Source organism: Gambusia affinis, linkage group LG22 (genome assembly GCF_019740435.1).
Source record: "Gambusia affinis linkage group LG22, SWU_Gaff_1.0, whole genome shotgun sequence".
NCBI classification, from domain to species: domain Eukaryota; kingdom Metazoa; phylum Chordata; class Actinopteri; order Cyprinodontiformes; family Poeciliidae; genus Gambusia; species Gambusia affinis.
The window spans coordinates 13990820-14134998 of NC_057889.1; the positions used below are offsets into that span (position 1 = coordinate 13990820).

At 38.8% G+C, this 144179-nt stretch overlaps 7 protein-coding genes across 14 annotated transcripts in view; 4 read left to right on the forward strand and 3 right to left on the reverse strand.

Annotated features, from left to right (window-relative positions):
- Positions 1-12110: 12110 nt before the first annotated feature.
- On the reverse strand, positions 12111-30859 carry med23 (mediator complex subunit 23). Its single transcript, XM_044107442.1, has 29 exons — positions 30654-30859; positions 30229-30260; positions 28756-28843; positions 28541-28665; positions 28451-28454; positions 28089-28158; positions 26412-26524; positions 25988-26083; positions 25367-25384; positions 21559-21765; positions 19213-19356; positions 18968-19113; positions 18639-18884; positions 18409-18551; positions 18035-18209; positions 17387-17550; positions 17150-17274; positions 16860-17065; positions 16573-16753; positions 16323-16493; positions 15597-15813; positions 15410-15519; positions 15209-15335; positions 14723-14888; positions 13754-13826; positions 13451-13665; positions 13242-13362; positions 13023-13154; positions 12111-12655 (listed from the first exon to the last, which is right to left on the reverse strand). The coding sequence occupies exons 1-29, from the start codon at positions 30702-30704 to the stop codon at positions 12437-12439; spliced, it is 3885 nt and encodes a 1294-aa protein (XP_043963377.1). The 5' UTR covers positions 30705-30859; the 3' UTR covers positions 12111-12436.
- A 233-nt stretch (positions 30860-31092) lies between these two features.
- Positions 31093-40589, forward strand: il20ra (interleukin 20 receptor, alpha). Of its 3 annotated transcripts, none has more exons than XM_044106347.1 (8): positions 31093-31318; positions 31952-32082; positions 34573-34696; positions 34841-35049; positions 35191-35366; positions 36369-36513; positions 37579-37715; positions 37811-40589. In XM_044106347.1, exons 2-8 carry the CDS (start codon positions 32034-32036, stop codon positions 38885-38887), a joined length of 1917 nt encoding a protein of 638 aa, XP_043962282.1. In that variant the 5' UTR covers positions 31093-31318; positions 31952-32033; the 3' UTR covers positions 38888-40589. The 3 variants fall into 3 exon arrangements, with proteins under 3 accessions (XP_043962282.1, XP_043962283.1, XP_043962281.1); XM_044106348.1 differs by lacking the exon at positions 31093-31318 and adding an exon at positions 31655-31834; XM_044106346.1 differs by lacking the exon at positions 31093-31318 and having other exon boundaries at positions 31655-32082.
- A 3026-nt stretch (positions 40590-43615) lies between these two features.
- On the forward strand, positions 43616-60644 carry ehd3 (EH-domain containing 3). Its single transcript, XM_044105810.1, has 8 exons — positions 43616-44880; positions 48962-49138; positions 49763-49860; positions 54403-54544; positions 55322-55421; positions 56195-56365; positions 57875-58039; positions 58125-60644. Exons 1-8 carry the CDS (start codon positions 44654-44656, stop codon positions 58650-58652), a joined length of 1608 nt encoding a protein of 535 aa, XP_043961745.1. The 5' UTR covers positions 43616-44653; the 3' UTR covers positions 58653-60644.
- A 13125-nt stretch (positions 60645-73769) lies between these two features.
- On the forward strand, positions 73770-74721 carry LOC122824915 (C-C motif chemokine 4-like). The gene is made up of 3 exons (XM_044105812.1): positions 73770-73979; positions 74188-74299; positions 74462-74721. Exons 1-3 carry the CDS (start codon positions 73901-73903, stop codon positions 74589-74591), a joined length of 321 nt encoding a protein of 106 aa, XP_043961747.1. The 5' UTR covers positions 73770-73900; the 3' UTR covers positions 74592-74721.
- Positions 74722-80252: 5531 nt separating this feature from the next.
- On the forward strand, positions 80253-104082 carry stum (stum, mechanosensory transduction mediator homolog). 2 transcript variants are annotated; one of them, XM_044105813.1, is made up of 4 exons: positions 80253-81174; positions 95354-95536; positions 98076-98084; positions 100661-104082. In XM_044105813.1, exons 1-4 carry the CDS (start codon positions 80964-80966, stop codon positions 100693-100695), a joined length of 438 nt encoding a protein of 145 aa, XP_043961748.1. In that variant the 5' UTR covers positions 80253-80963; the 3' UTR covers positions 100696-104082. The 2 variants fall into 2 exon arrangements, with proteins under 2 accessions (XP_043961748.1, XP_043961749.1); XM_044105814.1 differs by lacking the exon at positions 98076-98084 and having other exon boundaries at positions 80266-81174.
- A 2554-nt stretch (positions 104083-106636) lies between these two features.
- Positions 106637-126230, reverse strand: coq8aa (coenzyme Q8A, genome duplicate a). Of its 3 annotated transcripts, none has more exons than XM_044105815.1 (17): positions 126079-126230; positions 120882-120982; positions 119604-119686; positions 119266-119510; positions 118982-119174; positions 118801-118867; positions 114746-114820; positions 113512-113640; positions 112295-112380; positions 111328-111468; positions 110974-111055; positions 110586-110679; positions 109448-109589; positions 109167-109274; positions 108462-108527; positions 108244-108330; positions 106637-108134 (listed from the first exon to the last, which is right to left on the reverse strand). In XM_044105815.1, exons 2-17 carry the CDS (start codon positions 120973-120975, stop codon positions 107844-107846), a joined length of 1983 nt encoding a protein of 660 aa, XP_043961750.1. In that variant the 5' UTR covers positions 120976-120982; positions 126079-126230; the 3' UTR covers positions 106637-107843. The 3 variants fall into 3 exon arrangements, with proteins under 3 accessions (XP_043961750.1, XP_043961751.1, XP_043961752.1); XM_044105816.1 differs by having other exon boundaries at positions 125736-126198; XM_044105817.1 differs by lacking the exon at positions 126079-126230 and adding an exon at positions 125301-125594.
- A 1593-nt stretch (positions 126231-127823) lies between these two features.
- The window catches only part of itpkb (inositol-trisphosphate 3-kinase B), a 33908-nt gene continuing 17552 nt past the window's right edge, over positions 127824-144179 (reverse strand). For all 3 annotated transcript variants that reach the window (XM_044105820.1, XM_044105818.1, XM_044105819.1), the window contains exons 6-12: positions 136932-137031; positions 136627-136664; positions 136357-136532; positions 135264-135468; positions 133256-133357; positions 132033-132104; positions 127824-131384 (exon numbers count right to left, since the gene is read on the reverse strand). In XM_044105820.1, coding sequence (XP_043961755.1) covers positions 131175-131384; positions 132033-132104; positions 133256-133357; positions 135264-135468; positions 136357-136532; positions 136627-136664; positions 136932-137031 — 903 coding nt within the window. In that variant the 3' untranslated portion in view covers positions 127824-131174. The remainder of the gene's footprint in view (positions 131385-132032; positions 132105-133255; positions 133358-135263; positions 135469-136356; positions 136533-136626; positions 136665-136931; positions 137032-144179) is intronic.

Here is a 144179-nt window from a genome sequence, read left to right on the forward strand (position 1 = left end):
TATCCATATTCATTTAATCCTGATCTGTTTTATTTTTGAGAGCTGCATACATATCCAGCATTTTCAAGCTGTGACGAAAGGTTTTGGATGGGACCTCAAGTCCTCCCTAACCATCACTGGCGATTGGTTTTGGGAACAAAGCAATTTAGAGGTGAAAATTTGCAATTTACATATCCATCGTTTATTAATCAGAGCTTTTACAAACTGAAAAAATTCAACACTCCAGGTACATTTAATGGGTTCATTTGCAGTTTTTAAGCATTACAAAACTCTTTTTTTTTTTTTTTTTTTTGCTAAAAGTATGCTAATTATAAACCAGCATTTTCACTTTGAGTGCACCCACACAAGTGCTGAGTGAGTTGCCTAGAGAGTACTACGATGAAAACAGAAAATACGGCCATTTATGAACAAATTCTGTTGAAAGAGGTTATTTTTTGAAAGACACTTGTACTCCTCAATGACTGATTTTTTTTCTGTTTCATGCTATCAACATGTTCAGGTTTTCTCACTCTATAAGAGAACTTTGGCATCTTAATTGGGAAATTTTGAAAAATTTGTTTCAGTCCTCAAGAATCACAACCAAAAAGCTCTGCCACATTTTGCCTTTTAGAGTATTCTAATTTCAAGCTAGTGTTTACACTTTGAATACACCCACATGAGCACTGCTTGGCCTGCGTGTGCAGACCAAAGGGGAGGGAGGACAGCAATGAAAACAGAAAATATTTTCACACGGATTCAGCCATCTTTATTTCAAAGCTCGGTGAAATAAGTTGCATTACCATAAATTTGAAAAACAAAATGTATAATTAATAATTTGCTTTAGAGATCAGCTTTTTCCAGGAAAAGACTGGCAGCTAAATGCTATTTAAAAAAAATTATTAAAAAAAAACAATGTAGGAGAGTGAGAACATAAAATGTTAGCAATTTAAGATTCAACACATTTTACATCGTACAACAAAGACAACAGCGGTAATAATGTAGCTTCTGAGTCTTGCAACATTAGACCAGATAAAGTAATAATCCTGACATTTTGCAGGCTTCTCTTTCCTGACATTTGAACTAAATTTTCAAAAATGAAGCGATGAAAACAGCGAAGGCTGGTAAACAAACACAAGCGACTCAAGCACTGCTGTGTCTGTTCCGTGGCTTTCCTCGGCATTATCAAGAACACCTTTTAATAAATGAAAAATAAGTGCCAAGTCTGTGAAATGGGTCACGGCGGGTACCGCCAACCGACATTAAATTAAAAAAAATAAATAAATAAAAAAAACACTAAGAAGCTTCTGCATTTCACAGCTTCCCTCGTAATGTGAGTATCTGTTGAATCACACGGAGTAATGCAGCCTTGGTGAGGGTGTGATTTATTAGCTGGCTGACCTATGTGTCCGTGATTTCGGGCGGGCGGCTTCACAGAGAAAACCAGCAGCTCGCCAAATGGGACTGTCAGCGGCGTCATGATCCATCGCAGCGAAGTGGCTGAGGGCGGTTAGCGAGCTGCTTTGGCAACGTGGCCGAGTTTGTCTGAGGACAGATTATGTCGCAAAAACGATCTTAAAAATGACCCCTTCGAGCCCTGATTGGGTGTAAACGTAGCAGCCTCATGTTTCATATAAGGTTTCAGAAACAGGAGCGTGTCATGAAATCGTATCCTCCGCTAAGTGGAGTCCAAGCAGCTGGGTTCATTGAAACGTATTATTGCCACTCAAAAACACATTTAATTGTCCGAAATGTGGTTGTTGTAAAATACGTACTCAAAAATACCCCCAATATCACGCTGCTTACTGTCCTTTGTCCTAAATTATTGAAGGTGAATATTCATGAAGCCTGTTTAAGGACCACCTGGGCTGCTTCCCCAGACACAACTGTGACTTTGAATACTTAAGTGCACATTAAGCTGAAAATATGAGCTGTTCTTGTTCCCCTTTAGCATTTCATCACTCTTTTCTTTCCCTCTTATCACCGTGGATCAGTTATTCATCCATCAAAATACTGTTAATCTGTTTATTTTCCAAAATATATGCTTTCAGATTTATTCTACTTTTACTTACTTGTCACACCTACGTGTTTCATATTGTTAGATGTTTAGTTTTTTTTTTTACATCAAAGATAACTTGAGCAAGTACAAAACTATCGAGCTATTTCTTTTTTTCTTTTAATTGAAGGGGCAAAAGGCTGAAAACCAGCCGTCTTACTGTAAAACTGCACCTCATTCTAAATTATAAATCTACTGTGATTTACAACTTTTTTTTTATTATTAATTACGCTTTACGAGCCACAATCAGGCCTAATCACTGCCAGATCTGTACAAGCTTGTTCCAGTTATTTTTTGTGAAGTTTTAGTTCTTACAGAAGAGTATATCTAAAAAAAAAGTTTCAAAACCTGGCCCCTGTCCATGGAGTGTAAAAGCAGCTCTTTTGCTTGTTCGGTACAGTGTGTATACATGATGTTGTTCATGTTGTGTGTGCCCTCTCTGATGCCCACAGGGTTTGTTCTCTGCTTTTCTTTACTCTGGTTGACAAAATATCTCCTTTTATTCATTTCTATTTTAGTGCACCATCTCTGCCTCAGAGAACAAATATATCTCTGGGAGAGAGTGGGTAAAAAAAAAAAAACCCAAAAAGCTAAGTGCTCGTGCATCTGGCCATCTCACTGGCATCTCTCATATGTATGCAGCTCGGTCGTTAGCTACACGCGGCAAATCTGCCCTACTGTTAAAGATAAAGGAAAACAGAAGCGGTGTCGCCGAGGCTGAGAGCTGAAAACGAGCAATTATCGCGATATTAATTTTAAGAAAATGAGGATTGCGCGCGGAGGGAGGGTGAGGAAACAGAAGAGCAATTATTCGCAGCGGACAGCTCAGCTGTGAGGCGACACAAACATGATCAGAATATGAACAAGCTCCCGTCACCCAGGGAGAGAAAAAGAGAGAGAAAACCTGCTTAAAAATAATGACGCCATCTCCGTAGCACACACCCAGGGAAGCACAAATTACAGAAATCCTTTCAGCAGTCAAGGCAAATCACCGAAAGACTTGTCTATGCCAAGATCAAACCATCAAAGACAATAGCTCCAGTCTGAAGTCCTGGTCCTTAGCTGTTCCTGCTTCCTGTAAAACAAACTAGACTAGACACCTTAGGAGCTCTTCATAAACCCTGATAATGATTCATGGACTAGGACCTTTGGTCTTTAAGCAGAGACACATTTAATAACATGCTTAATTCTTATTGTCTTCAAGACAATTTGCCAATTTTTCAGATAGTGATTTTGAGAATGCTGCTCAACATCAATGTGTTAAGATGTTAGTCATTCTTTTGTTGCCTCTACTTAACGCCTTTAAGCTTATTGGTTTTTTAAATGTTAAGAAGAGTTTATTCCTTCAGAAAACCACCTCATCACAGAGTTTGTTGATTAGTTCACAAGAGACTCAAAACTGAAAATAAAATGTCTAAAGTGGGTCAGAATGCATATCCGTGGGCACTAAAAGCCAGAAATTGTTTCACTTAATTAAATTTACATTCTGCTCTGGGTAGAGACACATTTTATGGCTTTTTACTGCATTCAGTAAGCGGAGTAAGGGTAATGAGAGCATTTTAGTTTTGGTAAATATCACAGCTACCATCAGCTCTTCTCTGTTCTCTATCTTTTTTTTCTTTTTTTTTCACCATCCCATATTAATTACGAATAAACCGCTCAGGGAAAAAAAGAGCTTAGAGTGGAGTATGTAATGTGCTTTTTGCGGTCTATTTTTGGGCCAGTTTTATCGCGGCCGAGCCAAATCTCAGCCTGGTGTGAGCACAGGCAGAGGCTCCTCTGGGCAACTCGGATGATTATTCTGGAGGCCAAATAAACTCTTCATCACATGTTTCTGTGACCTCATCTTGGCTTCTCTCACGGTCATGGAAACACTTTCAGAATCAGACTGTCTATTCACGATTAGCTGTGTTTACTTTCCCTTGGATGGTGATAACGTTAAAACAGCTTGTTTTCGGGAACATTTTTTGGAGAGTTTTGTCTCTAGCTTGTCATTTGTCTTTCTCACCAAAACTAATTTTAAAAATCGATGAATGAATCAAAGCAGCTTTTGCACCACGCATTTTCGCTGCGCTAAGAGGATCATTTGTAAATCAACGAAACATGGGGTTGCAAATGTGAAAATGCACAAAGAGAGCAGAATGGAATGCAGTGACAATCAGTTAATCTATTATGCCGACAACTTTTATTGACATAATTTCATAAAGTTTTGTGTATTAAATGGTTAGAAATGCATCAAAAATGTAAACATGTGTGAACTACTAAGTCAAAGCTTTCACTATGTTAGCTTAACATACGTTTGGTCAGACTTTCTGTTGTTTTACAATATAAACATGCTATACAAATAAACATACTGCTTCAGCCCATCAGCAACAAACATTAAAATTCATTTACCATCCAGACTCCTTCAGACAAAAATGAAAACAAAACAGGAAAAAAAAAAAAAAATGTAAGTAATATTTCTTCTTCAGTAGCCCCATAAATACATGCCATAATGTTGACAAAATAAGAGTAAGTACTAAGTGTTTGCAAAGTCTTCTTGATGATGCTGTCTGAAAGGCAGATCATCCATCTCTAAAAGCTGCCCTGGGCGCTGAAAGACGTAATAAAATGTAATGAATTATTCATTAGTTTGGTTGTGGTTGTCCATGGACAGTTAAAGATGAGTGTTTACACTCTGCAAAAGATTTCTCTGAGACATGTGCAGTATTTGTGGCTAATTCGGCCACAAATACTTTCTTCTTTTCTGTTTAAGGTGATAAACAGAAAAGAAGAAACTGTGGATTTGTGGATGTTTTACTTCCAGCCACATGTTTGGTTCAACTCTTTGGCAAAAGCAGCTCTGATTCATGTCCAGGTGAGACGTCACTAAGCGAATTACCTGTGGTCGCCTCAGAGTGTTTGTTTGATCCGAGTCTCCACATCCATATTGACTATTTTTAAACAGTTTTTAATATTTTCAACCCACTGCCACCCCACATTCTCCTTTTCAAGCTGCATCTGACCTAATCAGTGTCATGTCCACTGTTGTTGACGGCTGCTTGGCAACCGAGAACCCCGGGGCTTTGTTGTTGCCATCATCTAGCCCTCCTACAAGTGCATGAGATAACACAGAGCAAAACAGCGGTGCTAAAAACTACTCAATGCATAAGTATTCACACTCTTTAGCTTTTTTTTTCTTTTTTTTTCAAGCAACCATGAACGTTAAACAGTCCGCTGTAGCTCTGGCTGTGTGTTTAGGCTCGTTGTCTCAACATCTCATGCTCAATCTTTGAGGCCTTCACAGAACATCTGGATTTACGCTGAAATTAAAATATACAGAAGTGGACTCCAGCTACTGGAACAGGAAAACACTGTGAAAAGTCTAAAGGGATGCACAGCCTTTTCCAAGGCACCGTATACAAGCCTCCAAACATAAACGGTCTCTCTCAAACGTCCAGACAAATTGTCCAGGCAAACTACCGACTAACTGCTGAGAGGGTCAAAGAAAAGAAAGAAAAACGGGCATGAAGTGTCTACCAGAATCCAGTCTGTTTGACACACACACACACCAGCTGCACTCATAGTCTCCAGCACAAGCCAACCTCTTCTGAACAAACACCTCTGTCTGCTGAATGTGTTCAAGCGTTGTTTTGGTCTGACAGTCGCTCAGCAGCAAAGACGAGACAAACTTCAACTTTTTAATCGATTCCTCAGGGATCCAACTGCTTTATGTTATCCTCACTTATCCTGCAGACAGATGATGGAGAGCCATTGTTACGTTTTATTTCACTGGATAAGGATAATGTTACTGTGTTGTTGTTGTTTTTATCATTAGACGGATTATCTTGGTCACACATGTACACTGAGAAGCAGTAATGCCTTAGAAAAACTCATTTAAAGTTTTCTACCGTCACTGATTTAATTGCAAACATCTTATTTTTTAAATTTGGAATTCCAATTTAAAACGGGTTATTTTTGCACTGATAGCTGCAGTAATTTCCTGCAATGCATGACTGAGATCAGCTATTCTGCTCATTAATATCTCTCATAGTTTGTAACAGCCGCTCTGATCACCAGTGACTGAGAGTAATCAGCAAAGAAAAAAAAAAAAATCCAAACAGTTTGAGAAGAATGAGAAATTAAGAATTTTTATAAAACTTTTTTTTTCTTTTTGAGCAGTTACTTAAAAAGAAAAACAACCTTTACTTCCTTTTTATTTTGTCTTAAGTTTTTACCCTTTCTACACAGATCCGATGAGAACACAGGTGTGATTTCCAACTAAGTGCCAGGAAAAGGGAAAAAAATCGATCGACAAACATCTCCGAGGACAACACTTCCTGCGGTCACTTTGGCCCATCCATTAATCTCCTCCCTTCTCTACTCTGTTCCTCCCCAATCAGTCTCCCGCTTCTTTATCCTTGACTACCTGCTGCTGGTTGAAGACATACGATCGCTGGAGAAGGAACCGAATGGAAAGGTGAAGAGTTAATTACAAGCACAGCAAAAGTACTTCAAGGTAGTGAGCCAGAAAAAACACAATACACATCCACACATCGACCCCAATAAATCCAGTTACTGAGGCAACCTCAGTTGAGGAGAATTGGAACAGTGCAGGTGTGTTTAGCTCAGAGCTTCTCATTTGAGACTAAATTAATGAACAGGTTGGATTACTCATGACTGCTGTGTGGGGAAAGCAGCAAGTAAACAAAAAGCCAGTGATGCAACTGCTTTGCAGGTGGAAATCTTTAATGTGAGACAAATGGAGAGCTCAGGTGGAGCTTTCAAACACTTAGGTCATGTTGCATCGTCTGATTCCCATTTACAAAAAAAAAAAAGTCAGAAGTTTAAAATAATCAGAAAGTGTGGGCCAGCAAAAACACCTAAAGATTTCTTCTTATACTACTTTGTAATCGACTAAGTGTGTTCCGATTGTCCACAGCATCTAAAGCGTTTTCATGCTTCCTAATTCTCAGGTTCTACAAGTTTACATCCACGTATGCGCATGACTATGATGATAAGGTGTATGCTAACATTTTCACTGAAAAGGCTAAGTGGATTTATTAGAAGTGAGGTTCACTGGAGAGACTGTGAGCGTTCGCCATCCTACCTACAATAGGAATCAATGCAGTTTTAGGAAAAAAACATTTAATTCTCCCCAGAACGCCAAGCATGCAACTAGTCAGAGCATATGGCTGCTCATCTCTCAACACCCAACAGCAAGACCCAACACCATGCTTGGGTTAGTTTGGCGGACTCCAAAGCAAATTCCAGCCATCTTCAAACAACTCAAATCACAATTGTATAAAAACTTTCTATTTCTGGCTCGAGTGAACTGTAAAAGACAGATCAGTTCCAGAAAACACACTCGTGTCCGAGTTTAATTTATTACTGATTCTCACAGTCTCATGCATTTCCTTCAGATTTTTTTACTCCAGTCAGCTTTTGCTTCACATATTCAGCTTTGCAAAGTGTATCACTTTGAAGCATTATTGCTAAAAGACTGTGAGCCTTTCATTCTACATAAACTTCCTCAATATGAACTTTAATGTAAGAAAACATTAATATTTGTGGCATTTCTGTGACAATCCATTGAATATATGTCAAGATAGTTTAGAGATAATGGAAAGGTCAAAGGTTAAAAGGAAGGTAAATGGACTGACAAAGCTATTTGGTTTCATCCTTTAGTGACCCCATTATGGTCCACAAAGCATTAAGTTATTTCCACAGGGACAGCAGTGCTGAAGCAAGTGATGTACGAACATTAAAATCCTTGCTCACTTTTCCTACCTTGTTGTTTCTGGTGGAACTGTCCAGATACAACAAGAGAAAAACATGCTACTCTAATACATTGTGATGCATTTTTTAGCTGTTATTTCTAAGCTCTATGTTGGGAAAATAAACAAAAGCCTTCACCTAAAGCTCAACTTCATAATCCAAAATGGCTGCTGCCTTTTTTTATTTTATCTTACTGATAGTAGATCATACAAAATACACTGTTATCATCTTGTAATGTTTAGTGGTTAGCTTGTTGCTACGTTGAAGAGTTAGCGCAGCTAAATGTTCAGCTCTCCTTGATTGAAATCCAAAATTGAATCCGTCGTGTTGCCACGTCACATTTGGGGGAGTTGAGTTAAATGGATGAGCCACAGGCCATAAGGGTGCTGTACTCTGACCTACATCTCTGCCTTATGGGGAGACCATGTGACGACTCAAGCATGCACGCACAGCGCACAGAATGGGATTAAGAGCAAACGCAGCGGTGGAGATCTGATTAGGAAGAGGCAAGCGACTCCTGTGTGAAACTTTACGATGCTGAATCTGCCGGGACGCAAGCCTACGACACTCAACATGAAGCTGCAAGTGAGGGCGGACAAGAATTGCACTAGCACTGTCCTCGCGATGAAAATCACAAGAGACCCTCGAGTCTCTGATGTAATTTGAAGAGACCTTGCGTAACATTCATGTAATTCACTTACAGCTGACCTGGTGACTATCTAATGTGATCTAGAGTGGATATGGGAGAATAAATTATATTTTACTGACCTTATTGTAGGTCTGCTACATAAACACCAGGGGTTTTATGAGGTTTTTACAAGCCGTGCAGCAGGAATCGACAGGATGGAAGGACTGAAGTGACGCTGCAGTCCAAGCAAAAGGCAGAAGAGAAGCCAGGAAAGTCTGAGTGAGCAACAGAGACACGGGCTCTTCACTGCAGGCTACATCTTCACAATCAATAGTAAAAACTAACTAGGCACCAGAAGGAATCTTCAGATTATTTTTTTAGACTCCAGGATTAATACCTGAGGCCTTGTAGATCTAACATGAACTTTTCAAACTTGCCTCTGAATTTTGTTTCGTCTTCATTGTCCTCTTATATAAAGAAAATAAATAGATATTCATAAAATTACTTCCTTTAGATGGGGAAATCAGAAAAGGTAACATGCTGCTTTGATCACTATTTTGGTGACCAATATTGATGGTGAAAAACTACAATAATCAACTCTAGGATTGGGAAGGATGAACAGCAGGGTGCAATTTTCATTCCCAAAGAGGAAACGCCTGTTTTTATGCCCAAATTAGGGCTTTCTAGTTTAAAAGCATGTGAGATTACAGTGACAGAATTAATAAATGTTACACAGAGCACCAGATACATGAGGACCAGTCGAACATTATCAATGTAATGAAACTTTTACACGATGAGCCCATAAATCCTGCATGGTAAAGCATTAGACAATTAACAGTTCAAATAGACATAATTTTCACTTAGAAAAGCAAGTCTTAACCTATTTAAATACTAATGTCCTCCACTGAAGTGAATGCAAAAACACAGCTTGTTCAGGTGGCCAGTTTCCCGATGACTGGTGGAAATCCTTTTCTTGAATCTGCTCAAACATGTCTGCTTGGTTTTCTCCGTGCTGAATAGTGCGGCGGTAGAAGTTCTGGATGTCTGGCAGATCAGTCATGGTGATATATTGTACTCTGTAGAGATTTGTGGCCCAGAATGTTATGTCCTGCCAAAATAGTCTCTCTGTTGTTTCTTTTTTAATTTTTTTGAATCACTATTATGTGATGTGATATACCAACTTGATGGGACATCTAATACTTACCACTTCCACTCAATACTGACAAACTTTCCTCTCTGCAACCTGCCGTTAAGCTACAGTTTGTTTGTCCAGCAATAACAACAACCTTATGATTACTGTGGCTCCCCTCAGCTACTGGAGACTCAAACTGTATCTGATGTGTAGTCTGTAATGCTGTCTACAAATTTAACAATGGTTTTCAGTCGATGTTTCTTTTTACAATTTAGAGGACAGAAAGTACAGTATAGGGCTTAACTCACACATGTACAGGACATCGGTTTTGAGGTGCAATGTGGACAAGGTGCCATTTGGTTTGTAGTATAAATGTTAGGAAATCCACAATCCAAGTGTCAAATTTAGTAGTCAAAATTTAGAAGATTTGTGATAATTATGGATTAAATTATGTATTAAATATAGTTGGTTAGAAAGTTGTGCAGTGAAAAGTCATTAAACAATGTGTCTCTTCTGGCCTTGCAAATACATTTTTATTATTCCACAAATTTGCTCTTTATTTCAGCTGGTGGTTTGCTACTTTGCATTATTTTTTTAACCGTGTATTCTGGGCATGAAATTGAGGATGTGGGTGGAGAGAGCCACAGATTAATACACCAGGGCTAAAGAAAACTATGCCAAATTTAGGTGCTATCTGAGCAAGATGTTACATTAAAATTGTACAAATATTAACAGACTTCTCTTAATCACTGCACCACTTTTTAATTGAAGAATGGTTTGGATTATTAAAAAGTCAATGTTTAGCTTTTGCTTCTTTTTATTGTAGAAAACAAAAACCTTAACTAAAGGAAAAAGTGGAAAACAGCAGGGAGAAAAAAAAATCTCAGAAGGCCATCTGTTATAAGCTGCGAAAACCAAAATATATCAAGAAACATAATGTATATTTTTGTAGCAACAATGCCCAGAGCAAAAATAATAATCTATTCTTTCACTGACTCTTTATTTTCTCTGAAACTCTGGGACATTTCTGTAAGCAACGAGGATTGGTGACTGAGCAGCTGAATTAGGTATGCAGGTTATGCTCATGAAAATTTTGCCAAACCCTCTTTCCCCGATGCCAAACAGATTTTGTGGAGGCAGTGTGATGGTGTGGGGAGGCGTCTCACTCACTGGAAAAAAACAAAGCTCATCACCGTTGGTTGCAGTCTTAATGCCAAAGACATGGATATAGGTTGTAGAGAACCGAATGGCCTGCCTACAGTCCTGACTCTAGCCACATTGAACACCAGTAGGATCAGGTTTGGTCCCTTTAAAGAAAGGGATTCCATCCCACTGCAGGGTGTGAACAGGCTGGTGACCAGAATGAAGAGGGATGACACGATGACGCATTATGGCACTGCTGTTGTGTATGGTTTACCCACACAACTTTTTGAATCGGGAGAATTTTTTCTCCACAATTGCCCGGACTGCTCTAAAATATGACACAAACCAAATAACCAATATGTCATGTTCAGCAGGAAGTGCACATGCTAGCTTTAGCCTAGCACTGGAGCAAACTACGGTAAACGATAACACCGTCAGCAGGAACAAGAACTGAGTTTATTGAAGACTGGAGCAGTATGTGTGAGGTCAGGCCTTCACATTTCAGGTGAATATTATAGTAGCTTTCTGAACTGAACAGCAACATTTCGAGGCTGTTCGGTAGATTTCCCGCTAGGGAAATATTCGCCATTGCGAAATAAAACTGATGCTGGAACATGCCGAACTGCCTTGGTGAGTCAGTTAGAGATATAGCACTACTGAAGTAGATTATCTACCACTAGAGGACAACAGAGGATCATTTTACTGCAATTTAAAGCTACTGAGTTTTGTATTGAAGGCCCCGATTTTCACAAAGGACAGTACTGAGTCTCAATGGATTAATATCCTGACCTGGTCATCCAAAGCCAAAGTAAGTTGGAGAAATTTTTTAAACCACTGCTGGCAATCTGCAAGGTTTAGTAACCAAAACGTAAGAGTTTGTGTATGAAATCCTACTAATTTCTTTAGCCTACGTGTTCCAGTGAAACTAAGCTTTGTGTAGTGTTCACCTTAATAAATGAGTGTTTGCCTGAATATTTTAGCCCTGTATTCTGGCAAAAATACACAGGCGTGAAAAAAAAAAAAAAAAAAAAAGTGTTTTGTCTTCATGGACCAAAAATATGACTGATGACGTGCAAAAAAAAAAAAAAAAAAAACAGGGTTTTGTTAAAAACGTTGGGACTCCCCCTACTGGCATACAGCCACAACACAGCCGATATATTGTGTATGACGGCACATCAGTTTGCTCTTGCATGCTTGACACTTTGATGACCTGCTTGAGAGCGACAGTCAAAGAAAAAGTGTTTCTCCAGAGGGAAAAATGAGGATAAAATGACCTGACCGGTTCAAATCTGGGCCAACAGGAGGCTAAGCATTAGAGCAACAAAAAAAAAATTATACAAGAGCCAAGGAAAAATATTAAATGAAGCAAAGAAGATGCCATCAGAAGAATATGGTGTAAAAAGGTCACAGCACGTATAGTATAAAAAGCATTTTTATTGCAGTTTTCAATAAAGTAAAAGTAATATTCAATGCAAAAAAAAAAAACTACAAAAATAAAACAGTAGTAAAAAATAGTTACGTGATCCTTCTACAACAGTAAGTCTTTGCATTTTGCCTGTTCTAATCATTCACTACAATCATGCAAATAACACAATCGGCTTTCCAGGTGTTCTTTCTTCTGACGACGTATCTAAAAACAGAACAGCGACTTCGAAATTCATCTTTAAGCTTCAAAAACTCGCAACCAAAACACCTGGCTGTCATTTCATGTTTCAGTTCACCAGCGTCATCTTCCCTTGTGCCTTTACATGGGTGTGTGTGCGTGCTGTGAGGGAGAGGCTGCGGCGTTGGTGGAGGAGAGTGTGGAAGGAGGCGGCTGGGGAGCGCCGGCGGAGGAGGAAGAGGCCGAGGCAGACGACGCGGTGGCGGCAGCTGATGAGGAGGTCTCGATGATGCTGCTGTGAGTGATGAAGCGCAGACGCAGCTTCATCGCAGGGCGCAGAGTCATGATGATTTTCTCTACCTGCACAGACATGAATTTAGGTGCATTTTCAGGTTGGCATTTTCTGTTATGCAAATTATCATGCGATCCATTTTGTGCAGATTGAATAGTTTTGTGAAAGAAGCAGTCACACAAAATTGAAAAAAAAAAAAAAGAAGAAAAAACAACAAACTGTCACTTCAGGTGAATCTGATGGAAATACAGAAAAGCCTTTCGACAGTTCAGTGGTAATTGTATTCTCAGCTGTCTGGTTATATCAACTCTGATAAACAGCAGAGTTACAACGTCTCTGTCAGGCGTTTTGATTCTCTGAAATGACATCGTCTCAGTCTCTTTTTGTTTCCTCCTCCATCGATGAACAACTGTCATCGTTCCGGCTTGTTCTCACCTGCTCCTTCACGCTGTCTCCGGTGTACATGTACTTGATATGATAGAGAAAATCACAGATGGGGTCCATGTAGCTCAGATGTTGGCAGTGCTGGTCAACGGCCTGCAGCATCTCATAGAAGGCCACCCCAATCTATAACACAAACATTGACAAGTGCTTGGAAAAAAAACAAAAAACTTTTATTGCATTTATCATCCAACACTAGAGCTGTGATTGTACCTCCAGCATGCATCGCGTCCTTTCTTGCTGGAAGCGCTGCAGGAACGGCCCCACTAGGTGGTAAACATAAAGCAACTGCAACTCCGTCTGGACGATGGGTTTCAGCGTCTCTGACAGGAATCTACACAAAAAGAAGAAAGTGCTACATCACACCGGGCCCTTTAAGGCACAGAATGGCAGGTGGTAAAAGAGAAGGTGGGGCGGCTGACTTGGGAATCAGAGAGAGCTGTCCGATGGACGAGTGGTGCCACACGGCGTGCGTCAGCGCCAGCACGTAGCTGCAGTTCATTTCGCTGTAGCTTTGGTGGCAGGCGGTGAAGTCCAGCAAGGCGAACGGATCCCCCGCCCACTCTGTCTCCGACGTCAGCGCCGGCGAGCTGAGCACAGAGATGATGCGGTCGTGGAGGACGATCCAGTAGGGTTCCTGCAACAGGAGGGGAAAGATGTTTGAAGTTTTTTTTTTTCTTAAGGAAATGCTCAAAGGATGTCACGTTTTCTGTGTGTTTTCTTACAGGAAGGGCAGTGATCACCAGTCCAATGGCGTTCATCCAAGCTGTGATGTTCTCCCTGGGAACCAGAGGTTGACTAAAAGGTGAAAAAGATTTCAATCTCAACCACACAAGTCAGCAGGCGACCTATAGTCACATCACACTCCTTTTTGACGGTCAGCAATGAATAACTGAAACTTTTGATTAGCAGTGGACATTCCTCTGGGCTTGTTGCCTCAGCTGCTGGTTTATATATTAAAAAGTCATTAAGCAACTTTCCTTCCAACTTATCGGGCCTTTTGATTTGCAAATACAAAAATCGCAATCTTTGCTTGGGTTTAAAAGAGAAAGAACTAAACCAGGAAGAAAGCTGTTGGCTTGACACCCAATGCCTAGAATTTCAACTACAAAACCATTTATCCCTCAATGAGTACAACAATAAAAAAATAAATCAAAATCTTAAGTGTTTTCGATCTAGTTTCTAATTAGTTTTGATTTATTTAAAGTGCACTAACTTACAAGTATCTTTTCAGCATGATATGGGAGATTGTTTCAGGTCAATAATACCTTCATATTGATAAAAAAAGTACTTTCTCCCTTACAACAGGGGGAAAAGGTTTTGTTATAAGTGAAGTAATCTGCCAAACTAGTACTTTTTTCAATCAATATTAAGGTATTATTTTCTTAAAACAAGCTTCCATATCATGCTGAAAAATTACTTGTAAGTTTGTGCATTTTAAAAGAAACAAGACTAAGATATTTGCATTCAATACTAGACCAAAATACTTGGCAAGATTTTGTGTTTTTGCTATGAAGTCTGTCAAAATTCTGAAGTCTAGGTTTGTTTGTTTGCTCTATCAACTCAATGAGACAGATTTGGTTGATTAATAATAATAATAATAATAATAATAATAAAAGAGTAAACAGGAAAATGGTCATGCTATAAAACATAGATTTGCATGCAATTCACAATCATTAATGTGTTTGTTGCACCTCTTTAACACCACATTGAGCAGAGCGTTGCCAACGTCCTTCCCCGGCACGGCCAGAGCCATGAGCTCCACGCAGGTGACATGCAGGGCGTGAGCCGCGGGGTTGGGGAACTCGTTGAACCTCCAGTCACAGTTCGGGAAGGGGCCGGGCGACTTTCCCGCCATGGGTGGGAGCGAGAGTTAAGGCGGGCTGAGATGGGAGTAGGTGGGAAAACAACTTCAACGAAAGCAAATGAGCAGAGGTAACCCAGCAGCCAAGAAAAGCCCTCAGGTGGATTTTTATCTTGCTTACAGATAATTCTAACACGTTGGGGCGCAATAGCAAAAATTGACTTTTAATTGCTTTTCAAAGCCATGGAGGGAGACATGCTATTAGGAGTAACAAGTGTATTAGCCGGGCGCCTCGAAGGGCTGCGCTTTCCTCCATTATCCTGCATCAGTCTGATCTTGTTACGATGATGGATCTGTTCAGACTATTAAAGGATATTGTCCACAAGGCGGCCGATCAGCTTGCAGTAGTAGGTGTCATCAGGGATCCAGACGTTGTCCTCCCTGGGGTTCATGCCAAACTTCAAATAGGTCTCACTCAGGCACCATCCGGGGGTTCGGTTGTCCTGCAGAACAAAAGCTTCAGGGTTAACGTCGCTGCTCGTATCGAACGGCAGCTCTGCTCGTTCTTTCTGCCTGCCTTCAGTGAAGACATGATGGCGTGAACCAGCTTCCTCTTCAGGTTGGTTCGGTCTCTGAGATGCCGTTCGTAGTAATGAAGGGTGTTGTACAGGTACGTCACAGGCCGGTCTGCGCGCAGAAGACATTCGCAGATTAAGAACTTTGGTGCTTGTCGATCGTTTCCCCTGACCGGTGGTCGTCCTCACCATGGAACTTGTACAGTCCTCCCAGGTGATCCAGCAGCGTCTCCAGAGACTTCGAGACGGGGAGGAGCTCCAGGAAGCGATGGATGACGATGTCGAAGACGGGCAGGAAGCGCAGGCAGACGTTGCCGAAGTAGATCGGCAGGTACTGAGACTGCAGCTGCAGGGGAGGGCTCACTTGTTCCGCAAGACCCTCAAAGTACAGCTTCTCGGGGTATTTCTGGAAATGAAACGAAGGTTTTTCCATGTTAAATTACTTTCTCACATTCAATTTTGGCCGACAGTCAGGAAACAACGTGACAGGCTACAAACTGTGGCAAAGTGGAAGGAGAGAGATTTCTACAAGTTTCGGTACATTACATTTAAGACTTTTGGAAATCTTTTTCCAACCCCATAACTAGGACTGCAACTAACAATCATTTTAAAAATTGATCAATAAAAAAAAAAAAAAAAAAAAAGGGGGGGGGGTTTACAGATTGGACGAGCAGACATAAAGACGCTTAGATGGACAGGCAGAGGGACAAACGAATGAACCCACAAACAGAGGGATGCATGTACAGACAGACATAAGGATGGAAAGACATTTAGAGGATTGGTGAAGAAAAATGATAGAATCAATCATTTCCCACAGTCTTTTTTTCCTTTTCCAGACCTATCTAACCTCAAAACAGTCAATATTTTGATATAAAATCTTTTAAGAAGAAGAAAAAAAAAAAAGAAAAAAAAAACCTTGTGGTAGTTCATGTGTTTGTTGTGCCAGTCGCTCTGCAGCCAGTGCTCAGGAGCGTTCTCCTTCACAAAGTCGTTGACTCGGTTCCTGAAGTCGCTCGGCTTCAACAGAAGGAGCTGGATAATGAAGTAACAAACCTGAGCCTCGTTCCCCTCGTGGCTTCGCATCGCCTGAAAGAAAACACCGCCAATAAAGAACACTGAACCAAAAGGAGCATTAGCAATGCAGAGTTCCTCTAGATGTTCTCACCAGACACAGGATGAGTCTGTCCAAAGTGACGATGTTGTATTTCCAGACCATGTCATTCAGGATTTCAATGCACTTGTTGAGCTGCTGTCCGCCAGCTGAAGTCGAGAACTCGTAGACGAGGAAGTCGGCGAATGTTCGGACGTGAGCCACCAGCGCACGAGCTCCGATTCGCTCCAAAACCCTGATGAAGGTTTTAAAGAAAGAAAAAAAAAAGTAATTAAATTAAAAATTACAATGTTTTAATTCACGACGGCATCCTCTCTCAAAGTACGAAACAGCGTCCAGACCTGAATCCTATCTGGTTTATGCGATCCGTCTCCAGAAGCATCTTCCACAGCAGACACAGGAACAAGGGAGGAGAGCCCTGCATTGAGAAGTGGGTGATGATGTCATTCTCATTGGCCATCGACTTCCACTTCCTGTATTCCTCCTCCACGTTCTTCTTCAGGTTGAAGCGAGACTCCTGAGGAACATTGTTCTGCTTGAAGAACGCCTGCGTCACAAACAGGGGAATCGTTCAAAGTTAAAAATCGGTCGTTGAATCCATGTCGCGCCTGCAGAGGTAAATGTGTGGCACCTGCAGAGGAGCTGGGAAGCAGGACAGAGTGTGTGACGCCCAGTTGTGAGGCGTAAAACTCATGATGGTCTGGAGGATGTCTTTACACCAGGTGCCATGAATGGAGTCGGAGCCGGTGAAAAAATCTACAGAAGGTACAGAGCAGGCGACAACTTTTCAGCTGAGAAAGCATGGCGGAATAAATGACACCGAGACCAAAACAAAACGGATCTAAAGGCGAAGTTTACTGGAAAGTACCAGTCACATGCGTGGCCCTGGCCAGCGTGAGTATCAAAGCTCTGTTCAGCTCCTCTGACTCGGCAGAGAGGACAGTCTTCGGGTCGTTGAGGAAGCGGGTGAACTGAGGTTGGACCTCTGAACTCCCCAACGCCGTGATGAGCCGCAGGGCGGTGCTCTCAACGCTGAGGAAAGAGACACAAATCTCCGTTTCTATAAAGTTAAGAGTCAAAGAAATAAATAAATAAAAAAAATAACTTGAGCACAATCAGATACACTCTCTCACTATTACTGCTACACCACACATAGTAAGAAAATAAAAGACGACGTAAATCCTTCCCACATCATATCAGTTAATGGCAGTAATATGGAGACTTTATGAATGTCATTACTACACAAAAAGAAACAAAACAAAACCAGCGATTCTAGCATTAAACCTTGGGGAACATTGTATAAAATTTGCATTTTTTTCAAATCTTGAAATCTATAATTAACAAGAAGATATTCTTTTGTCTCTTGCGGTTTTCATTTTTATTACATGCACTTTCACAACACCGTCTTCCTGCTGAATTACTTCAACTTTTTACTTAATTTGAACCTGCAGGGTGTAGAATAACCATTTCTTTCTTATATCAAATAACTTGCATATGTTAAAAGTAGTGAGGTTACCAGAGATGCAGCTGATTCTGGTTGGTCTGGGGCACAGCAGCCAGGCTGTGTAGATGGCTGAGGAGCTGAACCCTGTAGTGCGGCTGGATGTGATGCATCCTGTAGCTGAACATCTCCAGCAGTGTGTGAAGGATTCCCCACGCGTGAGACTTGAACACGTTGGGCAGCAACTGACCTGAACAGGGAAGCTTTCTAATGTTTCTGCATACTGACCTGCATTTCAGCGCAAAATACCGGTGAAAAACGTTCAGAAATTTAAGCGGTACGGATACGTTTGCAAAGTTTTGCATACTGGTTCGTCAAAAGTGTTTTCAGCGATTCTTTAAACATGCTTTGTAAGTTCATCCTCTGTCAAAATATAAACGAACGCTTACTGATAAATCCCTTGATGCCCAGTGACTCGATCTCCATGTAGACCAAAAGCCTGCTGTACGTTTCCACTAGCGCCGGAGCCAGGGCGATGCTGGACTTGGCGTGAGCCAGTTTGATCACACGTGTGGCGATGCTGTGGATCAGGCTGAAAACAAACCCGGCGGACACATGCGTTAAAGATAACGCAGTTCATTTGAACTGAAGGGGTTCAGCCCTTTTCTTTCTCTACTACCTCATTTTCGCGTGCACAGTGAGAGAATCCAGCAGGTTCATTGGCAGCGGAGTGACGGATCCCGACGCCATGCAGCTGGTGCCGGGCAGGTTGATCCTCATGGACCCGTTTCCGTAGATGGTCTCCACCAGGACGCCCATTGGCAGAGAGAAGCAGTCCGAGTTGGTGCTGTAGGCGTTGCACAGCAAGGCGATCTTGTAGTCGGACATGCCCAGGCTTTTGTTACGCAGCGACTGCTGGAGAAACCTAAGGCGAAGAAAATGAATAAACTACTGATAAACTAAGAGCAGCATTTACACTTTGGGGCCAGGTGGGTTAAATAGACGCACTCATGGTGGAGTTTCAGGGAGTGTGGTATGAGAATCTGCAGTTTGGAGTTGTCGTTCTGAGCTTTGCGGTTCAGGTGGATCCAGATGCAGGTCATGGCAAAGGAGTGAGTTGACTGAGGTTTGCTGATGTCAGGAACTGGTATGCACTGGAAATGTGAATAACAAAATGCCACATTTACTTATTACAATCATATATTTATAGTAAAATGCACAGCAAAAAAGCCAAACTGTTCACTTTAGTTCACCTCTTTTTCTGGGTAAAGCAGGTCAAAGAGCTTCATGACTGGCAAGAAGTCAGCTAAGGCATTTTTCTGAATGCTGCCTGATATGAACTGCAGTAGGACCCACATCAGGTGATCTCTGCCTTTAATAAGGCCTCTGCCTGCAAGCTAAAAAGACAGAAAGGTTGAGAAAATAAAGGGTATGATTTTTCACCTAATTCATGTCATTTAGCCTTTTAATTTAAAAACAGAAAGCTGGTTGTGCATCAAGTAAGCATGTCACTAAAAGCAATAAATCAGTTAATTATATAAATTAAAATGAGAGCGTCATTAAAGAGACATTTTCATTTAATATAGTAGAAAAGCTGGCATTTTGAAAAGTTCAGCAAACATTTGAGACCCAGTATGAAGTAGTTAGTTTGCATTATCTGCCACTTTTGCCCGTTTTTCCCCATCTAAGTTGAATGATTATTATTTTTTGAAATGCTATTTTGGTTACAGAGACTTCATAATCCATTTGAATTATTGCTGCTTTACATTTTTTTGTTAATTTCAGATATCTAAAATGTCTTCCGTTTCCACTGTTAAATATTCCTTAGAAATGCAAGATTTTTATTTTTTTATCTTTGTGTGTACTGGTATTAATATGCCATTATTATTATTATTACTTGAAGACTGTCTCAAAATGCCATGATTACATCATTTCTGGGAAGAACTATTGTCGAACTAAATTTGTGACAAAGCTAGCATCGAATGCAAGGTACTCTTTCTATAATTTCTATTATAGTATTCCCAACTACTACACCATTTAAAATCCTGTAGTTTTTAAAAATTTATTTACTCCTTTCTTTTAGCAACATATTGATTTTGGAGCAAAATTATTTCCCTTAAATTTCACAAATCAAAGTAATATGAATATTATATATATATATATATATATATATATATATACACAAATAAAATGTAGCATTATTTTGTGTGGACTCAGATGACTTTGACAACAGCCAGTCAACATAACAGTTTTATACAGAAGATAAAAAAAAAAAAATCCTAAACACTGGAGAGAGTCTGGCTCAACAACATCCAACCTTGGGTTTGCAGCCCAGACAGGTTCATTTGGTGAGAGTTCATAAGACTTTAGAATAAAGACATAACCAACAGATTATACCGCATCATGTAGAACAGGGGTTTTCAAAGTATGAAAGGGTGAGCCCCCCTCCAAGGAGCACAATGCCTGCTGCTTGACATTAACAAAGATATAGCGGGACGGATCATCCGGAAAATTATGAACAAGGAGAGACTGACTAAAACTACCTTAATGACGGACAAATTCTGGGATTTATTGAGTTTCTGCTTATTTCCAACCCCAAATGAGTAACTTCACGTTCAAAAACGAGCCCAAAAAGGCGCAACCAGCAACTCGTAAAATTTTCAAGCGACTTAAAAAAAAAAAAGCCCAAAGCCGCTTATAATAATCGGACTTGTCGACAGAAACTCAAACTAGTTCCAGTTTTTCCACCAACAAAATGCGCATCTCCCGCCATTGTTTACATTTCTGTTGCATAGAGACGTCGGTCACTCGACAAGACGCATAGAGGAAATACGATTAAATAACAAAAGAAGACAGTAACGCAAAAATGATTTTTATAAGTAACTGTAGTCTAACTACTGGATTTGAAATAGCAACGCGTTAGATTACTCGTTATGGAAAAAAGTGGTCCGACGTCAGTAACGTTACTGACATCACTGGCCAAAACATCCTCTAAGGGGGGAAACATTTCCACTGATCCCCGCTCCACATGCGCACCCCACAGTACCAACTTTTTCCTAAATCCACAGAGTTGATCGTGTGCGTAAAAGACGTTTCTCTCACATCAGTAGACGGCAAGCAGATAGCTTTTCCGGTTTACTTTTTCCCTCGCACCGCACCTCCCCTAAAGTGCTCTGGCGCCCCCCAGGGGAGGCGCACCTCACACTTTGAAAACCGCCGATGTAGAATAAAACGTTGTTTATGTTTCAGCACTTTTGTCATTTCATTGCACTTTTGGCCACTGGACCACCTGAGATCTGCTCCATTTCTACATTTCGCAAATCTCTGACTTGTCAGACTGGACCATCCAGCGTTAAACAGAGATTGTTTAAGGTACAGTTTGCTATCTTGGATAAATGTTTTATTTGCCATCTAAACCAGACAGTTTAGAAACCCTAGGTTCAAGTTAATAACACTGATCCAAAAGGCTCAAAGACATGGAAAAGCACAAAATTACCCTTTTTTTGTTCTTTTTGCGACTCTCCTATTTAACTGTGGCAGTCCAGTGTCTTCAAAATCTGAGAGCAAGATGCACCAACTCTGCTCATGGAAACTCTTACCTTCTGATGTAAGGAGAGCACCATGTGAGGGAAGCTGGCAAACTGAAACAACACAAAGAAGATGAGCTGGGAGGAGAGGTGTTGCCACAGCAACTGGCTCGTTCCTCCGATGTCGGCGTCGAAATGTTCCTCCGTCTCCGACCGCTCCATGGCGTACACCACCAGGTCCACCAGCTGCTCCTCCAGCACCGGGCACCGCTGCTTTTGCTGCAAGGCGTGGAGCGGAGCGTTAACAGGGCGAAGAACAAAGTAAGCACGACGACAAGAGGGTTAACACAGAGAGACAAAAAATATTATTACAACTACACTAAAGTTTCACATGCCACAGCCGTTATTAAACACACAGACTTGGAAAATATATTTCAGTCTCTCTCATGCAGGACGGCATCTTATCGAGGTCCAACTGTAGCTCTATTCTGGCGTACAGCTTCTCCTCGTCCTTTCATTTCACTGAGATTTAAACGTCAGAGTTGGAGCACGGACCAAAAAATAAAATAAAAATAAACTTATTTGGACTGGGTTGTGTGGAAGAAAAAAAACAAAAACATATAGCTACCACAGCATGACTTTTGTACACAATGAATAATTAGTTAGATCCCTAGTGGTAAAACAAGAACCTTGGTGCAACTAAAACTAAAATTCACCTGCATGAAAACACATAGTTTTGGTTTTCAAACAGCATAAAATCAGATTTGGTACTTCTGGTTAGAATTAGAATTGAAATACATCAGTATAACATTTGTTAGGGCAGAAAGACTTCCCCTCACCCCCCTTTAGGGGGGTAGAAAACAGTGGAAAATAAAACAAACAAAAACAGGGAAGGAGGGGGATTACCAAGAGAATAGGATACTGTGGGTAAGGCAGGCAGGAGTAGAGATGAATAAAGGGATATTAAAGCCCCAAACTGTGATTGATTTTATGCAGAGTTTTTACAAATCATATTTTAAGTCTTTATTTAGTCAACACTCAAGACAAACACTGTGCTCTGCTCGTTTTAAAATGTTGGATATTTCCTTTAACTGAAAGAGTTTTCAATTGGCATTTTTAGTTATTAATTTTTTTTTTCTTTTACCAGAGTGTTTTAACCGTTTAAACAATAAAAAAAAATAAAGATCTTGATCCAGATCATTAGTGTCCACTTCAGGTTGCTAATTGAGTCAATTTTTAAAAAACCATATCAGAGTTTCTGTTTAGACTCACAATCCCTGCTGCTGGCTTTTGTGTGTGTCTCTCTCGCAAAAATGCAACACAAACTCGTCGCATTAATTTATCAATCTACTGAATCTGTCGGTTTTCAAACAACAGATTTATGCTCACAGTAAAAGAGAGACCGTAATGGCTGCTGCAGCTCTGTCAGCGTCAGGTGGCCTGCTGTCCTTTGTTGACCTCAATCTGAGTTTTCTGGTTTTATTTCTCTGTGTAAAGCTTATGGCTTTATTACAGTACATTAATGGTGCAGTATAAGAGTTGTTAAAAAAAAAAAAAAAAAATCAATTAAACTGTACCATTGACCTACACCACAAATCATCCTATTTAATTTCACTAGCTTTGTGAAGAAATGGAGCACAAAATATTTTATTTATAGACCTCTTTCGCTAGGGAGTTATATGAAACCTCTGAGGATAGACGTTCTTAAGTAACTCAGACACAGATTGGGTTGAACAACACAGCACGACACAACAACCAGTCACAAAAAAAAAAAAAAAAGGTGCAACACATTCCTGCATGCAGAACTGCAAGGTTTGGAGAGGCAGTCAAGAGGGGGAAGAGGGGAGATTTGGAGGAAGAAGAGGAGGCTGTCCTTCACTTTCTCACTCAATTGTATTTATTTCTTTTGTTTTGCTTTTTTCATTGTTATTTTTTTATTTTCTTAAATCCAGCTACTGGTACAACCTCTTTTCCATGCTCGCACAGGGGAATAGAAAGCAACAAAGAGACAGAGAAAAGGAGAGGTGTAGCTTCTGTGAAATTTCTGAAAATAACCCACATGGTTTATCCACATCACTCCAAAAAAAACCAAACCAAAAATCACCCCAATCACTAGAGAACTACAAACCAGTAAATATCTGAACAAAAAGTCCTTCAATTTAGCAGATTTCTTCTCACTCATAAATCAATCCAATGCTTTGAATTAAACACAGCCTCAGCTATTGCAACAGTTTAATGTCAACAATTAAAGGTCACAGACAATTGTGTATGAAAAACTAATTGAGTTTGCCCACGTTAAGATTCCCTGTTCCACATACAGCCAGACTTCAAGCCTCCTTTACATCCAACTTTTATCTTGGGTCTTGCAGCTCAATAAAAGGCATCCAACAACCTGCGCCCTTCGTTTACAGCATTTTTTTAATTGTTGTACCAGAGGTCTGCGCTCTGTCAACCAACCAATCACAGCTGGTTTTGCATATGAAGTTTTCCTTTGGCTTCTGCATCTACGTCACTATTCCGTGGCTTTTTAGTAAGGCAGCGGTTGAGGTATTTCGCCATTTCTCCACGATTCTTTGACATGCGTTTTTTAAGACTTCTTTCAGAATCTTACTGTCTGCTTTCAGGCTGAAAGCAGACCGCTTTTATTTTGAAAGCCCTTCACCCATACAGTGGAATGGATGATTTCAAGTTCTGGGAATCCATTTCCTTTCTATGCATTTGCAACGGAGATCCAACTTCCTGCTCCTCCTGCCAACCTGATATTATTTTAAAACCAGCTCTGCTTCCTCTCTGACTGCTTATTTAACCAGGTGTCTGAAGGTCACAAACTACAAATAGTACTCCCTGTTCCTACAAGGTTAAAGTAAGCTGCTATGTGTTGACAAACAAATACATAGGAAAGAAGATATGCCTTCAGTAATGCGAGTTAAGAGTTTTTAGACACAGTTTTGCCCAGGTTGGCATGACAAAAAAAAAAGCACCTTGCTGACAACAGGCAAGCACCAGACTACATCCACACATGCAGTGCAACAGCACCTGAAATGACAACAGCAGGGTTTCAACTTGAAAATACTTCATGTCAGGCTTGTTAGCTGAAAAAAAATAAAATAAAAATGCCTGGACGTTTTTAAGAAGCCCTATCAGTGATAGCCACAGAGCTGATTAAAGTTTTAAAGCGCAGGACAGTAGACCAAAAGGAATATGTAAATCTCATAAAGATAATGAATTAAAAGAGTGCAGGCTCAACAGAGCCGACTTACTGCTTCCAAATGGCACAATGCACCTTTAATAAAAACACATTTTAGCCCTAAAAATGTAAGATAAGGCATAAATCTTAATCTCTAGATGTGGAAAACTGGTATGGACTTTTCTTTAAAATGCTTGCAGCTGTAATTATGGTGAGTCGTAGTTCTGAAAAACTAATAAATTAGAGAGTTTAATACCTTTGCCCACTAAACAAAATCATGCACCATTGGCACTTTATTATTTTGCCCTACTTCCCCCAGCACTGAAAACAAATTGAGGTTTTTGGTTGTAGTATAAAAAAAAAAAAAAAAAAAAAAACTGAAAACATTTTAGGGAATGTAAATAATTTGGCAAGATACTGCATCATTCATATCCTAAGTTGTTGCTGAGAAGTCAAATCATCTACCTGCTTCTTTCTGTGAACACAAAATGTGATCCAGCACTCATTTCAAAACACAGATGTTTCCATCTGAACCCCTTCTGCATCCATTTCAAGCACTGTTGCGATTCTGATTTGCTCCATTCGACTTTCTGTCTTTGTCCACTTTGGGTTTTTCGTATAAAACAAAATCTAAGCGAGCGGAGAGCTGGTTAGTTGGCAGGTCGTGTAACCAGAAGAGGAACAACGACATACCTGGGCAATGTTCAGAGTCTAGAGAGCGCATGGCAGAGAGACGGACAAACACCAGAGACAACCAGAGGACAAAAGAGAGAGAAACAGGAAAGAAAAAGTAAACAAAGAGGATGGGAAAGGGGGGGGAGAGACAGAGAGAAAGTGGTAACTAAGGAGCTACAAGTAGGATGTTCACTGTTTGTTCAGCACAGTTCAGCATCAACTCAGCTGTCTTAACGTGTACAAAACAGGCTCTGGTTCGCTGAATGTCAACAGAGACCTGTGTGTTGCTTTAATTATGGTTTGGTGTCATTACGACACTCTGAGCGGTGAACTCGAGTGATCTGGGCTGAGCTGAAACTGGATGAACGCAACAGGGAATACTGACATAAGTGCATTATGGGACAAGCTCACAGCATTGCATTACATGGATCTATACAGCTGTATGGAAAGGATGACAAAAGAAGAATGGGAGGAGGGTCAGTGACAAAGGACTGAGAGGGATTAAGAAAAATGAACAGGAAAATGTTTTAAAAAGTCCAAACCAATGGAATAAATAGAAATAAATGGGCAGGTATTTAAAAAAAAAATAAAAAATGGCATGGTGTTTAGGCAAAGAAAACGGCAGAGAGACCGTTTTACCTGTTTGTTGAGTCCTAACATGTTGCACACCATCTCTCTGGAATACGGCTGCTCGAGCACATAGCGGAGCAAGCCGGTCTGAGGCTCAAATAGGTCCTACACAACGTAAAACACACGCGTCACACTTCGGAACAAGCAAATAAGCGTGAACTGTGGATCTAAATAGACAGCATCAACACCACTCTTTGAAAGTAATTTTTCTGCATTGGTACATCAGAGAAAGAGGAAGTTGAATAAAAATGCCACATTACGCAGATTTTTTTTTCTTTTTACTTGCAAATTATAGTCAGACCATCATCTTATGTTGCACTACAGCTTAAAATACATTGAGGATTGTTGCTGTAAGGTGACAAAATGTGAAAACATTCAAGGGCTTGTGAATACTTTTGCAATTCAAAGTGTTAGCTGTGTACAGGTATGTTACTTTGTCATAAGGCAGCATGCCCCTCAGAGGGAAGCGAAGCGTTGTTGGGTCTAATTTCCAGGAGTTGCAGATTGCTCCGCTGTTGTTCACCACAGGCAGCAGACTACACCGTCCTGCAAACACACAAACACACACGGATTAGATAAGACCAATTCAAAAAAACTGAACGACAATAAATTTTAAGGAAAAATAAGTAGAGCTGTGTCCTTTTAATCACATGGAGATTTTTTCTGATCTTATCTGATTGGAAGATTTAGTAAGAGGTGCAAATACAAAGGCTTGGATTTCGGTGGGAAAAGATGGAATGTATAATGTGATACAACAGCATTCAGAAACAGATCATAGGCTGATGAAAATATCAGGATTTCTGCAGTTTTCACAAACAAATTGAAGACTTTTTAAGACAACTAGCAATCAAAGTTAACACCTGTGTCACCACAAAAGTGTTGGGAACAAAATGAGATAATGGCAAAGACAAATGTCCAGGCAACAGGTGATAAATTTACACTTTAGCTAGCGGTAGCCACAACCGCTTGACGTCACAGAACGTAATGAATATGTTTGAGAGCGACTCAAACAATTGCCTGACAAAAAATAAATAAAAATAAATAAAAAATACCTATACGAGACCAAATAGTGTTCACATGACAAAATTAAAGGCTTGTGATTGACATATGGAAGGCCTATTTAATTTTTTTTTTTATGAATTTCAGACATTGTAAGATGTTAATTTTAAATACACCAATGTAAGGCTGTTCAAGGATGCAAGGACACCTTGTTTATAATCAGATAAAAATAGTTACGTTTTCTCACTGCTCTGGATCTGGTTACACCCAGACTCCATCGCAAAGACAAAACAATTAGATGGCATGGCACCTTCTTTCCTGGTATTGAGCTTTACGCTGAAACCATCTTTACTTATCTGATTTATAGCTTTATCTTAAAGAGTTTACAAGTTGCTGATTGTCCGCCTCATTCTCAAACAAGCAGCTGTTGCTGTTTCTAAGCAAACAACGAGAGCAAATAGTAGATTATTTTGTGGTAAAATTTGAACAGGTGCTAAAAGGATCTTGATTTATATGCTGGCAACGTAGTAGCGGTGAACAATAATGTCAAAGAAATGCGTGTTTATACAACTGGGTGAACAGGAATCCTTGTTTTATTTTTGTTACGATATTTGAAAACATTTCATACTTTATCGGTAGATAGCTTCACAATGTTAGTAAACAGAGGTTTTTTCTTTTGTCATAACCTAATATTTACACTGTCAAGTATGATGACAGACCATGATATAGTATGTGTACACTTTGGATGAGAAAACCATGCCAATAAGATAATAAGGAATAAACAGTTGCAGGTTATTAACCGTCAGAGTTGTAAAGTTTCTAAAGCTCTCATGTTACATCCTAGCCTATAAATCAAAATAACTAAGTGACCTCCTGTTGATGCTTATTATTTATCAGAGTCACATAACCACAGTTCACCATAGTAGACTCTAGAAAATAAAAATATGCAATATCTGAACAAAAACAAAATCAATATGAAGGTGATTAAATAGTAAGATCGGCTGAGCTCATGTTGTACAAACACAAACTAAGATGAAATGTTTTTAAGAGTGACGAAAAAAAATATTAAGAACTGAAATCTTGTATATTTTAGACATAATTAGTGCCTTACCACATATCGAGTTGATTCTGGCTGTGGGTCTGAAACTGTCCACAAAGTCTGATATCAAACTGCCCAAAAGCTACAGATGAGAAAAAGGCATATGAACAGATTATTACGAGGAAAAAAACTAAACAAAGTACCAGTTTTACAACACGGCTGCATAAATTAGTTGTCACAATATGAGTGTTTAAAATGTTAGTTACGAAGGACTGCTTGGAAAGCACCAACTGCTGGTTAATATATTCCAAGTCTCATCAGTTCTTAATATTTAGCCTATCGCATTAATGATGATGCAGGCTCTTAACATAAATGACAGCACCAAAGATGCTGAAGGTCATCAAAAGTGTTTGAGTAACAGCATTTCCACACACCATCCTAAAAATACATTTCAGATTAATTAGAGGTTAAAGAATTATGGAGGATTTCTGTAATCAGGCTTTAAGAATTGAGTATGTCTTGACCTAGGCGGCAACAAACTGGTCTCCACGGCCATCGCCAGACAGTCGTACAGGAACGAGATCCTCTTGGGACTGTGCTGACTGTGGATGAAGCGCACTATCCACTGCACACACTGCTCATGAGAGTCCTGAAGAAACACAGAGGCAGTTGACGGAATGAAGTTAATGTAGGTTATCTTTTAGTGCTGGTATGTGTTTGAATTTGAACATGTAGATACCTGTTGCAGAGTTCCCCAGTACTGCCTGAAGGCCCCAAGACAGCTTATCAGTTTAGTCCTCTCATTCTCAGGAGTGTCCATAAACATCCTTAAAAAAAACAAAACAAAAATGGAGCTAAAAATTTACTTTTTAGTCAATATATCGCTTGTAGCTGGTTTTTCCAGGTGGAAAACTAAATCTTGTACAGTACACTGTTAAATCAGTCACAAGTTTCTTAATTTTGGGAGACTGACTGTTCTGGAAAAAATTACTTTAACAAGGGGGAATGTTAGAGAATTTTCGGAATTATCATTTTGTTTTTACTTTAGGTGAAATTCAGTCTAATTAAAGTGTTCTCTTCCTTGTCTGTTTATCTTCTGACCTGGAGGTCAGGCTTGCCTGTTAATTCTGTGTTCTCAGACCCTAAATTCTTATCAACCAGAATGCCCTCTAAACTGCCTGTGAGCAGTCGTATTTTGTTTTGTTAACAGCTTGACCGAGATTTGAACCGGGCTCAGATCGCAGATTAGTTATCACACCTGGAAATGGGTTGCTGGTTGTTTAGGTTACATGTTTTACGACCTCTGTTGTTTTTACTAACTGCCCCTTGGCTGTTTTTCTTTGACAATAAAACAGGGGTTTGCGTGAAAGGAGATCAGAACTCTCTCTGAACGGCTTGGAGAAGCTGTTTCGGAGAATTCTCCTTTTGCAAAAGCTTTGTCATAAAATTTATATATACGTTGTCTGTGGTTCTTTATTTAGGTTCAAGGAAAAGTACCTATCAGTCTGGAGGAATAGATAAGAAATTCATTAAAACCTTGCAAGGTGAAAACAGAAATACAGAGTCAAAGGAGTCTGTTAAGTCTGCTCTGACCAGCATTGGATCTGGCTTTTATAGGTTCTGGTCAGAGAAGAGAGACTTGACTGGACTAGAGGTGTGAATCCTTGATTGTGATGTACCAGGAATTCTGTGAAACCCAACACAGATGGTCTTGCCATTTGTCTATTGTTAAGGATAGGAGGTCGTTCTTTCATGCTAAAGAGGGCAGATAAGTTCTATGTTGGGGAAGTAACACTTAGATAGTCTCCAGGATCAAGGAGCTCTCCCCTGCTGTTATACGACACTGCAGAGGTCTATGTGAGAGCAGCTTGACCAATCTCATGGTAAGACTATATAGAAATAACTAAACCAGAAGAGGTGTGAAGAGCACATTTTAAAATTTTCCATTACACTGACCAAAACTTTCATATAAAATCACTGATTGCATCTACCTCCACAAAGTTCTGAATCCACAAAGTTCTGAATACACAGTTTGAATAAAAATGCTAACACGACCTCTAAAAACTTTTTTCTATAATCCCAAACTTCCATTTTCAAGATTTTTTTTCCTCCATAAATCCCCCAAAATTTTCTGATCGCAATTTGTAGGATCTAAAAAAAATTCAATAATAAATTTAGCAATGTGCTGCAAGTGTACAAATTAAAGTCTTACCCTGCAAATGCCTCTTCTATCATCTCGGTTTTCTGAGGAATACAAAAAAGATTAGCAATTTTATGAAATGATACAAATAATGGTAGAATCACAACTTATGCGGTTTGATTTTAACTTTAACGTTGCCTTCAAAACCCCTATTTACAGTGCAATTCTGACTTCCATAAAAATAAACATAATGCTTGGAATGTTCCGAAACAAATATATCCTGTAGCTTGTGGGGTGAAAAACACTGAGTCACAAATATCTCTGTAGACAGCATTATGTGTAGTCATGCATCAAATATTAACTATCCGCATATTTATGTTTACATGATCAACTCTAAAGTGAGATCACTGTGTGCATTTTAATAAAAAAAAGCTAACAAGTGAAATGCTAGCTAATCTTAGCTCGCTAATAAATCAAGTTATAAACATGCGTGTTACCACAACATCTTCAAAGATGCTCTGAAGCTGCGTTTCCATCGAAAGCGCCATGTTTGCCGCTTAAATGTTAGTTATTTTCAATCAAACATCACAAAAACCAAGCTGGTCACTCCATCAAGGGAGCGCACAGATATCAACAAGCTAAATGCTAACCGCGGTGCAGCGACTAAAACAATCCAGACGCTTTTAAGGCACAAGACAAAACGTTCCGCTACCTTTTATGAATGTGAAACATCTAAAATATGCGCTTATGAAATACATACCGACTTTAGTACATAATTTACAAAAAATATATAATATGAAAATCAATACTCCATGCCACTCATATATTTAATGTTTTTTGGGTTGTTGTTTTTTTTGCCGAATAAGGCGGTTGCAATTAAAATATTGACCACAGGTGTTAGAGGCCATTTACTCACTTTCTATTATGATCTTAATTGTTTTAATTCATAGCAATTCAAATTTAATTTGTAGCTCAAGTTGTTTGAACTGTGAAGTTTTTGTCTGCACTCATCAGTTCTGCTTCATGCGTGAAGCTGCTCAAATGTAGGCCGAGGAAAATGAGAAAAACGATTTTGTTTTTTGTTTTGTTTGTTTTTTTTATTCAAAGAGTATTGGATAATGTGCCTCCACCCACACGGTCCATTTTCCATTGAAGATTGAAGGTGAACAGTACACATATGCCTTAACTAAAATCTATTAATTTCTGCAGAGACAATATTCCTCAGGACATAGTTAATAATATCTAAGAATTAAAAATAAATATTTTTAATTTAATTAATAATTAAAATCTGAAATTCATATATTAGGATTTATAATGCATAAGAGTTTCGAGTTATAATTTAGAAAGATTTATGATATATTCTAAGTGTTTTTATCTAGTTATTTTTGAGGATTATTTGTGTCTGTCCGTGTCTGTTCACACGTGGATTTGTTGACCTTAGAGGGAAGAATAATCTTTGGGGAATTTTTGCTGTAATGTTTCATAACAAGGGCAGTAAATGTGTCGGCTGTAAAACCCTCTCTAGACGGAAGTTCAGAAAAAGCAGCATTGCTCAGTAGGAGAAGGTCTGATAGCTCAGGGCTGCACCTGCTCAGGTGTTATGTGCACAGACGAGTGAGGCCACATTCCTTCTTCCGAACACGGAAACGTGTTAGCGTAAATCATTGATTTTTTTCAGGTAGACTGGACAAACAGTGGGAACTACTCTCTCCGGGACAAACCTCTCTTTATTTACTCATTTTTTTTTATTTTTGGAAATGTTTATTCGTCTCTGCTGATTTCTTTCAATCCTCAGGGGAGAGGTTGTCCCAGGACAGGTGTCTCACCCGGGAAAAACCCACTGGTTTCTCGGGAAAACATGACCTCTCCGGACCAAGATGTGGACTAAGCTCATTTTTGTTGCCCTTTTTCTTCTGCGCTGCGCAGGTAAGGCTGCACGGATTACAACGGGAGATACTAACTAATTGTTGTTTTAGGTCTGTTGGTTTGGGCTTTTTCGTTTCTATAAACAATCTCCAGATTGAAAGGAAAAACTTACTTTAGAAATACTTCACACTCTAATATTTGTAGAAGCAGACTTAAACTCCGAAATAAATCTTATCGTGGCGTTGAACTGATTTACCAAGTATCAGTTCTGTTTTTATAGTTTAATGCTTGCTTAAATCAAACTGACATTTATAAGAGTATGCTCTATGAACGGTTATTACAGTTAACGATAAATCAGAATAGAAGGTGCACCCGCTTGAAGCGGGTGCAAGTAGTCAACAGATGCATTGACAGGATGCCCCTCAATGCAACTTGAGCAAATAAAACGCCCGGATGATTAATTAATTCCTCGTGCAGGGAACTAATGAATGATTAGTACAAGTTGCTTTGTTTTAGTTACTCACGTCTTCTGTTTAAATAGAAACAAGTTATATATGTATATATATTTTTATTATTTTATTTTTATTTTATTACCACTTTAAATGTTGATTATTTGTCCAATCAGATGGCCTGCATACTTTTTCCCCCCCACCAAGAAAATGTTCAATGCTCAGAATTAGAAATATTTTATGATGGAACTGCAGATTCTCTCATGAAATTAATAGATCTTGAAATGTTGAGAAAAGACTTAATAGTTTGAGTCAGTCAACCAAACATTTTATATAATATGTCAGAAGATCTGGAGGTTTTCAACATCACAGATGAAAGAAACTGCTTTCATTGGACAACAAAAAAGAGAAATATGTTAGGATTTGGTTTTGGGTTTTGTCATTTTTTTGTGCTCCTTAGTTTTTTCTATTAGTTCTGTCTTGTTCCATTTCCACTTCAGTTCTTCCTTAGCGAGTCTAACTTTGTTCTTGTTTCTAGTTATTCTTTGTCTCTATAGTTTATGTACGTTTCTTTAGTTATTCTTCAATGTTGGATTTATCTCCCACCTTCTCTCACCCTCTACTCAGTCTGCCTCCTGATCCCTTCTCCCATACCTGCAACCCCTTTAACAATTAGCCCAGTGCCTTTATCAACCTCCCCGTATTTAAGCACTTCATTGCTAGTCAGTATTAGCCGTTTCGTCTCGTCACTTTTCCCTGGTTTCCCCGTTATCTCCTTCTGTCGCCTGGTTGGCTTTATTTTTGATTATTTGTGTTACTCTGGCATCTCACTTTTTTTTCTAAGTTTACTTCTTTATTTTTACATTAACTCTACACAGAACATTATGCCTGCTGCATTTGGATTCACATTTAAAACACAAGACAAAATGTTAAAACTGCTTTCCATACAGGAGAACACTGTAATACAAACAAACTTTTGAATGTCTTAGACTACTTTTCAGTTTTTTACTACATTAAAGTAGGAATTAAATTTATATACAATGACTTCATGTGGGACATGGAAGAATTTCTTACATTATCACCCTTCCTGTTTTAGATTCACAATATAAAATAAGTGATAATTATTCACCACCTTCAAGTCAGTATCTAAGAGATGCACCTTTTCCTGCAATCGCAGCACTGAGTCTGTGTGGTGAGGTCTCAAGTCAGGCTTTCACATCTGGGCACTGCAATTTTACTCTATTATTCCTGATAAACTGTTCCAGCTTTGGCAGTTTGCGTGGGGATCGGCTGTGAACAGCCCTTTTCAAGTATTGACACAGATTATCTATCAGATTAATGTCTGTGCTTTGACTTGGCTGCAAACCATTTCACTGTACCTTTAATTGGATGCGTTGGGTCATAAAATAATGCTTTGTCTGATAGCAAAAAGGCTCCATTTTGTTCTCACCAGATCAAATAACTTTCTTCCACTTGACCGTGGAGCCTATAACATGTCTGTTGGCAAACTCTACTCAAACTGTTTTCTTCAACAGTTGCTTTCTCTTTGCCACTCTCCCATAAAACTTTGACTGGACAAAAGTTATGTGCAGAGTCTCTCCCATCTCAGCTGCTGAAGCCTTAAACTATTTCAGTATAGTCATAGGTGTCCTGGTGACCTCTCTCCCTGGTCTCTTTCATGCACAATCACTCCGTTTGGGAGAACAACCTAATCTAGGCAGATTTAAACATGCCCCATACTCCTTCCGTTTCTTGATTGTGGATTTAACTGACCTCCGGGAGATATTCAGGGCCTTTGAATTTTTTCTAATATCCATCTCCTGACTTATACTTTCCAATATCCTTTTCTTTGATTTACTTGGGGGTTTTCTTTTGTCTCAACGTTATAATGGTAGGTAGGAGTATTCAATACAGAATATCCCTTAGTGTCTGGGCAGATTATAGCAGTAGGCTTCACTTTGTTTCACAGGAAAAGTGTGGAGGTTATTAGCACTGTAAAATAATGTAAAAGCACCCTCAGGCATTATGTGCTATGTAACTTTATATGGAGCTGTGCTTTGCGTCTTTAGCAATCTGAACGTTTTAATCTGCTCCCTTTTAGTTTCCTCCTCTCCTCCCAAACCGATTAATGTCAGCTTCTCTTCCGTGAACCTGAGGAATGTTCTGCACTGGTTACCAGGAAACGGCACACCAGATGGCACACACTTTACTGTGCAATATGCCATGTAAGTTCATACTCAGTAAATGTACAATCAATAAACTGTGCGTGAATGTGTCCTTGAAAAGTAGCCTGTTTTCTGATCAAGCGTTTCAATGCTATGAGTTTCAGTTTTTGTTTTGCCCCTTGCGTGGACCTGTGTCTTTCACAGCTATGGAAACCCCTGGGAGGTCACAAAAGGGAAATGGAAGCACTGGAGAGCAGTGGACCAGTGCACCAATATTGTACGGACTTGGTGCGATCTGAGTGCTGAGACGTGGGATGAAGAAGAAAGATACTATGCCAGAGTTCGCGCATTGGGAAGAAAATCATCTTCAAAATGGACTAAGACAAACAAACAATTTGATCCAAAGTCAGAGAGTAAGTAAAACATACCGACTTGAGTAATTTTTGTTGTATCATTTGCAACAGGTATTTTAATCAAACTTTGCACATTTAGAAGACTAGAGTTAATGATTTTTGGATGATATTACAAAAAAAACAAAACATCTGTGTGTTTAGCAATTTTCGGCCCTCCACTGGTTTCTGTGGAAATAGAGAACAACAGTGCAGTTGTCACTCTAAGTGGGCCGGTGAGGTATTCGCTAAACAACCACACCCCAGCGCTTAACATGAAAACAATCTACCATCGCATGTCTTACAACCTCTCCATCTTCAGCACCCACCGCAATGAAGTGGTGAGTAAAAATATTAAATATGGTGATAAGAAAGTGAGGATGGCTGCACCACAGGATTATACACAACTGTTCAGTCATGTCTTACAAGTTCATAGGAAGATTATCTCAACATTCGAAACTCTTTCATGCTCAAGCATATACACAAAATAGCACTGGGGAAAAGTATAAATATAGATTTTATTTGTTTTTAACTCCTTTTAAACGTATCTGATGATCAAACTAAATTTAGCAGGAGACAAACCTAGTGAATACAAAACCTGCTTCCAGATGTGTTTCAATTCATTTAGGAAGGGAAAAAATATCCTAGGGAATCTGCCCCAGTGGGAAAAAGGAGTTGCCTTCTGACCTCAAGTTCAGAAACTAGTCCTGATGAGATTTTCTGGTAGAGCTCAGAATTTTTGTTCCTCTATGACAAGTCGTCCATGTCCTGCAGCAGCAGAGCAGCTCCTAATTACAACACTACCACCATGTCATATTTAGCTGTTGGTATAATGTGGGTGTAATCTGGTGTTAGTTTTGATGTAACTAGACGTACACTCTACAGAAAGTTCCACTTTAATCTTGTCAGTCCACTGAATATTTTCCCAAAATCCCTGGTAATTTTTGGAATGATTTAAGATAGATATTTTTGATCATCAGTAGTTTTTGTCTAGGATCTGTCCCACTAATGTGAATATTACCAGTTATTGACTTTGACTGAGCTCTGCTGGATTGGATAGCTTTTTCCTCCTGAATAAATGGAATGATCATCTAAATAAAGCATTCTGTATTTATTCAGTTTGTATTTATTCAATGTTTTCATAATCTGAAACATCAAATTCAGAAAATCAAAGTATAACATGAGAAATCTGTTTGGTAGCAATAACTTTTTTTAGTAGAGTAGGTAAAACAAAGAAGCAGCATCTGAATTACTACTTTGTCTTATTAAAAATTTTCAGGGAAGTTGTGACTATTATTTTGTAGCCCCAGCTTATCTATCTTTAACGATCCTTTGCTTTACAGCTTCATTTTCCAGTGGAGAACAACCTGTTCAAATATCACATGATGGACTACAATACAAAATATTGCTTCTCTGCCAAATCAAGATTCCTCTCCATACCACTGAAGTCCATGTCATCAGTTTGGCACTGCATAACCACGCCTCAAGGTAAAAACTTGTGACAAACATTTTATTGAAATACATTCTTTTGATTTGGAAAAGGTCGATTGGAAAGAATGCTACTGAACTAGATATAAAAACTGGAGAGTCATTCATTTTGTTTTTCATGCCAGAACATCCGGTTTAATTCAGCTGTATGAAAATGCTTTCTAGATCAACTTAGTCTGTATGGTGATATAGAGCACGAACATTGGAATCTCATTTGACTGGATGAATATAGGCCAAGGCCAAGAAAGAAAGATTTCTTGCTCTTTGGCAAAAACTGCAAAGTATTTGCAGTTTTATGTTTATGGAAACTGCAAATACTTTGGAATCCTGCAAGAAAATGGCGATCAGGAACAGGTTACACACTTTATTGTCAACCAAACAGATTCAGAAGAACAAACTGAATGGAAAGAATAAACAACAATTGGTATCATAGCCTCGCCACATAAAAAAACAAAGCACCACAGAAATGAAGACAGTATCCCGAGAGTGTGTTTTAATCAGAAGGATGGAGGCTAACAACCATTGACCTTCAGAGTCACCACTAAGGTATAAGAATGAAAAAGTAGGACTTAATCTGTCTAATTTGCGCTTGTGGTGATCAGATAAGGATTCATGACCAAAAGATTGAAATCCTGGCCACAAGTGCTTGAAATGAGCCTACTCCACTGGGTGGCCAGTCTCTGCCTTAAATACAGAGTAAGGCTCTCCCTCACCTAGATAAGCTAACTCACTGCTCCTCCGCATTGACAGTCCCCTGTTGAGGTGGTTCAGCCATTCGTTCAGGATGCTTACTGCATCTGTCCCTTTGGGAGTATTCCTGGCACATTCTATTGGGAGGAGACCATATGGTAGAACCAGATCATTATGGAGAGATGACATACCCTTCTGACCTTGGAAGGCCTTTCAATCCCTGTAAATGACTTGTTGGTTTTCGGTGGAAAGAGGGATGTCTGGGTTTCCCTCTTTTAACCCTTGAAACACAGTCTTGGATTAGTGGAAGAGAAAGGATGGATAAATGTACAAAATTGTGGAGTTTTATTGACTCTGATCTATTTCTTCCCACAGACCCTGTTATTATGCAGCTGCAGCGAGTGGTTGTGGGGATTGTTGTCCCATCGCTTTGCATCTGTATAATTGTGTTGGTCAGTTACCTTCTCTACAACTACCTGAGTGGGAAGGGACAGACAAGCCCACATATATTGGTAATTTGAATACATATTCATGCGCACAAAGGCATTTACACAATTAACTTGCTTGTACAATTTTGTCATGCCATGTCTTATTCTTCTCTCTCTAGAAACAACCATCTTTTCACCCATGTCCAGTTGTGTTCCTTCCTGATAATGCCACCCTGCAGCTAACCAGTATCATTCCCAATAAACCACCTCCTGGGATACAACCCTTCATTCCATACCCTTCATTGCGTCCCCCGAATCCATATACACCTCCGAGGTCAGATGTACAAGAACCTGAAGAACCCATTAATAATTTGTCAGATGACTATGCTGCTGTCATCTCTAAAAAAGTTAGTGGAGAGGACACAAGACAGAGAGAGTCTGAGGAAGGAGTTGCTTTGAATAACTTGAATGATGAGCACCAGAAAAATGCAGATTGTTACGAGAAGAAAGATGTTAAGATTAAAGATGATAATTCTTCTAGTGGGTACAAGCCTCAGGCTGAAACATTTGGGCAATCACCTACACAGACAGAGGTTAGTGCTTTATTGCAGAGTTTGCCATGCTCCCTAGGACGCTCTCTTTCACCATCACAAACTCGGGCACCAACCCAATCTAATCAGAGATCATTTAGTGATAACCAAACTATAGATAACAATATGGAGTCCTCAGCTTTGTGGTTTACCAAAAACCTACAAACTGGTACATTTAACGTCCATCTAAACCTACCATTGTTGAAGGAAGAAGAAAAGAGGGAAGAGATAACGGGAGGTGAGCAGAAACAAAATCAGTGTGAGAATGTTCCTCTTCTTTCTGAGTATGCCTCTCAGGTCATCCCAACCACGCCCACTGTCCACTCACAACGGTCTGACTGCTTGTCAGATGAATACGGTGCTCTGATTCAAGCTAAACCACAAATGTGTGGTAACTGGAATCCTGAGAAGGGGCAACAAATGCTGCCCATGCCAGGGATGACCTTTAACGTTAACGAAAGGTTGGGTGGCATGCAGCCTTCAAACAGAGGCAAAGAGGACAATATAGGAGGAACATTTGAGGGGATGTATATGACAAGGAATCACCTGAAGTTGGAAAATGTGCTTCTCAGACAAACAAGTAACGAAGAGGCTTGCGCACAGATAGAGGAAGAAACAGATGATATTCTTAGCAAATGGGATTTGGTCATCTCAAATGATGACTAGAAGAAATTAATGACTGCCAGTTTTACATACATTTGGAGTAGCGAGAGGGAAATTTTGCAACTGCAACTACAACCAAGAATTAGAGTAGTTTTCTTTATTTCTAATCTACCATAGTGCACTGTAAGGAAATAACCATTTTAATTGATTCCAACAAATCATATCTGCCAGGAAGGGACAGACAAGCCCACCTATATTGGTAATTTGAATACATATTCATGCGCACAAAGGCATTTACACAATTAACTTGCTTGTACAATTTTGTACAAAAATTTTGGTTTTAATAAGTGTCGGTAGGAAACAACTTGACAAGTTGTCAGTTGGAGACAAGAAACAAAAGCAGTTGCTCCTGCTTTTGTTTCTATTAATTGGAAAAATAACAAGCACTCTGAAACAAATCAAATCTCTCACAAGCTCTGTCATTTTACGGAAAGCTGACATTATGTAGGAGTAGTGTCAAATATGTGGTACTTTATTGTGTCATTTTTGTGTACAGCAACATCTCGAAGGATTTTCCCAGATAATTTTACGGTTGTTTTACTAGCTACACCAGCTGATTTTATATAACTGTGTACATCTTTATGCCGTTTACAAGTTTCAGTAACAGAAATAGTTGGACATCATTTTTGTTTAGTTGGAGAGTTAAATCATTTGATTCCAGTTAAAGCACTTGAAACTTCATATGTTATTACTGAATATCCTTTTTTTTAATCTATTGTTGGTAAATTTAGTGGAATATCTATGAAATTAATTCCTTATTGGTTTTAAATATTTTCTGATGATCAGAGGAAAACATGAGCTACTTTGTGCGTGTTAATTATTTCTACAGGAATATATAGCACTTTATTACTAAATATATCTTATGTTTACTCATGAAGTACTGTGTGGCACTATGTGTTAACTTTTCTTTCCTCACTATATAATGTTTTACTTTCTTTTCTTACAAAGCCGATAGGTTATTTTTATCAGCATTAATTGTGCTGCTATCTTGATTTTCTGGTTTAGGCCAAAACTTGTCTGGTTTATTTAGAAGTAAGATGTTCGTGTGAAGGTTTGTTTTCTCTGTGTCATTGCAAGTTGCCAGACTTCTTTACTTGACACAGATACTTCCTCATTCCATCACCATAAGTAGGCCCAACTAAAGTAGTATGATTACATACAACACTGTAAATACTTTCATCCATCCATCCATCCATTTTCTAACACCCTTGTCCCTAGTGGGGTGCCGGTGCCAATCTCCAGCTATTGTTCCAGGCGTAAATACTTTCAGTTTTCCTTTTTTGAGCTGTAATAGAAAAGATAACTTAAAAGTAGTTTGTTTTTTTTTTACTCAAATAGAAATGAAGGAAATCTTTATTTAATTGTATTATTGTTTCTGATTCTGTGCCTTGTTTAATGAAGCTTTTAAAATCTTTATACACTGCATTTTTTTTTTGGTCCTACCCTGAGAATAGGATATCAGGGAGGATCCAAGTGCTCTGCCATAATTTTTAACTCTTATGTCAGTTCTGATTCCCAGTTGGTTCATTTAGTTTCTGTTTTCTGTATTTGCAGAGTTAAAGATGACAAATTACAGGCTTTGCATGCAAACTCTGGGAATTAAATGAGGTCATGGTTTTACACTGATATGAATTTTTACATTGATGTGTATTTGTATTGAGAGAAATGACAGAATAAAAAATAAATAAACTGAATGTATTATATACTTTTGTTGTCAGTTTCTGTTAAGAGAGGGTGACTTTTTTCCTAACCTGGCTCATATTTTTATAAACATACTAAAATTGTCAAACAACTATTTGCATGTTAAGACAGTCTTCTGCTATAACTGTATGTTTAATAGTATTGTGCAGTATTCACTTTCTCATATGATTGTTTTGTTTATATGACTCAATTTGTTTTTATATTTGTATGTCAAAGAACATACAAATTAGTTTTGAAAAATATAATTAAATTCCTGCTGTTACTTTTTACATCAAAATATTGTCATATCTCTTGAAAGACAATATTTTTATACCTATTATCGCCCCAAGCTTTAAGTGGCAGAATTAAGAGTTGGGACATACATTCCCTAGCAGACATCGTAGTTTCTCTTTCTATTTGTTTCCATATTGAGCATCTAACTAGTAAATTAACAACAGCTGAATTTGAAGATTATTGTGTGAATTTAAAACGTGCCCTATTTCTCATAAACTAGGCCAGGGCCGGCCCAAGGCATAAGCAAACTAAGCAGCCGCTTAGGGCCCCAGAGCCACTAAGAGGCCCCCTCAGTGGAGCTGATTTTTTTCTCTCATTTTTTTTTTTTAAGTTATAATTTTTTAAGTTATAATATCAAAAACACACAATTTCACTATGAACTGATTTGTTTTTACAATAATATATCTTTGATAATGTATGTAGAAATTATTATTTTATTAATTAAAGAAAACAAATTAGTTGCTCTTGGGGCCCCCTGGTGGCCGCGGTAAGTACCGCACGTTTCGCCGGTAACTTGAGCTGCGTGTTATGTACAAAGCGCATCCAAAGGTCCAAAGCTCCGGTCAGAAGATAAGTAACCAAAACAATGTCTCAGTAAAGGACTTATCGTTCAGGGAGGGAAGGAAGAATAGAAAAAAGTCAAGATAAAGGTTTGTTTTAAAGTGCCTTGGTAATGTAAAAGATTTGTAAAGCTGCTAATAAAAAAATTGCTTGATAGCAACCTGGAACGGTCCAGTTCAACAGCCAAACATTTATGATATGGTTTTTGTGTTTGTGTGAAACTGAGTTTAAACTTTAAATGAGTTGATTCTCCTGCTAGGCTCTGTATATTTCTGAGGTATTTTTGGCTTCAAAACGGCATGTTTAATAATGTTTGATAACAATAATTAAAACTTCTCAATGTTTGACATTGTCTAGCAAAATGTTTTTACGTCAGGCTACGTAGCTGCTACATCGATGAGCTGCTCTATGCTATAGTTGGTGATAATATTGTTGTCTGCTGAGTATAATCATTTTGCGGCTAAAACAAACAATATTTTTACATCAATTTCTAAGTTATGTGAAACTTCTGTTAAAATCATTTGAAGGCTCAGAATCAGTCCAGTACCGGTACCGGTCCAGATTCTTAGAGGAGAAAGACTGACCTGGTATAAATTTAATTTTTTGCAGTAACGCTTAAGAAAAATTTATTTAATCAAAGAATGTCATGAATATGTGTGTAGGGCTGCACCGATTGCAGTTTTCTGGCCTATCCCTGGTTACCAATCTTTAAAATGCCTGACCTGCCCATTTTGATTTTGGCTGAAATTATTTATTTATTATTTTTTTTGTCTGAATTGTCACTAAATATAGCAAGAAAGTCACTGAGTTGGCAACAGTGGGGTGAATATTGCTAACTGCAAACGTGCAGACCTGGGTCGGTCTGTCAGTCACACCTCTCTCTGTAGAGCAGAAGAGGACAGAGACTGATTTTTAAACCTTTGCTAACGAAGATAAGATTAGGGGATAAGATGGGCATCTCATGTAAGTATCAGCGGATCATGATCCCTCAAAATTAAGGAAATCGGCGCCCAGAAATCAACTCGTTGATAAATCATTTGGCCAATGAATGCATCCTATTATACATGTATGTAATGTAAACAGCACCGCCAGAGACGCAATAAGTTTATAGCAGGTGTGTGAATGATCTAATCCAGTGTTTCCCAATTCCAGTCCTCGGGGCCCCCCTGCCTGCATGTTTTAGGTGTTTCCCTTCTGCCACACACCTGGATTGAATCTTTGGGTGATTAACAGGCTCCTGTAGTACTTGGTGGCTGCAGAAGATGCCATGCAATCATTTGAATCAGCTGTTCTGGTATAGAGGCACATCTAAAACATGCAGGCAGGGGGGCCCCGAGGACTGGAATTGCGAAACACTGATCTAATCATCGGGCTGCTGAGTGCAGCCAGTCCACATTGTTAGCAGAACTAGAGGGCCCCAAAACCACATTTTGCTTAGGGCCCCATGGAGGCTTGGGCCGGCCCTAAACTAGGCAACAAAAAAACAACAAAATTTCTAAGATTCATACTGTGCATTCAAGGGCTCGTGGGAGCCTTTATTGACATTATTTGAAATAAAAGGAAATACGACTTAATTTGCCCTTGGATTAGTGGTGCTTAAAATCTGAAAACATTTCAGAAAGAATCATTCTCATTGGCAGTAATTTCAAAAGCATATATCTAACAACCATTTATGGTGAGATTGGAGACTTGATGTGAAAGGAAGACAGTTACTTTCAGGTGGGCCAGTCTTGGATCAGCTGCAGTTTGACTAGAAAATGTTGTTCTGCCCACATTATGACTTCAAATAAATTATACATGCCTCCATACATCAGATAGGAATGTCAATAAATTGGTGCCTTTTGCTTAATCGTTTTGGTTAGATTGTTAAGCTTGAAAATGTTCATGTCCCGACCTGTTGTAGGTTCTGGCAGGGATGTTGGAAAAAACAACCAGTTTTTAAAGGATGCTTTTATAACTTTTTTCCCTCCCCCATATTTGCCAATAACACACAGCAACACCAATTCATGCACATGTAAGGCAATTGCATATTAGAAAATGACGTAAAATAGCGACTTCTAGAATCATTTTTAAAAGCTGTAGTATAAAAAAGCAACTTATATATTCACTTTTTGACGTTATGTTTTATAGCAATATTGTTAACAGTTGATTGAATAATCTTTTCAGAAAACTATCTTAATACTCAGATGTGACCTTTGGGTGACGCTGTGTGCTTTTACCAGCAGCTCCCCTCTCCCTCCGTCTTCTCTCCATCCAACATGGCGCCGTCCGGGACGGCTACTCCGCATCATCATCACTGGGCGGGACCGCGGTGGGTCGAGCTACGAGCTGCCAGCAGCTGAGCACTTCCGCCGGGGGTCAGGTTTCGCCTCTCTCCGTCATTCGGCATTTAAATTGGGCTGCAGGACATCAGCTGCTGCCCCATTCAGCTTTGCTGCGTGCCAGAAAAAATAACGCCTAGCGCTAGCAGAAACATTTAGCTTTTAATTTTTGTCTCGGAAGCAGCAGAATTACTTGCGGACCCTGAAGAGGTTCGGGTTGTTTTGGAGCGGAAGAGCCGGAGAAGCTGAATAATAACGGTGGATGCACACTGACTGACAGACAGCCACATCATTTCTGGGACTCCTCTGCTAACTATTGGATCATACTGAATAGCGGTAACGGTGCGCTGTGTCTGAGCAGAATAAATACGTTAGGAGTTTGTTTACTGATGCAGATTAGTAGACAACAAAAAACAAACTCATTCAAAGCAGTGTTGGGTAGCATTAGTGGCCTGGAGCTGGAAGGACCAATGAGCCCGATCAGGGAGCGCGTTTGAATTGTAATAAATAGATATTCTGTTTAACTGATTTTAGTTGTAGGCATAAGCACAAAAAGAAATGACCTCCAGATTATTTCATCAACTTTATTCAGTGCAGGTTAAACGTTGACATTTAATTTACTTGATCACTTTGTGACATAAATTAACTTTGCATAATATTTTTGTTAGTTTTGGTTTTGTCCATTTTTAAGATTTTTCTATACGAAAAAACAGATCTGTCTTTTTTTGTTGCTGTCATATATGCAAAAACATCTCCCTACATTTAATTTCTGAACCTGCATGTCAGAAAAAGCTGAACACGCTGACCTGTGTCCCGCTGATCTTCAAGTTATTTTTTTTATTTTTGGCTTCCCCCCTCCCCATCCTCACCCTAAAAGTTTGTGAATTAGCCTAACAGTAGGTAAACTGCGGCAATGTTCAGCTGGCTTGGAACCGATGACCGGAGGAAGAAGGAGCCAGAAGTTTTTCAGACGGTCAGTGATGGACTGAAAAAACTCTACAAGACCAAACTCCTGCCGCTGGAGGAGAGCTACAAGTTCCACGAGTTTCACTCTCCATCGCTGGAGGATGCTGACTTTGACAACAAGCCCATGGTCCTGCTGGTGGGGCAGTACTCCACTGGAAAGACCAGCTTCATACGGTGAGACTGTACAGCCACACTCTTGTTAGACTTTGTTTGGTTGAAAGATGAAATGCACATGGCAGGAGAAACCAGAAAGATAAAAACAGGGAGAGGCTGACACGCCCAAGCAGACTCTTGTGCGCAAACCACACTGGTAAAAATCACAAATGAAACATAGAACAATTAAAATAGCACAAAGGGCTTGTGGTGAACCTCTGTAGACTATATGTACTCTATAAAAAAGTTTATTTAACACACAAATGTGTTGCATCTGGAAACATCACTGCATGGTACAGCATTCTTTCCTTGCATCTTATCTCTATGCTAATGTACCGTGCAGAAAATAGCTTCTGATAAAAACGTAGTTCCTTATGTAGAACAACTGTGATCAAATGTTTTGGGATAAAATGCCCGGTACGCATGCTATATCAGGGTTTTCAGTTCATTTTGCAGTTTCTGATCTACTGATCACAGATCAGATCCAACAAAGAGAATTTCTGATTGATAGTTTTTCAGTCAGTCATAAACTGAGGCTTGCAGCATTCAGAGATCTCATAGGGTTTAAAACTTACAGCTTGACATCATGGCTATGAGAGGTAGACCTGGTTGTCATGGAGATGCAAAAAGTGTTTGGTGATGTTTACCACCTCATCCAGTCCTTTGTGTTATGGAGGAAAATATATGCAAGCCATATTGTCTTTTTTCCTTTGCAAATGTATATTTTAATGTATATCACCAACACATATTTCATCCAACAAATTTTACAATTTCAGGGCATAACTATGTTTATTTTTGTATTTTAAAAGGAAGTGTTGAGTTAGGACTTTTTTTTTTTGAGAAAAAGAAAATTGTTTTTGAGAGACACTAACATATTAAACCATTCCTGTTTTTGTTGAAGTTTTTTCATCAAGGTTTTTCAGATATGTTATCCTATTAAGGTTATGGCATTCTTAATGAGTGATGATTAATTGGTGTAAGCCAATTACTAGTTTAGCTTACACTCCAAACCAGTGTTTTATATACCGGTACTATGTTGGAGTTTTGAGAATCCTAAAGGGATTTATAAATCTTCTTACTTTCCTATTGACAAGCCTGCATTTGGCTTTACACAATTAGCATTGACCTTTTTTTTAAATTGACCAAGTAATCTACTAGTTACTGTTTCTTTCCCTGTTCTTCCTAAAAATCTGATTTTATTTGCCTGCGCATACTTTTCTTTGTCACATTGTTGACAGATCAGGGTTCTAGAGTAATTTTACCTTCAAAAACTTACTCAAGATCTAACCAACTTTCACATCAATAAAGTATTATAAGTCCTTTGTAACCACTGAAGAGGTAGAGTTGTCGGTTTCAATCCTGTCTCTAGAACAAAAACAGAAATAAAGGCAATATTTCAGCAAACTCTACTTTTTTTTTTATATGGTAAATGACTCGTTTTTAACCTACATGCATTCTCTTGATTTATTTGAGATATGTTTTGATGTATTTTTTCAAATATAACAACAATTTTGACAGAAAATTTTAGAGCCAAAATTCATAGTAGGTCATGTTAGTTGTTAGTTTTTTGCTTCCACTGCGTTTTCTGTGGTCTGTGAAAGCACGTGACGCGGACTACCCCTGGAATTAATGTGTAATGGTGAGAAATATTAACAGCATGGTCTTCAGCCTTTTTTAAGCCGAGGAGCTTCTGCACACACACACACACTCGCACAGAGACACACTTGCAGAGAGCGCTGTGGGTAATTAGCGAGTTAAGGCTTTGAAAGCCAGAGAGATGATGCTGTTAGTGACTTCCTGCTACAACACATGGAGACATCCCTGCTCTCTCATCTTCCTCATAAAGGTCTAATTCTCTCTCTCTCCCCCTCGGTGTCTGATGGCTGCTCCCCCGGTCAGCTGCCTGACCCCACACCACCAGCATTTTAACAACACAATGCAGAATGTACAAACTGCTTAGTAATGTGTGGTCTAAGCTCTTGCTCCGGCAACTCTTGCATACTTTGCAAAGCTGCATTTCTTGCAAAACGAGGCATTGATGTACCTCCTTGTTCTGCAGCTCATAGATAAGCCCAGTGAATGTCATCGTTAGGCGCTGAATTTATTGATTCAGCCTCGCACGGTGTCAAAGAGCAAGTAATCTCCTGCGTGTTTGTGTGATTATACACACCTCTCTTTCTTTTTTTTTTTTTTTCCTTTAAACCTCACGATGTTTGATTTATTTGCAGATTTTATGAAACATGCTGCTGTGAGTCTTCAAATAAATTTGTAGTCCAAGTGCAGAATTCAAGCTGAGGTGATCTGGATTGAGGTGAATGTTATAACTGCACACACATGCTGTACTTGTGTGAAGTTATACATCATGCATCGTCCTTGTAGTTGAGCCATGGATCTGTGTATATGTTGAACAACTTACTCACAGAAAGGAAGATTCATGCTACTTAGGCACGTATACATAGAGATGGCTCTACCAGGCACCTCTGGCAAGCTGTGTGTTTAGTCAGATAATCTTATGGAAATATTCCACAGATCCCAGTTTACACTTGAAACACGTAACCCTTCAACTTCCAATTGACAAAATCTTTCCTCAAGGTCTGCTAATACTAGTAGAATTTTGAAAAGTACCTTAAAATTTCTCCATGAGTTTAAAAGGTGATGTTTTAAAAAAAATAAAATAGAATACAATTCAGAATTCAGTCTTAAACACATAACATGTTTAAGTATTTTATGTCATTTTAAACCTTGGTTGTCACAACTTTTTGTACCTTGCAACACTTTTAGAATTGCGAACATATGATTCTGCAAAAAAAAAAAAGATAACCAGATATTCCAGTCTCCATCGATTTTTAATTTTGTCCTTTTTTATGTTGATGCACCTCTGCTTTCACGTGCCATCTAGACTACACATGAGCATCGCTGTTACAAAATTGATGCAACTATGAGTCACATGTTATAGCAATGGCACAATATTACTTAATTCTTCACTCTGCATTGACAAACATTCATTCACTTCGGTTCGCTTGAGACAGAAACTGAAGGTGATGCTGACCGCCTGCCCTACTTATTGGTTAGTTTTGCTAGTAATTATCTGACAACTTGGGGCGCTAACAGGGTATTAAAATTATATTAGCAGACTGCTAGTTGATCTTTTAAGTAAGGAAAAAGTCAAATGTCAAAACGAGATCATGTCACAGCTAGACTGACCAACCCTGTCCTGATGCAGCAGAACTCTGTGAATTTCACAGCCATGATTCCAACCAGGGGTGGGCAATACGGATGCAATGTTTTATCATAATATTTTGTGGTGCTCTTTCAAGACTGATTAAAGTGATTAATGTATTACTTCTTTTTTGGTATCTTGTATAGCTGTGACTGTGTGTCACAACAATTGGGGAAATCTTAAACATCAATTTATTAAAATTTATCATAACAATGGTAACATAATAATAAATTTAACCCAATAAATAGCAAAGGATAATATAAATGCCCACCCCTAATCCCAATATACAAACACTATCCAGGATGGAATCTCATCAAAACACTCGTGCTTTAAAGATGTGATGGGATTTGATGTTACATTCATCTCCCCTTCGTCACATTTAGACCCACTTAACTCACATTTTTAAATATGTCAATGCACATAGAAAGATAGGAACTTCTGTCAAACTAGTTTCTCTGTAATTTTTGTTAGAGGGGGTCTAACTGTTCAATGTATGTATGTATGTGTATCTCTAAAACTGCTAAAATAACAAAAATGAAGCTTAAAAACAAAAGACGGATAGGAACAGTGTGGCCTCAGCTTTAGTCTTTGTGATATCCATAGACTAATTGAAATTTGAAATGCATTTGGCAAAACACCAAGTACCAGGTGCATTGGTGCATGAAGGAGAAATAAACTTGCCTTGCCTTGTCCAACACAACTGTTCTTTGTTCTTTCTTTGTTCCTTCCAAGAAAATGGCAGCATTTTCTTGGAAGCCTTGTTCCACTTAATGGAAAACCTGTTCATATACGTCTGATTTAGCTCAACAAACTGTTGGGTTGTTTGAAGAAATCCCTCATCTCGTTTAGTTTTAACACCGAGACCTTCAATTTCACCTGCAGCTACCTGCTGGAGCAGGATTTTCCCGGAATGCGGATTGGCCCAGAGCCCACCACGGATTCTTTCATCGCGGTGATGCACGGCGACACCGAAGGAGTCATCCCCGGGAACGCTTTGGTGGTCGACCCCAAGAAGCCCTTCAGGAAGCTGAACGCGTTTGGAAACGCTTTCCTGAACAGGTAGACGCTGCGGCTCAGCGAACACGCGCACACGTTCAGTGAGGTGGCTGATTAACACGGTGCAGGTTTTGCCGGACATCTTAGGAGGAGTGTTCAGGGGAAGCAAAATGTTATTTAGAGGTGAAGGTAGAGGGAAAGACTGCAGCAGCTAAGAGAGAACAAGTGAGAATCCACACCAGTGCTCCACATTCCTGTGTGATTGAATTTCCCTCTTCTTATTGCTCAGACTTTTTTTTTTAGACTCTTTTAAATGGGTGCCTGTGTGAGCCACTGCACTGCCATCCTTATGAAAAACTCTATACTCTTTTTTTTTTTTCTTTTTTTTTCTGCAGATATGCTGTTGCAGATATTTTACTGCTGAAACAGAGAACAATGAGCTAGAATTAGAGGGGGTTGCTGTGGGGATGACCCCTAACATGTTCATATTTATTCAGCTGAGCAAACAGAGAGACGAGACAAGTAAGAGAAGATAGGAGAGGTAGAGGTGTCCCAGTGTGGGACAGTGTTTGTTATAAGAACACTTTACACTTCTGTCCTGATTTGGTCTGACGTCGCTGCCTTCTCCTCTCTCTCTGTGTGTGTGTGTGTGTGTGTGTGTGTGTGTGTGGGCGTGTGCGCGTGTAGGTTTGTGTGCGCCCAGCTACCTAACCCTGTGCTGGAAAGCATTAGTGTGATTGACACGCCAGGAATTCTGTCTGGAGAAAAACAGAGAATAAGTCGGGGTAAGACACACACTTGTCACTCTCGAGTTTTTAAGTATTCCTCTGTTTATGTTGCTGCGTGCGTGTGTGTGTGTGTGTGTGTGTGTGTGCGTGCGTGCGTGTGTGTGTGTGTGTTTGTTAGTTTTTTGGACACACTCAGCTGCAGGCTCACAGTCCCACTGATCTCTGAAACCCAGTGTCAGCATTTCCTTTGGACACTCTTGTCTCTTTGTTTATTTTAGCTGTTGCTTTCAGGAGGATTATGCCTCATTCATTTCAAAGAGCAGGAAGCGGAGACAAAAAAGATGAGCTTCGAATTCACTCTTGGCACACGCACATGCATACTTTTTTACTCTGCAGCCCTGTAACAAATTGTTGTGATTTAATGCCTTTTTCTTCCCCCAAGTACTTCCTAAATAGCAAACAGAGCTGCATATGAAAACACAATCACACATACTGAGTTTGTCTTGGGTTAAATGCTTAAACATAGTAAACCACAGCTGCAGCGTCCATAATTCCCTCACGACTGCTCTGCTCCATTGCTCATCACACATGACTCCGTTGCCACGTGTGTGCCACGACACCGCCTTTTCACTTGACTGTCCAGCACAGGCAGAAATCCTTTAATCACCAATAAAAACAAGCTGTTACATGTGGTTTAGGTTTAGGTTTAGATCTTAAGTCATTGTGAACAGAAAACACAACTTGAGAGCCCTAATGCTGGTTTAGGAGGAGGGAAATTAAAGGTCTCGAATGACAGATTTTCACGTTTCTGGTAAAACTGTGAACAGAAACCCTGGAATAAAAGGGGGAATTTGTGTCACCAAGATGCCACTTTATGTTGTCATTTTTTTCTAGCTCATAAAATCACACATCTACTTTAGTTGAATGCCTTGTTTTCTCGTTTTTCCCACTTCCCACTACAATTGCTTGTATTCCCCAAGCAATTGAAAGAGTTGGGTTACTAATTAAAAGTTCCTCAATGTTGAGGTAAAATACCACTTTTTGTTGTGGTATTTATTGAACAAATGAATATGTGTAGATAGATTGTTTTTTAAAATAAATATGGAGGATGCTATTTATAAAAAATAGAATCTAGAAGATTATTTCAGTATTTTTCAGCATTACCAGAGGAAAGAAATTACACTATGCAGTTTAAATCAGACATGAATAAAATATGTTAGGTTTTCAATCTAACTGTTCACACTTTGAATGATTTTTACATAAAACAATAGTTCCTTGTCTGAAACAATCCTTACACAGACTGCAGTAGATGATTAGTCTGAAGTTTTAGCTCTGTGACCTTCGAAGCAAAAGTTTGTGAAACCTTGAGCCTGACACAAATTATAAAAAAAATTAATTTACCATTGAACTGCAAGCTACTTGTAATTAATATTCAATATTAATTGTAATCCTTTAGGTTATTTCACATGATTTAACACCAACGCTTAGTAGGAGCATGTCGAACTTGTATTGAACTTTGGGGAAAAGTGAAGCTATCCACAGAACGGTGGACAAGCTAGTCAGACAAACGCTGGATCAACGCCACAGCAACTGATCTGGCAAATCAGCTGATTGTGAGTCAGTCGTAATAATTTTCAAACACATGCAAGACCTGGAAGCAGAAGAACATACCATCTGTGATGCCATTGCACAACTAAGAGAAAGGAGTTCACTTATAAAGTGAAACTCCACACAGGAACAGATGATGTTACTGTACGTAACTGTGCAACATAAAACCTTTGTAGGTGATTGATGCCTTTAACATCAATCACCAAAAGAAAATCTGAGAAATTTTTAAATGAACTCAACCTTGCCTCTGCATTCTGATCTGAATGAACTTGGAAGTGAACAGACGGCAAAGTGAGAGGATGTCGTGGAGCAAAGCGCTCCACAATACAGGCAGGCAGAAATGTGTGTTTGTGTGGGGCATGGTTGGCATTCCCTAAGCCCTGGAACGGCCTCGCCATGCCAACCAGCAACATTTACAAACGAGCACGGACTCAAACAGAACTATAAAATACTGTCACGGCCTCGCCTTCTTTAAATAATTTTTTTTTTTAGAGGAACTTTTTTTTTTTTTTTTTGCTTACCGCTGTTGCCCTTTGTGATTTTTTTAAAAATTTATTTATTTATTTATTTTTCTCTTACAAGAAGCTTGATTTTGTTAGTTTCAGGATGAGAGGATGGGTTCATCCTAAGCTGCTCTTGTTCTGCTTTGGTTTCCGTTGAACCATCTTGGCGATGCACGTATTTCATACACTTGCCTTTCGAAACACATCATAAAGATGAGATGGATAAATTTTCTTACACAGTTAATCCCCAAGCAGTGAGTACTGCAGATCATAGCCGATTGCTTCATAGCCGGGGTGGGGTTAGACGCTTCGATTTGGAGTTTCCTCAAAACGCAAATGTGGAAAGTAGTTTTTCATCTTTTATTATCTCCAGCTCTTCTCTTGAGAAACAACTTCGACTGAGTGATTAGTGAATACGAACAGAGCGTTATTTAGGTGTGGTATAGTAGTTGATTTAACACAGCCCTGTGTCAGCTCATTTTTATGGCTTTTTTTTTTTTTTTGGTTCATTTTTTCCAGTTGAATCAGCACAGATGTGTTTTGTTCTCATGTCCATTTTGTAGTCCCTATTATTCATCGTGTATGAGTTTAGTAATTTTACATCTGTATACAACTGCATGCTCTTTTTTTTTTGTCCACATCCTTTCTTTTCCCACTTTTCATTCATTGTCTTTTCAGATTTCACCTTTATCTATTTGTGTGTCTAGATGAGGAGATGTCAGGATATAGCTCTCTGCGTAGATGTCTTTACGGAGGTATAGTAGATTATCTGATAAATCTCAGAGTCAGCCAGCTGCAAAAATCTCTTGATTTTTGAAAAGTGTATGAGTTCATACATGTTCTTCACCAGTTTTGTCGCACGATATTGGGGGGGAAAAATTGTCTTTGAGTCTTATTTGTGTAAGATTTCTTTGCTGTTCAGGAAAGCCATTGTATGTAATTTTATACATTGTAGACATATAATGAAAAGGAGATTGTCTAGATTTTGTTTTTCTCTCCCCACAGCCCCCATCTTGTAAGTTTCACTGTACAAGACACACTATTTCCAAAAATATTGAACCACTTACTTTTAAGAACATATTTGATTGAATGATATCCTATATTTAATGTAAAGGTTTTAATATAGTTTTGGTCTACATTTTCCGGCTACAAGACTTTCCACAAGGTTTACCTGGAATGTGGATCGTTCTTCCAGAAGCTGATTCAATGACCCTGATGGGTGCGCAATTACATTTAGCAATGCAGTGTATTTCAACGATTGATCAAACAGTCCTTTCCAGTTCTATTCTGACCTTTTAATAGCCTGATTTTACAGTTTAAATGCATCATTTTCAGGTAAAATGTTAGCTGTGCAAATAAACTCACCAAACCATCTCTACAGATTTAGTTTTCTGTATTTGTGGTTTAGCAGGCTGAGGATCATTGAACCCTTTCAAAGTTAAAAACTGACCTTAAAATGTCTTAACAATTCCCCCCCCCCCAGTGTGTGAGAAGTTTCCAGGGTGAAGAACAATAACTTCTTATATTTTGCTCTATCTTGTTTTCTCAAGCAGCAGCTCAATTTATGCGAGTTCCTGGTGACACCGCAGCGAACCTTCTGCGAACTCCGAAAGAACGATGAGTCTGTTAAAACCATATCAGATTTAATGTTGTCATGCGTGTTGAAGACCTTAACTCTGTCAACACTAGTTAGTTAATCATTCATAGCTGTTAGACATTTGAAAAATGTCCCTTTCGTAAAGGACAAATATTGATTTTATGCCAAAATCTAGTTGAAAATAGGAGAAAAGATTTGTTTTGTTTAGATGCGCACAAAACTTCTAGATTCGTATGTTATTGTTTTTATTTTGGCGAAAGTGTCTCAAAAGTGAACTTTTGAAAAGTTCATATCTGCTGGCCTCCTGCTGGTTGCTGTGGCTTATTATAACTTATGGTGTAACTCATTAACCTGTAATGTACTAATTGTCCTTATGTGTTGAGTGGAAATGTCGCCTCACTAATATTTCATCCTAATGTTCTTTGTTCTTTGTTTTATTCTGGTATAATTCCTTCAGGTAAGCCTCATGTTTGTCCTTTAGTGGCACACAAGGCCAAACATCAACCACTTTTCTCACTGATTGATTTACAGTAAAGGACAGTGGTGGTGGTTTTCATCAAGTGAGGATTCATATCTTCCCCTTTTATTTTAATTTTAAAACCTAAAAGGGGTCATTTTTTTTTATGCAAAAAAAGCTCCTTTGGCGTGTAATGTTGAGAGATCGACCTTCATGAAGAAACAACATTCTTCTCTGTCAGCGTGTTTTAATAAAGTTCTTATTTCTTTTGGCTCTACATTAATCTGCGGTCACTGTAGTTTCTCTGGAGAATATTGAGCCATCATCACCTGAAGTTTCCATTTTTTTCCTCATTTCACGTTGAGAGTTGAGAACTGGACTTGCTACAAGCAGTAGTTTGAATTTGTTTGTTTTTTTTCCCCATCTCATTTTAGGCTATGACTTTGCTGCTGTCCTTGAGTGGTTTGCAGAGCGTGTGGACAGGATCATATTGCTGTTCGATGCCCACAAACTGGACATCTCTGACGAGTTCTCGGAAGTGATAAAGGCCTTAAAGAACCATGAAGACAAGATCAGGTACTGTAAAGATTCTAACTCCCAGATTGTAATTTCGAATTTCTAAAAGTTTCTTACGCTCTCTGGAAAAGAATGGCATTTGTTTTGTCACGTCCAGATAAGTATGAAAAATTGGGTGTTTTTTTTTTTTTTTTTGTCCAAACTTTTTTTCATCTTTTTTTTTTTCAATAAAACAAATCTGGTGCCGAATAAATGAAGTAATTGACAATAACTTCCCTTGCTTTATCTTTCATTTTCAAACTGGTGGCTTGATTTTAACATTTTGCCTACCCACAATTCCATCTTTTACTGAATAAATGACACCCATAAAATGGAAAAAGTAGAGCGAGTTTTTCTACCTGTTTAGTCTCTAGAAAACTTCTAATTCAGGTTGACTAAGTGGCACAAACTGTTATTTTCTGGAGGTTTAACTGCATCTACATTGACAAAGTGTTCATTAAAGGTGTTGCATTTAGTCTTGATCCTAATTTCCAGGACCAAGAGTAACAAATTTTGAAATGAATCTCATGTAAATTAATCCAGAGGCAAAATGCTCTATTAAAAAAAAACTGTGATAAATTTTAGCCTTGCATTGTTGTGATATTTGTGGAATCTGGATACTATTTAAAGAATTTCAAATATAGAAACAAATATGGAGTTTAGTCTGGAATCTGGAACCCAGTTGATGTGTATTTTGTTGTGGCGCAAAAATAATTAATCGTTTTTTAAATTTTTTTTTTTATTTTATCACATTGTTTCAAGAAACTCGTTAGCTCTGTTTTCTGTTGTTTTCTCCAGAGTTGTTCTGAACAAGGCGGACCAGATCGAGACCCAGCAGTTGATGAGAGTGTACGGTGCCTTAATGTGGTCACTGGGAAAAATAGTCAACACACCCGAGGTACAAAGATGGGGCAAATTTACATTCACATTACGCAGTTGTTTGGCGTTTTGGCATTGTGGTGAAACAAAAGTAAAGTTTGATGCTGTATGGAGTGAAAACCATTTGAAATGAAGATACAGGTCCAGATTATTCACTCAACACGTCAATACAACACGGCTGCACTTCACTGCAAAAACACCAAATCCAAAGTATATTTGGTCTAGTTTCTTAGTATTCTTGAAATAAAACAAAACTAATTTATAAGTAACTTTTCAGCAAGATACATGAGTTTGTTTTCAGTCAACAATTCCTTAGCTACAAGTGAAATGTTCTGCCAGTGGAAGAAGATATTTTGCCTTAAAATACAAGAACCATGTCTTAATCCCCTGGCAGATTATTTAAGTTATAACAAGTACTTTTTCATCAATATTAAGGTGTTGATAACTTCAAACAATCTCCTATATCTTGCTGAAAAGTTACTTGCAAGTTAGTTGCATCTTTCTTTTAGGTATACAAAGATATTTACAATAGAAACTAGATCAAAAATACTAAGATTAGGTGTCTTTGGAGTGTTGTGTTTTATGTATGCTAGATATTGTTAGTTCTCTTCTTTTCTCTTGATGTTTTTACACTAACTTGCGATGGAATGTCACATAAAATCCTAGCAGGAAATATTGGAGTTTGTGGTTGTGATAATATTCGGAAAAAAATTTTAATGCTTTTGCTTCCATTTTTTTTTTTTTTTTTAGTGCAAGCCTCCGTTGATTTCTTTCCACTTTCCTCGTTTGCAGGTGATCCGTGTCTACATCGGCTCGTTTTGGTCTCACCCGCTGCTGATCCCTGATAACAGGAAGCTTTTTGAAGCAGAGGAGCAGGATTTATTTAAGGACATCCAGTCTTTACCCAGAAATGCGGCACTTAGAAAACTCAATGATCTGATCAAGAGAGCAAGACTTGCCAAGGTAAGGCTCTAGCTGGAAAGGCTCCATAGAGACAGAAGAGACCTGGAACATACTCTCCCAAACCTTGTGACCCACAGCTAGATTAACAGGACCTCTAATGACGTGGCTGAATGTCAGCATCATGCGCATGTGTTTCCTATTTGTTTCCCCCCCGTCCCTCCCACGGCTGTTAACCTTGACAGGGAGCACTTATCGCTGTCGCAAAGCCGATCGTGTGGGACAAACATCATTTTTCAGCTCTGAGTGAATTATCTCCCGTTTCCTCTCTGAACAGGAAGTCAGGTAGGAACCTCACGTCGTAGTTTTGAGGAAGGGTGTACGCTCGGACGCACAGATTTATCGGAGCTGATGGAAGTTTTCCTGTTCGACGGCTGATGGGTGTGTTTGAGTGTTTCAAGGACGTGAGGCGGACGCAGGAAAACACACATGCATCAACACGGCAACCCAACAAATATTATGAATTTTTTTTCCCAGAATTTTTCTTTTGCTAGATTAATTTTCTAAATATTTTTTTTCCCCCCCCCGTTTCAACCTGCAAAATCTGATGCAACAGATTGTCTAATGATAAAAACAAACCCGAAAGACTTAGTGGATGACTAAACTAGTTTCAGGAATGTTGAGTCCAACACCAACAAAATAACAAATTGTACATTACAAAGGTTTGAAGTCATAACTAAAAGATGGGAGGTAAGAACATAACAATTAGAAGAACTATAGTCATTCTTTTATGGTAATGTTGTCTACTTTTATGACTTGCTATGATTAAACCTGACTGGATGAAGATGGTAAATGACGTGGCACTTTGTTCTAAAATGATAGATTTTTATTATTCCTGGTCAGATGCTGCCAGAGGCTTTAAATCTACATTTAAGATGTTTTGGACTGGGTGAACTTTCTGATGCTTTTGTCGCAACTGGTTGTTTTTATGTCAGTAAATGAAGGTAAATAATAAAATAATTAATATGGTGTAGCTTTTTTTATCATACAGAAGTTTTGTTATATTCCACACCTTCATGAAGGGTATGCGAAAAAAAGTCTCTAGCTAAAGAAGCTGAATGTTGACTTAGTGGAAAGTTGAGTAGAAGGAAAAAGTGTGGTTAAAAATGATGCCGAAGCAACAGGGAGGAAATAATCTGGATTGTTACTCAATGGTTCATGATCCTTTTTTGCTTATGAAACTATATGTTGTATGCTATTTGGAAATCAATGTGGCAGAGTCTGGAGGGAGAGTGAATCCAGGCTGCTTGAAGTCTAATGTGAAGTTTCCACAGTCAGTGATGATTTGGGGAGCATCTGCTGATTCTGGTTCTGTTCCTGAACCTTTCTGCTCAGGTTTTGGGACTGATATTGGAACCTCATTTTTCAGGATCAAGTCTCCACTTTAAAAGCTACTTGTGAATAATTTTTGTTTGTTTTCCATCTCAACTTGTGTCTAATTGCAAGACGTTAAATGCTGACCTGTCAGAAATATCCCAGTGAAAATGCTGATGCCTCCTCCTCTGTTCACAGGTCCACGCCTACATCATCAGCTCTCTGAAGAAAGACATGCCGTCTGTGTTCGGGAAGGAGAACAAGAAGAAAGAGCTGATTGCCAGTCTGGGAGACATTTACAAGCGCATCGAGAGAGAGCATCAGATCTCACCTGGAGATTTCCCTAACCTGAAGAAGATGCAGGTAAACAGAAAAGCAAGTGAATGGTTCAGATTTATCGATGGGGTTATCGATGACGTCATGATCTCATGTTGAGTTTGTTTTACAGGACCAGCTCCAAGCTCAGGACCTCACCAAGTTTCAGCCTCTCAAACCCAAACTTCTGGAGGCAGTCGATGACATGCTGGCCACCGACATTGCTAGCCTGATGGTGTTGGTTCGCCAGGAGGAAACCCAAAAGCCCAACGCAGTGGTGAAGGGCGGGGCTTTCGACGGCACTCTGCATGGTCCGTTCGGGCACGGATACGGGGAGGGAGCCGGCGAAGGCATCGACGAGGCAGAGTGGGTGGTTGCCCGCGACAAGCCCGCGTACGACGAGATTTTCTACACCCTCTCCCCCGTCAACGGAAAGGTGACTGGAGCCAATGTGAAGAAGGAGATGGTGAAGTCGAAATTGCCCAACACAGTGCTGGGAAAGATCTGGAAGCTGGCAGATATCGATAAGGATGGGATGCTGGATGACGAGGAGTTTGCTTTGGCTAATCACCTGATCAAGGTGAAACTGGAGGGACATGAGCTGCCCTCAGAGTTGCCCGCACACCTGGTGCCTCCTTCCAAGAGGAAAATAACCGAGTAAAAAAAAAAAAGAGAATAGATTCATGCTCAGAGAAAACTGTAACTGGAGGACTTCAACATAAAAATGTACAAAAAAAAAAAAAAAACAAGACATCCGTCGTCCAGTCCTGTTGTTTCTGTCATTCCAACGTCTTCAAAGCATTACAACTTCCATCAAATTGAAACTACGTGATATAAACCGATTCTTGAACATTCGTACAATTTGACAAAATTGATGCTTTTGTTGAATTTACCCTGCAAATATTTGAACAGTCCCAGAAAGCTTTTATTAGAGCTTAACAAAACAGTTAAAACAGTAGAATAAAAGTAGGCGTCAAATATGTAGCCAGTAGATAATAAAATAAAACATAAGCACACAGAAAGTGTAACATAGGGAAAATGCTTCCTTTACTGCTTTTTCCTCAGCAATATTAAATCAAAGTGAACTACTGTATTTCACAGCACTTGTTCAGTCTGGTACTGTGTTAATTTGAGTTTTCCAGGCATGAATTAATTTTATGGTCTATGTTTAAGGGTGACATAAAAATTAAAAAGGTTTCCTGTAAGACAGGAGAATACCCAAAAGCAACGATGGTTATCACTTCAATTTGCTGTAGCACCTGGATTAGCTTTTTTTTGTTGAATAACTTAAATTTGAATTAGAGAATATGAATTTAGTTATTTTTCTTTCTTTTTGTGATTTGTAAGCTGTTTCAAATCTCATTAACATGTTCTGATACTGTGACACTAACAACAATCTACATTATGATTTGTTTGGACAGAGACTGTACATTGAATGTGCAGATGCTCGTTATTTCTCCGTAGATTTGCCTTGGCCATTGTATGTATGTATGTATCTGTTTGAAAACGTGTATCAGTGTTAACATTTGTATTTTCATTTTACATCTTACAGGCTACTGACTTGGGAATTTTCCAGCGAATTATTACTAAAATGGTCCAATAACATCCTGATTGAGCGAATATTGAAGCGTATATCAAACCATTTAAAAATATCTCATGCCAGCAGACTTTACTTTCTGAATTGTGTGTTTCACTGAAAGAAACATACATTACAGTATTTCTAACATTAGCATTAGCGACGTTTATAGCTTCTCATAGTTTCTAATTGGTCAGTAATGAAATTAAATGACCATATTAGATTCAATTCCATTTTAGCCAGAAATCCTTAAAAGTTGTGAGAAGAGTAAAGGGGTTACATAATAACTCAGAGTAAATATTCCCACCTCTCTGCTTCTCAGTGTTCTTCATACCCATTTGCAGTTTTAAATCTAAAGTTATTGTCATTCTAGCTTTCTTCACATCTTTGTCTAAATCAAGTCTGGACTTTGGCTGAGGTATTCCAAAACGTTATTACATTACTTCAGCCCAGAAGAAACAAGTTGATGAAATTAAAAGATGGCTCTAACCCTTAATCTGCAAAGGAAAGGAACTATGAACAGTTTTTGGCTCAACTGTGCAAACAAAGCATAACAGCATTCCATCAGCTTATTGTCGGAAAGGTTTGGACCCGATTGTCTACGCAGATTTTTTTTAATTTTGTTTTGTTTTTGTAATCCTGATTTCTTAATTAATCATGCTGCCAAGATAACAGCATGTTGCTTCCTGAGAAGTTTGTGCTGCAACTACATAAATACTCTACTAATCTACTAGTGACTGGCTTTATGAAGAAACTCTAACCACATCATTTACACCAGTTTCAGATGGCTGGGAAGTAATCAGCAGCATGCTTTCCTCATTACATCCCTGTATATCATCAGATAAATGCATTCATTTGAATATGGAAAAACTGTTGAATGTGTATTGCAAAACCCTTCAGTGGTGAGTGGTTTCCATGTGTCCAGGGGTTGCAACATGAAATAAGTGGCATCACTGGTGTTTTCGGTGTGTTTTCTGTTTGTCGGATGACGATGCATTGCTTCAATGTGTACCTCACTGCTTTTCTGTCTTCAGAAAAAGTGTAAACATGGAATAAAAATCATCTTCAACTGCTTCACCTGTGACTTTTTCTTAAATAAAATACAAAAATAATCATGCTTTTAAAGGAGATTTTATCTCTTAAGTCTTGTGCTGCGCTTAATGTGCTGCATAAGGCAAAACTCATGTGAACGACATAACACTACAGTGGAGTACCTACCAGTCTTGAGGTTTAATTTCACTCAAGGTTAGAGTATACCTCTAACTTTTAGAGTTAAGGTTTGGGTTTAAAGATGGAAGCTCAAACCTTCCAAAGGAATGCCCGTCATTCCTTTGCAACTCCTCTTTTCGCAAGAGCACAGCTGTTAGCAATGGAAAAGCTAACAGCAAATTGCTTTCTGTCCTATGCATCTAAACTTAGAAGTAGAGATTGAGAAGTGTGTCATTGTTGATTGGGATGGAACGTGTCAAGAGTGCAAAGAAAAGTTTATTCCTGCAGCTTTCACAATGTTTTATGGCTGTAGCCATACCGAATTTTAACTTGTATTTTGGGTACTTTGTTTAATTTTTCAAACTTGGATCCCTGAAATTCTGCCTGCCAAATACAATAGTGAGAAATTAAAGGATATTTGTTTGGCAACTGGAGATAGTTGTAGAGTTTATCCAACAGACCTAATCCAATAATGTCGTATTGTGAACAGTAAAGTCACAGCACCAAGAAGATTTGAATGAGAATCCTGATCTTGAAATTAGGTTTCTGGAGATTAGACTTTGTAGGGATTCAAAATCGTTCACGTACATAAAAAAGCTACTGGAAAAGGAATAATACATAGTTATATTTACATTTACAAAGTTATTTTACCATTGGAGTTCTTGTGCATTCAGTCTTTAATCAGCATCCAGTAAAACAAAGAAAAAGAAAATAATTACAAGAGTTAAAATAAAATAAACAATTTTGCACAAAGGGGAGCAGACCTACTGTATCTCAATACTGTTTTTTGGAACAAACCCAGGAAAAGCCAGCGAAAGAAAATGGCTACTATACAGTAATTCAGATGCATTTCCAGCTCATTTAAAGGATAATATATAAAATTAATTGTGCTCTTGTTCAGCCCTGACTTTGATAAATAGGGTGTGAGATCCAGTATGGTATGGAAATTGAAATTCCTTCAGATTGTTTTTTTCCCCTCTATATCTTGGGGTCATTTTGGGGAGGATCTCGTTCTACTGTGTGTAAGTTAGTTATTACTTCTGCTCAAAGCTACAGTGGAAATGAGTTGGTGAAATAGAAGATTCCAACTCTGGCCATCCTTTTAGGACAGGAAACAGAGCGTGTGATTCCAGCCGGGGACCACAAGCATTTCTGAATCATCTGGGGACTTCTTAATGTATGCATGTTGATGTGGCAGGAGGCCAGAGGATCCCTTTGGACTGTGACTTACAGGCTCTGTAAACCTTCAACACACACTCACAGAAACACACGCGCACACTGGCCACATGAAGTGAAACGCAGCAATCTACTGCGCACACAGGACAGGCTGTACTTGTCCACCACTTCCTGTCAATTCCGCTGTGACCTTCATGGTTTCTCCCACAAACGTGTGCATCCTTCATTCAATAATTTTGTCAAAACAAAGTTTTAGTGCATTGCTAAAGTAAAGAGACATGAATATACAACATATTTGTGCTACTATTGGTGTTAAGATTAATAAGATCAATGAGAGAAAGTGGCAGCCACCTATTTTTCCTTAACCTGTTGACATTAAAAAGATGTTTCTAGATAACGCCCCTAAATTTAATTTAGGTACAGGGGGAAAAAAGACAACATTTTCAACTATTTTAAGTTGATTGTGCTTATATTTCCTGGAACTCTGCAGTAAGATAATGAAGATATTTTTTCAGATTACCAAGAAACAGATGGACTGCGAAGAGCCAAAGCGTCTTAACTTAGTGAAAGATGATTTTAATTTTATCAGTTTTATCTTTTCAGAAGGAAAAATACCTACAAATCGTGTACTGTTTTGTCAGCAGCAATAAATAAGGAACATCAGTCAACAGAAACGTCTAAACGCCTGTGGGTGTGTGTGTGTGTGCGTGTGCGTGTGTGTGTGTGCGTGTGTGTGTGTGTTTCTGTGCAGTATATGGGTGTGAGTTATGTGAGTGGTTGGTGAAGAAATACACTTGGGGAAGCCATACATCAAAACAAATTTGGATCAGGAATTTTATAAAAAAGTTGGGTGGAGAGGATTCTCATTCGTTCATACATGCTGAATGGGGAAAATGTACTCCTGCTGCAGGCACTGTTGTGTGTGGAGCTGTACTTTGACACGTTTCCACATTTTCTACCCTTGCAGCCACAGCTTTCGTTGTATTTTGGGGTATTTTATCTGATAGACCATTAGAAACTGATGCGTTTTTGTGAAAAAGGAAAAATTAAATAGAAAAGGCAGAAAAGCAACATTAATGAAAAAAACCATAAATGGAGGCTGATTCATTCAATATTTAGGAACTTCTTGGACTCTCCCTGAATTACTTATTGTCACTCCAGCTTGGATCTTCATCGGCTCAAAGAGTACACACAAAAGAACCTCTTTCAGAAAGAACTTGATCAGATTCTCTTTAAAACACATTGCTAGGGTCATCTAGGCTGTGGGTACCCTCATTATCTTTAGGTCCCACATGCAAGGCTTTATGCAAACCCAGAATGTGATCCCGTATCTTTTCTGTGTTTTCTGGTATTCTGGTTGTTGAGCAATAAATGTAAAGGGGGGCTGAAATTCTTGGCAGGCGTTGATGAAGAGCAGGATCAGCAGGAGACGATTGCTCGTTGCTTTCCGAGCCATGAGTGTCGTCTTCAGCAGGCTGGGATTGTGCCTTTTTGGCAGATCATCCATCCACGTCAGGTGTCGGATGATTTCCACTCTTCTCATCTGTCAAACTCAAAACATCGGCACAGTTGCAGAGTTATGCTGCAGAAACGATTGGTGTCATGTTTCGAAAGGGAAAAACAGGGTTATCTTTATTTTTACACATTACCAGTGGTGGGGAGGCCGGCGGTAGTCAGACTACTTTAAATGGTGTCTAATTGTGTTTTGGAAAAATAACAGAGGAGTATTACAGTTTTAGATAGTTAGTGTAGGTTTTGGTGATGGATGGGTGAGCCAGGTTTCATTTGCTGGAGTCAACGGATGCACCAAGGGGCAGAGTGCCTGGAAGTGATTGTTTGTGTTTTGATAGGAGCCAACTGATCAAGACAAGAGGAGAGTGTGTGCTCATAGTAGATCACAAAGTCAGATGGGTTATCAGGTGGCAAGGAAAGGTAGGCGGACATCTTGGTGGTAAGAGAAGAGCAAAGAGGGAGATGGATCGGAGGTTTCCAAAAGTTATTTTGTGTTTTTCTTCAGTGGTGGTGATATCCAGGTGGTCTGAGGTGTTTGAGGATGAGGCTGGACGACTGACGTGTTGAGAGGCTGGAGGAGAAAGAGCCAGGGCGTGACTTTGAGTGTGTGTGGAAGTTAATACGTTGTGTGAAACTGAAGCAACGTTGCAGATCCAGGAGTTCAGTGGTTTGCAGTTAAAGTCCTTTATGCGGAAAGAAATCAACATTTCATTTGTGTTAAGAAAAAATTGTATTTACATTTTGAAAAGAGGTTGCAAACAGTTGAGATGGATCACTATCGGACGGTGGTGTTTGTGAGAAACTATGCAGAAAAAAATAGATGTGAAATAAATTGATACTTTTTGTGACGTTCTGCTGTGGATATTCAGTGCTACTAATTCAGGGGGGAAATGACACAAAAACCTCATTTGTTGCTGTATTTGTTTTTAAAAACATTTGTACTCTTTATATCGTTTAACATAAAAATAATGAATTGTCACTTAAACTTTGTTTTGTTTTGTTTTTTGTGTTGCTTTCTGTCCTGTAACAACCCCAAATCCAGACCGTTCTTAATAGTAAAGGCAACGTGAAAAAAGAAGAAGGGTATTTTCGGGTAAACAGAACAAGCCTGAACCTTACAAGGTATTTTTTTGGGGGGAAAGAAAAGATTATTGTTGGAGGTGAAAAGAGGGGAGGAGAGAGCAAGGATTCAACATGTAGAGAAAGTGATGAAGCAAGGTCTTTTTCCTCTGAATTCAATTTTTTTTCATCTCATAATCCTATGGATATAAGTGGGATTTTGTGTGATAAATCAAAACGAAGTAATGCATAATTGTGAAGTTGAGGGATACCCCAAACCAAGTGTGAAACATCTGTCAACATCTGACAACAGAATAATTCAGTGACATAATGCACTAATATGCTCTTTGTGGGAAAATACCAAGAAAAAAAAAATCTATTATTAAAAGAAAACCGTGAGGATTTAAGTTTAAACAATTGCTTCAAGTCATGTGGGGGAATACAGCAATTATGTTAAAGATTATGTTCTCTGAGCAGATAAGCAAGATGGAGCAAGGAAAAAGACAAACACTCCACAACACGATGCTTTTCTCCTGCAGGGTCAGAGAAGGTGGTCAGAGATTATGAGAAGAGGGATGGAGCCAGATTCAGGGATACGGTGAAAGGAAATAAGTTAGAGGCTCCTAAAGACTGGAGGCTGAGGCAGAAGTTCATCTTCCAGCAGGATAACGACCCCAAACGACCAGCCAGAGACAGAATGTAACTATAGACTACAGCATATTATGAAATAATACTGTTTTAAAATGGCTAGAGACCAGAAAATGTGGCAAGACTTTAAAAATTGCTTTAAATTCTGGTTGTAAGGTGAGAAAATGTCAGCAAGTTTTGGGGGTAGGAATACTTTTTCAGCTCCTTTTACACAATACAGCCATGTTAAAAAAAAACCTTAAAAAAACCTAAAAAAGACAGATTACTTCTAATGAATAATAAAGAGTGTACAGTTGATAAAGATGCCCTGTTAGCTGTGTTCATCCGTTTGCAATCGTTTGGATGAAGCAGTCTGCTTTAGAAATAATCCCCAGTCCTCGTGACCTCTCCTTGAACCTCGTCCTTGTTTGAACAGAGGTCATGTACCCAGTCAGCATCCTGTAAAAATACACACACACACACACACACACACACACACACACACACACGCAAACAAACATCAACACACACACATCCATGGTTCCGATTCACAGCTCACTTTTATCAGGTATTAATTTAACTAAAGTGCATCTTGTCTGCATAGTTCAGATATCTCTGAGGAAGAAATGAGCAGAACATTTCTCATTCCTCCGAATGCTATTGTGATTGGCTGCTTCCTCCACCGTCTCCTGATATCTGGCGGTTTGCTTCCAGGAAGTTCCTCTCTAAAAATAGCAGATGAAATGTCAAATTTCTGCATCGCTCGCAATAATATATATTCTATCCATGAATCGAATATGCAAACAAATATATTAACCTTATTGACAAAGCAACAACAGCAATTCTGCTTTTAAATTCATTGAAACTGAAGCTCCAAGAAGGAATCTGACCCCCTTCCCTTGAGTTTAGGGAGTGTCGCCTTATGTTTTACACATGCACTGGCTCGGTTTCTGTTGTACATGAATTTTTATCACAGTTAGATAAGGATGGGGAGGTTTCTGATATGTTATCTGGGAACATTATGTTGTTGGTAAGAACAGGCACCAGACGGGCTCAGCTGTAGACAGCAGGACATCGCTTCTGTTCTCACGCATGTACAGATAGATTCTTCTAAAAAAAAAAAAAAAACTAAAAAAAACATCACCTTTAAATAACTCTTCTGTTTGTTCCTAACCGTGCAGTATGCAAGAGATGAGCAGTCTTAATCATGTTCACTTATAGACAAGACGTTTGCCAAGTAATCACAAATTAACAATTTATTGAATCATCATTAACTTTAATGAGAAGTTTAGCTGCTTGACTAAAACGGTTAGCTCCCCCGAGAGAGTCCAGCAAGCATGACTAAAGTCTCCTACACAGGATTCAACAGGACCGAACCTTTCTTTTACAACTTGTTGAATAAAAAAGTTTGACAAACTGGATTCGTGCCCCAATAAATAGAGGATTTGAAACCTTTAAATGGCTTACCATTTAACTTTATACAGTAGAACATTTGACAAAGGAATCTAATAACTCTGTTTGTGAAGAACAGGATTTCTCAAAAGTTTTAGCCATGACTATTTTTCAAAAATGCATCAAAAGATAAGCTAACAATTAGATTTTATGGTTTCTATTTGGCAACGTGCTTTGAAAGGCATGTTGCCAAATATTTGCTAGATATACCTTTCCGAAAGAAATTTGGCAAATTTGTCTTGTTCTGATCGTCCCAAACACAATCATAGTATGTATGATTAAGTTTCATCTATAAATTATGATGTGATGACATTTTATATCTAAGTGATGAAGGCTTAGCCTCACAGATCTGCAGAAACATTTATTGGGTGATTACTTAATCTCATAAATCAACAAGTGAAGGGAGGGATTAAGATTGGGTTTCACATTTAGCATTTAGACAATTTTATTTCTAATTTTTAGAAATAAAAATGAGAAATTTTTACTCCAAAATCATTTACCCTTTGTCTGACATGTACTGACTTGAAGAAAAGATCAGTTCTACATATAGGTAACAATAAACAAATGAAGGGATATTAGATGCTGAATAGCCATGGATTTTGGATGAACAGTAATTTGCAGAAACTCCTAAGCAGTTTGAGCAAAAGTATCTTCTTCATCCTGGAAGAAGGTTCTGATTCCCCACATTACGCAGACTTCCCTGAGTTTTCACTGTGGTGTTTCTCCAAGACAACCAGCCTGCTGGCAGAGAAAATGCTCCACTGTTAAACCTAAAGTCAGCAAAACAAAGTAAGACATTCATAGACCAGACTTCTTTAAATCAAGCTTGCAATGTTTCAACAAAGACGAACAAAACAACTAAACCAGGGACTGATGGGACAACGATGCTTTCTCAGAGGGCATGAAGCATTCAGATGTGTTTACATATGTACAATGTTCATCACTTATTAACTAAGACATATTTCTATGTTTTAGTCACTTAAGAGAAACAAAACTGAAGTCTGAACGGGAATATTCAAAAGGCAGCAGACACTAAAACGTTGACAGTAAGAAAAATTAGAATTGATTCATTCAATTAGGTCATTAACTTTATCAGTAATTATGTGAACAAAGTGATCAAGAACAGCTTAAAAAAAACAATAAATCAGGCAGATATTCTGCTCAGTACGTGCAGCCATCATTAAGGATGTTAGCGGTGTTGGGGGGTTAAGAGGTCAAAATGGAGATGCTGAACAAACAACACAGAAGCAAGAGTTGATAACAACAATAGCTCATCTCAGAGGTGAACATAGTTCATGGCAGCAGTAGATTGACATTAACTAGTTATTAAGAACAATTAAGAACAGTATTTAGAATTACATGTAGCTTGACAAAGATCACTGGGGGGAAAAATAATGTCTGCAATGTTCTTTGTTTTAATGCATAAAAAACCTGCGGAAAAATTAGCAACCATATGGCTCTGCTGGGAATATGCACATCAGAAACAATTAGATCACTGATACGTGGTGGAGTTGGATCGTTCAGAAGCGTTTAAGTTTCTGCTCTAGATTGAGCAGGAGACTAATAAAGAGAAGCTAAAACTGGAGGGATGTGCCTTTTAATTCTGACCAGAAGTCCTTATTGTGCTTTCTGATAATAATGTGACTCAAAGAATCAACTATGAAGAACCATCTACAAATGAATTAAAAAAAAAATAAATACTTCTCTGTGCGGTATCTACAGTCACTACAAAGTCGAAGCAACAATTTAGCAATGATTTGCACACACTGCCACCTACTGGCCACTTTAAAAACTGTTGCCAAGAGAAGATTCGTCTGTTTTTATTTCAAAGTTAATTGAACATGGACGTTGTAATACATTAAAAACAGCTTATGCTTGTTGTGTTTTAGTTATAGATGGTCTACAGTATTACTTAAAAAACAACAACATATCATTTGAAACCCAAACAATCGTTGCCTTTTGTTAAGTGCAGAATGTTTCCTGTCAGCTGGATGTGGTTAACCAGTTTTCTTCACGAGACTCAACGTGCTATGTTGCTGCCTGCCACAAGCCAGTGTCGTCTTGATTTGACGGAACCTGACTTAATGTCGTGTTTTGATTGTTGATTCTATGTTTCATTGTGTTGCTGTGTTTGATATGATGTAGAGCACTTTGAAATGCCCTGATGCCGAAATGTGCTATACAAATAAAATTTTATTGATTGATTGACAGGTAAGGTTAACACATGAACCTCTCTCTAATCTGAGCCAACCACTGCCAATAAAAGAGACTAAAATCGGAGTATTATCCTGATCCATGAGTATTATTTGTTGTCAAATATTCCTCTATTTTCCCTATTTTAGTTGTTTGTTTTTGTGCATTAGCACAGAGCTCCGCGGCAGAAATTCTCAAACTACATGTTGTGCTTTCATTAGCCTTAATAGGAAAATCATCACACTTTACAGAAATAAAGGCTTGAAAACATCAATCTTTGTGTAATTTATATGTATGATGTTTCACTTAGTGAACTAACTCACTGAAATAAATCACGTCTTTCAAAATTATTAAAATTTATTGAAAATGGCTGTAAATGAAAAGACTGAGCACTTTTTTTCTTTCTCAGTTTAACATTAAATCAGATCAAATCTTTTCACTTTGGGGCAGTTAGGCTCAGCGAAATTATTTCCATTTGTTAAAAGCCAGAATAATGAGAGGTGTTAGATTTTCTCTCTTTTTCTTCCAAATGTAACAATTGTCATTGTAGCCAAACATTTTAATTTTAGGTTCATCAAACCACAGGACTTGTCCCCACATGTTAAGGTCTTTGTCCCTGGGTGCATTTCCTAACTTTAATCCTGCTTCTTATGTTGATTTTGGAATAATGAATGCGTTCTCCCTGAGTTTCCCTTCAGCTCATATAGTTTTTACTTCTGCATGGTTGTTTTAACAGACAAATGTTGAACCTTTACCCGTCTGGAAATTATGCCCAGAGATAAACCAGACTTGTGAAAGTCAACGTTTCTGTTTATGCTCAATGCTTATATTGTATCTTTTGTCTTGCCTGAGAGACGGGGGCCATGATGGTAATATCTGGGATTTCTTAAAAATGTTTAAACACCTGGTATTTAAAGAAAGTAAATCATTCTCTCATTACTCTAATTTTTACAAAAATCTACATACATTTTATTATTCAAACTAACCTAAGGACAAATTGAGTCTGATTTGATGTCAGGCAATAACAAAACATGTTATGTCTTTTTATTTTCTATATTTAATTATCTTCTTTCGGCTTTAAATTTGCATACAATTGTTAGATTTATTTCATTGCTGGGAGAAGTTGGATTCATCTGGCACAAAGATGATGCATACACGAAAAGCGTTAATCTGTTTCCGAGTTACAAGGCCTTATTAGGTAATGAGTGAAATTTTGTTTCCGCTCTTTGAGCTGATTTTATTTCAACATCATGTAAAATCTAGTTCTCAGAATTTCTAACCATATTTCTTCCTGGGTAGACGTTAAGAAAGAAAGAAAAAAAAAATCACAGACTAAAGGTGAGCGTATACGACGGGTAATTTTGCGGTGGGAATTTGCTGATCTGTGATACAGATGTATACCGCTCTGCCCTTCTCTAACCCTCAAGCAGAGTTTCCATTTCACACTTTCCATCAAACCTCAGGTCCTTCGTGTCGGATCACGCTCATTTGATTTCTATCATTTCTCCCAACATTTTTTTTATTTGTTAACTTTGCTCTGAACTAGAGCAACACTTTAATTTGCAAAGCTTTACTTTGTTACTTTCAAAGATTTTTGTACTCATTTTTTCAGTAGCGTGTATATTTCATACCAGTTTAATTTTAGGACTGAGGCTAAGGCCAAAGGATTTCTTTTTAGCAGTCACCGATTATGCACCTACAGCCCACACACCTGACTAAATGCCAACTGTTCAGCCTCTAAGGTTAGTTAGGCCTACTGTACATAGCTGCATTTTGCATTGACTTTGTTGGGGTTTTTTTACACAAGCATGTAGATGCATCGTACCCCTGCCTCTGTTGCAAACCACAGGTTTCCGTTTGAGTAAGCAGATGAGGAATTTATGCTGAAGTCAGTCTCCTGTTGGGTTTTTTTTTTTTTTGGTCTCTACAGGTTTGTAAAAAAAAACTTAAATGAAATGTTTTCTCGATAGTCTGAAATAAAGAAGCACAAATAATTTAGTCATTAATTTAATTATTAATGCTTCTTAACAACCAAGTTAAAACTAACAAGGAATGAGGGGAACGTAGATAAAATATTCATCTCAAACCAAAAACTAAATTATTTGTCTCAAAAAAAAAAAAAAAAACAGGACTACAATTTCTGTGATTTACTACACACTTACAAATAATTTGTAACCAATGTCAGACATCCTGTGTCTCCGTGGTTTTTCTTCAAATTGATATGAAATAGTTTAGGTGTATAACTAATTGGCCCCGTTTTCCATTTAGAAAACGGAAGATAGGGCCTTATAAAATTGTTTAAGCATTTTAAAGTGCTTCACATTTTGTCGCGTTAGAATCTCAAACTTTAATATGTATGTTGTTATCAAAATGAAAGGTTTTGGTTGACATGCGAAAAGCTGTGTGCAGTGGAAACACTAAATCTGGACATCACCTTGAACCCACCATTGTCATGGTGAAACATGTTGGTGGCATCACCACAGATATGGCCTTTACTTGTTGGTACATTTCCTAATTTTCTGCATTTTACTTGTGGGTATTAGAGTGATGGGGGGTTGAATAAAGTAGAATAGACTTTATAAATAATCAATAATCCATCCATTTCAGAATTATGCAACACTTTTTGTTGGGAAATTTCCTAAGTACCAATTAAATTACTTACGGTTAATGGTTGAAATATGTCAGCAGCTGAGTATTTATTTTCTAGATAAATAATAGTCTTTTTTTTTTAAAGCTGTGCAAAGCAGAAAAAATACTCATCATATAGTTGTACCACTGCAAACATCTTAATCTCAACAAACCTATATGGTCGATATGGAAAACCCCTGAAACGTGTATCAGTGGTGTGAGTAATTGTGCCAGAGGAAATTCAATTAAATCAATTCTTTTTTACAATGGGATTTCTCTGCCCTAAGTAGATATACTCTAATCAACAGTTATGGAAATATTTTAGTGTGACATCTTTACTGGGTGTGTCAATAAAGTTGATGTGTAAAGCATTAAAAGTTTTTAAATACAATCCCATCCATCCATACTTTGAGGATATTGTACTCTGTAGAGGATGAATATCTCCTTGAAGACATCATCAACTTTAATTTGAATCTAAGCTCTGAGATCAGTTTCTTCCATGGAGCAGATGAGAGCTGGAACGAAATAGCAGAGGTTGAAAGTTTGTCGAGACGGGCGACCGTCTACGCTTCGTTGAGGCTGAGAGACAACAGGAAGGCAGAAATGGCAATTACCTACATACACGGAAAGTAACGGGAGTGAAGAGGTGATCGATGCATCACGGGACGTCCCCCATTCACCTAAACCAGCGTAACTAAAAGGACATCTCAGGATCTTCCATTAACTCTACAGTGTTAAAAATAGGGAAGGTGATTATACACCCAACCAAAACTGAAGCTGGTTCTTTTGACAAAGGGAATTCAATATGTGTAGAAGTCATTATTTTACTGTGAGAGACTCTGGTGATCCGCAGTCTAAGAATAACGGTCTTGGTTGAGGTAATATAGAACCTTGGGAACCTTAAAATATGACAGTTTGGTCATAAGAAGTTTTAAATGCTAGAAATCCAATTAAAATTTATATTCCATTAATAATTTGAGAAATATAATCTCAGCTGTCAAAACCCCTCAAAACTCCTGTCTCATAAACCAGAGCATGACCTTCTTCGCAACAGAAATTTAAGCTGGATTTGGTATGCTAGCTAATAACCACGATGTCTACTGTCGGCCCGTCACATCCTGTCATCTCTCTGCTTTCGAACGTGTTAGAAAAAATTTCACCACGCATTGTGGTTAAAAAAAGCGATGTAGCATCTCCCCTCATGAAATACCCTGAAATATTTCTGCACCACAATCAGCATGTGCTCAAAGCACACCTGATGCAAGTAGAACAGCAACGAACCAGCAAAAAAGGTTGGAATGTAAAGGGCATTGGGAACGCATTAGTGCCCCTTTTAACTTTCTTATCATATTGTCACTTTCCTAACACAAACTTCTATGTTTTGTATTCTTATATTATATTTTTATAATGAAAAATGGTATGCATTAGCACTTAAACATGATGGAGTGCAATAAGTTGTATCAGGTGTAATTCAAGCTCAAAGCAGGAACCAATGAAAGTAAGAAACAGATGGGAGACGGGCTGGAGAGAATTACAAAGATTTTTCTAAGGACAGCAGGGAACCACGGTGACAGCCATTACTCTAAAACTAAAGAAAACATGGAGAGAGTGTTGAGAGTTTGGTTTTCAACAACATCTGAAGCCCTGCAGGCCTCAGTTAGTGTTAGTGTTTATGAATAACAAGAAATTTGAGCGAAATCACATCATACTAGCAGTCAGGGGGTAGTAGTATGGTGGTCCGGGGTCATCCTGCTGCTTCAGGACCTGGATAACTTACATGAGGTAATCCTGAAGGAGATCATCCAGACAGTAGGACAATGACTCAAAGCACAACAGAAGCCCCATCTATGAACGGCTGATTTAAAATGAAAGTACTCTTTTCATCTGACCAGCATGTTTCGCTTGCTTTGGAGTGGTCCACCCAGTCCAAAGAAACTTTTATTACTGAATATCAGCATTTTCTGTTCAAATTGACCTTTGTTTTTCTTTCTTTGACATTGAAGTTCACCGTGGGCGAAAGCGAACCATTAACGTGAGTAGTAACAGGTGGGGAAGATGCAAGCCACCGTGCATCTGCACATGCTGCACAGACATGCAAATGCTAAAGCATAAATGCATTCACACTTACAGGCACATAAATGCCTGCATACCCGAAACTGAGATGATGCGGCGTTCTCAGTTTCAAAGAACTTGCCTGAAACCCACATCGCCCTCTCCCCCCCCTTTTTTTTTTAACCCTCGTCCTTTTTCCCTTTTGAGAAATGTTGACCACATGACCGCAGTTTTATTTTTTTTCTTTGGTGCTTTTTTTTTTTCTTTTTTTTTTTTGCAGGTAAGGTATTGTCATGGAACCTGTTCTTCTGCAAATACACACACATGTGAGGTGCAACGCAATAAAAAGGGACTCGGAGTGGAGCAGAAACACAGACAACTCAGCCAGACCTGCAAGCACACCTGAGAGACACCAGACGACAGACATGGCGATGATGAAGAACTCCGCAATCATGGCGACCTGCCTTCTGCTTCTGTCATCCCTCGCTCTTCAGTCTTATGCCAGTAAGATCACCAGTTTTTGCAACTAAACTCTGTCATCATTTGTTAACATATTTGCGACAACAAGAGAACTTAATCTTTATCCTGGTTGAATTATTTTTGTCCCAATGTGTCTCGACGATGATGCCATTACTTTTCCAGGGGGAATTATTGTTCTAGGTTCTATTTTTGCATGCAAAGTACATTTTTTATTTACACCAATCTTTTTTAGGTTCCTTCGGCCCAGATGAATGCTGTTTCAAGTTCTTTCCGAAGCGGCTGCAAAAGTCAGCAGTGGTGGACTTCAAATTCACAGATGCTCTTTGTCCCATGGAGGGTGTGCTGTAAGTATCTTTAGATGTCAGGAAACACTTTTAAGTTGAATCCAAGTAGTTTATTATTACTTTTTTTATGTGCCTAACGAAAAAACAAATGCTTTCAGCATTCACATGGCTTTCAACAAACAATGAGAAACGAATCAGCCTCTTTCCTCGTCTCTGTTGCAGTTTTACAATGAAAGCTGGTAAAGAGATCTGTGTCGACCCAACTCAGCAGTGGGTGAAGAAGATCATTAAAACCAAGGAGAGGAACCAGACCAAAGGAGTGACCAACTCCACCATCACACTGTCCCAGTAACCCTGCCGACCCCGACCTCTGACTGAGCCACGTCAAAGTGCTGGTGGAGATATTTATCTTAAGCTCTCTCTACCTGTGCACTGACAGTTCTATTAATATCTATATCTATATATTTTTCAATAAATGCAAAAATCCCTGAGATGACTTGTGTTTTTGTTGTGTTAACTGTCAAACCAGTGGTTACATTTTTAAATAAGGAATTAGGAACTGACAAGCAAAGAAACACAAACAATCTATTTTTATAAACTGGTTTATTATCTTAAACCGACAAACCAAAGGGTGATGAAGGTCCTCCACTTCAATTAATTTCAATTCAGTTTGCTTATTTGTTTCTGATTTACAACAAATGTAACGTCGAAAAACTCTGCGAGACGTTCAGGAGCAATTCATGCCCATTTATATTTAAATTAATCCTGTAAAATACACCACATCACAATTAATTGCACACTTTTCAGTTCCATCTACTGCTTAACACTGCTCAGTTATATTCAGTTTATATTGCCAATCAGGGAACAGTTATCTCCAGTACCATCTGGCCTGATGGAAGTTTAACCCTTCCTGAACCAAACTGTAAGCCTTGCTTAATAACAAATACACCAATATATGTGAGATGTATAATTCGTTTTATGCTCAGAAAGATAGAAACTCTGCCTTCCTCTGATTCACACCATAAAGCATCAAAGTTCCTGTGGTTTCTGGTTGATGAAACCAGAGGAAGTTGTTATCTAAACCACAAAGATTTGACCCAAAAAACTGTTTCTTTCTTCTTTTTTTTTTGTTAGTTTGTTTTTTTTGTTATTGTTGTTGTTTGCTTTGGTTTCATACACTTCCATACCAAACAAGTTGAGTGGTTTGGGAAAACGTGCATGCGTGAATATTATTTAGTTCTCTGTGTTTTATTATCCTTGTGAGTCATCATTACTTTTAGCAACTCTGCGTGTGTTTGCAGTGTCTTTCCAGCAGGGGTCGCTCTTTTGTCTTGTTCTGAAATGTTTCAAATCAGTCGCCACCAGAACGGTTATACTGATCAGAGTGGACAGCATCATAATTAGATTTGCTTAAAATCTCATTTCCAAGCATGACCTTTTGTCAAGGGTAATTTTATGAGCATTCTTACCAGACGGGACTGTAATAAAACACGAGCGCACAGTCAGTGCTGCAGGCAACTCACTGCAAGCAATTATTCTCATTTCAGTTAAAAATGTAAAACTTACCAATTTCAAATGTAATTTTGTCTGATTTAGTCAATAAATTTAAGATAAATAAAAACAAAATAAGCAAAAAAGAAAATCTCTTTTAAGCCCTAGACGTCAGCACAGCAGACGTCAACTGATCGTGGACCCAGATTTTTATTTTTATGCTACACTGATTCCTCCAAGCAAGCTCTGGAAAGAAGCTTTACTGGCTCCACTTGTGACCTATCAGAGGAGATGCTCTGATTAGACTTTGGAGGACCTGCTGCATGGATTTACATAGTAATTAGATCGAAAACAAGGGAGAGACGGAGTGGCTTGAGTGCCTCTTGTTTGCAGTTGTGAAGATTCTTTTCGAAACACAGAGAGAACGAAACAGAACAATAAATGTACGACATTTTAGGAAAGATGCTCACAAATCTTACATTAAAGTCAAAGCTAACATAACTCATGTTTCAATGGATTTATTTCCCTCAGAAAGCTCCACTCTGATGATTTTGTAGAGGTGTCCTATTAAATTTACATAAAACTGAGCAGCTCAGTGACTGCATGACCTACCTGTGGCAGAAGGAAATTAGGACAAGCAGAAGTGGACTGCCTGAGGTTTTCATTCTCTTTTCACAGCCGCTGTTGTTGGTTGGAAAATATACGCAGAGTAAGAACAAATCTGTGTAAAATGGTCCCCAATCATGTTGCTTACTGAGAAAATAGTTTGTGGTTAAAGTAACTGGAATGGGAATTTCCATTTGCTTTTAAAGTCAGTTTAGCCATTAAGAAATCCAGAATTTTGTGAGACAAAAATACAGACAAACCCACAGGCAAAAAAAGTTTTTCAAATTGTATTTCTTTTCATTTGTGTCATTTAATGACAGAATTGACTTCAACTGATGGTGTCAATGCTCGTTAGAAATGAGGAGAGAAATCAACTTTTCAAGCAAAGGACAAAATACTGAAATAAGTTAATGAGAATAAATGTTTTTTGCTTTTTCTGCCATGTGTTTATATCCCACTGTGGCGTGAACTCTAGAAATTGCAGTTTAAATAAAAAATATATTAATAAAATAATCTGGTTCTTATTGATCACAAGTTTTCAATGTCTAACTTTTCTCTCTTCTTTTGTACATTTTGTCTCATTCTGCCCATAAATTTTAATGTGTTGTATTGGTATTGGGAAGGTAATAATTCATAATTTTCAAAGAGCAAAGCAGACAAGGCAAAGTAAAAAATAAAAAATAAAATGGTGGAGAACTTAAAAGCAAGATGAAATAAGATCACAAGCTTTGGACACAATGTCTAAGTTTAGTCATTCAAAAATGAAAAAAAATGTTGCTCAACTTCTTTAACTTACAGGTCAAGAGGAACATCAATGACAGAAGCAGCCAAGAGGTAACTCTGGAAGAGCTGCAGAGATCTACAGCTCAGGTGGGAAAATCTGTCCACTGAATGACTATTCATGTAGTTTAAAGAAAAGCTATTGCTGAAAACGGTTTGGCACAAGCCATGTAGGTCATAGAGCAAATGGAAGAATGTGCTCTGGCCAGTGAGACTAAAACTGAACATTTTCGCAAACATGCAAAACACATCATGTGGCTAAAAGCTAACAGTAGACATTCCCCAGGGCACATTATCTCCACAGGGGAAAAGGGTGATTGCAGCGTTACACAATAATCACGTCTGCAAAACATTGTAATGCTTCTTTACTTTCCAGAAGAAAAAAAAAACATTCATCAGGTCAAATTTACTGTTGCAAAGTTACATTTTATTGCTTATTTCATTTGACTTAAGACAAATGACTTAGTAATTCAGCAACTTGAAGTGAGAAAACTGCACGTATTTCATATGTGCCTTTCCTGAAGGTTTGTGCTGCTTCATCCTCTGAGTAAAAGAATGAATGTTCATTATAGCAGAAGCAGAAAGAAAACCAGTCTCCTGTATTACCCTTGAAGAGGGAACTCATGTGGTGTTGTGGGCAAGTAGAAGACATAAAGGAGACAGGAAAACAGCAAGTCAAACCATAAGATACAGTCAAAAATGGTAAAAGAGAGAGTTTGTGATGTCTACAGTTTCTGAGGCACAGACATGTAAAAATAACCAGAATGTGATGTCAGCTTTTCCTGACAGATGGGATCAACATAAATTAGGTCTTGTGTGAACCAAACAGGGCTGGGGGGGGGAGGGGCGTTGTCTGTGAGTTCTCAGCAGTAAAAGGAGGAAGTCAAAAGAGATAGTAGAAACAGACACACACACATATCCATGGACTCTCAATTAACTGCTTGTTATGATGCTTGCAAGGTAATTTCACCATAAACCACTGTGGTCACATCTTGGTTTCTCAAATATTACAAGCAGAGCTTTAATGTAGCAATTATTGTTTGACTTTCTCCAACCCATTCCCATAATAATAAGCACAGGAAGCCTATAGCTTGGCAATCGAACAGAGTTTGAATCCAGATAGGTTAGAGCCCTGTGCTTATTTGCATAATAACAGAGCAAAACCTGTTTGTGTTCCATATTCTATACCGATTTAGCAAAATTAAGCATGGGATTCAAAGTGAAATTATAGGAGAGAGAGAGAGAGAGAGAAAGAGAGAAGGGATAACCAAAAACTCAAGATCGATATCTTCTGTATAATTACCTACAGCTTCGTCGTTGCTTGGAAACCAAACAGAGAAGAGAGAGGGGGAAGGAGATGAAGATGATGAGAAGGACAGAGACACTGTTACAAAGCCTGAAACTAATTCCTGGGTTGAGATGATTTCCACTCTCTCTGCTACTTGTGTTTAAATAGAGCTTTGGATGACAGATGAGGAGGTGAAAAAGTGGGGGAGTCGAAATGAAAGTCGAACATGGAGTTAAAAGGAGTTACAGGGTGAAGAAACGGAGACGTGCGTCTTATATGTGGGAGAGTGGAAGCATGAATAATTACTGAGATATTGACATTGGACGTCTCTTCATCTTTCACTTTGTCGCATTTGTGCCTCATACTTTGTTCTGACCGTCCTGTCATCTCTCATCTTTCTTTTCTCTTTCATACTTTATCTCATAGTTTTAATCCTCCTGTCTGTTGCTCCTATTTTTGCATCACTCATATGGGCCGTATGGGCGACAGCCCAGGGCGGCATTACAAAAGGAGAGCACAAACCTCACACAAAATATAACATATATCTGGGGTGCCTTGAAAAAGTTTTCTATTGCTTTAATTTACATCCAGTCAATAAATAGTTAGCACCCCATACCCAACCAAACATTGTTTAGATCAGAAATTTTGAGCTGATATAAATATTAGTCTGCTATGCCCTAAAAGTGAAGCGGGATTTCAATTTCTTTAGCCTCACATTGGGTCCGGTACAACTAAAGAAAAGCTTCACCAGAAAAAAATAACAATTTCGATTGACCTCAGAAAAGTTCAGAACTAAATCTGACCCAAAATGTGTGCAATTCCCTACAGAGAACTCTAGACAAGAAATGTCCACTAAAGTCCTATGGGCAGTGTGGTGTATTTATCAGTAGCAGCTGGTGCTTCAGGAATAAAAGCTCTCTAAGCCAGACTTTAGTTGAATATATTGGTTTGTATTCAATCAAATTGCAGCCCAAATCTAGGCCCAATCACATGAGATTCCCTGTAGAAATCTGGACTCCATCCCTTTCAAAGGGCTCTGAACAACACATCCACCAAACAAGGCGTTCTACAACTTGTGGATCTTATAAAATTATTATCACATGCACACTTTCCACACCAGATCCTCTTCAGCTCCTGATACCAACTATCTCCCCATGTGCTTAAATCTATACATCAGTCTCCATGTCTCTTCCTCGATGTTTCCTCTGTGTGGTCAGACACTGCAGCTGTCTTTTTAAGGCAGCGGCCAAATATCACTATATCAATCAGTAGGAACTGATTTATTCCTGCTGAAGGAGAACTGAATGCTGAAATCGGATCAAATGATGCTTCAGTGAAGGATTTAGTTTAGAGGTGTGTGAACGTCCAAACTAACACAAACAGTATCTTGCATCTTTAACTGATTAGTTATGTTTTCACTTGAATTATACATAATCAATGTCTTGCTGAAAGTGGAAAGTGTTGTCAAGAAGAAATTAGTCATCATGGCCTCAAATATTTAAGTTGCATTATATGCTTTCATGATCATTGATTTTTATGATCCTATGGATCAACCTGAGAGCATTTGCATCCTATCCTTCCATTATCTTTCATTTATTTTTGGAAACTCTCTTGCCTCTATGAACAAATAAACAAACAACATATAAATATTTTAACATTAAGATAAATAAAACATAAAACAATAGGTGCATTAGCTAGGATACACCTAACTGCTTGTTGCATGTGACCTCATTGATGGGAAACACTGGATGGGTGTACTGTTTCTTTAAATGGAGGAAAGACAAGGGAGGAGCAGAGTGAGAGGAGAGAGGGAGTGAGAAGGAGATGTAGTAAAATAAGCAGAGCTGTATTCATGGTTTCCTCTCCGTAAGAGAAGTGCATTTAGATAAGACAGAAGGATTTTACAGAAAGAAAGAAGCAAAGGAAGAAAAAAGAAGGAAAGAAAAGAGAGGGAGAGAGAAAGAGGCTATACACATTTAACAGGATTTTTCTAAAAGCATCCCAACAATCTGAGGAGGAGTTATCTCAGATCAGCATCTTGCCAGATGTTTTACAAGGACTCAGCTCTCTGACCTCTGATGAAGAGGTGGCTTAACACGGAGTATTTTTGCTGTTTTAGAGCAAAATTCTTTCTTCCTTTAAGACAGTTTTTTTCCTGACTGAAATAATTTTAAAGTCACGTTTCAAAGAGATTTCAGCAACTCCTTTGCAAGATACGTAAATTTCAAAGATACTTTTTTAATCCTGAAAACCTTAAGGGCAAAGTGCTGAATGTTTTAAAGTTGACTGGAAGTAAACAAACCTCAGAAAAGCATTAACTCTTTACTTTAAATTATAAACGCTTTTGGGCAACTAATTTATCCTTTCATTTATTAAGCTTTGAAAAGACAGCTGTTCACGTTACCTGTTGAATTTGAAGTTGATCCTGTGTAAATTGAACTTCTTGTCAATGAACAGTTTTTAGGCTTCAGCTGAATTTTCCCACAGATTTGCCAAGCTGCTGTTGCAAAGCTTACACAGATATTTACAATTTTGAAAGAGAAAAAGAAGGAAAGACAGATGACTCAGAAAGAAGGAGGAACAGAGCAGGGGCGCCTTAAAACAGAGGAAGGTCTAAGGACCAAAACCATGGCTGGGGCCCCCTCGGCTGGCGGAGGAGTGGTGGTGGAGGTTCGGGAGAAGAAGGGACCTCTCCGGGCTGCAATACCCACAATGCCTTTCCCCGTGGCTGTCATTTGTCTTTTCCTGAACACCTTCATACCTGGGCTTGGTGAGTTCAAAATTGCTCTTTCTGTCTTACCGCTATCTGGTTTGGTTAGCACCAAAGCTGAAGTTGATCATTATTTGCCACTGAAATGACTAAATGAAGGTAACATGCATGTGATGTCGTTGTTTATGTGTACAACCAATAAGACTGTAAGGAAAACATTGTGTGGTTACACCTATAAACTCTATGGTTTACCTTAAACCCTGAGGTTAAGAGCATAAACTTTAGGTTCATGCCTATAAACTATCTGGTTACACCTAGACCACATAGTTATAGCCACCGGATTAACGGTGGATCAGTGGGTAGTTGTCTTGCAATTGGAAGGTTGTAGGTTTGATTCCAGCTTCTTCCTGTCACACGATGATGCAAGCCTGGGGTTAGACTACGGTTCCATTCACACCAGGCCTGTTTAGTCCATCCATCCATCCATCCATTTTCTTACACCCTTCTTCCCTAAATGGGGTCGGGAGGGTTGCTGGTGCCTATCTCCAGCTGCGTTCCGGGCGAGAGGCGGGGTCACCCTGGACAGGTCTGTCGCAGGGCAACACAAAGACATACAAGACAAACGACCATGCACACACACACTCACACCTAGGGAGAATTTAGAGAGCCCAATTAACCTGACAGTCATGTTTTTGGACTGTGGGAGGAAGCCGGAGAACCCGGAGAGAACCCACGCATGCACAGGGAGAACATGCAAACTCCATGCAGAAAGACCCCGGGCCGGGAATCGAACCCAGGACCTTCTTGCTGCAAGGCAACAGCTCTACCAACTGCGCCACTGTGCAGCCCCCTGTTTAGTCCACTTTAGTTGAAATCTAGTTTGTTTGCCTTAAAAGCCAGGTTTGTTTGGGGAGGTATGCGTCAATGTGCCGCTGGTCCAAAAGCAAGAAGCGAACTTCAGTGCAGAGTTTTCTGGGTAAATGCAACCAGAACAAACATGTGAGTCTAGTGTTAGCAGGAGAAATGGCTCATTTACCCAAAACCAAAGAGAAACCCTGCAACTGCTAAAATCTATTGCCTCTCCATTTTTTGTTTACATTTTACAAGAAGGAAGTTGTGTTCGTGTCTTGTTCAGAGGTTTCCATGTCGATTCTTTCATTAGTTCTTGGTGCAGCGCCACCACAGGCGAGGAGGTGAACAGGTATTTCAAAGAGTTTGGATTGTTTGACTGAATGCAGTGTGAAAGCAAACAGCATCAGCTGAAAATACAACTAACGTCGCAGTTCTGGTCCCCAATCGTACCGAGTCTACTAAGCCATCTGGAGTGAAAACACCCCATGTGTCACATCAAAATTAATTCCACATAAAGCGGGCATTCATTCTTAAACAGAATAATGTCTGTTGTAATAATAAAACTCATAAATACTCAGCTTAAGCGTTTAGGTAAAAGTCTAATTAGGTTCACACTGAAATTACACTCAGAAAATTTTTCTTTTATATTAAACATTAATCTACAACACAACTTAAATACTTGAATGCTAATGGAAATGTATGACCTCTATTATTAAACACATCTGAAAAACAAAACATTTAGAGTGGTTGAGACCTGGCTAATTATTTGAATGATCCAAAATGTACTCTTTTTGCAGCTTGAATACTTCAAATTTTATACTTGTAAAACCAGGACACTACACATGTTGGATGATGCTTTCACAAAGTTTCCCTTTGGCTCCTGACTGAGTGTGTCTATCTCTGTGAAGCGCCCGTAAGAAAGGGCAAATAAGGGCAGTGAGAGCCCTTTTTCACACCTCTTGAAAAGTGTAAGCTGTTTGAAAACACAACCTGACTCTCCCAGGTGCTAATGCACTGCAACTAGAAAATGTCACAATCTGGGTGAAGCAGAAATGTCACTGGTGTCATCATTATGGCAGCAATATTCTCACAATGGATGGATAAATCAAGTCAAGTGTGGGCAACATTAGTGTAGCCAGACTCGTCATTTGTTATCAAGGCAACAAACCTTGGCACTGTTTGAGGGAATGAACTCTTTATCAGGCTCTTAATCCAGATTAGCCACTAACCCATGCGACGCTGTACGTTTTACTCTGTGACTGCCGACTGGCAGGCTAGCAGACAATTGTTTCCATTTTTACAATTTAACAAACCAAACACTTTTATGGAAGATTTACATCAAATCATTTTCTCTTTGTTGTGACATAAACAACACATAATATTTGTTTATTTATCACTATTTCATTTCCACCATTTTCAGGCCAATGGAAATGAGTAACAACAGAAAACATGACATGTGAAAATCTTCCGTTTAAAAATAATCATTTCAGGTCAACTAGGTGTCTTTCATGCTGTTTATAGCATGTCGCATAGATTCAACAGAAACCGTGAATGAAACTTAGATATTTGCAACAGGCTTTAATGACGAAATAACAATAAATAATAAAAATCAATTATTGTTATTTGTCTGTTGTGTGTAGCTGAAGAAACATTAAGACTCCATAAGGCAGTCAGTCTGATTCACTTGGTATGAAGCAGTATAAACCCTTTGTACTCTCTGAAGTCCGTCTGATCCTTCATCCATCACTCTCCAGGGCGTCTAGGTTTTTTGTGTCACGTTATGCAGCAACATCTGGCCCCCTTATGACACACAAACAAATATATGCCCGGTCTCAGCAGGTGGCACCATCCACACAAAATGTGTGTTGATCCACATATTATTTAGAGCAAAGCTCGGTGAGCTAGAATAATACTTTTAGAAGAAATGTGTAGTAAGAAATGCCCCTAAAATTGCATTTATTTTTTTTTTTTACTTTGAACCAGTTATTCAAAGTAAAAAAATAAAAAATAAAAAAAAAAGGAGAGAATGGAGAAAAATATGGAGAATTTTCAAGTTTTTCTTGGGATCAAATTGTTCTGTTTTCACTGAATATTATTCAGCTTTAATAAACAATTTTTTGATATATATAATTCTCAATCTGCTCTGAAAGTCACTTTTTGACATAAATATTGGCTGACGCCTTCTGAAAGCATCAAGGCGACGCTTCACCTCAGTGTGTCTGAGCTTCTTGTTCACACAGTGAGTGCGTGTGCGTGCAGGGATTGTTTTTTTGTTTTGTTTTGTTTTTTTGCCTGAACGCTTTGACATTTCATTGAATAGCTGCGGCTAGTTGCCATGACAACGATGACTAAAATGGCGTGCACGCGTGTGTGCGCGGGTGCGTACATGGCCGTTTGGCTCTAATTGACTTTTCCTGAAAACAGCGTATCGTTCTCCATTCAATTTGCGGCCAAAATAATCATAATAATAAAATGGAACAGTGTGATTGAATTTGGAGGATAACCGGAGCCAGGGCGCCACCCCCTGGAGGAATTCATGCACAGGTGCAGCAAATTAGGATAAATTTATGGAGCAACATCCAGAACGCCGGTATTGTTTTGTGGAAAACACAGGCTGCAATTTTAAGGTCACTCAAACATAAAAAAAGAAAAGAATCAAATGTATCTAAAGGTTACTAATTAAATGTAAATGAATTATGAGGGATGTGGAGCCGTGTGAAGTTGTGAATCAGCCTGATGTATGGGGGTGCAGAACATGTTGAAGCAGAAACACAGGATAAAAAGACACACCTTGTTGCCTCAATGTTTTATATTTAATGAAACAAAACATTCTGGTAATAGGTGAGGATTTCTGAAATTATTTCCATTAAATGCAAGAATAATAAGGGAATATTTATGCTTTTTTTTTAGTTATGAAGTGTACATTTATTTATGTAGCATTTCGTGTTATTCTGAGCTTCTTTCAAATCCTCCCAACAGAGCAGCATTAAATGAGTCAGGTTTGCAGCTTGCCTTACTTGGACACACACTTATAGCTCTGCCCATAAATCTTCTGTAATCAGGGCTTGTGTGTGGGCTACTCTAAAATATCGGTGTTGTTGTCCTTAAGCTACATTGTAACTAATTACTTGGTATGCCTTTACTTCCATTAAGATGCTGCTTCAATATTTCCACAGGATGTTGCCCCTCATCATGCTATCTGTTTTGTGAAGTGTAACAATGGTCATTGCGATCAAACACTTCAACGTCAGTGTCATCACACCCCAGAGTATCTTCAATAATAAAGGACTTTGTCTCCGCATGGACATGCAAACTGCAAGCTAAATTTTTCATTTTTTATAACTTCTTCCTCGCCGAGTTGCCTTTCAGCTCATGTTGGGTCGGGACTTGTTTTGATGTGCATAGTGACACAATTTCAACCAACATCTTCACAAGGTCTTGTCCTTTAACTCTTGGATTGATATTTCAATTTTTCACAAGAACATTTCATCTTTGAGACACAGACAAAATCCACATTTTTCTGAACAGTAACATTCTTGTCCATGTAATTATTTGAACCGATGAATGTGGCTCCTTCAGATATCTAGAAGTGGTGCTCACAGACAAACAAGAGATGTTGAGGTCATTTTCTTCATATCCTACTTAGTTTATTCTGATTTTTACACGATGGGACAGAAGCAGTGTGTTTCAGGTGTTTTAAAAAATGTTTGCCCCCATCGAAAACGCTTGTTGTAAGTCGACCAATGAGAAGCTCACAAAGTCATGATGTCATCATCTAGGCTTCACCAAGTTGTTTAAATAGGAATAATAAACTTGGTTCGTTTTAATTTCTGACTCCCTCCCTATTTTGATACTCAGAAAAAAAAGAAATAATTTGGTAATTCTATATGAAACGGTTCAATCTGATTTATTGTCTTTAATTGAGTAAAATGTGTTTTTGGTCTTTTCATACAGACTCGTAAATCTGCTTCAAATACAAAATACACGTCTGCATACAATGCAGACGTGTATTTTGCAAAGTAGTTTCTAATATTGCTTCCTGTATTTTTTTTCCCCTTTTGAAAATAATCTCATTTATTTATTAGGTTCACTATAAATGTTTTAGTCAGATTTCCACCATTTTGAACTTCTGGTCTGTGTTGAGTTTCCTACCCTACGGGGTCTCTTACCAGCTTCTCCCTCTTTTCCAGGCTTGCGTGCAGCAGAAAGAGAGCAGCAGATTAGAAACACTGCTTTCACATATCACAAAAATATTTGGAATTTGTTTTATGGTCGTTTTTTTTTCGTTGCGAGGTTTCCCAGTTCACTCAACTCTATATTATTTTTCTCTGTGCTTTGTTACCGTTGACTCTTTACAAGCAGCCTGCCCTGTCCTCTTTAGAAATAAAAGCAAACACTATATTCCAAGGATTATCCCATTCTTCCTTTAGAGCGGTTCTGCCCCTATTTGGTGTGGGAGCAAAACTCCAGATTTTTTTTTTTTGACCAACATAAGAAGGAGGCAGATGTTATTATCAAAACATACTTTCAATACACATAATCCAGTTAATTATCACATTCTTACTACTGTATATCCTTGATAAATGAACAATAATCAACATTCTTTGCAAACTGATTCAATATCCCTTTCAGCTAATGACCGTTTAAAAAAAAAAAAAAAATTGAAAATTAGATAAACAGATTATTTCCTGAAAGTTTGTTGGGAAATGGAACCGAATATCAAATTCCTGAGAAATCCCAGCAGCATCAGTCCCAGTGTTTCCCTCTCATTGATAAGATAGATATTACACAACAGGAGGCTTGGTGATTGATTTAATTCTCATTCAGCTGCCTCTCTTCTGCTCCGAAAACAGGAAGCAGCAGAGGGCAGAAATTAACACGGTTATTAGCACAGTTTTTAACACATTAATAACCGACAACAAAGCCGAGCAGAGACTCTCACTGGTCAGAATTAACAAGTGTTTCTGAGTTGATTATTACACTTTCGTTCTCTGTTAATTGAATCTCGAAGCATTAACAGACTAGAACTCGTGTGTGTTAAAGAATATTTGGTTCTTTGTAGAGAATTTGAAAGTGTTTAATTTCGGTCTAGCAGGAGCTATGCTAGGCGTTGCAACGCAGGGGATATGCTGTTCAACAGGAAGCCATCTGTGCGTGTCAGTCCCTTCACGTTGACTTCTGGAGGAGGAAACGACTACTTGCTCTCGCTTGCTGTCGTCTAAGCTGTAATTTCCAGGAAGCAAGTGAGACATTTTGAAGAGAAAGTTGATGAGAAGTAAATAAATTACTGGTTTTAAATCTGGGCTGCACAGTGGCACAGTTGGTAGAGCTGTTCCCTTGCAGCAAGAAGGTCCTGGGTTCGATTCCCGGTCCGGGGTCTTTCTGCATGGAGTTTGCATGTTCTCCCTGTGCATGGTGGGTTCTCCCCGTGTTCTCCGGCTTCCTCCCACAGTCCAAAAACATGACTGTCAGGTTAATTGGTCTCTCTAAATTCTCCCTAGGTGTGAGTGTGTGTGTGAATGGTTGTGTGTCCTGTCTGTCTCTGTGTTGCCCTGCGACAGACTGGCGACCTGTCCAGGGTGAACCCCGCCTCTCGCCTGGAACGTAGCTGGAGATGGACACCAGCAACCCTCCCGACCAGAAAATGGATGGATGGTTTTAAATCTACTTGATATTGACAACGGAAATGGGTTCAGCTAATGTCAAACATGAGTGGTTGTGTTTAAAAGCTCAGATTCAGACAGTTGGGTTGGTATGTTTCATCTCCAATAACATTAAATCATCCCTCCGCTTTGAGTGTACAGGGGCAAAGGGTGTACGGTAGTGTCGATGTCACTCATTAGCTCCAGAACTTCAGCATCCTGCCTGCAATTCAGTTTTTCTTGTAATTAGAACCATGTGCTTGTACACAAGAGCCAGCCTTCTTAGACCAATCACGCCGTCACTCTTGAAGGACAGAGGACTTGCATTTAAGAATTTTACTGAGTATGTTGGCTTCCTAAAACACACCAGATCAGAAATGAACCAATCAGCATCAAACTGTGCAGTTCTTCGGGGTTATTTTAAACCGTCTGCTCTTGCATTTCTTTGTCACCTCAGGAGTGGCCATCAAATGACAAATGTTCAGCTATTTTTAACCATGTGCTGATTAGCTCCTTGCACTCTCAATATTGGCAGCACACGCTGAAATCAAGAAACATGCTGAATTAGTTTATTTCAAGCGAGCATGTTCCGAGTTTTAGAGAGGCAGTTAATCACAACGGCTAATAGCTCTAATTGTCTTAATTTTTCAAGCTGTGACTGTAGAATCGAGAACAAGTGTGAGATGTAACACCCTGACAACCGAAACGGAAAAGAAAGACAAGCTTTTATTTTCTTGTGTATTTTTCCAGATTGTCACCTATTGTGTTTAGTTTGTATGAAAAGGAGAAAAACACATTCCCACAACAAAATAACCTGCTGCAACATTAGCGCCCAATTAGTGAAAAACGTGCAACATGCACAGCATGAGTTGCTTATTCAGCAGCAGGCGTAAGGCAGCTTTTTGTTCCCACATCAGACTTTTAATGACGTGAAGCTCCGGCAGCTGCATGCGTACCTGACCAGATCCACAAAGTGTCCTTTCAATCAGCAAACACAACGAATGGTGAATATTACACGAATTGGTAGAATTGGAAATGTGCGCAGAACAAAGCTCTGCTGAGATTTATCTGGACAGAAACTTCCCATTGCTCTTTCTAGTAGCACAGTGATATCAGGGAGGTAAATTGGACTCATGTGGAACGCAGCAGTCACATGTTTTTGCATCCAGTTGGGCACGCGCGGGCGTGTGTCTGTATGTGGGTGTGTGACTGATGTCATGTGATTACCGCATTGAAGTACTGACTCATGTTGACATTTCACCATGACAGAGTTTGCGCTCACATTGTAGGAAGTTGGTGCTGTTCAACCACTGAAATGGCCCTTCTCTGTCAATCGTGCACAACAACCAGAGAGCTGACATATTTCCCAAAAACTGAGTTTGCTTTTGCAGCAACATGTTGTGTTGCTGAGTAGTTGTATAAGACCTCTTAACAGATTTGGTGAGCTTGTACTCCGTACATAAAAAAAGAAAAAACACTGACTGTTTTACCTGTATAATCAGAAGTTACATAAAACAATTTCCCCTTTGGAAATAAGTTTAGATTCTTTATGTCTTTGTCGTCTTCCTCTCCCTTTAAGTCTTCTTCTCTTTTTGTCCTTGACACGCTCACACTCTGTCATTAGCCTCCCACACTGGCAGTGGGTGCCTTGTAGAGCTCTCTGTGTAATTATAGTAATAAGTCTGGCTAACATCTAGGCGCACACATTCAAACTCTCCCAATTTTCCGACATGCTACATACAAAAGGAGCTGAGAGCACAGGCGGGACGGCTTAAGGAGATCCCTCTGGAGAAAAAAGTATGGAAGATTTCTTTTGGAGTCTATCAGTGTTGAGTTCAAGGATTTGTTAAGTTTAAAAGTGATCACACGAGATAAGCTATTTTCACAACCCAGTCTAATTCAGGCATTGCAAAGCATTGCAGGAACAACTCAAGCATGCTGCGTTTCATACAAGCAGCACCAGTTTCACACAACCCGTCATTGTCTTTTGCCTAGGAAATACAGCATTTTTCTTTTTTCGTTTTATTTTTGCAACTCACCAGATATAGGGACAAACCAAGCGAAGCCAGTAACTAACTGTTGTCACCAAGCAGCAGCTTGGACGTGTCACAGACAGTAAAGGGTTTGTTCTGAGTTGAGGAGGCGGCGGTGAAGCTCCGGGAGGCGAAGGAAAAGTCGTCGCCTGTTGAAGCAAATTAGTGCCGCTTTCTCAAGTTTGGTGTAGATGATCAAATGTCATCCATCACGTTCGCCTCACAGGTTATGAAAGACTTTTTTTTCTTTCTAAAAGAAAAAGCCATTCTTAAAACTTTTTATCTAAAGAAATCATAACTAAATAACATAGAAGTTCAGCAGTCTTCAGGTCAAAACAAAATAAGTTCAAATACGTAGTTTTGGGAATATAAACCAGAAGTTTCTGTCTGGGGCAGAACTTTATTTAACTGAATTAATGCACAAATATTTTGCTTGTGAGCATTTATTATATAAATTAACTGTCTGGTTGAAGTGAGGATGAATCCTTTTATATGAGCAAAACGGAAAATTTTAAGAAAACCACAGCGAAAAAGGTATTCATTAAGGAGACAATTTGCAAAACTTTTTACTGGCACCAAATGTACGTATATCTCCTTAACTTTTAGGATCCTGAAGGATTTAGATTTTTTTTTTTTTTTGGTGTTTTGATCATGTTCCAGTTGTCTGTTCATGCTCAGCAGGTCACACCTCATTTCTCTGTGTTCGTTATTGCCAGTGAGGTGTTGCCATATTGGGGTATCTATTGTATATTATGTTTGAATTTACTTCTGCCATATTTGCATTAGTCCTTTCCCCTTGGTTTGTGGATCCTTTTATCGTTATGATGAGCTTCTACAAGATATATTGCTTTGTAAATTTCCCTGTAAATCGTCCCTGCATTCAAGTTGAAAAGGTACATATGCTAATCCGAGAAAATGAAACGGGTGAGTGGATAGGTTTAAAATAGCAGCATGAGTATGAAACTTATTTTATGTGGTTGTTCTGTTTTAGTGTTACTGTGTAGTGGTTAATAATGTGACGCAACCTTTAGAGTCTCTATTGTTTCAAGTTCTGACCTCCACCTCTAATGTGCTGATTTATCACCTTGGCAGCAAATTCAGTTGTTAATATTATTGTTTTTGTTTTCATGGCAACACACTCAAATGTGCAGCATTCCTGTTTTGTTCCCCTGCTCTTGTTATGTTGTTTTAGGCCTCAACATGAAGCTATTTCTGGCTTTAAAAAAAAAATCCAGTGGCCATGAGCCTGTCTCAAAGTAACCGGCTGAGAAAATTCTTCTTGTTCATTGACTTTTTTGTATTTATAAAAACAAGAAAGAAATAGCTAAAAAGTAAATAAATAAATAAAAATAAATAAATAAATTATATAAGCAATATGTCCGATTTTAGATTTCAAGAAAACAGAAAAGTCTTTTCCTCATAACTTTCTTTACCTAGTGGACATAATAGACGAGAAACACGTTTAACACCAGCTGCTCTGTGAAGGCGACACGTGTTATCAGTTCCTCACAGAGTGAGCAGAAGCTGGAAACCAGACAGGAAAAGTGAAAGTAGCCCGACCGTATAAATCCTGTTCTGCACGCCAAGGCTCAGATGGACGCGATGCGTAACCATGCAGCTCGCTGTCAGTCACGTCTTGAAAGTGGGCGCCTCCGCCAGGCAGCCAGAGCATCTGCTGGTGGGCGTGGCCTCGACGACCTGAAGATCCGACCTGAGCGGTTTATGTTCCTGCTGCTCTTTTATGTGAGAGGCTTTGAAGAGAGTTTGAGGTGAAAGATTGAGCACTTCAAATGCAAGAGGTCAAAGGGTGTTTTTCCACATCTTTCAGTGCCGTACAAGACATGATTTCCCCGCACTCGTTTAAAAGATCATCTGCCCTATTTACTTTTCTAGCTTCAAATGGAAGCTAGATCAAACTAACTGGAACATGATCAATCTTTGGCATTTCCTTATTTCCAACGAGCAAGACTCAGCTGGCATCCGGGCCGTTCTCGCTCCTCCTTCCTTCCACCTGTTCTGCTTTTTCCTCCTGTTATTTGAATTCTTCCGAAGTGACAAGAACCGAAGCTTGCAGAGAGGAAAGGACCAAAGTTGGGACGCACATGACGCCCACTGGCACTTCTAGTGTGGCTGTCAGCGTTCGCAGAAATCAGTTCCGATTTTGCAAAAGAAGGAAAACAGAAAAGCCCGAAGAGACAACGGCCAGACATCAGCTGACTGTCTGAATGGAGATGTTGATTTGACTTCAAGAAAAGAGTCGCATGGACTGTTTGGTATTTTTGAAAATACCAATTAAAAAGAAAAATTGCTTTCTTTTAAAGCTATGTTTTCAAATATAAGATCAATAATTTGCTTCTCATTCTATGAAAAAAAACGGTCAAAATTTTATGATTCTTTCTACAAACATGAAGTTATTTTCTTTCCTTTCCTTTTAGTTTGTTACCATAAAAAAAGAGCTTTCCGTGCTTAAAACCCCCCCATCATTAATTAGCAATCTAAACTGCTGAGATTACATTTGTTTTTTTCTTCTTTTCTTTTACAGTACTTTTCACCAAATATATCTAACTAAAGTACACCTGCTTAATTCCGGTTGAGTTGCTAACTTGCTGCTGCAGACTAACAATGTGAATCTTTTAAGAATTAGTACAATTCTCGCAAGAGAAATTGTGGTCAATGCCATAAGCTCTTGAGCACAACAGCAAGTTTGGACTCAGTATGGGTGGTGGTTTATTCAAATACAAAAGGACAGCTTTAAATTCAGACCTATTAAGATGTTCTGCATGAAAACTTAATCACACAATAGTTTTTATCCTCAAAATTTTTAAATAATTCCTTGAACAAGCAACATTTTCTGGCTTGTTTGTCCTGCTGTAACGCTGCCACTGATGATTTCGGAGTTTGATCACATCTGATCAACATTTTCAAAAAATTTAACAGTATTTCTCTTCTTTATGGTTTTGAGGCTCCTATTTGTGACCAAGATAAATAAAAATAAATAAAAAAAACACACACACACACACGCATACAAGTGCACCCATACATTTGTGTGTTCACATAACACCATGCCTGTGTGTACAAGACTGAAACCTGACTTGGCTAATCCAATACCCACTGTTTCAGGGCATGTAATATTAATAAGACAGGACTGTTTAAAATGCAGCGTTTCTGTGTAATGGTATTCCTGTGTTGTCAGCTAATTAGAAAGAGTGGAGTCTCACTGTATGTTCACACCTGGCACACAAGATAGTTTCCAACACAACAAAAGCTAAAAAGCTGCAGAAAGACCGCTGAGAGGCAGAGGACTAAATTAAATGTGGATTTATCGCAGCTGACGCCGTGTTGTTGTCACAATTTAACAATAATATCACGAGGTCTTCTGAGATTGTCTCTTCCCACTTTAAATGCAGATGAATACGTAGCAACATCACAGCATTGTAGGCTGTCACTCAAGTGGGAAACAGTAACCACGTCTACTGACGTTTCAGTAAAATTGTCCATAAATTAGTTTTTATTAACACAAGCCACCCTGTTCAAAGCCGTAAACGTCAAGACAGAACACTGACAGGCTGTCAGCTGATTGGTGCGTCACTTCCAAGAAGCAATGATACATCGAACCCCTTAGATTTTGACTTTTTGTGTGTTTATTTTATCACACCGTTTTAAATCATCCAGGCAAAGATGACCTGAGTAAACATAAAATGCCGCTTTAGATTAGGATTTTCTTTACAAAGGGAAAAAAATATTTAAGCCAACCTGCTCCAATGGGAAAAAGTACCAAGAAAGCAACTTGAATACAGAAAGTACACAGAAATATATGTAAGAATGTACATGGAGAAACTCTATTTTTATGCCACAGATTATGTTTATTAGAAAACCCAGTGTTCAGTAGTTTGATACAGTTTACACTAAAATACAAACATACTCTAAGACATCTGACTGCTGTGCCGACTTAGTCTAAACCCCATTCATGACTATAAATGGATGTATATACACAAGAAGCCGAAATCCAATGCAGTTCGTCCCTGGCGAGATAATCCAAAAGAAAAACATGGAGGCTATACAAGAATCATCCATTAACTTCATATCAAAGAGCAATAGCCATGCCTTTATGTGCAGAAAATGCTATTCATGAGCATCTGTTGTCATGGAAACACAGTGATACAATGATATGGTTTGTGCGGCGCAGACAATGCGACGCTCATTCACAGAGAACGTTTATGGTAACGATAAGTGTGCCGAGGTGTTCTGGGTGAGGAGTGATGGTGCGTTCAGGAAAATGACAACTGTCCAGAGAGATGATCCTTTATTTCAGCTCATGCAGTCAGTGGTGGGTAAATGTGGCTGTGGGCTTTCAGGGAATGGAGACATGATGCCTCAGTGGCTGCAAGCTGAGTGGATGTATTACAGAGGCTGTAAAATCACCGTTTAAACTGGGTGCATGTCTTCCAGTGGTTTATAATCAATGCAGTTTACGTGGTGACTTGGTCTACAATCACTCTATATGTTTATGATAAATACAGTTTTAACTGGGGTCAGTGCAGTGTTTTGTTAAAATGTTCATACATCTTAAACGTTTTTTTTTATTTGATCTAGTTTCAGCCCCAGACTTCAATGTATTTTAGACAATATACCAATAAAAGGTACATGAGGCTGAACGATATCTAGATTTTCCAATTTTTTACAAACAGAAAATATTATAAAGGAGTGGTTGTTTGCTGCATCCAAATGTTATTTTTGAAGTCTTACCGAAGTGAGTTAAGTTTAGACTTTAACTAGGCCGTTCTAAGACGACTGTGCTTTAATTTAAACCATGTTCAGTCCTCATAGAAGGTGAAGCTCTGCAGGGATTTACAGCCTTCAGCAGGCTCTCCTCCAGGATTGTCCCGTATTTGTTCAGTCCATCCTCGCATCAACTCTGATCGGCTTCTCTGTACCCGCTGAAGAAGTTCATTCGCAACAGCATGATGCTGCCATTCCAAATGCATTTGATTCCAGAAGAAGCAAAATCACGAAAAATAATTTTAATCTGACTTGGTCTATTGCATAAAAACCCAATGAAGCACGTTGAACTTTGTGTTTATACCCAGGCCAAGTGTAAGGGGTGTAAATACTTTTACAAGGCTTCTAACTCTAAGCAGAACTATATGTGTTTGCATTAATTTGTGTGTGTGTTGATCTTGTCTGAAAGCTCTGAGTCATATCAGTCCGGGGACTGAGAGATATCCTTGAAATTTTATGAGCTTCATAAATCTGGAATTTGTGTCAAGAAGATGAATGCTAACACATTAGATCATACTCCAAATGTAAAAAAAAAAAACAATTACATTTCCATTGCTTATTGTGTTTTTTTTGTTGTTTTTTTTTTTATCTTGTAGTAATTATGCTAGATGAGTATGGAGACTATCCAGCAGCTCCAGACCCTGCTGTGAGTTTGACTTCAGACTAACTGGTGAATTGTTTTCATCAGAGTGCTCTGGTCTATTTCTCAGGGAAGACAGTTGTTTGATACACCTCACCGGAGATGAACCAGAGGGGAAAAGTACTTTAAAAGCCTTTAATCACGCCAGGCTACAAATATCACAGAGCCAAATACGGGGCAGTGATAAGTGCGGCCGCTTCTGCGACTTCACAGCGGCGATTACCTTCGTTTTTTCTTTTTGATAAACTGTGCAGCTCAGGACTGTTTTTCCTTTGCCTCTGTTTCTGTCGCAGGAACCTTCGTCTCGGCGTTCACCGTGCTGTGCGGCGCACGCAGCGAGCTGATCTCAGAGAGAGGCGTGTGCTGCGTGTTCTGGCTCAATGTGGCAGCTGCCCTCATCCAGATCCTGACAGCCGTCATAATGGTTGGGTGGATCATGAGCATCTTCTGGGGAATGGACATGGTCATCCTGGCGAGTCAGTAGCTGCATTTATCTCCCCTCTGCTCGCTCTTCTACAGTTTCCCTCTGAGTGATTTTAGCGTTAACCTTTCACCTCTTCGTCATTTCACACTTCCTCTGCAATCAAATGCAGCCTGTTTGAATTTACAGCTTACACGGTGCGATAGAAATTGGTGCTATGTTGTTATCGTGTGCAGTGATGTCACCCGTGAGACCTAAACCCAGTTCATATTCATACGTCTAATAAGTTAAACATGTTTCCTTTTAGGTAAAATGTTGACTCGGGACGGGAGCTGATTTGGTGGTTTGTGCCCTCCTATGTCCTCCTGTCCAAAATGTTTAGCACTTCTAACACTAACTAGGCTTTAGATTGGTGCTTTATTTTCATGTTTTTCCTGTTTCACAATCAGTCCTCCCCCTGCCTTTATGCCAGTCTGAAAATGATCAATCATTCATTGGTATTTATTTTTACAATTCGCTTAAATTCGTAACAAAAGCACAAAAAGGCCAATTTATTCTACTTAGCTCTACCCTCCCTCAAACTCATTTATTTAACTAAATGCAACAGATTCTAATATTTTCACCCGAAGCCCCTCAGAGGAGCCGATGAAGGTGATGAAGGTGACAGAGTTTTAGAGTGAAGAGTACACGCTCCTGTCACGGTGAGCTATTTTGGGATTTATTTCCCTCTGGATCATGCTAGCTTTTCAGATATATATGCAGGCATCGCGTCTCCATTTTCCTGACTGACTGCTTGACAGACTTGTCGCTGCTTAGGGTCAAACTCCACGTCTTTAAAAGGAAAAAAAAATCTTTAGGTGAGCAACCAAAATGAGCTGGAAACAATTTTTATTTAAATAGAATAGCACCCAGACTTGAGCAGTATCTTTGTGAATATTCCTCTACAGATTCGTAGAGGAATACGTGTTTACGTCAGCGGTTGTGCTTTGGAGCAATATGGTTTCCGGGTTATTCCACTGTGACACATATCTTCACTCTAATCATCTCACGTGTTTTAGCTTTCTAATGAGATCAAGATTATAAATGATGCTATTGCAGCCGGAAAGATAAACACGCTTTTTTAAGCAAGAAGGAGTCATACAGGTCAGGAGGTTGGAAAAAAAGTAGGAATCACAAGCAATTCAAAAATGCTAAAATGAATAGCAAACAACATGCTAATTAATTGATTGAAGTGCTCACTTTTATGATTGATGTGAGGGATACTTGTTTTGATGGCTGGGATTTATTCATAGCAACAAAAAAATAAATAAAGTTTGAATTACACCACTCCTGTAATAATCTAAATCCACTTAAAAACCCACATACATTCAGGATCTCTTGTATTATTTATGAACATCAGATGCAAGAGCGTGTAGAACAGAGATGGGAAGGTGGATAAAATTTCACCTCCTTCTTCCCTGTCATGAAATGTATTCTTTTTCTTTTTCTTCTTCTTCTTCTTCTTCTTCACGAGTGACGCCTGAACTGGCTCCAGCACAGAGAAAGAGTCTCTATCTCCCCCAGTGAGCCGAGGCAGCCTTTGAATTAGTGCAGAACTGCCTCCTTTGTGAGCATGCATGGGTGTGCACATGTGAGTTGGTTTCTGCCTGTGTGCGATCAAAGCGCATCAGCTCACGCACACGCCTGGAAGACGGTGTGTGTGCTTGCAGTGCTGTGAACGTTGAGTGTCTGTTCGGAGCCAGCACCCCCGCTGTGTTTTTGTGCACGGATCCCGACTGGTTTTCAGGCCTCAGGGTTCTTGTCATCCTCGACCATCACTGCTAAAATTTCTGCTTTCTGCTGGCTGCAGCAGCGCTGAGTGTTTCTGTTGTGGTTTCTGGTTACCGGGGATTTTCGAGCCGAACTCCTTCACTCGTGTTTAGGTAGAGGATTAATTGTTAGATCATTATTACAGCACAAGTCTTTGCGGCTTTGGGAGTTAATGCTCCTTTTCAGCTGCACTATTTTTCTTCCTTTTTTCTTTTTTTTTTTTTTTTTGCCTCCAGCAATTCAATCGGAAATATTTATCAGTTTTCCTGTTCTCTTGATCAGCCTCCATATCTCTTTTAATGTTCTCTCTCTCTCCATATATGCAATGATTTCGGTGTTATTTTTCCCCCACTGATCCTTTTTCGTCCTTATCTAAAAATTGTTTCTATTTGATCTCTCCACATTCTTTCTTCCCCTCTTTTTTCTGCCTCTTCACTTCCATTACCCAGTCTCAGTCTCCCTCTTTCAGTCATTGATCTGGCAAACTAGAGTTGTGTTCCTGTAAATCCTTTCAGTAGCTCAAGTAATATATCTGGATTAAGAGATGAGATGATTATTTATATATATATACATATATATATATATATATATATATATATATATATATATATATATATATATATATATATATATATATATATATATATATATATATATATATATATATATATATAGGATAGATTTTTTTTTTTGTGGTATTAGAATGCAGCAATCTGTGTTCTAAAAAATTATGGCTAACCTCGTCTTTGTCTCTTTTTTTCTTCCTCTACTCTCCTTTTGGAAAGTTTCTGACGGTAAGTGCTCCTGTTGTTTTTCTTCTGTCCAAAGTCCCACCAGTTCACAAATACTATGCAAAGTATCACAAATGCGTTGCAGCAAAACTCAGCTCTCTAGCCACGGATCGGCTTTTAATGATGTTCCATAAGCTGTAAAAATTCCTCAAAGAAAAGCTCACATTATCAAATTGCAAGGCTTCGTTGTCATGAAGCTTTTCAGATTGCGTTTTCACTTGCAGTCACTTCTCAAGCAGCACAGCTTTCCCCTCCTTAAGCACAAAGGCTGACAAAATCTGTGACTTTGTGAATAAATGTGCTGATCATTTGGCTCTTCACCTGTAATTTGATCTGACAGAAAAATCAGGAGTGTAAAAGGGTGATAGAGCAGCTTTTTTTAAAGTCTCATGCTCCCCTTATATTCCATGAATACACATATGTTAATTTTTTCGTCCTTATAGACAGGACGTTAGCCTTTAGTTTATTTTTGAGTTAGCTAACCTCTATTGTCCAAACACCTGGAGAAAACAATGGATCTCTGTGGACTTTTTATCTTGTATCTCATCAAAAAAGGACTCTAAACTGTAGAGTCCAATGAAATTTAAATTTCAGCAGTTCTGATTGTTGTAATCTTCTTTGGACCCTATTATATAAAACTAGTCACTCCATTCACAGTGGGAATGATAACACGAGTCGCAATCGACCCCACAATTCGTTCTAGTGTGAGTTATTGCTGGTCATGCAAAAGATCTGCTTTATATTATAACCAAATATTTTCTCCTCAACAAGTTTGGATGAAAATTTACCATTCATCACTTTATACCATCTACATACTGACAATATATATATTTAATAGATCAAAAATGTTAATGTTGCAGCAATGTTGTATCATAGCAACACAGTGAAACACTCGGCATTCATATCGCAAAACATCATTTATCTCTTTCTCTGACAAGAAACATGCAGTTATGAGAGATTTGAGATCTACAGTGGAATATTTTGCTATGTAAACAGTCTAAGCTTTTGTTTCCCTCATTCAGATTAAACCAGATCCCTGCTTGTTTGCTGTGTGCAGCTCCAAAAACCGTGTTTGATGTCACCAAAATGTACAATTTAAGATTTCAAAAACAGTGTTGCTCTCACCGGTATGTGTGTCTTTACTGCAACGTTCCATCAATTCTGGCCTCTCAGTCTGTTTGTTTTAACCTTCGAGACAACTAACAGAAAATAATATGAATGGATTTAGTGGGCTGTTTCTCACAGTGAATAAAGCACAAACTAAAGCAAAGCTCCCGCAGCAAGCCCAGCTCGACTCTGCCAACAAAACAACGTCTTGGGCGCAAACCCGGTTCCAAAGCGCTCTTTTGTGTCACTCTTGTGGATGTGCAGAAGTTGTCAGCACGTTGCTTATTTTTGTGTTACATGCTTGTACCCACTGCTCACCAAAAACCAAGTTGGAGTCTGCTGTCACTGCTGCTTCTGCAAGATTTCACACATCCAACCACCCACTATCCTCACAACCTTTTCTCTGTTTGGCACGCCGAATAAGAGGAATTTGTCGTGTTGAGTCTGAATGTGTAATAGGTTTTTTTTTTTGTTTGTTTTTTAAATTTATTGATAGTTCCGGTCAGAGGTTTGTCATGTGATTGAATTTGTTTCATTCGCAATGAGATTTGGTTTAATATCCCTGTAAAGTTTCAGTACAACCACATGCTTTTTGTACCAATCGACAAGTTTCTGGCATCTTTCTGGTTAGATATTTTAACCAATGTTATTGGCAGAATCAGCTTAATTCATGTTTTTTTGTTTGTTTGTTTTTTTTTTGTCTATTTCTTGCCATTAAGTGTGGTCCATGAATTTTCAGTTGTCACTCAAAAGGCTTAATGTTAACCAGCTTCATTATTTCCAAAACCTACTTTAATGTTTGTCCTCATTGTCCAGTTGGATCCCCACATTGTGTCCCATTCTCAGTCACCTGACCCAAACTGTCCATATCAGATGAAAGCAAACTGTTTAGGACGTTCAAGAACAATCCAAACCACCTCAGCTCCAAACTTGACATCTTCAAGGTCAGCTAAAAGTAGAGGCTCAATGCCCACGAGTCAAATACCTTCTTGAGGGAAGTTTCTTGATCAGCTCAGGCACATAGTAAGTTATTTGATCACAAAGGTGTGAAGAGTAAATTGAGAAATCAAGCTGAGGCTTTCAATCCTCAGAATACTTTGCCAGCTGTCAAGCATGGTGGTGTTAGCATTCAGCTTGGGGTCTGTTTAGGGGGCAGCGGAAAGGGGATTGCTCATAGTTGATGAAATTATGAAGGCAGAGGAAAGCCTTCAAACCCTTCAACTTCACCTTATCTTAAAAGTTAGACACAAAGTTGATTTGGGTGACAATAAGCTTCCAGACTGAGCTCAGAAAGTTATTCTGATTATGGGTGTATGCAAACTTTTGACCAGAACTGTAAACAAATCTAAGAAACCTGGTTAGTATTCATGAGCTACTAATCCGCTGAGTGATAACAAGTCTCTGCTTTTTGTCTCTTGTAATATTTGCATATCTAAATATAAAGGTTTTTTTTGTGTTTCTTGATTCCTCAGGCTGTAGAGACCAAGGTATCCCTCAAGATGTTTGAGACGGGTCTCTCTCACATTTACTGACGGATCATATGAAGCTGGCCCAACAAAACCACAATGAAGGAAAACCTTGAACGACTTTCGACTTGATATTGAGTCGACAACAGCGTATGGCAGAGACGTGTAAAAAATGAATGGATATGAATTGACTGATGGCTGGCTGCTGATTTGGTCGACACCAGACTTTATATTTAAAAAGAATTTGGACATTTAAAAAAAAGAAAAGGATCATTTTGTTTTGTCTTAGAGAGAAATGTTTTTCTTGGCTTTTGTTTTTGTCAAAAAGGAATAACTGCTAGTGTTTGACTTCAGCATTAGCTTGAAAAAATAGTGAAAATCCAGTGAAATTGTAAATCCAACAACGACAAAAAATTATTTTATATGATCATATGCGGGCTGCACAGTGGCGCAGTTGGTAGAGCTGTTGCCTTGCAGCAAGAAGGTCCTGGGTTCGATTCCCGGCTGGGGTCTTTCTGCATGGAGTTTCATGTTCTCCCTGTGCATGGTGGGTTCTCTCCGGGTTCTCCGGCTTCCTCCCACAGTCCAAAAACATGACTGTCAGGTTAATTGGTCTATCCAAATTCTCCCTGGGTCTGAGTGTGTGTGTGAATGGTTGTGTGTCCTGTGTGTCTCTGTGTTGCCCTGCGACAGACTGGCGACCTGTCCAGGGTGAACCTCGCCTCTCGCCCGGAACGTTAGCTGGGGATAGGCACCAACAACCCTCCTGACCCCATTAGGGACAAAGGGTAAATAAAAAATGGATAGATGGATGGATGATCATATGCTGTTTGTGAAATTTGACTGGAGGCCAAATCGTTGTTTCCACTGCTGAACTGGAGTGTCACATTATCTCTGGTTTCTCTTACGAGGTATACTCTCCGCTTATAGAGCTGCAGATTAGCACAGGCTAGGGCATTAGCATATTTTAGTCCTAAATCTTGCAATATGTTTAACCTCCCCATTAACCTCCCCACCACTCTTAAAAATCTCTTAGCACTTTCATTGTTATTATGATTAAAAGAAGTGCCAGTGGTGGATAGTTTGTTAGCACAAACTAATGAACTCAGTGTGTTACCAAACAAACACATCTTTCTCAAATGTGCTTTATGTTTATTTAAAACTATACTTTTTAAAAATAAATAAATAAATTCATTACAAAAATGTTTGCTGAGGATATGATCTTAGTAGTTCAAATGTGCTTGTTTAAGTTTTCTTTCCAAAAGGATTCATCTTTCCCCATTATTTAATTTGAATTTTCACGCATCCTAAATGTGTAAATCTGTGCCAATGGGATTTTACACATTATTCAAGCTTCAAATCTAATTAGCAAGTCTTAAAATAGCAGCTCTTTGCGCTTGACGTGGCCACAACCCCGACGGTCACTTTAAAGAAAAGACTAAGCCTGAGAGATTGTGGCTGGTTACAGGTCTGCACTGTCATCAATACAACACTCCCAATGTTGGAGACTGAATGTGGGACAGTACCAGCAAAGGAATCTGAGAGGGCATTGGGTTAAAAGTGAGAAAAGTCTATAAACTATTCTCAATCAATCATCAGAAGGTTCTTTTGGAATCGTTGCTCTGAACAAGAGCTTTCTCATGGTCGCCAGACAGTGAACTGCGTCGTTGGCTTGTTTCCAGGAACTTTATCAGAGGTCAAAGAGCATCCTGAGACCAAATAGCTTCAACAAACTTGAGCAGTAAAAACTCCAGGATCCGGAGCCAGACCAGGGTCAAGAGCTAATAACTTCTGGATCTGGATCTGCCTCATATTTATACTATCTTGTTTATTATTTTTGAGCAAGTGAGCCACTGGGTCACTTTGGCTCAACTGCGATCCAAAGGAGTGCTTCAGATCAAAACCTCGGTGAGCTTGTTTGCTAAAAATGTTTAAAAAATACGTAACGTGTGCTCAGAGAAGGTCAAGTATGAGCTGACTCGAGCCGAGTGAAAGTTTGGGTTTTGAGTTTACTTAGAAAATTTATTCTAGATAATACTTCAGATTTTTTTTTTATCTGTTTTTCTTTTTATATCTATACACAAGCTGAGAATAATGTGATACACAGATTATACACCGTGGACACAGGATCTGATCACAGTTGCTGCTTTCAACTCAGTAGGATCTGATGCTAGCATAATGAACTCAGAGTTCCTTCATTTGGTCAGAGCATAGTGTAATTTTAAAACTGGTTAATAATCCTGGCATTAACAGATATTGCTTCCTGCCCCTGTAACATAGTATGTTAAGTAGTGGGGTATAATACAGGACAGACAAAACGGCTGTAAGACATAATGATTAAATTAGTAATTGTGTCAGCTGCATCAAACCTAATGTGAATATTTCAGGTTTAGTTCCTGTACCTTTTATGTGTCGTCGTATTTTTAACCAAATGCCTTTTCAATTATACTGCCGTGTTTTGTATATATATATATATATAAACAAAACTAAACAATGTTTTTCTGTCTTTTTATGTTGTACAGTGTTTATATGCAAGAAAAAGATGATAATAACAATGAATGATGTCTGTAAAAGTGATATTATTCTATGCCTTACAACTGATCCATGTTCTCTTAAGTGAGTGTTACTGGGGTGTCTTCATTTTATTTAGATTTAGAAGCAGTTTAAGCATCCAGATCAAACATCACACTGTAAGTACATATTTAGTAACTTCTGGTATGTGTCATGGGAATCCTTGTATCTTTGTTTAATATTGACATTGTGCTAGAGTTTTTGGCCATGCAGTGCTGTGAAAACGTATTTGGCTCCCTCTGTCTTTGCTTTTCTGTTACATTTAAATATTTTAGATGAGCAAATATTTTAATTTATTATTATTATTTTTTCATCAGACAAAGTCAACCTGAGTAATTACAAAATCTTGTTTTTAAATTATTATTTTGTGTTTCAATGGCAGAAAGCCGTTGGATTGGACAGCTTTTGTCACTTTGCTCCATAGAATATTTTCTTTCTGAGTGGACATTTTTTTCTTTTCTTTTTTTTTTTTTTTTGCCATCAAATGAATGTATATAATGACGTGTGCTTGCAAATACAAATGGAGATTTCAGAACCTTAAGTCAGAGTCTCAGCTTATTTCTGTGGCACTGGGATAAACATAAGCAGCTTGAGGAATCATGCAATAAATACTCACCCTAATATTGAACTTTCGTCATTTGCAGCTCATAGCAGTGAGTGTGGACATTAATTACTGAATTATGCATGTTTTTTTTCTATTGAAATCACAAAAGTATTCATTTTTCCTGCTTGTAAACTCAACCGCGGTGGGGACGAGAGAGTTTCTGTTTTTCCTGCCGCAGCCATGTGGTCAGCCTTAGCTTCATTTGTATGTTCAGTTTTTTATGACTGCAAATAAAGTGTGAATTTATCTCTGACTCGTGAATAAGTCAAACCTACACGTCCGTGTTGCACTAAAACTGTGTTTCAAATAAATTGCCATCCGATTTTTTGTAAAATTTCCTACAGCAAGTCAAGCTTGTTCTCATGGGCGCCGTTCCACAATTACTCCAAACTACAAAAAGATTATTTCTGTTCCCATGGTAAAAACAAAACAAAACGTAAGAATAGCCTTGCTAACAATCTCTACCGCAATCGTGGTTGTTGTGAGGGTATAAAAATAGTGCCAAACCACACTGAAGTAAACTGTTAAGGCCTGATTTCTGAGCTGTTTGTCTTAAATGATTGCACTGAGACTCGCTGGCTGTCCTGTCTCACCAAACAAGGATTTGTTACTGCCTGCTCTTTGCGACCAGACAGCTCAGAATGCAGCATCCTCCCAACGCTCCCGCTGAGCTCTTAGTCTTCTAAACACAGAGATGCCTTCCAGCTACTTGACTTTGGAAGCATCTCAAAACCCTGTGATGTCACAAAATACACACACATGACTGAAGACATGATTAAAACAAATATCTGTTAAAAAATAAAGTAAAATTGTTTCCACCGCTGTGAATTAAGCACCACGACTCAGGAAGATGTTGGATTCACTATGGGGTTCAGATTGCCACTTTAACATCGTTTTATCATACGTAGTGTTTAAAATACATATCTAAGGTAAGTATTTCCAGGTAATGATTTCATGCTTCAGCTTAATTTTTAAAATTAAATGACGAAGACAACCCACCATAGAGTAGTTTACCGTTGATTAAAACCTACCCACATGTTAGAATGGCCTAGTTAAAGTCCAAAGGCAAATCAAGCAGTGAAGTGGCAGCTGGTAGAAAGATCCCTCAAGAGGCTTGTAGATGTAATTGCAATGGAATTACAATTACATCTAGTGCTGTGCATATAGTAATCCATATGCACAGCACTCATTTCTGAATTTTGTTGTAAAAAAAAAAACAAAACAAAAACAAAACAAGTTAACATAAACATACATTTCCTTCCACTCCACAATTAAGAACTTTTTTTTGTTGTTGTTGTTGTTTTTGTCCCACTAATAAACATTGAGGTTTGTGGTCATGGTGTGAATCTTTTTAAAATTATATTTAGAGGACGAATGCTTTTGGAGGCGACTGTAAGAAATTGCTCTCACATTTTCTTTCTCAAAACTGCACCATAATAAAGATACCAGTATTTGTCTGGATATACAAAAAGTGTTTGAAATATATACAAGTCTCTCTCTCTCTCTCTCTCTCTCTCTCTCTCTCTATATATATATATATATATATATATATATATATATATATATATATATATATATATATATATATATATATATATATATATATATATATATATATATATAAATGTTCAATAAATGAGTTTGATGTTTAAAGGGCTCCGGTGGATCATATATGAATCTAATCATGATTTGTTTCCTTCTAAAGCCTCACAGCTCCGATAACAACATAACCAAAAATTTACATATTAAACCTCTTAACGTGCAACTAGCCCGCTGTCCTCCAGACAATAACCCATGTGGCTGCTTGTATCTTCTCCAGTCTTGGGGATGCGCTTCCATTTGCTCTCGTCATAAATATATATATATATATATATATATATATATATATATATATATATATATATATATATATATATTTATTCATCACTGCTGCTGTTTGTAAAACATATGGTTGAAAATGTAAGTAAAACAAACACCGAAATACACCGCTACATTCACATTTCACTCCTTCACTCCAATACTGCAATAAGATCTGAAATGTTACTTGGGAGGTTTCTCGTGCAGGTGATAGTGAGACCACAGCGCCCCATGCTGGACAACGATGTGAATTGCAACTAGCTTTGATCGTTTAGGATTGCAAAAATATAACTTTCGTCGCCATAAATAAATTGCCATTCCAGTGTGGATGTACTTACATCTAGAGTGAATTTGCCCTAAATGATTGTGTCTCTCTGTTCTTAGTTAATCATAGACATTATCCTAGAGGTTAGTCAACCTGCAGGTTTTTTGTAGGATTTAGCTCATGACATTTTTAATTTCAAAAAGCTAAACTTTTTTTTCTCCCATACAAACACAAAATTGGAAAATTGTCAAATTAAAATCCAGACTCTGAAGGACTAAAAATCGTGGATTGTAAAAATCATGAATCTCAAGAATATTTGTGTGTATGGATGGAAAAACCAACAGATGAATCCAATGGTGTGTAGAATGATTATCATGTTGACAATAGGACATGAAACATTTAGAAATAAACCTTGTGTTATATATTTTAGTTTGTTTCCCCTTAGTCTTCTTTGCTCTTCAAGACTATAGCAACCACAGTGAAAGGATATACTACAGGTACCTATAACTGTGGCATCTATAACTAAAGAAAACAACAAAAAAAACAGGAAAATAACATAAATATTTCCTGATTTGGAATCATCTTCCATTCCAAAATTTAAGGTTGGATTTTTCAGACGTAAATTTGAGCACATCTCTACCGCATGGAGGCTGCTTTATCTGATAATAACACACAGACACAAGGCTAGGGCTTAAACATTTAATTTCTCTATACAATATATTGTTCTAACTTTCAGTTGCATTTTGATTATAAAATTGGAAACGGTCATTAGAAACAAAAATCGACATTTTCAGGCTAAAAGCCTTCTGCGGAGAATGACAGGCACATTACTCTTTGCTTTTTTCCCATCCCCTTTTCACACCAGGTAGCATTAAAACTGCATTCACACATCAGAACGTTGAGAACTTTCACAGTCACATGGCCGCCAGGTGATGGAGGAGTCTGTACCCGAGGAGGCGTGGAAAGATCACCGGCGTGTGGGAAGCGATATGAGCCCACGGGCGAGCGATGTGCGTCCTCTGGATGATGAGCCTCCTGCCCGCCCGCCGCGTCGTCTCATGAACATTCATGACTAACCGCAGGAAGGATCTTTCGTTTTGTGTTAGCTACACATACATTTTGCTTTCAGACTTGTAGCCGACTGGAATACAATGAAAAGTATGGCTGAAAATCAGAACCAGGACAGAATGAAGAACTTATCAGCTGGTTTAAACAAAATCATGCCTTTTTTTTTTTTTTTTTTTTTAAAGCGACAAACTATTTTCATCCATGTTAGTCCCATTGAAATTGAAGCGGCTACAGTTATAAACCGAGAGCGAAATACGACCGGCGAGCTAATAATACACAGCGAGTCAGAGCTTGTGCGTAAAAGCTGACGACACCTCTCGACTTCAACAACAAAACGGTCGCTAATCTGTTCTTAATCAGCGTTTTCCTTATATTCATAAATCAAAATTAGCTACTCTTTCCGACGCAAACAAATTGGTCAAAAGTGAGACCCGAAAAGCCAACAAAGTCGTATTAATGCCATGATTTCTTTCTTTCCTTTGTTTTTGACTTTTAGCTCTTTCGAGTTCATGGTATCTAAAAGTTGAACAAGAAAACAAAAACACAGCAACACAAAAGGAGAAAATATTCATAACGAAAATAGCAGAGATTCCTCCAACTTTTCTACATTCATCTCCATTCGTTCAGCGAGTCGCTGCTCCCACTTCAGATGTTCCTTTGAAACTCTATAATAGCTCCTGGAAACGTCAAACAGGAAACGCATTGTCCTCACATCCTCCACTCTGCAGTTCGTCTAAACTTAGCCCCCTGCCCCCTCCCGCCCAATCGATCGGCACTTCGCTGTTGGCCCCAGGACGAGTCCGTCGTATCGGCACCGGACCAGCTCAGACGGTGGGAGGCGTGCGGCCCTCCCAGTACTTCTCGTACGCCTTCTGGAACATATCCTTGCACTGCAGCTTGGCGTTGAGCCGGGAGCAGATGAGGAAGGAGCCGCCCATCTTGCGGTGCAGCGAGTACGTCTCCTCCGGAGGCGGGGTGAGCCGGTGCTTCAGCATCACCGGGATCAGGTTGTGGATTCTCTCGGTGGTGGACTGGGCGCCGAAGTCGAAGGTCTCGGACGACGTGAACGCCTCGCCGAGGATCATCACCGCGTCCACGTGGGCGTTTATCATGGCCTGATGGAGAAGGCAGTTTAAGGGTACGCCTCCACATTCTGAGCTATCTTCAGCAAACAGAAGACGTTGAACTTTAGGAGGTGAAACAGGTGAAGAAAAACATCATTACCTTGGACTCGTATCCTGTCAGGAACTTCATCTCAATAGATCTCTTTAGCACTCCCTCTCTGTCGCCTTCGGAGGCGGCACGGATAATCTAGTCGCATGAGAAGATTAAGAAACGTGGAGAAAATATTTAGCCTCCTAAATGAATTCCTGCCAGAATAACACACCAATAAATACACCTACGAGGAGAACCCCTCAACTCTAATAAAGTAATGACCTTACCTCTACGTAGACGTCGGTGAAATTTTGATCAAAACCCCTAGTAGCACCAAAGTCCAACAGCGCCACCTAGCGAAACATAATGAAACAGTCATTCATTTATTTTACAGTAATCCTCTCCATCTCTCCTGCAAATTGTAGAATAAACTTTTCTGCATTGATTATTAAGCAAAACAACCATAAATGTTCATGTAATTTACTAACATTTTATGCGATTGACCAGCACACAAGTAGTGCAGGAGTATGAAGGGGGAAAAAAAAACAACCTTTTGAAATAAAACTCGAAAAAGTGTGACGTCTGACATCCCTAAATAAACACCCGATGCTTATAGTTAATAAATATAAGTTCATAGACGTTTGTTAGCAACATTACAGAACAAACAAGAGAATGAAGCCAGATGACTAATCAGAGAGGAACTGAAGCGCTAAATGAAAATATACACATACCTGCCACACTTTTCAGATTTTTTTTTTTTATAAAAATGTTGAGAATGATTTAAAATTTTCTTTCACTACAAAATTTATGCATAGTTCTCTGTGTTTGTCTGTCAGAAAGAAACAAGCCCATCAAAACAGCCTGAGGCCTGTTGATGGACCGGGACAAAACAGGGCAAAAATTCAAGAGGGATGAATATTTTTTGCAAGGCACAACATCTCTGGAGACAGAATTATAACTGACCGACTTATTTAGGCTATGAGCAGACTCACCCTGTGCGTGTTTGGATCGTACAAGAAGTTGGACCAGTTTGGATCCGTCTGCATGTACCTGAACTCAAACAGCTCTCTGAGGCACAGCAACAAGATGTTCTGGCAGATCTGGAGGAAGAAACAAACACTTCCTGTGTCTGGTTTGGCTGACTATTGATACCAACTGCAACGTATTTATATTTACTTATAGCATACAGATTGCAGTGTTACTGAAATGGGATCAGGTGGAACATAGAAAGCCAGAATGCTCTTAACGGGCCGGCGTGAATCATTAGTCTCACCTCGTTCTTCAGCTCCTGCGAGAGGCTCTCTGCCTTGTCCAGGGGAAATCCAGGAACCAGTTCGGTAGTCAGGACGTGGCTGCTGCTCAGCTCTTCGATCACCTCCGGCACGTAGAAGAACGGGTCGTCCTTCAGCAGCTCTCTACGCCAGAGGAGGGAGATACAAGCATCCATGAGTCCCAACAAAGCACACAGCCAGCTCGTATTATAAATCTGGAAATCACAATTTACATTGTATTGCACTGAGCAAGGTGATTGAGGGGAATCCCATACAATATTAAATAAATTAGAACATTAGAAAGCAATGAGAAAAACATCTATATTCAGTAGAATTTTGTCTGCTAAATAGATATGGTTTATTTGCTATTTATGCTCATGTTTGTTTTTTATTTTATATATATATATATATATATAAAAAAAAAAAAAAACACAACTCACTTCAGAGAAGAGATGCAAAAAATATTCAAAAGCAAAACACAGCAGGGGCAACAAATACACACAGAATGACTTAAATACAGGCTGCCATCTGATATATTTAAGTTGTTTCCTACTGACTAAAGTTTTATGGCAAACATTAGAGGACAAAAGTGTATAAAGTTTGAAAATAATTTTTCCACAATCCATTTTCAATTTTCTGTACTTATCCAGACATGGAAAACGAGCAAATCAAACTTCGTACTCTTAAAAAGAGCTCTGTGGCATGATTCCTATACCATGATTCCAATACCATGTGGTGCATTACCACCACAAGGTGGCGGTAATGCACCAATCTGAACACAGCAACTACTGATAATTTCACAACAAAGGTGCTGTTTTTCTGACTAACCACTTTCAACTACCCAAAACTTTAAAAAAAAAGATTGTCCATCCAAATCACTGCTCTAATGCAGGAGAATTAATCTGTTTCACATTCTTCAGATCTGTGGTAGAATGACTTCAGAATAATTGAATAATTAAAACACAAGGGATGTAAAAAAAGTTTTAAAAAATTACATTTTCTTCAGCAGCTGTTATAATATCCACACAGGAAGGCTTGTAAATGTAAAACTACTAAAAGGCAACATGAAAGGGTTTCTGCAAATAAAATAAATAAATAAATAAATAAAATAAAATATCATCACATTTTGTTCTAAAGTACCTGAACTTTTTTGCACACTGAGCTTCTCTGATGTAGTCACACTCCAGGGCCAGCTCTCTTCTCATCACATCTATCAGATGCTCTGGAAACAGACCTAAAGACGAGCAAAGAAAGAACTAATTTAAGAAGAAAAAAAAACATTTACCAAATGTTTTAAGTGTGTGTTGATAGCTAGATTTCTTTCCCCTTAACCAAGATGAAGTAAGAGTCAAAGAAGTCTCCAACTTGCAATGATACAACCGCTCTCAGACGTTAAGCAGATGTCTGACTAGGTGAGAGTAATGTAGGTTTTAGAGGCCCAAAGGAGATGAAATAAAACAGAAAGGAGGGGAGCGGATTGGAGGAGGTGACCGGCCTGCATGTTGGGATGGGTTCGGTGAGTGCGTACCCTCAGGCAGAGCGTTGCTCATGTTCAGCACAGTCATCAAGTTGTTGACGTCACTGTTGATGCTCTGAGCCACACCGGGATACTGAGGACAGAAACATACAAAAAACAGCAGCTTTATTGTATTTCAACTCAGCAATTTAATTTCTTAAACTCAATCTCTTTAATATATAGTAGTTCTCCTACAATTAGTCCTCCTTCATGTTAGTTGGACTTGTGCTACAGAGACTCTGACCTGTCTGTAAACAGATCAGAGGGATCAGATTATGGATGGTGTACACACACTCTCTCCAGTAATCCTGTTGGTCCTAATAACATGGGAATATCCTGTGTCCATACACATGTTTACGTCCTAACCTGTATCTTCATGGCCACCTCCCTGCCGTCCTCCATCCTCGCCAGGTGCACCTGCCCGATGGAGGCGGCTGCAAACGGACGATCCTCGAACGATGCCAGCTTGTCCCTCCAGTTTGGACCCAAGTCGCTGTTCAGCGCCTTCTGCAGATGGAGAAAAACAAATGTCTTTTGCTTTTTTTTCCCCCCTTCACTGTACCTTTTTAAGTGATTTTAAATTAATAGTACAAGTACTATTACTTCATCAGGCAATTGAAAATTCCAATCAGATCCCAGATTAAAGATCAAACTTTGTTTAGGACGGGGATTTTTTTTGTTTTTTTTAATGTAATCCTCAATCTTCTTCTCAGACCTTTACACTTTAACACAGTTCCCATATGAATTAAAATGTCCACTTGGGAACTCAGTCAGAAGATAAGCTCAGGTCCCCTGCCATGCTAGCCTACGAGGATTTAGCATGGCGAGTTGAGCAATTCTTCATGTTAACAGACAGAGCGTCTAGCACAGATAATGAAATTAAAGTTATCGAGTTTTTTTTCTGGTAGCAAAGGCAAATACGTGCTACAAGAAAAATTTATTTGCATTTTAACATAAAGATACAATGTTGAAAATGTATCTCCATCTTAATAATAAATGAAAAAGTCTCATCAATTACAGAAATAAAAATCCTTCTTATAATTCCTGAGCGACTTTTAGCTTCTTTCCACTGATATTTTAACTCTTAATCTTAGGGCTCCTTGTCATCACCCTAATCTTTATGTCCCTACACAGGTTCTCTATCCGATTCAAGTCGAGACTCTGGTTCCACCACTTCAAAACGGCAATATTATTGTCAATCATTAGAAGCATGTTGATAAATGTAAAAAACTGATTTTAATCTAAATCTTTAAGTTCCATGTAAAGCTAGGCGTATGACTAATTTACATTCATCAGGAAATATGAAGGTTTTTGTTGGAGAGAAGACACTTACTGTCATTTGTTTGATTGGCATGAAGTCAGCGCTCTGCCTGACGCGGTCAAAGATCTTGGCGAGTTGAGGATTGATAAACGCATCATCTAAAACACACAGACACACAAAATGTTTCTCAGCAAGACAGAGAAGCTGGACTGAAAATTTGCAAAAGAAACATTTGTTCGAAAAAAAGTATTGGACCTAAGGTTTGTTTTTGTTTTTTTAAGATAATCCTTTAAAAAAAATCCTTATTATGTTAAGACAGGCCCACAGAACAACGCAAAATCTCATATCTCTCCTGGGAAATAAATCCTGATATGCAGATTAACTGCGCAGGTAGAGAAGCTCCAGGCTTTTTGGTGAAAACTGCACTCTACTTGGCAGCAACTACGATTATTAACCTCTGAAACAGTTGGGACCTCTGAAGGTGAGCACTATTTTGGACTTGTGGTGAAAGGGAACAACGGTGGAACAATCCAAGAGCGGCATTCCCGCTGTGACAGATAAATGTCAGAAGAGGGCAGTGAAGCCTGCAGCCATTTTTATTATTTCACTCAGCTTATCTGCATCGTTTCTAAGGCTACGGACCTCCTCCGTCATCATTTAGGAATCGCCTTGTTGCCGGTTTAAAGATAGCCGTCCCAACTCCACCATCCAGGACGCACCTGTGCGCCATGTCTAACCTGACTGGAAAACAGTGGGAAGATTATGTCCTTTACTCGAGTACGTAGAGCTATGTTTACTCTTTCCCTAAATTGGGCTTTCCAAGTTTGGAGCAGCATGTTTATGGTGAACATGAATACCAGAGGAGGGAGCTAACCAGGACAAGGTCAAGCTGTGGGACAGGCCAGAGGTGGTAAACAAATTCAGGACGAGGTGTTTATTGCCGTTACCTGAGCTGGGTTCATAACTTCGCCGCTAGCATGTCTGCCGTGACCCTTAGCCGTGTACTTTAATAATCTGAAGATTGCTTGAAAGCAAATAAACCGTAGTCCGCAGGCAGGCCAGTCTTAAATATCTGACAGAAAAATTATGCAGACATGGCCATAAAACATCTGTGTGTTCATTCCTTTTGCACAATCAGTTCAAAAGGAATGCCTACCGTTGACGAAAAATAATTTTAAACACATTCAGTACAGTCTTAGGGAGGTATCAAAAATCTTCTAAAACTCTTTGTGAATAACAAACATTGTCTTGAGGAATAAACCTTATTAATTTAATGTTCTGTAGCTCACCTTGAATACTTAGAGCTTGTCCAAGTTTAAGAGCGGCTCCTCTGACTTTGCACAAGGTCCTGACGATGCGCTCAGCGTTGGCCTCGGACAGGAAGGGGCTGGAGTCCAGAACAGATTTCTTACTTTCACCTGAGAAAAAACCCCCAAAACATTTTATTTGGGTTTCATAGACAAAGGCTTGAAACAGTAGAGGATTCAGATTCACATCTGGCAGGTTTTTATTAAAAACAGATGTAATGCAACTGGTTAAAAGCACAAAGTGTAACTTTTTTTTCCGATACATCTAAGCGCGATTAAACATGTTTTCTGTTCAATGAAGGTCTCGGATTTTGTTAGAGAACATCAGTGAACAAACAGCGTCATGAAGATCAAGAAACACAGCTGAGGAGTGGAGGAGGAAAGGAGAAATCAGTGGAGATGTTTATAGCAGAGTTAATATCTTTAACCTTTGAACATCTCACGGTTCGGTTTCCAGTTGTCCACAAACTACATGGCAGACACAGTGAACACCGGGGAAAAGTTTTTGCAAAATGACGCAAAGCTCTGAACGGTCCGATAACTTGGTTTGGCCACAGACAAAATGAGCCAGAGCCTGACAAGATGGATTCTCTCATATTTCTGTAAAAGTAAACAAGGAATGTCCTCAGTTGAGAAAAAAAAAAAGAAAAAAAAAAGTGTCTGAACCCGACCAAACATTATAGGTATTCTCGCTTCCAACCTCGTCCAGAACAGAACGTGACCCCCGTTGTAGTGTACACCTGTGGGGACAACAGACTGCCAGGTGTCGTCTACAAAACGCGCTGTGGTGGGTGAGTGTTTGTGCGTATTTATGTCAGTGGGCTGTCAGGTAGACACCTTCAGAGGCCTTAACAAAGATTTACCCGTCGCTCGCTCATGAGTGTGTTCGGAGCGTTCTCGCTGGGATTACAGAAGAAATGAAGACAAAAATACCGGCCAGCAGATGCACAAAAGCCTGGGATTTACGCCTGGGAGCTCTGTTTCAGTTTAGGATTAGTAGGTCATTGGAACAGAGAAGCAAGGCTTGCTTCAGCAAGGCGAGCTCATCAGGGAGGCGGTTTTTGAAATGTGCGTAACATGTGACAACATGCATGAGAGAAGACGAGATGTTTTCTTCTCGAGTGGAGAAGAACACATAGCATGCAATACATGTCTAAATACAGACATTCAAAACATTAATAATATAATTATTTTTACTTCGATGGGTTCGCTTTACCTGCAGCTCCGTTCATTCCAATGCTCTTCTTTGCCACTTCTGCTAGGGCTCCAATACCTAAACCGACAGCTAAACCTGTGCAGAAACAGAGACAAACGCACACACACACACACACACAGATTTTCCATTAAATTAATTCATAAAGACATAAAACATCAATGCATTTTTACACATAGGTAAAGATACACTCAAAGCAGCAGCGTCACTCAAAAACGCCGCCATGAGGTGACCTAAAAGAGCCTTTCAGTCAACCTGCAAGCATGTAAACATTGAGTGTTTCTGTGTGTGCAAAGTGCGGCGTTTAACTCTTCAGTAAATGAAAGCTCCGCCGTGGAGCAGAGCAATGCAAACCGAGCCGCTTCCTTTGAGGAACCTATCTGTTGATAGTAAAAAACACGAAGCAGAGGATTGTTTGTGAGCAAGTTCCTCCATGTCGAGCTTTCACCTTACGTAACCTCGCATTACATAATCTGTTAGTCAGCGGCTTGCGCGACCAACAAATCTGAGCCGTATCGCTGCGCGGATAAAAAGGAGGACGCTCCGCATCTTCATTTCCTTACATACAGCCTGATATCCTCAGCAGTGATCACAGCTGTGAATCTGAATACATGAATCCAGCAAAATTCTGTTCTTTTAATGCTGATGTTAAATGCGCAGAGGCAAAACAAAAGACGGAGTCCTAATCTTGCAATTAGAGGTGAGTATGAGTACATCTATCTAAAGTCAGTGTGTCCTCATCCCTGACTGACAGGTACTTTTCCAACGCGAGCACAAGCGCCTGTCCATCATTTGATCCAACGGAGCAGCAATGTGTTTACAAATATACTGCTCTACATATGTGCACAGCCAAATGCTGCCGATTGACTATTATTTACACATGCCAGTTTAGAATACAGCTGGAAATAAATGATCTGTAATCTATAATTATTTAAATATGGCTACAATTTATAAAACACATGTTATACAGCAACATTTTAAATATCTCAAATAAAAATGCTAAGTCATACCTTAAAAGCACATACAATTATTTCAATATTTATTTGCATTATTCTATTGCCTCTGTGCCGAATTGCATCTTGAAATTATTAAAACTGTACAGATAGCCATTTTTAAGAGCAAAAAACCTGTATTGTATATATGAAGCCTCAAACATTCACAATCTTTTTTGACTGTTTTCAAAAGTGTGAAGGCTCCCTTTCTGAAACAAAAGGAGCCTCTAAGTAAGGCCAACTAAAAACAGGAAGCACTTCCATATCTGGATTACAATGTTGCATCCATGATTGTCCCATCTTGCTTCTCTTAGGCTGACAGCTTTTTAGTTGGCAAAAAAAACAACTTAATTAAGTCAATGGGATGTGTGACTGATTAGTGCCATAAAAAGAATAGTGAGCATTTTTGCTGCAAAGATTATCTCTCCAGGAAAAGGTGATGAGCTGAAGGTATTCTCTGATGTCCTCTCATCCATAAGGCTGGAAAAACACTTTGTTTGCCCTGAATTATGAAATAATTAGAAACTTGAAATAAAGGGACTGAACAAGGACACATGCCACAGCTGCAGATAACCAATCTGCTTCTTATGAGGACAAGGTTTAACAAGGAAGAATATGGGCAGGTTTTATTTAATGATTGTATTTCAAAGCTATTTATTTATTGTATTCATTGTAAGATAAATAGCTTTGTATGTGGGTCTTTTAAAAAAAAAAAATCAGTGTAAGTTAATTTGGTGACACTTGGAAATAAACATCCGCATCAGAATATCAGCACTGGTCGGAAACAGCGTTGAAAGCAAACTTTTATACCCCAGTCGGGGTTCCTGTTTGCTAGGTTTCCAAGCCACTGAACTCAGACATCACATAGCGTAATTTCTTTCTAGATCCATACAAATCTTCACTTGTGCACTCAAAATTAAGCTGGAGACATGATGCAACTTTTGTCTTAGACTTACCAAACAATTCTATATGTTTTTTTTTCCTTTTAAAATATATTTTGTAATGCATTATTGTATAAATTATACATTTGCTTTCCACAGTGCACAGCTTATGCCCTCGTTCTCCTGCTGTAAGATGATTTTCTGACCCAAAACCTCCTCAAAACCCTCGGCAAAATCTTTGAAAGCAGTGAGAATCACGGCAACGGCAAGAAGACATCGGAGGTAGGTTGTAGCCAGGGAAACAAGCCAACCGAGTCATGACTATAAACCTTGATGCTGTTTTGTTTTTCTTCTCCCAATACTAAAATGTGTACAGCTGTGTGAAAGGTAATGAACTTGTTGACGTTTCTTACCGACCGTTACAGGAGAGCAAAGGACAAGCAGAGGCCACGTTACTAAACCTGCTCTGCCCACACTTCAACACCTTCTAAATGTTACTTACGACCGTCAACATGCTGAATCGCAGCTCGGCTACCTGCCGCATCGCGCTGTGGCCGCAGTAGATCTCTGCTGGACTGGAAACGAGCTGCGGCTAAACTCTGACGCACGTGTTTGTGTTGGCCGTCCTCTCCCGATTTATCCCAGAACGCTCTGGGTTTACTTTTGTTCGCTGTACAGTCGCTTTCAAAGTTCCAGTTTCAAGTTCACGACACATGATCATGTATACAGCATCTTAAATTAAGCTCTAGGCTACAGACTGGATGAGCTGCAAGCTGAGATTTTCTCCATTCGACTGTGATTAGTCTGAACAAAATGATCATGTGTAGGTAAACTACAGGGTCTTGAGGATTCTCTGTAACTTTCGCAGCATTTACCCTGGAAGTGATGAGATTAAGAACTGTCATTACAGGACCGTTTTAGACCCGAAGACAAATTTCTACAAATTCTCTAGTTTGGCAGCTGACTGGAATATCTCTTGTAACACCGTGACCCCGTCAAGTTATGGTTGTGAAGCCAGTGGCCCAATCTTAAAGGAGTGAAAGACCAACTCAAGTAATAAAATTACTCAAGTGAAGCTTAACCAACGTCTACACAGCCTGTTCAAGACAAAGAGGACCCCATCCTACTGGGACTGGCAGCCATGACCCAGTTATCGGTATCAGGAAGGAAGGAAATAAGGAAAAAGGAGAAATAGGCCAGAAGGGAGTAAAGACAGAAGGATCCAAGGATTACAAGAAAGACAAAGTCTGACATTTGAAAATATTTCAACATGAAGTCAAGACGCGGCAACTAAAATTCATCCCCCAGCTCCTCTTGTTACGGTAAAGGCATTTCAAAAACTACAGCTGGCGAGCTCCAAGCAGCACATCTGTTATTGCAGCCAGCTACCGGCAGGCATGTCGCCTCAGTAACCAACCAGTTAATATCTGCTTGTAGTTCTCATAAACAGAGATCTCAAAGTCCAGCCCTAAAGGGCTTGTTAACGCCAACTTTTACATGCGTCTCTGCCTCAGCACACCTCGTTCTATTAATTGGGCCGTCAGCGGGAGTCCGCAGAACAAACAGGAGGCATGCAGAGTCGGTTATTCGGCCATTTGTTTTGAGGCTCCATGGACTGCGGTTTGGCGCTCAACGAGAGGAAGACATCAAAAAGATATTATTGTATTCTTTACTGAAAAATTTTAATTGGATGGCCTGTCCTCTGAATGTTAAGCTCATATACGGAGTCGACTCCAATATACCTGTAATTACCAGTATGTTACATTATTTCTGTTTGATTAGGAATAATTGTTGCTTTGAAAATAAAAATTGATTAGATTGTCTGTACATTTTTGTTCTAAATTTCTCCTTAAATACCAGATGTATGAGCCATTTAGTCATGTTATGACACCTCAAAGGAGTCCACTGATAATAGTTTTTATTTCTTTTTATAAACACGATCTACTAATTGTGGCTGTAAGCTGCAGGGATTAAATAGTGGGATGGATGCATGTTTGTCGCAGCTGTGAACCAGGAAAGGACTCAAGCAGTAATATAATCTAGCTCACTTATTGGGTTTTTTGTCATGGTTACAGTCTGCTGCTGTTGTACGTGCACACTAGCAGGAGGGCACCCATGACCGCAGATGTAGTCAGGCTAACAGGGGATGAATCACCCACACTCAGGCGCAGTAATGTGGTCGTACCTCCGAAGTTGGCCAATCTGCCAAGTCGGGTCACAGGCACCTTCCTCTCTCTGGCTCGCTCGCTCAGCTGCGGAAGACACAAAGTGACGAAACCTTCGCATCACGTTGCTAAACCGGGAGCGCAAAGCCAATGTTTACAGGGGGTACGAGCGCCAGCTGTTGTTATGGGAACAGGAATTACCATCTGTTTGTGCGGCTTCGAGTCAGCCCTCTTGCTCTGGCTGGTTTTCTCTATGTCCTCAGCTGTCAGTCCTCCCACTGAGGACTGGTCCTGATGGTAGGTCCTGAACCGGCCGACCTGGTGTGGATAATTAACCTCCTGCAACACGTGCCTGCTCAGGCTGTGGTTATACCGCTGATGTCCAAGGAAATGCCTGTAAAACACGAGGGACACATCATTACCCTTAAATATGCAATCCGATAAAAATGCTGCTTAAAAATATAGACTGTTAACAGAAACAGGACCTGGAATCTTGGTGGTAGGATCTTGTGTAGCCATTAAACTGGTTGCTTGGATCTTTGTATCCCTCGAACATTGACTTTTTCCCACTCGTGTTGCTAGTCCCTGCTGCGCCATCAGTACCAGTTTCTGCACGATCAGCGGTAACGTCCGCGTGTTCTTCCCTGAACTCTGATGATGTGAACGGCGTCTCATCATGAGGAAAGTCAAACTCCGACTCCGAGGTGCTTTGCTGTTGGCCGGACAGCTCCTGGAAACAAACCGTAGATGTACGCAGGTTACAAATCAACCAGCGAGATGCCGCTCTGCCGCAGATTAACTAACCGATGAAACGGAAACTTGCCTGCATTTTCGACATGGCTACAGACAGGCCTTGCTCTGCGGCTGATTGGACGCTCTGGACAGCAGCACCGACGCCTGCGACTCCTGAGTAAAATTAAAAAACCACAAAGTAGAACATTTCATTAGAAATTTAAAGCTGTGTATTTATCCTAAGTTGCTTACAGTTTGGCCTGATATGAGAGTTTTATTTTTCCCTTCTGCCATAAGCCAAACCAATACTGTCGACCGTGTGGTTTGTTGACTTGCCTGAGCTCCAGGTGTAAAACAGCAGAAGACACATATTGGCAATTTAACAACTGTCCACCAAATCGAGCACAGATCCCGTGAAAGCTGATCTGACGCCATGCATATTTTATACATCATTCAAGCCATAAGTTAAGCGTAGCACAAGAGACAGATTTTTACTGATGCAACACAAAAAGGAACCTTTTTAACATAAAAAAAACATGAACTACATAAATTTTAAACATATTTTTGTATAAAGCTTTGGGTTAAGACGACCTGTGTGACCCCAAGACATCTTTCTAGTGCGGCTGTTAAGAGCTGATGTTGCTAGGGGACTTTCAAAGCTGTTCCTTTCCATTTACTCAATACCTTCTACTAATACTGCCAATAACCATGTGTTGGATTTTTTTTTTTTTTTAGAGTACAGAAATGAGTGAAGACAAAAGAACAACCCACTGCTAAGGTACTTGCAAAAGATAGATTTTTTTCCTCAGATTATCATGTTATGAATAACAAACTTCTATGTAATCTGGTGAAATCAAAAAGTAGCGCATAAATGAAGAGGAAGAAAATATGTTAAATGTTTTCCAGAAGAAAACTGGTGATGGCAGCATAATGTCGAAAGGATATTTTGATTTAGAAGAGACAGTGGACGGGGAGAAATAATGGAGGCTGGGTCAAAGGTGAGCCAGCAGGAACATAAATCCAATGCCACAATTTCAATGGTTTAGATCAAAGCATATTTACATTGTATTAGAATGTCCCAGTAACAGTCCAGACCTAAACTCCAGCTACGAATCTGTGAGAAAACCTCAAAAATCACAATTCACAGATGGTCTCTGTCCAATCAAACTAAAACTGGAGCTTTTTTTCCACAGTCAGCTAATCAACATGGCTAGCAAAGTAGCATCTCAATTCCCCACATTGTTAAATATCTAATATTTGGTTCCAGGTCCACATATGCTCCATAGTTGGCTGTATAAACTGCTAAATAATTTGCAAATTAAAAAAAAGGTGGGAAAGGTGTTAGAAAGTTGTCAAATAGTGTACATACCGGTCCCACTGCGCACGGCGTTGCTCTGGGTCTCCACCACAGCCTGGCTCAACTTGGCCAAGCCTCGCATAAGCAACATCATATCACCCGCCATGATGGTGCTGGACACAGAAAGAACAACAGAGATTAATGCTACTTTACACATTCAGGGAAATGTAATAAATTAATATGAATTTAAAAATAAAAAAACACATTCAGATATGTGACCCCGCCCACAGAAACAAAGACCTAAAGATGGGCAAGGAAGCAAATGGAAAGGAATAAAACTTGTCAACACTCTTGTCCTGCCAATAAGTGAGCTCGCCAACAAACATACACAGCTGTTCTGACTTTAAATCGTCGCCTAAAAATACACGACCTCCACTCTGTCCCCTACTTGGCTGAACACACACACACACAGAGGGGGAAATGCGAATCTTGCTCGGGCGAGCTGTGAATATGCAGTCCAAGACTGAATCTGAAAATGTCACTGGAAACGAAAGGGGAGGAGTGCAAAACAAACGCTGCAGCTATTTCAGGACACCAGTCACCGTAGGTGCACGTGTTTGGTTTATGTTCAAGGCCTGACACCGCACTGTACTGCTTTCAGGGTTTGTTTTTTTGTTTTTTTTTTAATACAACTGACAAGTTTGTGACTTTCTATTAACCTTCATCTCAAAGACCTACCACTAAGCAAAACAGATCGGGGTTAAATCAGGCCACAAAGAAAATTATATCTGCGAGTCTTATCTAAACAGTAGAGCTTTGAACTGCATTCCAGTGTGTTGCAATATTCTACCGCTGTTTTGACACACAGGTGTGACAACATGCTCTGACACAACACAGTCCAGACCGAGTCCAGTGGAAACAGCTCATGCTGCTGAGTCTTAGCAAAATGTGAGCATGGGTGAAGCACTATACATGCACTGGCAGTCAGTAATTAGGTCATCTCCCTACTTCAGGCTAGTTCTGTGTATACTACAAATCATGTGAACATGGGCGGAGAAAAGGAAAAAAAAAAAAAAGACGTAATCGGCTATCTCATCAGAATATCAGAGTATTATTGTTTAACATGTATTAGTTGGACTTTTGGTCACGGCAAGTGGCGGTGGCTTTTGTTTTTGTTTTACAGGACTGGGAGGTAAAAGCGGTGAACCGTCATTTTCAGGGAACGAATCTGTTCACTCACAAATGAAAAGCTGACTAATAACCTAAGTTATTATGGGGTTGTGTCTTCTGCAAATATCACCAAAAATGGTTGTAAATAAAGGCTGGAATTAGATTCTCAAATTGATCGACGATTGTTAATTGTACAGTTGCCTTACTAAGAGTGAATGGTGGCGCTCTTTTAGTCCGTTTTACCACTACAGAAAGTTTGCTCACAAACACATGAATTTGTCTTTTGTAAACAAGTAAACAAACCAGCATTCTTTCAGTCAGCTGACTGGCAGTGGGCAGCAGGAGACGGGTGGGAGGGGCAATGCTATGTTCCTCTATGCTCCGTGAGAAAAGAGGAAACTTTGATCATGTTGGTATCTTCTCTCTCACCTCATCATAATAATACATTATTTTCATAGTTGCCAGCATCAAGGTTCCAAAAATTATAGTTAAAAAAAACAAAATAGCAATATTTGTTTTCAAACATGCTGTTTTTATAGTTGTTAGTTATTTTCAGAAAAACACAGAAGGTGCCAAGAGTGACCAATTTCTGGTCACACTGCAGAGTGAGGCCGCGATGCCCCTCCCCCACTCGTTGCTTGCTGTGTGTTTCAATCAAAGAAGGCTCTCATAGTTTCCCGATGCTTATAAAGGATGACGTGAAGCAATAAAGAATGGTAAAAATTAGCATCAGATAACAAACATGAGATTGCAATGAGTTCAGCGTTCAGGCTTTTTTAGCCTGGCCAGAACTAGAAGGATCTGCCCTGTGGAGGGAAAAAAAGAAAACAGGCAGGAAGGGTGTGTTGTCACGGCAACAGGCACGCATTTGGTCTTGGGATCGAAGTCGACCCATCAGGAATGTGGTAGCAGTAACTTCATTCTAGCAGTTTTATTATTATTATTAATTAATTAATTATTATTATTATTTTTTTTTTAGGTTTTTTTTTGTCTTCTCTTCAGTCCCATAAAAGAGCAACACATAAAACACAAAAAAAATACTTGCAGCAAATACTCCTATTGAAGCAACACATTTGTAAAATCATAAGCAGCATCTGCTAAGCGGCCGACTGCAGCGGGGCTACAGATACACTCACTAGTTGGCTGAGATCAACTTGCTGTTTGCTCAGTGCAAATTTCTAATTTATATATAATAAAAAATATATTTTCTAATAAAAAAGGTTTATTGTTCAGCAGAAAATAGCTTGAAAACTACCACTAAATTTAGCCGTTGTTAGCTCAGCAGTTTTTGGGGGGGTTTTTTTGGTTTATTTATCAAGAAGAGAAATAAAACTGTATAACATATTTTTATAGCAATAATAGTACAAATTGTAGCTTTTCATTTGAAATAAAACTATTTGAATATGTTCTAAGTTTTCATTTACCATTGAATTATGAAGATACCACAAAATCAGGCCGCTTTCACCTATCAAGTATTATTACATCCAATGCAGTCACGTTAGTAATAAGTCTATAATTGTTATTGACCTCAAAGAATACATAGACAGTCAACTTGTCAGACTTTACAAAACATAAAGCAAACAACTTCAAGAGCTTAATAAAACCGTCAATTTAAACACCTTGGAGGCAGATCAGCTGTGGGTAAACAGATTGATTGAGGAAATACTTTTACCTAACACTGTAGAGAGGGAGAGGAAACCCTGGAGGCTATTCTTAAAGCTCACACTCTGTGCTAATGCGACGTATTGTGTGCTGAACTTTCTCTGCACAAGGACACACATGTAATCCTCAGCTGTTGTCTGCTCCACATGGTGATATGGAAATAGCCGAGCAGCTTGACTCACTGTCTGAATGCTGTTAGCTACACGTCCTGGAGCCCTGACAGTAAATCATCGCTGCCCTTGACTACTGCGTCTGAGCCAAAAGTGGAAACTGACTCCTGGTGCTGTGAAGTGGCGAAGCGCCATTGCGGTGGCATCACCACTTCTTACTGGGGAAAGTTGAATTATATCATGTTCCCTGAAAGATGACGAAGCTGGAGTTAGTCTGGGTTCCATGTTAGTAAATGACTAAGTCAAAGTTTGTTACACATGGCTTATAACGGGTACGCCATACTGGTGAAATTTGTAATTGTCAATGTGATGTTATTTATTTTTACAGTTTTTGAATAGAATACAAATCACCTTTGCTTTAACGCATGAGTGGATAGTTTTGCAATGCATATTCTGTTGGAGTCAGGAGAGAACTGCAGAACATTAGGAAGACATAAAATTGCAATTTTAAATTTCTTGTTTAATATTGCACTTGGATTATTCAAAATGTCTTTATAGTTATCACAATGTTTCTCGTTCAGCAACATCTACGTAGTAGATCTTGGTGAATGAGATTTCAATTCAATTTATTTCAATAATGCTTTTAGGTTAATAGGGGCTTCTAAACAGGACAATTATTATCAACTAACCCAAACTGAAATGAAGCAAGATACTACTTGTTCTCTTAACATAGTTTTGGGATGATTGGTCATAACAATATCAAGTGATTTTGGAGGCAATTACCGAAGAACATCAATGTAAACGTTTTGTTTATCTCTGTGGCTTTTTTGCATGTTTGTGCTTCAAATGAACCCCTCATTTTGCACCCAGACTATTATGGACAAACAAAGTTGCATAGCGCAATGTTGGAGAAAACTAAGGATTCTATTTTATTTTATTTTTTTCAGAAATAAAAAATACCAAACCTGTGTTTTTAAGTCATACATTAGTCCCAGTTTGACCATTCTAATAGTTGCAGAAAAGGCTTTTATAAATGTCAAACAGGATGTAAAAGAATTTAATTTCTGTGTAGAACGTTTCAGATCAGATTCATTGAGATGATTAAGTGGAGTAAAAAAAAGAAAATAGAATAGCCCTCAGACAGAGGCGCCCTTATTGATATAGCACATTTAATACTGCAATCACAGACTCAAAGTACCTTAAAAGAAAATAAAAAGTAGATCATATAAACAAGAGTAAAGCATACAGATAAAAAAAGAGTACGATCGCACAATAAATCAAGAGTGCAGACAATGAGTAAACAATAAACCACATCCAAGAAAAATGAATGAGTCTAGCTAAAAGCTTGGGGAAACAGATCATAACAACCTGTAAAACGGTTATATTAAATTGTCCACTGTAATAATTAAAAAATAAACGCATAAATACACGAGTCCTACTCCTAAAAAAAAAACTTAATATAGTTTTTACTACCTAGCTATTAACATCCTTTCAGAAATACCTTTACGCAATTCCCAACTTGAGAGTTATTGCAGAAGTTTCACTTCACCTTTAAAGGGTCACGCCACAATATTCTTCAAAAAGCGCCCACGGTGGCCTCCTTTTAAAATCTGCGACTAACGGCTTCCGTGGATCCACGAGACTTGACGAAAACTCACGAGCCGTTTGCAAGTACGTACTCCGAGTTCACGCTACCATTTTGAGCGTTTTAGAGCATCCGTAGCTGTGTGGTTTGTGTTATCCTACTGTCTGGACAAAGTTTGTATGAGCAGCTCGCTAAGTTTAGCATTAGTGAAGGCGGCCATAGATCCGCCGCCATATGTCAGGGACGTCAGCACGCTGACCAAGAATTTGCAACGTAACCCGTTTCAGGCTGAAGCTGCGGAAAAATACCACTGTTTCAGCATTAACTGGGTTATCGGTGTGTTGTTTTGTTCCCATGCGTCGATGCATGAAAATCAATCGTTGGGTTTGAGGAACTCACCAGCCAGCAGCTGTCTTGCAGAGCCTCTGCTGCTGGTTCCTCCCAAGTCTATTAGAGGTCAACAGTGGCGAGAGTCTCAGAGTAAACACTCCCCTTTTGCGATTGCACAGTTGAGATATGGAGAGGATGTTGTAATTATTATTATTATTTTTGTTGAATCTGTTTGCAAGAATTGATTGCTCTTCTCCTTCTCCTCCCGCTGCTCCTTCTGCAGGCAGCGTTTAATCCAGGCTGTCTGTCAACACGAGGTCAAACCCTATTTCCCAACTTCATGTAGCAGCCAAAGCCACTTATTGGCGCAACCTTTATCTTGCGATCAAAAGCAACCTTTCACACGGCTCACCTGAACAGCTTACTTTCCTGCCCCCTCGGTTCTTATTCCTGAAGTCATTAGCTTCCCCTTTGCTATGCATCTACATGGCATAACCTCGTTTTTGCACGGCTCTCGGTGTATTTTTTCCCTCTATTAAGCTCCGCCCACTCCTTCTCATTGGCTCCTGATAGTTTGTTTACAAACGGGGGGAGGTGTATCCGGGAGGCCCCTGTTCCTGAAGAAAAACAGTGCAGATAAGCTCTGGCGGCAGGTCATTTACATGTCAGGTTAATGAACTTTACAGGCATACAGATTTACACTCAAAATATACATATGTCCACGTGCTGTGCCAGCAGATAGCAACATAAAAGCAGCAAAAATAACTTAACACTCACGTTTATCACTGGTTCTTTGGTGCCATCTGCCTGTGGTAAGACCACAGCGCGGTGACGTGGACTCTTGTTTTTCCGCTTTACTTGGCGGTGTTTGACGTTTCATACGTCTGTAAAGTCACGTCTTTGAAAGATAGGAAGTAAAAACAGTGCTTGTGTTACCTGCGCAGGATTGTAGATATGGGCATATACAGTCCTGAAGAATTTTAGGAAGGGTTTTTTTAAGAGTGTGAGATATATGTAAATTGTTTCTCTGGAAAATAATCCAAAATCTAAAGCTTGGACCAAAGCTCCTATTTTGTCTCTTTAGTCTACTTTCTTTATTGGTATATATTGTTACGAATGAAAGAATAAAGTGTAGTGAATTGCAGTTCTGTGCAACTTTATGAAATTGTCGCATGTTGTTTACTTCACACCCTTTTAATTTCTGCTTAGGTCAGTTGATTTATAAAATTTATTTTCTATAGTCTACTGTCATTCTGCTATAAGGAAATGTTAATGCACAACACAACTATATATACCGATCTGACTTCTGTTCTGATCATATTGGTTAAGGATTTGAAATAAAACTTACAGAAAAAAGTGTAAAAAAAACAAAACAAACCAAAGTTGTAATTGAATAAAATATAATGCTATTAAGTTAAATCGCGATTTCAGCACGTTTATGATTACTCATCTCAATACTTCATAAAAATACTTTACGAACTAACATAAGCTGACAGCTTTTCAGAAAACCTGTCACTGTCAGTGTATTCACAGTAGAGGGCGCCACTAACCTACAGTTTTTTGTTATGCTTCATAAACGTCATGATTTATGTCCAAGTAAAAATACATTTCTGCATCCTCTTAAGTTAGCATGTCTTCTGCAGAAGACATGCATTTTGTGAGAAATTACTAGTAATATAAAAGCACAAATGAATAATTAATACAAATTGTTTGATAGATGAAATCAATGTTGAAATAAAATTGTGATTTCAAATTGTAGAAAACGATTCCTACAATAAATTGCAATAAAAAGGCAAAATGGAATAGCAATCCGCTCAATATGGGAGAAAAAAGTAAAACATCTAAAGTTTCTTTCTTTAGCAAACACTCTTGAGGCATGAGCTTGAGTCCATCGCCTCAAAAAAAAAAAAAAAAAGAGGTGTGCATGTATAGCTTCTCCGGCCAAAAGCACTCGTGAATCACGACTTTTCTTTCCCAGCAACTCCGGATGCTGCTGCTGTTGTGGACAGGTGTGATTTGAATGGCAAATAAGCTTCATGCAAATACAGCAATTAGTGTGGGGAAGGAGTGCAGCGTTGGAGCGGTCAAACTTTCAGAAGAAGTAAAATGCACAGTATAGATAGATGGATAGATAGATAGAAAAATATCACACACAAACATGTTTCACCACAAATGTATTTTTAAAGGAACAGTCTGAAAAATAAATACACAAACCAGCAACGCTACAAACCTTTAACACCTACATTAAACATCTGTAAGTACACACAAAGGAAACCAGGCAATATTTATGACTGCTGGCCTGAAATGAATAGTTAGCACATTTCATTAAAACGGCCCAGACATGATTGTGGTGCCACGGTGTCTATCTGTTTCCTTAAGAAGGCACAGCATTAACTTACAGTAATTCCTTATTTACTGTAACAGCAAATGTTTAATAAAGGCCAGCCTGCGAAGAAGGTCTTATTTTCTTCTCATCTGCCAAATGATTCTAAAATCAACACCAAACATACCAATCTCATATATATGGTTTTAAATGCATATTGGGTTGGGTTTTTTTTTTTTTTTTTGGTCATATCCCCAATTTTTCTACTCTGTAACTACGTCTTTAAAAATCTAGCATGTTTAATGACAAATCCAGATATACCATTATTCAAAAATTGTAAAGCCTCCACAGAATACATTATGTTGTTTAAATAAAATCAGAACAATTTACAAAGTAATAAACATTTAAGAGAATAATAAACATGCACCCATGTTAGACTAAGAAAAGAAATCCATCTTTATACCTACAAACAAAAACCAAACATTTTTTTTTTTTCCACTTTCTGACTTGGCTTTGTAATGTCAAGGCACTGTGTAGCTTAAATAGGATTGTTCATGGCTGTAAGTGTTCCACAGGATTTAACAACGACTATGTTACAGTACAAACCAAACAAAACTACATACAACTAAATAAATCTTTCTGTACACCGCATGAGCTACCCAGAGCAACCAAAGAGAAACGTCTTAAGTGTTATAATTAAGTCACAATTCATAACACTTCAAAAACTACTGGGAAATTCGCTTTGTTTTCCTCTGTTGCTCCTCCTCATGGTGAGTAATTTCCAAACGACAGTGAATCATACAACATGTTCTAGCTTAACTTTGACTCTGTTTAGGTGTAAACCTGTTGGGCTAGTTTTTCTTGATATATAGATTTTAATATTTGGACTAAAAAACACACTTAATTATACTAACTCTTTCCATGAGTTCCCCTTTGAAATTGATGCTTAAAACTGCATTAAAACAAAAAAAAGAAAAGAAAATACAATAAAACCCGAGTTAAATTTTGTGGCTAAATGGTGTTTAAATTGGCAATCTTGAACATTTTAATTTAATTGAATTTCTTCGATTTGAATTGCTGAACGATGTGGCTCAATAGTGCCAGTGTGTATGCCTCCCTGAACAAACAGTATTGTGTTTTTCAGTATGGGAAAACCTAGTGGTATTTAAAAATAGCTATTTTTATTTGCATATGAAGAATCTGCAAAGAAGAAACACAATTTGAGCATCTGAGCATTTGTTTCAGCAGTGTAACAGCAAAACTTTTTCTCCCTCAAATCACTGCCCAACACTTTTTCTTTTCTACTATACTATTATTACTATTCTGGACCAGGAACTGTTTTTCCTGGTCCAGAGTGTATATTCTATTATCTACATATTACATTGCATTTTCAGAAATCCCAAGCACACTAATAGCCAAGACAACAACAAATTAGAACACCACTTCCTGAAAAACTGCCAGATCTAGTTAATCCTAATGAAAAGTAAACATACAATGCTGCTGTAGTTTCACAGCACAAATATTTAACCTGTTAAACAGGTGCTGAGATCACATAAGGCAGTCACCTTAAATGCAATGTGTGAGAAGAATCAACTATTATTATGGGAAGTGTTTCTAGAAAGTGAAACACTTTGTAGTTGTAAGTTAGTTTTGTAACTCACAATTACAATACGATTAGGGAAGAGACTATATTTCGAGTGCAAATGAATGCGAGATTTAGAGGTTTGACAATAAACCACGGTTGAAATGTTAAAGATTGCCATTTTAAGCTCCAATATGGGTCAGATCTTTTTTTTTTAGCCTTGGTCTTATTTTTCTGATTCGACACCATCAAAATACAGCAGGACAGCAGAAGTGGAGGTGTGTTAGAAATCTAGTCAAAATTCTGCCAGAGGAGCAGAATCAGCAAATTTATATAAAATACATTTTTAAAAATTTAATTTCTTGGGATTTTCTAAAAAAAAAAAAAAAAAAACATTAAAGGAAGCCCAAAACAACAGGCTGCACCAAACTACTACTCTAATAGTGCCTTGCAGAAGTATACATCTTGAGCTGTTTCACTTTGTGTCACATTACAGCCGCAAAACTTTATGTATTTTATTTAGATTTTATGTGAAAGACCAAAACTAAGTAGTTTCTAATTATGAATTGCAAGAATGCATGTTTTTAAAAACATTTTTACAAAAACACCCTAAAAAGACAAGCAAATGTTTGGATTCAGTCCCCTTTTAAACGAAGGAAGACATTGTTGAAAGAAAGGCTGAGTATAATTTTCCTGCAGGAACTTCAAAAATGCATTCAGAACTGAAAAAGGATCAAAGCAAACACATGTGTTCGAACGGCCCAGTCAAAGTTCTAACCTAAAACAAATTTGGAATCTGTCGCTAGTCTTGGAAATTGGCGTTTACTGATGCCTCCATCCTGTCAGACTGAGCTCAAGCTTTTTTTCACAGATTGGGAAAAACATTTACTAAGTAGTTGAGCAAAGATGTGGTTCTACAAAGCTTTGATTGATCAGCACTGAATATGTACAGATGGACGTTATTTTATATTTTCATTTGCAGAAAATGTAAAAAAAAAAAAAAAAAACACATTTTATTTTCTTGCACTTCAGGATTACGTTACTTCATGTTGGTCTATCAGATATTCAGATGAAAACACACTGAAGTTTGTGGGTGTAACGTGACAAAATGTTAAAAGGTTCAAGGGGTGTGAATACTTTCATAAAGCACAAAACATAATATCATAGAATGCCGAGGCTCTCATTAACAATCTAATATTAGGTAACCTCTCGTTGGTTTAGGCCTTGGCAGAGGATTTATTTATAATATTAAAGAACGTCAACAGGTCTCACTTTGTATTAGGCAACAAGATTCATATCGTTTGTTTTCAATAGGAATTCCTTAAGTAAAAGGTTATGCTGTCAAAATGAGGTTATATAATGATTGACCCTTTTCCCATGGTTAAACCATAGCACAAAATAACTCAATTATGAGGAACTGAGACTCTGTTGCTGTTAGTAGTTCCACTTGTGAGGAACTAAGAGGAGCTGGACCATATGGTTTGTGTCGTGAGCTAAAGTGTCAGTGTTTCAAAGGTTTCTCCAGTAGAATGAAGTATGAATGGAAGCTTTAATGGTGGTGTGTCCAAAAGTTTACTTGGTTCGAAAACAAAACCTGCAGACTTCAAGTCTCAGAGTCCACCATGGAGGAAAAGATGTCCACCAAGCTGTCGAGTCCATAAAGGTACCCGTCCTCTCTGTTCCCTTCTACCCATGAAGCTCGGTGGGTTAGTTCCTCCCCGTCAGGGAGGGGCGTGGTCTTTCCAAAGTCGATCATCCACACTTTGGCTTGCTTCCTGCTGTCGTGAACAAATAAGAGGGAGCTGCCAATTACCTGCGAAGACACACAACAGCCAGATGATCCAAGAGAACCGGACACAAAGGGCAGAACTGAACAGGGTTTCCTCCGTTATTTGACCAGGAGAACACGCCTGTTTGTTTCTTCTCAAAACATTATCTCACTTCTCGTTTCAGCTTCGTGCCAAATGTCTCTCTGTGCGTGTGTGTGTGTGTGTGAGTGCGCGTTTGCAAAAAGTGTGAAAATGTGCGCGAGTGTGTGGTCAGGCTGTTAAGAGTCTAATTTCCATGATGAGTCTTGCTGTGTCTGAGTGATTTGGTGTGTTTACTTTACATTAACAACATAAACTGAATAAACAGGTAACTAGGACTGGAACTAACGCACAGATTAAATCCACAACCAGCTTGTATTTAACTCCCATCTCCTCCAACTGAAATAATAAAGCTGCATGAAGACTTTTGCTACAATCCACACATCAGTGACAAAGAGAAAAAAATAACGATGCATTCAATAACCATTCAACGTATTTTTCAGAAATATAATCTTACATGCATGAATATACAGAGCATATTTTCAGTGTTTTGGTTCACTTTGAGCAAGAATTTGATGTATATATATTTTTTCTTCCGCAAGTCTTACAAAGCAACTTTTCAAATGTTTCCCCTACTAGCTGCGTGTCTTTACCTCATGGCTTCTGAAGAATGGAGAGATCTCCAAAGTGGCTCGGATTTCCTTTAACCTCGTTAGATATTTGTTCTGGAAAATAATACAAATAAAGAACAAAATTGGTCTTAAATGTGCTTAGCAAAGGAGAACCTTCTAGCAGCATCCAGGTTTGCCCTGTTTTAAGCTTTATTCAGCCTCCGTTCAACTCCGACCAGCTTTCTAGTCCCCACTGATGAAAAGCTTCCCCACACCATGATGCTGCCACCACCATGTTTCACTGTAAAAATGGTGTAAAAATGTGGTGAGCAGTGTTAGGCTTTCACCATACTTAGCATTTTGTTTGTAGACCAGAAAGCTTTTCTTTCTCAATGAAGCAGAGCATCTTCTTTCTATTTTTCAATTAGGGCAACTGGTTGCTCTAGTTTTTGATTTATTTAGGGTTACCAGAGTAACCGAGGCTGGAGAAAAAAAGCACTGCACACCTTCCAGATTTGCATTTCAAAAAAAGTTATAGACAGAAGTTTCCTACTACGTCACAGTGATGTGCTACTTATAATAAATTCTTAAATAACCCTTCAAGCACTATGCATAAGTATTATATATAAGCATTGTATCAGTTAACTGCATGATAAAATTAAACTAAGTTCAATCATTTCAATTCTGATGATTAATGTTTATTGAAGGGCAATTTTGTTTACAGAGAAATCATAATCCATTTTATTTTTTGTTTTATTTACTATTTTTGATTGTGTTTTATCTTAGATATTTAAAATATCTTCCAGTAGTAGGTGTTCATTACAAAATTAAAGTTAATTGGATTTTGAAAGGGCAAACCTGCATTATTATGCCATTATCAATATATTACTTGAAAAGTGACACAAAACCACAATATCAACATTTTTCACAATAATAATTGGGACAATTTATCATCCAGCAAAGTTTGTTAATAGTTTTGTCATAAAATATGCGAACAAGTTCATGGCATATGAATACTTTAACAAGTAGCTGTGCTTCACAGTTTTCCATTTGGGAAATGAAACTAAAGCACAGAAATGTTTGACGTCGTCTGAATTGTTTGCTTCTACATAACTGTAATGCAGATTATTAAAACGTTCAGACACAGCTCCAGCTTGTTCCTCAGACACAAACTTAATGATAGACATTATATACAACGATGCTTTACTATTACAATTGCAATCGGCAGCTTACTGGCTCACTGTGTATTTTGGAAAAACACTCACCAGTATCTCCGAATCTCCTCTTACAAAGTCATGGAAGGCTACCACCACTTGTTCCCTTGTCCTCGTTTTCTTAAAATCTCTGTTCACTGTTCCATCTTCTTTCTACAGAAAAAAACAAGAGGAAATTAAAATTAACTGGCTTTTTTTTTTTTGTGACTCGTTAAATATGGTAAGTAATGTTTGGAAGGATATGGCTTACACCGTTTCTGTGTAATCTTACAACCTCGAGTGTTATGAAATTTGCTAATTTCTTCTGTACTTGCTTTCTTGTAATATTTAAAAGTTTGAGGTCGTCAAACTACTTTTTATGTTAGACATATGTAGCCAGTTAATACAAAATGCATTTCTCAAATCATTTTATTTATTAGGGGAAACAGCTACCCACACAAACCTGCCCCTATAAGTAAATAAAGACCATACTACTACCGCTACGTTGTGTTTTATGCCAAATGTAATAAGCTCCCAACAATTTTCACTTTTATGACATTAGTCCAAAGAACTTAGGTGATCATAAAAATATTATTTAGAAAATCTATGTCAGACCTTCATAATCTTTTTGGTTAGCAGTGGATTTGGCCTTGGCACTCTCTGGAGTTGCAAAATCCAAGAAATGACCTTGCAGCTATTTGCAGACTGACAGTTAATGGATGTGTTTCTCATATGATCTTGTATTTCTATAGACATTTCAAATTATTGCAACCTACTTCAGGTTGTCAGACAGGATAGAAAAATTTCTTTCTTAATTTTTACAGCCAGGGAAAAGTTGGTTTGGATAACTTTTTTCCATTAAGAAATTAAATTGCCATTTGAAAGCTGTTTCCTATTAAAATCACATAATAACTTGTTTGACAATCTGAAACATTTAAGTTTGGCAAAAAAGGAAAAAAAGGCAGAAAAAATTTGTAAATCCTTTTTCAGGCTTCAGTCTTAGGAAAGCAGACAGACAGAAAAGGTAGGAAGGAGAAGAAAAGGAGAACAATGTATGGAAGGAAGGCAGAAGGGTCAGAGAGATATTTTTAGAAATTTAACCTTTGAGCAAGAAAATAGCCCTTTTTGTTTTTTTAATCTAAACATCCACACAGTAACTATTTTTAAACCTTCAGCTTTCCACTTCGTAGATTACAAGTAATTCTCGTCATCGTAAGTTTCCTGCACTCCAAAAAAAAAAGCACGTTTTATGTTTAGAAATGTCACAGATCAGCTGCCAGTGCCTTTGTAGTAAAGAGTCTTCCTAAAATGAACTCATCAATGATTGAAACCATCACAACAGACCAAACTGTACACTTGCCTTCTAAAACAGCAAATGAGGAAGTATCAATGTTCAAAGTTGTAATAGCGTGCTGGTGCATGAAGCCAAAGCTGTGGCAGAAAATGCAATGCTGCAGCAAGCATGTTCTTACATGACGCAAGACCATTGATGGTCACCAGTTAGGTGGTTTAAAAAGGAATAAGTTAGCTTTCCTTATTCTGCTCGCTGCCTAGCAACGGGGTAATATTTAGAAGCAAAAGTACTTTTGTTTTTCCTCTTTATGGCTTAAAGTCTGAAGAGTCTCTGATCTAATCTGCCCTCAACTCACTTTACCATGTTTTCAGCTTACATAATAGACTCATTGCTATAGGCTTGGCTGTCCATGAAATGGTGACGATCCGTGCATAATTTTCCAAATGAAAAAGGACACACACGTCTTTTTCTGGGGATAATCCTCCACATCATGGCAGCGGACCACCAGGAGGTTGTGAATGTCCTTATATAGCCATGACTCCCACAGACAAAGTGATTTTTAGTGTGGACACAATATGTCAGAACCGTATGCTGAGGCCGACGCAGCTGACACTGACAGAACTCATACAGGACAAGGGTACACATGTACCTTGAGAGGAAATTTCTGGGAAAAACAGGAAATTAGGTCATATTCCTGAATTAACCACACAGCAGCGCAGGCCGTTGGAAGAAAGAAGGGAAGGAAAGCTGCTCACACACACCTTTGTCCCTCTTTGTGAGTCTTACCTTGACTCCCTCTATCCTGAACCCCAGGGTGGCCGTTGAGCTTATTGTCTCTCTCCACTGCATGTATCTCGGCTTGGTCACTGCCTTCTTGTCGTTTTCCTCCAGTGTGGGCGCCTCAGGGTCGACCTCGATCATTTTCTGATACATGTCGGGCCTCGGCGCGGGCTTTCTCCGAGCCTTGGTTAGTTCTTCTTCAAGGTAGGTCCTAAAAAATTAAGAGAAGCACAGTTGGTGAGGGGTGAATAGGGAAAATATGCAGAAACACACCTTACACTGCATGTTGTTCCTAAGGTTAGATTTTTAGTTATAACTGACCAACAGACGTTATCTGTTTTCCCACAAAACGGGAACATATAGGGAGACAAGCAGCTCAATAAAGTTTTTCTAAATGTAACATTCAGTGCTGAATGCCTATGTGAGTGGCATTAAAGTTTTGGAGAACTTTGAGCAAAATTATGATCAAGATGATTCACTCGAGTGAAGAATTCAACAACAGCATTTGTGTGAAAATAAAAATGAAAAATGTATTTTGAGGGATGCAAACTTTATCTAATTTATGTAGAAAAGAACTGCAACATTACCCTGCACAGGTCAGTACCTGGTGACTGGCGTATGTGCAAGGCCACATATCTTACTTTAAAATTGGCTTTTGCACCTTGAATTTTCTTTAAACTTGACAATATAAATGAAAGTCCCATTTCCTAACCAAAACCTTTTTTTATTTTTTACCATTGTAAAGTCAAATTTAGTCAAATTTAAAGGCAAGTTTCAGACTTTAGTGTTAATTTTGACAGCTGACACTCTGACACATCCACAGGGATTGGAATTATTTTGCTCACTGATTTTTAAAGGAAAAAGCAGCTTTCAGCCAAATAAAATCTTCTTGAGACCAGAAGATAATGAAACACATGTAAATAAATTAACATAGGCCAGGCTGAAAATGCCACACAATGACACAATTATGTTTGTATTTGTAATAAAATAACTTTCCATCTCACATCTCAGACAACAGACAAGCTCCTCAGTAAGATCAAAAACCTGGAGCAGTCAGTGGAATTAAGAACATTATGTAAAACATTTTGCGTTCTCTCACCTCACTCCCATCTTACAGTCCATTACACACGGGTAGTCGAACTCTGCCAGCAGATCCTCCATCTGGTTGTATTTCTGGCCATCCTTCTCCACGTCTCCGTGATAACCAGGAACATAGGGCTTCAGCACATCCTCCATCAGCCGCGACAAGCAGCGCTGCTCACATTCACAGTGTTTCTAAAAGACATCATTAACAAATGAGCATTTAAATCCGCATTGCAAATATGAGGAAGCTGTTAATAACAGAGATGATTTGAAGCTAATTTCTTACTTTTAATATGCGTCCATTTGCACCTGCTTTAAAACTCCCTGTGAAGAGAAAAAACCTTTACAGTCAGGCAGCTGCAGAAAGAGCCTGAGGTACCGTAGCTTAGTTTTGCTGACTGAAGTCACTTCAGCTGTGATTTAGATCTCCGTTAAATAAACAGGTTCTGTGGGGTCCAACATGATGATGTATAGCACTAACATTGCAGCCAACCACTTTTCAGCTAGATGTGTCAGAGCACTTAAGATTCAACCGTCCCTTTCTTATGTCACCAGGAAGTCGTCTGTGTTCTGCAGCATGTGCGTGCATACCTGCATGTCCAGCCAGTTGAATCCAGGGATACTTCTTCTTGAAGGACATAACAAATGGAGACCAGTGGACCATATTCTTTATCTTCTTCCATGACTTGTGCTGCATAAACACACACAGAGAATCAAAGAGCCTTAGTGGGGTGTTCCTCCTCTGGAGTCTTATCATGTATCTCTACTTGGTTATACTGCAATACTAAGACTTGGAGCATGCTGACATTCAGGATGTTTATTTCTGAGTAGCTACATGGGCAGAGAAGCAGCTGCTCTCCCAGAATATATTAAGTGGAATATAAAGAAATAATAATCATTATCATTTAGTAAAAGTAGATAACAGAGCCATAGCTAATGAAGATTAACCTCAGGAAGGTTTCAGATTTGAACGACCATAGAGGTTTAAACTACCAGACGACTTTAAGTATACAACCTCAACAGCATGGACTGTGGTCTTATCTGTTCTCAAATAGAAAAAAAACAAGAATTATAAGGCAAACAGAAACTGGTTTTTGATAAGAATGTTCACTACCTTAACAGCAACAGTAGTTTTCTGACTTATTCAGTTTCCACCCAGTTTAGACTAATATTTGAGGCAAGCTTAGAATTCGACACAATTTGCTTCTGGTCTTTGAGCAGCTGAGATGCCTGTTGATCAATATTTTAAACAAAAAAAAGACCATTTTGAAAGTCATTTGCCACCCCCTAGTGGTATGAGCGTGAAGTACCACTAGGTGTGGTATAAAAAGTATATTGTGTTTAAGAACTTACTTTCCAAGTCATGCTTCAGCAATACAATAACATACATGCATTAGACAAAAGATTTAGTACAATATTTTGCATGATTATGTCTCGTTGCACATTTGCATCATACCTATATTTTGCATGGGCTGCATGGGCTATATTCAAATAAACAATCTCCATTAGATTTAGTATCTGCTTCACAGCTAAACACAATTAACTTAATTTCTATACAACTGTTTACAATCTGAGGCAGTAGGAGGTTGTGAAACAGTGGTATATTCAGTTCAATTCACTTACACCGCACCATTTAACAACAAAGTTCACTTCAACCCAGTGAACAGGTTCAAATCCAACCCTAATAAACCAACTGGCTGCATTATGTATTTACCCTTCAAATGTAAGTTTAAATGAAGAAGAGAAGTAGCAGTTAAAGTCTGTCTTTAAATATGTTGGCTAATTATCTGCTTTGCACAATTTTGCTAAAAATCTATGAAAGACAGTGAACACATGCACCTAAAAAAACACACACATACATTGCGTTGACTATCCGTGACCTCGGGCAGTCTTTTTTCTTTTTTTACATTTGTTGTTTTCTAACATTTTAACTAAACTCTGGAGAACTGAGCCAGGGTTTCCCCTGGTAACTCACACAAACACAAATAGACCCAGCGTTTCAGCAAAGGCTCACCCTGTCCCTGGCAGAGATGCACTGAACTGTGGGAGTCCTGCGTCACAAAGAGACACTCATTCACAAAGTGACACACACACACAAACACACGCATGTACACTAACACACACAGCATTGTTGTTTCAACATAAACAGCTTTTCTCTGATTTAAATCCAACTCTTTTTTTTTTTTTTTTACTAGTTCTCTGGCTTTATAGTGCTCAGACTTTCCTTCATTAATTGTGTTTTACATATTTTGTTACAACCATAAATTTCATTGTATCTTATTGGGCTTTTAAGTGATAGACCAAAATAAAGTAGTTCATAACTGTGAAGCGAAAGAACATCTTACAAATAAAAATCAGAAGTCTGGTGAACATTTATATCAAGCACTCGTTACTCTGACACACACAGATATATATATATATATATATATATATATATATATATATATATATATATATATATATATATATATATATATATATATAGACATCGACTCACTGATCCACACCACCAGGATATACAGCACGGACATTGGGATGTCATTCGGACTAGAGAAGTGTGGTCGGATGGTTACAAAGAGAGGGAAGGTCATCCGCACAGAAGGTATCTCACTCCCAGAAGGAACAATAGCAGACATAGAGGAAGGTTACAAATACCTGGGAATATCACAAGCAAATGGCAACCTTGATGAGATCACAAGAAAAAGAGCCACAACCAAATACCTTCAACGAATAAGACAAGTCCTGAGAAGCCAGCTCAATGGCAAGAACAAGATCCGTGCAATAAACAGCTATGCCCTACCAGTAATCAGATACCCTGCAGGAATAATTAGCTGGCCAAAGGAGGAAATACAGGCCACAGATGTTAAGACCCGGAAACTACTAACAATGCATGGAGGGTTCCACCCCAAATCCAGCACCCTGAGACTCTACACGAACCGCAAAGAAGGAGGCAGAGGACTAGTGAGTGTGAGAACCACTATCCAAGACGAGACATCCAAGATCCATAGATACATCAGGGACAAAGCCTCAACAGACAATGTGCTCAGTGAATGTCTCAAACAATGGGGAACAGAAGCTGAGGTGCCGGAGGAACCATCATGGGAGGACAAGCCCCTGCATGGGATGTACCACCGGCAAATAACCGAAGTGGCTGACATCAGAAAATCCTACCAATGGCTGGAAAAAGCTGGAATGAAGGACAGCACAGAGGCCCTCATCATGGCCGCCCAGGAACAGGCCCTAAACACCAGAGCAATTGAGGCCCAGATCTACCACACCAGACAAGACCCAAGGTGTAGGTTGTGCAAGGAGGCCCCTGAGACAGTCCAACACATAACAGCAGGGTGCAAGGTACTGGCAGGGAAAGAGTACATGGAACGACACAACCAAGTGGCAGGCATAGTGTACAGAAACATCTGTGCAGAATATGGACTGGAACCATCAATCATAAGACATTATGCCTTCATGTGGGGAAGTTGCTCTCTGGACAGATGAGTCCAACATTAAACTTGTGACATGTGTGGGACTGTGAAACAGTTTGGGACTTGTGTCACAGTCCCCAACTGTGAAACAAGGTGGTGGCAGTATCATGCTGGGAAGCCTCAATCTGCAGAAAGTTTAGTTTAAAAGCTGGTAGCGATATACCAAAAAGGAACTGCGGCTGTTACTCCAACAAAAGGGGGTTTCTGCAAAAGTACTGACTCAGGGGCCTGAAAACAATGGCATGCCACACTTTTCAGATTTATTTCTTGTACATTATTTAAAAATGATGTAACTACTTTACAACTTACAATTATACACTACTTTGTGTATGCCTGTGAATGCATAAATAAACCCGGTGCACAGCAACTCTGGAAATCTAAAATAAAAATAAAACAGACTTTTAGTTCAGCGTACAAGCCAATATTGTACCATGAAAACTCAATCCCAGCAATCCAAGACAGCGGGATCATTACATCAGATGTGGAAAAATTCAGCTCGACTCTGAGAGTTCAAACAAAGCTTGGCTGTTCAACAACAAGGTCACCAGTGATTGCAGCCGAGCTGAAAATATGTGTTGAAAATCCAACTTCCTAAACCCCGCTTGACTGATATTACAACAAAATCCTCTTGCTTCATGTTGCAAATAGAAAGTTAAAGATGACCTCACTGAGAGAAGATTTCCTCCGGTCTGTGAGCATCAGGAGAAATAATATTATGTCTCCAAATAACTCGAGGGAAGAAGAAGAGCAGCAGGAGGAAAAGTGAGGAGAAGAGGGATAAGATAAGAGAGGAGCGGACCATAGAAGGAGACATTTAACCCAAGGCCAATAATCTGGACCTGAAGAAAATTCATCAGCTGTTACTATGACTATCTATGGTTAAACGTGTCCACACACATTCATTCAAAGCATTCAAAAGTCACATGATGTGTTTTTCTTCTCTGGACCAGTGAAGGGGTTAGGAAAAAACTCAAGCAGCAAAAGACACCCAAACCCTGACATTTACAGAAATCACATGATGGAAACTCATTAAGAGTGAGGTCATCTGAAATGGGTCCCTGAGCAGAGAGTCTAAACTTTTCTCAGTTTGAGAGGTCCAATAAACAGAGAATGTTTTCTTTTATATTTAACAAGGGGGAAAAAAATCAAAGGAGAGCAGGTTGTTTAAAGAGAAAATTATGGCCGCCTGGAGGCAGGAAATTGCTTAGTTTACATGTATTATCAGTAATTAAGGCTGGAAATTAAACAAAACGGCTAAAACATTCAGTTATCAGCCAACATATTTGTTTTTGTTTTCTAAACACTCATAAAGTTTGGAACTTATCTCGTTTCTGTCAACTTGTTTAGCAAATGAGCAGGAAGGAAAAGAGTGGTGGCTACTGGCTGAAGTTTGCGCTTCCTCTGTGAGTTCTGTCATACTTTCCAGCATCCAAAGCAAGAGTCTGCACCAGCTTAACAGAGCAACACCCAACATGGTCTCCATGTGCACTTCGCAGAAAGTACTTTTCACAAATTAAAATGAAACTCAATCATCGATTATTCCACCTGGAATCACTACTACTCAGTAAAATCATGCTAGTTCGAGTTTGTCAAACACAAATCTCTCAGTAGGTGTAGATCTGAGTAGAAAAATCTCCTGCGTGGGTTACCTGAGGGCTGCTGCGTCGGTGGATGACAGTGATGATGAAGATGGCTGCGAGTGATGCCACAACACTCCACAGTGAACACAGCCATGCAGACCACATTGTGACTGATGGGCTGCCAGTCAACCAGGCAACCTGGCAGAAGTGACGAACTGACCGGCCTGCGCTCCTCTGACAGCTGGAAAACTCGGCTCCTCGGTCACCTCTTTCCCAACCTCAGCAACATTTACACCTGTGTGTGTCTGACTGCGCGCAGGCACAAACAACTGCGGGGCCATTTGATTGGCAAAACAGAGGGTAAGCATAATCTGGACATGCAAATCTCCACACAGGTCCTGACCATTGAAAAACAGAAGCAAAGTGTGTGTGTGCGAGTCTGAGAATGCAAAATAATCTAGATTTAATTAGAAGTCAAACAAATTCCTCTTAGATATGTTTTATACTTGAAAGCAGTTAGAGTATTTTTTTTTTTTTACTTTTTTTTCCTGGGTGTATAATGGTGTTGACAAAAAAAAACTAAACAATGACTAATATAAAAAAAGGAAGCATTCAAACCAGCATTCAAACCAGCAAACCAGCACACCTACTCAGCATTTTACTGTAGACTTCATGTGGCTTTTAATTACTTAAACTCACAATGCACCTAAGCAATCAAAGGCACTGCCTGGTTTATCTACATTTTATGACAATTCGACTTGACGGCGGTGCAGACTGAAAATAACAAATTCTATTGACTGTATTGCTTCCTGTTTCTGTCAGCAATTCTTAAAGACGTGCAACTAAATAAACTGCAGGTTGTTATTGTCGAATTAGGAAACTGATGTAACATGATGATTCCATTCTCATCTTAAACAGAACTTAATTATATCGCTTGTACTTCCTCCAGTCTATACATGTCAATTCTTTTGTACTTTTAAAACAAGAAAATGTATTCAGAAATTAATTTTTCAACGTGGACTGCACGGTGATGCAGTTGGCAGCACTGTTGCCTTGCAGCAAGAAGATGCTGACTGCACCATTCTCACAGTGAAACCCGGTGGTGGCACTTTTCCTTCTGTAAGCTCAGGGAAGCTGGTCAGAGTTGACGTGAAGGTCGGTGGCGCAAAATATACAACAGTCGAGGAAGAAAACCTTGTTGGAGGCAGAAAGCACTTAAACATGGAGTAAAGGTTCATCTTGCAGCAAGAAAACAGTGGAGTGGTTTGGATCAAAGCATGCTCATGAGTTCACGTGGATCAGTCAAGGTCAAAACTAAATCCAAATTAAAATGTGGGACAAGACTTGAAAATAAATGTTAAAAGATGCTCTCTATTCAATCGGACAGAAAAAAAAAACGAAAATAAAGCTCTAACTTAAAAAAAATTTGTGTTAGTTGGTCATAAGAAATAGAATAAACTTCATCAAACGTACTTTAATTATGTTTGTTTACCTTGACAACTTAATAAATTAACTTTGATAAACATAATTTTATTACTTATTGATTAATGCATTTGTTTTTAAGTTGGAGCTGCATTTTCTTATTTTCAGTGTGTGCAAAGTCTTAATGTTATTTGTTTCCACGTATGCACTACTCTTTCTTGTTTGCAATTTGGGATTTTCCCAAAGTGTTTGGAATCCAACAGGACAGAATTTTGTTGAGAAATTACTGTCTATAAGATGAATGAAAGATGCCTTGTTGCCCTCCTGGGGTTAGATAAGATGTTTTCTACATAAGGGAGTTTTTCTAGTGAAACTTAATTACATCTGTTGAAACTTAACGAGAAGCCTCAAAAAAAAAAATCCAACAAGTCTTCATTTAATGCTGTTTGATTTCAAGTTTTCAAGTTCTGTTAGATCAGTGTTTGAATTACTCTTCTCAGTGCAAACATTTATATTCATATGCCCACAGTGTGGAATGAGGGTTTCTTCTGGATATAATTACCCAAAAAAATGATATGTGTGTATACTCGTGTCTCTTCATGTCTGCAAAAAGAAAAAAAAAGAAAAAAAAAAAGAAGTAAGACTGCTTTTAGAAAGTCGCTGAAAGCTCAAAAGCCTTTTTCCTCTGTCTGTAAGTTCCCTTTGCCGCCACTGTCTCACATCTTTGGCCGCTGGGTGAAAGATTTCTTCTATCTCCGTCCCCAGACTGGCTGAGTGACAGGAGGATAGCAGGAAGAACAGCAAAGTTTCCATTGAGGGAGAGTCGAAGAGAGAGAGAGAGGAAATTGTAAGCGAAGGAACTTCTTGCAGACAGGAAGTTGAGGAAGGGGGGGTTGCCGCTTGCCTCAGCGACAGTATTTTCCACATCCGCCGCTGACTACAAACAAAATGAGGCAGAAAAAAAACTGGCCTTGCCCACTGTAAACAGTAAATAGAAGAAAGACTTAAAAAAAAAGAGAGAGCCACTAAGCAAGAGAGGTTTTACTGGTCACTGGTCATCACAGACTCTAAAACATGAATGATTTTCGACACATCAGCTACATGCATGTGCAGAAGCTACAAATTCATTGGTTTTACGTCTAAATGGTTATCTTAAAAATATGCACAGATATATAGAAATATAATGTTTAATTATCAACAAAAAAAAACTGCAGTTATGTGACCTGATATCAGCTGTGTGCATGTGGAAAGTAGTGCAGGGAAGGGTGTTAAATGGTTAAAAAAAGAGACTCAGGGCAAAGGGTAACTCTGGGTTACTAATGTGTAACGTGCACAAGCAGGGGAAACACTGATGC

Bases quoted from the DNA above. Each gene is read 5' to 3' on its own strand.
- LOC122824915 (XM_044105812.1), top strand. From the start codon at position 73,901: ATGGCGATGATGAAGAACTCCGCAATCATGGCGACCTGCCTTCTGCTT. The intron at 73,980-74,187 runs GTAAGATCACCA...AATCTTTTTTAG, and splicing joins CGCTCTTCAGTCTTATGCCA to GTTCCTTCGGCCCAGATGAA. The intron at 74,300-74,461 runs GTAAGTATCTTT...TCTCTGTTGCAG, and splicing joins TGTCCCATGGAGGGTGTGCT to TTTTACAATGAAAGCTGGTA.
- stum (XM_044105813.1), top strand. From the start codon at position 80,964: ATGACTCAGAAAGAAGGAGGAACAGAGCAGGGGCGCCTTAAAACAGAG. The intron at 81,175-95,353 runs GTGAGTTCAAAA...TTTCTGTCGCAG, and splicing joins CACCTTCATACCTGGGCTTG to GAACCTTCGTCTCGGCGTTC.
- ehd3 (XM_044105810.1), top strand. From the start codon at position 44,654: ATGTTCAGCTGGCTTGGAACCGATGACCGGAGGAAGAAGGAGCCAGAA. The intron at 44,881-48,961 runs GTGAGACTGTAC...TTTCACCTGCAG, and splicing joins GGAAAGACCAGCTTCATACG to CTACCTGCTGGAGCAGGATT. The intron at 54,545-55,321 runs GTACTGTAAAGA...TGTTTTCTCCAG, and splicing joins AACCATGAAGACAAGATCAG to AGTTGTTCTGAACAAGGCGG.
- med23 (XM_044107442.1), bottom strand. From the start codon at position 30,704: ATGGCGCTTTCGATGGAAACGCAGCTTCAGAGCATCTTTGAAGATGTT. The intron at 16,494-16,572 runs GTGAGAACATCT...GTTTTCTTTCAG, and splicing joins ACAGACTCATCCTGTGTCTG to GCGATGCGAAGCCACGAGGG. The intron at 13,155-13,241 runs GTACAATCACAG...TTTGTGTTATAG, and splicing joins GGACGCGATGCATGCTGGAG to ATTGGGGTGGCCTTCTATGA.
- coq8aa (XM_044105815.1), bottom strand. From the start codon at position 120,975: ATGGCGGGTGATATGATGTTGCTTATGCGAGGCTTGGCCAAGTTGAGC. The intron at 118,868-118,981 runs GTAATTCCTGTT...TGTCTTCCGCAG, and splicing joins CGAAGCCGCACAAACAGATG to CTGAGCGAGCGAGCCAGAGA. The intron at 114,821-118,800 runs GTACGACCACAT...GTTTCTGCACAG, and splicing joins CAGATTGGCCAACTTCGGAG to GTTTAGCTGTCGGTTTAGGT.
- il20ra (XM_044106347.1), top strand. From the start codon at position 32,034: ATGTGGACTAAGCTCATTTTTGTTGCCCTTTTTCTTCTGCGCTGCGCA. The intron at 34,697-34,840 runs GTAAGTTCATAC...TGTCTTTCACAG, and splicing joins TTTACTGTGCAATATGCCAT to CTATGGAAACCCCTGGGAGG. The intron at 37,716-37,810 runs GTAATTTGAATA...TTCTCTCTCTAG, and splicing joins AGACAAGCCCACATATATTG to AAACAACCATCTTTTCACCC.